The sequence below is a fragment of the Dendronephthya gigantea genome, unplaced genomic scaffold, assembly GCF_004324835.1.
Source record: "Dendronephthya gigantea isolate DGI-Jeju-01 unplaced genomic scaffold, DenGig_1.0 000064F, whole genome shotgun sequence".
In the NCBI taxonomy this organism is placed as follows: Eukaryota; Metazoa; Cnidaria; class Anthozoa; order Malacalcyonacea; family Nephtheidae; genus Dendronephthya; species Dendronephthya gigantea.
The window spans coordinates 697601-819496 of record NW_021163074.1 but is presented as its reverse complement, the minus strand read 5'-3'; the positions used below and the strand labels follow the sequence as shown (position 1 = coordinate 819496).

Below are 121896 nucleotides of genomic sequence, written 5' to 3'. Positions count from 1 at the left end.
CAGTTTAAGTAATAAATTTGGGTCATTTCCAACCTTGACTACAAAGCTTTACGCAGGACTGGATTGTATCAAATCGTATTAACTGAAGAACCGATCATAACACCTTCATTTTAAAATCTCTCATCTTATGGTTTATTAGTTATTTTTCATAAGAGTATTGCTGCCTAGGCAAGGAATTTAATCATTGAGATTAGCTTATGATTAGCTAACCTAAAGCCAAATCCTAAAAAGTACTTTACAATAAAGGCTGTTTGCCATTGCATTCGCTTTGCCCGCGCTTTCACCGTCATACTTACCAATTTCGAATAACTGGGGAATATGACTTCGGAATGCTGTTTAAAATGTCCAGACACAGCCATAGGTCTATATGTATATATTGAAATCTATTTTTTACAAATTTTTATTTTAAATTAAAAAGGTATAATTTATTGTGGTTACGCGCGAGTACGATAATAGAAAATAATTACTAAGGACGGAGAATAAATAAACATAGCCGTGGATTATAAAAAATCTATTAATCTGGTATTGTTTCTACCCTATATCAGGCACCATGCAGATATCCGACTGTCGGAAGGTAGCTATGAAATTCTTAAAGATGACGCAATAAAAATTTTCGCTTTTAAGTTTGGCAATGACCTATGTTTTTACAAAATCATCCGTTGACTGGTAATATTCGTAATTAAGGTGGTTCCATACACAGGATACAATATTTCTAATGATACAACTATTGATTCATGTCCGATATTTTGCTAGACGGGTAAGGTTAGGACAAGGTACTGTATGAATTATGAAGCGCTGGACACCAAAATATCTGTCATAAAACGTAGTTTGCATTTTTATAAAATTCTGCATCGCAACCGAAAATATTTGCCAATATGGCACATATAAACGGGAGCACATAAATTTAAAAAAAAATGTGAGAAAAGTTTAAAAAGACTTTCCTAAGATAATTTGTTCCTGGTTTCACGGACTATTTTAATTAATCAGTAATTTATGTAGGGGTCAGTCTCAAATGTATAATTCAATTTCGGTGATTATGCTGCATATTATAGAAGTTAGCAAATGATACGAAATTGCACACACGTGAAACACGATGTCATCACGTGCAGTAAACAACTAACTCAATGCGTTTCCTTTGCCTCGATTTCAAGTTGACCCCCACACGAATCTATGACGTCGCGTGAAACCGAGGAATAGCTGATAGTCGATATATTACTTCGCTGCTGTTCTCTTTCTTCTCTGTCTTCCTCGTTCGTAGTTCAGCTACCGCTCAATTCTACAATCATTAATCTCCAACATCAGCATCCCTGTCTCCAACCAACCACAATATATGAAATGCCACGGCTAGGAATCCAGTCCCTAGCAAATCGCCCAGGGCAGTCAAATATGGAATGGCCACATTATCCGGGTCGTTTCCTCTTTTCCAAATTAAATGAACCAGCCAATCAGCAGTCAACAAAAGAACAGTTCCCTGATAAAGGGATAAATGAAATTATAGAAGAGCCCTTGGCTTCACAATTGGGCACGTTTTCACACACACACACACAAGTTGATAGACAAAAATGGTTTCTAATCTCGTCATAGCCACACCCACAAGATAAGTTGATAAAACCAGTGACTAAAAAGCAACGAAGGGTCCTGAACATTTCATACTTACTTGTAGAAAACCAACCAATAAGTACGCTACTGTAAAGATTAGAGTCACTGTTGTATGACCAGCTTGAAGCTTAGCAATGATATTCAGGAATATAAGATGACCTGGTATAGCCAAGGCAAGCAATACTCTGGCTGCCCTTGCAGTTTGCCCTGCAAAGAGAATAATTAACAAATTCATTTTGCATATGTTTCATATGTATGTATTTCATTAATTAATTATATTAATTATTTCATCAACTATAATTTTAACAGGCATTACATTATATTTTGCTAACTTCCAATATATTTCAACCTAAGTCACATAATTAGACCATGCCAATTTAAGTCCAATGCATTGATAAACACCAAATTACCTTTTCCAAAGAATGCATGAAGACATCCTTTAAAACCTGCTCCTTTGGGCAATTCCCCTGGCTTGCCTTTCTGATGAAGGCTAGTTGATATCCTACTAGCTTGTACAGCAACTAAATTACCACCAACACCTAACATTTATTAAAACAGTGTTTGTCAATAGTCAAATAACCATAAACAAATTAAAAACTTGTTAACAAGTTGTGAGCAACAACCTTCTAGAACATCTTAATAAAGTCAAAACATCCTGTATTAAACTCAAATTGAATTTCCAGAAATCTGGATTTCCCAGAACACATATCTGTGACTTTCCTTGATACAATACAAATGTATAACAAAATAATTCACAGAGATTTATCTTTCAAATTACCATTAATAACTGGATTATAAACCGCAATTCCTTTGTAGTTTGCAACTGTATAATCAAGAATGACACCACCACCACTGGAACATAAAAAATTTAGATAATTAACCAATATGTTTGTAGCCAGGGAATTAACCTCACCCCCAAAGGAACATTGTACAGCTTTTTGTAATTTTGTATAATTTTTTTAAAACACCAACAATTGTAGAGTAATGTGAAATTTTTTTTTGAATATTAATACAATTGTTTCAGATGATGATACAGCATACAGGCTAAACCAAGGGTCACATTTAAGATTAGGCTTCATTCTTTAAATACACAACTAGAATTGAGTGATCATTATCAATTATACAAGACAATATTTACCTGCTTATGACCATAGCACTAATAACAGGATTCCACCCATTGTATAATATATTCTGTGTGTATTTGTTGTGATGGCATATGTATATAAAGCATGGCAAAAGTAAATAAAATCCTCCACTGATCAAAGGTGCTATCCAGTGATTTGAACCTACAAAGTTGGAATGATTTGAAATCTCATTAATGTCTGCCTTGTATGCTTTATTTATTATTAAATACCTGTACAGTAGAGTAGCAAAGGTAGAAACTTTATAATATTATCAATGATTATAAATAAATTCCCACCATACCTAAACACCTATGTAAGAAGCTGCTAATGCCTGATAATAGAGCTAAGGTGACCAAATCTCCAAGACTTGCAGCAATTGGTGTTGCAATGTTATCAGGATTTATCTTGATTCGCCGTGACAACAAAATGATCCCCACCATAAGTGAACCAAGTATAAGACTTGCCACAGTAGCAGTCACAAGACTGCTTGCACATAACAATGTCGCATGGTCGATGTTAAAATGGCCATCCACAACCCAACCCATTGTTACTGCAGCACTTGCAGCTAAGGTGGCCACAACAATAGCTTGTACCTGGATATAAATTAAAATTCATTTACAATCACTAATGCTACATGCTTTATTATTAAAAATACAAAGAAATCTTCCATCTTGTATACAAATATTTATGGGAAAGGGTGATTTTTGTCCAAATTTCAACAAAATTTTACCTGAATTAAAACCATATTTCCACTGATTAATTTCCACTGCTCGGATTTGCTGTCAATATTTCCAACATTAGCCTAAAAATAAGATTCGGGCAATTATCACATACAGACTACATATATCTTTCGTAATCTTGTTTTGAAAAATTTATCATAAGGTTTAGCCGTTTAGGTGAGTATTAAGGGAATACACCTGTTTTTAAAGTTACAGACAATGAATTAATTTTTCATGTTTGATCCTGAAGACCAAATAAAGTTTCAATTTTATATACTTGCATACAGAACAACAGTGCCACCCAAATATTCCTAAACAATATCATCATAAACTTACTGCAGTTGAGAGTCGAGAAGCTAGTGTCATTTCAAGATTTCCTTTTAAGCCAAGTAGAGCTGGAACCAGAATAAAGATCTCACTGACTTGTTCAAAGACATCATAATGCTAAATTAAAACAACAATAAGTGATAAGTCAAGGCAGCTGCTAGCTTCTTCATATATTGTGAACCAGCACCTTGCCAGTTTAAAACATGAAAATTTCATAAACACCCTTTTATAAAAATTTGATTTTCTTTACCTGTACTTTATCTAATAATAATCCTGCTCCAACAGTGCCTAGGCCAGCTATCAAAAACGGTATTAAAACTTCAAAGGCTATAGTGAACGATGTTTCTTCCTTAATATCATTCTCAGTTTCATGTTCAAAACTTTTATCAACTACAGTGCCATTTTCAAGTCTATGTTCATCAACTTTTGTAATAGCTTCACCATTTTCAAGTAAACTGCCTGATCCGTCCTCTTGAATTAAATTGACTGGTTCATAACCGCCCGAAACCACACGAATTTTAGGGACCATTTGACCGGGGGTTTCAGTATCGTAACTATCGTTCGAAAAGTGTCCGTTTTGTTGATCCCTTTTTGTCCGGTTTCTCTTTGTTAAATTTGTGATTAAATTTGAGCTGCCATTCATGTCATGGTTCAAGTCAAACGACATGCGTCATTGAAATACGATTAGGACTAAATAGCAATGTTTTGAACTCCTTTTTCACGGTCTTCGGTGAAAAACTTGAGCAAAGATCGAAAAAAAATATAAATTCAATATAATCCATGAAACAAATAACACAAACACGTCATCGAAGACCTGCGCCCGCAATATGATAAGAACATATTAAGCGACACTTCATGTAAGTAACATTTACAAATCCATGACTTCCGATGTACCATGTTTCTAACTGGAGTAATATGAATGTGATTAGAACGAAGGTAAGAAATGTAAATACGTCAATTACTTTTCCGTTTTAAAGAACAATGAACTCCAAGCTTATTCTTTAAACCAATTCAGGATATTATAGATATCAGCCCAGGAAAATCTGAAAAAGATAAATGAAGCATAGCATATATTTCTATGGTTAATATATCCTGCCTAATGATATTTGACCAAGTGTTGGACAATGCTACTTAGGTAGAAAAGGAAAGTTGAACGTATTTAAAAACAGTTTGCAGTGTAAAGTTAACTGTGTGTCTTGGTTATTTCTTTTTGTATAAAAGTAAGATTTTCACTCGGTGATTTTTAACCAACTTCTTCTAAACTTCAACTAAAGTTCAACCAGCCAGGTAAGTTATCATGAATAGTTCAGTTCTGCTGGACCGAATATGATGTTGTTAAGACGATGGCGATTGATTTCTAGATTATTTCTAAAGACCGGCTAATCAGTGACTTACTGATTTTTGGTCGCGTTCTGTTACACAAGCTTTAAGCTTCGTAAGCGGGTTTGACCCCAATTTATACGCAGTCGCAGGTTAGTTCTTTTTGAAAATTGCCAACATGCTTAATTAATATAGCTAGTCAGGGTCAGTTTAACCAAACCTGTATAGACGTTTTTACACCAGAAAAACTGACTAACATTTATCATTTATTTACCATTATAGATATACAATGGCTTCAGATTCAGGTAAATTAAACTTAATACTAATCTCATTTATCTTATTGTTCTATAAAATAGACTATAAAAGAGATAATCAGTATGGTCTTATGTATGACACCTCAATAGAATGGCTTAGTGTTTCAGTGTACTGACAGATGTATGAAAAGTTTAAGCTTAAATTGTCAGGCAATATTCAGTCAGATGTTTCTGATTTCTCCGCCACGAACACGTACATATATCTCCGTCACTCACACCACAGTTTTTCAGCATGCCAAAGCGAAATGTCGCGATGCCGAAATCGGCCCTGATACGGCATAACCATATAAATAATTGTTGAGTAAATACATTTACTGAATTGTGAATTAGTTTATACATATATATCGTTATTTTAATTTCCCCCTGTCATATACGTACGTATACCATACACCTGTAACTGAGTAACTCTTTGATCTGAAACGGGGATATTATTCTTCTAGTGAATTCGTTATGAAATGCATATTTTACTTTTTCTTAGACACGCAAGAAATCATTTTGATTCTTATCGCTATTACACTGGGTATCCTCGTCTTCAGTATGATATTATTAATTGTCTACATCTGCATATTCCAACGACAGTAAGTGTAACAGTAAACTCAGTTTTCTCTTCAGTGCTCTGTGCTTATCAGTTCACACGACCAAGTGCACACACACAAGTAACACAGCGACACAACGATTTTAGTCGGTTAAGCCTACTGGATTCAGGTTTAAAATACTGAATATGGCATTGATAGTACGTTCAGGCTCATCTAGATCACCAAATTTAGATAATAACATGCATTTAGAGATGAATTGGCCGACTAAAATCGCTGTGTGCGCCCGGCTTTAATTGAAATCGTGTAAAACATTCCTCGCGTATTTTTCATTTTTTTACTTCAGAATCAAGAAAATCAAGAACACTCTGTATTCACCGGCCGTGATTGCAACGAGAAAATAATACCGAACACATCATAGACATAGTCGTCAACAACATTATTCCTATTCATGGATGAAATGTGTAGATATTATTAGACTTGTATAAAATTTTAAATAGATTTATGAAACACCGAACACTCAGTTTAATGTCGAAAACTATAACAAATTGCTTGCAAAGCATTATTTTATAGCTAAATGGTCAATTTTTGCTGAATAGAAACTAATTCAAGTTGAGTTTTTGCTGCTGAAGTCATTTGTCTCCCACCCGAAAAATTGTAGTCGTATGCTAGGGTTTTTCATTAGGGAGATTACAGAATTATACTTGACCTGATCGGGCTCATTTTCTGCATGGGTGTGTGAGTAGGCAGTATTGGATGTCTGTAGGGGGAAGCATTGCTTTTATAAAATCCTGCATGCATGTTAATATCCTAGTTCTTTGATTGTCATTAGCGTTGAGGGGTTAAGGGGGGGGGGTAATCACTGTAGCAAGGGCAGGTGTGCAGTGGCCCCTGCGAACTCTCAGAAATGGAAGAATCTATAGAAAATGCTGTTATTCATCCAGCTTATACCGAAGAGTTTGATACAAGAGTCTAGTTCGACTCTCCTAAGCATGACCAACGTCATGTCCAGACACATACATGCAATTAACGCCCAATACAATTAAAATTTGAATTGAAACCAACCATTAATTGTAGGAATATTTCTTCCATATTTCTTCCCACGCCATGCAAAAGATTACAAATGGCCTTAACTATAATTAATATGTCATCAATATATCTTTATACACAATTTCAAATAGCTGAGCTATCTACATCAACTAGAAACTTCATGTTATATACACATTGAGTACATATATTTATATACTGTATATATATATTTTTGTACTCCTATATCACAAGCACTTGCTAGGCCCGGCCTAAAAATACATGCTTACTTTGTGAACCGTGCACGTTAGGTATAACAAGCCACTTGAGCCGCGTCTGAAAACGAACTTTTTTGTCAACCACCGCTGTCTTACTGCTCGACGTCGTATAACTGGCTCAAGATCAGGCTGAGCGTACGAGAATAGCGCGCCACTTTGTTTTAAATATATCATGAGAATAATACCTCAATTGCCCAATCATTGATTTATGTTTTATAAATATATACTTATATATATATAGGACAGCAGTTTGATCGGTTTTGAACAGGCAATTTTATTGCCTGAACACGGACTGTATATATTTCAAGCTATACTTGTATATTCTTATTACGCTAGCTGCAGTCTCGCTGTGGGGATATAATGCAAAACACAAAAGGATGAATGGACATTTGACTATTGTAGTATATACAAGTCCAGCCTCAGCTGATATTATAGGATGTTCATCCGCAATTGTATCCTTCCAGTAACGCGTCTATTCGACACCCAGCTTCGCGCTGACCGTATGATTAAAAACCCATTATTTACCGTGTGCATTCCACACTGTGCGGCCCAATATGCCGGAAACCTATAGCAAGAAATTTTACTCTGAGGCGATGGCTATCGCAGATTAAAAGCTCTATAGGCTTGGTCGCCCTTCATCAATTCTTCGTTGATGATTTGCTATTCGTATCATGGTCTTTCATATTGCGTTTTAAACTGTCTAAATATTCTTTCTGTGATTCTGCAAGTACGGCTGCTAGCAGACCCTCCTCATCCTCCCAACCTAAAAGATTAGTGAATGCATGTTAAGGTTAGATATCCCTGTTTAATGCGTTGTATAGCTGCATGAGGCAAAGAGCTGAAACGAGCCACCTGCAAGCCACGGTGAACTCTTCAGGATTGGACGAAATATTCCGCATTCAACACATTTAGTAACTAGGATTATTAACATGCATGAAAAATAACAAATAAGCAAATAAGGAAAACAGACTAGAATTGATAAAGTTATGTGATTTATCAATAGTAGTAGATTTGTCGGTAGTACTCGTACTTACCAAAAGCTGTAGAGCCGTAGTCCCCAGGCCCGTATTCAGTAAACCTAGAACTAGTCCCCTCCGAGTAACAACTTTTTGGTGAGGTGTTCACATACGTTGGCGATTTAGATTGATTTGAACAAACCGTAACCACACTGGATGACGTTATAATACTACAAACATCAGACGAAGTGATTTTCGGAGAGTTCGCTCGTGATGGTTTCGGGGAGTCTGGTGGAGAGTGACGAGGAGATTTGTTAGGAGGAGGACTATCCGGTTCCGCCCGAGTGGGCGACGATATATTGCGATTTCGTGAAGATTCACCGGAGGTGACCGTTGATGTACTACTACTCGTGGCGCCCGAAGAACCTTTGGAATGTTGCTGTAAGACATAGGAAATATGAGATGAGTTTTTCACAACAAATAGTTGGCTGAAAACACTCTCTGGAGATAAAATAATAAAATGAAAGTAATCACATTTTTATATCTTCTTAACGATTAGAAAATGAACTACTCGTCTACTTTTTGACACACAACAAAGTGTTTGTGAAACCCAGCGTTTGTGAAAAAGCACAAGGCCGCTCTAATGCTTTCTACTTTTGAGTTCGATAGCTTACAACTGCTCTATCGCACGTGGTAGATGTCACTGATCAGGGTAAGGTTAGTCTACGCATAGACGGAATATGGCGGAAATACCGTCTATGTAACAGCGCCAAATTCCGTGTTCTATAATTATTTATCCCCAGAATCTGGGGGACGCTGTGTGATTGGCTACATATTTAATTACAAAGCCTGATTGGTTACTCACGATCAACAAAGTTTTGATTGGTTTAGAGTGGAATAATAAAAATATTTTTCGTGCGAGTCAACAACAAATGGCAAGCTGTTAAGCTCAAACACAAAGTCTTCTTTGCTCCGTCCTTGAACTAGGTATTTGTCCTTCGCTCTCCCGATAATCTTTTTACAAAGGAGTACTCGACATTGGCATTTACATTGCAAATTGTTAATGAAGATCAAAAAGACGATAAGGTTTTTGTTGCAGACTCAAAGGAAGATCGACGAAAATGTGAATTGTGAAATTTGATCATAACTGTTTCGTGCATAAAATGCGAAAATTTACGTCAATTTCAATTTACGTCACATATTGCATAAATTACAGTACACGAAATTTGGCTCTGATACGCAGACCCTCTTCTTCCCCGCCTTTCTATTTCGGGCATGGGTCTGCGGCGCAGGCTAGGTAAGGTAGGCACCCACCACTTTTCTAGATCTCCTTTCGTTTTCCTTCAACCATTCCAAGTACGATTCTCTTGCAACAGCTTCTTCCATCGCTTCATACGTCGCTTCCCAATCTGTTGCTCGCAGTTTATCCTGCAACATTTCCTAGAGAAAAATAATTAAAGGCCAATGAAGCAACGATGTAATCAAGCAATGATGAGAGTTGATAAAGACCACCGCTAGACTTCGCCCGTTGGAACTATACTGAGGTCAAGAACGTGCCGTGGTTCCAACATGTGAATAAGAATAATTGAAGTTTATTAAATAGACAAAGCTTGAAGTTTATGAAATAGACAAATACACAAACATTTTAACAAAAACTACACCAAGTAATCTTTACAAACTCGTGTTTGCTGGGGATTTTAAACTTCTTGGTTAGTATGCAGCTTTTCCTCCCCTTCCACTCCGTAAAATCCGTACATATTTTTCCCAGTCAAATTTCAACTCTTGCTTATTAGCTCTCTTGAAATACTCAAATTTTAAAAGATAAAGAATAATTGCATATATGGAGATCCAAATTAATACCTGCTCAATCAAGGGTTCTTCAGATTTTTTCACAGCTTCGTGGAGGTTTTTCTTATCTGCCAGCTAAAAATATTAAACGTGAAGGTCCATAAAATGTTTATGTTCCCTTAAAACGATATTAGGACATATTCAAAGTAAATAGAATATCCCACCTTAGGGTTATATCCAGCCAATCCTAATCCAACACCAACAGATGGGTTATATGGATCAATAACAGAATTATAGTGGATGTTACCATGGTAACTAACACGAATGGGTTCGTAATCAGATTGATAGGAAGCATGGAAAGTGTTAATGGGTTCTAAAAGTTAAAAAGTTGCAATTAACAGTGCGAGTCATCCATTACATTTACTTGTTCGATTTATGAATAATATATTGCTTGTCCAATAAAAGTTTTCCCTTTAAAACTCTGAGCTTACAGGGGACGATGGTTTGCCACTTAGTAGGCTCTTAAAGTTAGAAATGTGTCATTTATGACAGTCCTTCAAATTTTCTTAAATAAATGTTACTGGAAGTCAAATTTCCAGGTTTTGACTGTTTGTACTAAATAAGTAATACCCCATCACCCATTTTATGTTTAGAGTTTAATGTTTAGGAAGTGCAACTTTAAATTAGGTGTATAGTCTATAAAGAATGGCAAAAGAAATTGTACTTCTCCATTTACAGATACTCATAAATGTACCTCAAAAACTGTTCTAAAACCCGATATGCACATTACCTAAACTATATTGGTACACTTCAATTGTCCGATTATACATTTCGCTTAAAGCCTGCATTTCAATGTTGTTTCCATGACAATTATTTGCCCGTTTTCTTTTGATGTATTCATCAAATTCTTCAGTTACATATTGCGAGAAATGGTCTGCATTTTTAACCTAGAAACACAGAGATATATTATTTGAGAATTAATCAAATATGATTTTTGGCACTTCACTCAATGTAGGTAAATTCTAGAGGTTGAAAGGGTCGAGTGGAATTGTACACACTTCAAATTCAAGCAAGGAACAGTTGATGGAAAAATGAGTCAACTATTGGTCCTCCTCAGTACACACTTGCTCAGTGGCAAGAGCATTGAACCGGCATTGCAAAAGCATAGGTTCAATTCCTGCCGGAGGATCGATAGTTGACTCATTTTTCCATCAACTGTTCCTAGCATGAACTTGAATTGTGTACAATTCCACTATTTGAGAATTGGTTAGATATATTATTTGAAAATTTAAAAAGAAAGTAGGCAGATAGTTAAAGTATGTATGTTTTTCCAAAACTTTTATTTTAAAAAATGGGAATGCATTCCTTAAATTTATTTGATTGCATCATTCATTTTTTTTAGCAACATCACACCACAAACATGCATTTTTACCATGTAGTCCATGCAATGTTTCCTAACAATTGAATGCATCTCTTGATCACCATAGACTTGATCGGCTGAAAACAAAAAAATTATATAAAAACATGTAGTATAAGTATAGTTTTTCTATCAATGGGGCAATTGCTTTCTGGATAATTTCAAATGTAAAAGTTGCTGAGATTGCATTTCCTGTTTTCTAGGAACAGTTCTGCATGTAGGATTCTCATAACTTTTGGCTGGGCACAAACAGTTTCCCTGTATGGCTTGTGTAAACCATGATTCTACCAAAACATTCAAGCACTTCACTTATTTCTCCTTCTGGGTAATATCCAGCTGTGCCTCTGTTGTATATATTCCTGTGCTTTATTAGTCCCCAACAAATTGAAGTAAAGTATATTGGGAAGATCCAGATTTCAAAAAGTGATTACTAATCAATTTAGAAATCTCTAAAGCGAGTGATTCTATATCTTTTCTTGCCTATTCCATCCCTGAGACATTTAAGCATCATAGCATGCTAGATTTCGCTGCAAACCTACCCACAGCCCTGAAGAGACAAGCCCCATCTTCTACTGTCTTTTTTATTACGAAACCCTTCTTTTCTTTTAAGATCTTTTCAAAATGTTTCTCGACCTCAAAAGAATAGACAAAACCATTAACTAAGTTGGCAAAATAACCATTGCACAACACAGGAACTAAACGAAATATCCAATTTAATATCAAGTATTTTGGAGGCCAAGTCTAACCTCTTCCGTGGGCTGTTCGTCGCTATTACACACATCGTATTCATCCTCGCTATTATACCCTGCCTCGTCTCGGCGTCTATAATCGTTAGTCGAATTCCTATAGCGTCTTTTTCCGTTACTAGAGCTCTCAGAAGTACCACGAAGTTCTAAATTTCCACCTCGATACACACTGCTTTCGTTTATCTCATCAGCTGATCTGTTCGTTCGTTCACCGCTCGTTCTAGCACAATTATTTCGCGATCTAGAATGTCTTAAATCATTGGTTGTATTCCCCTCGTTCTTTTTTCCGTCTGGGTGTTTCTTTTTCGGTAAGATAGTCATGATTTTCGAGGGGAAAACGAAGAGAAATTACCTAACTTGCTTAAACGTACAATAATAAAACTTCTTGTTGTTTTATGACGTCACACTGAACGCATGCGTTGTTTGTGCTACATAAGCAAACATACGGGACTTCAAGATTTGCGCTAAAGTTAGCGGTAAGATTAGGAATGCGCGGAATTCGTTTGAAATTTGGAAACGATTTGCTTTGTTGGGTATTTCCGTTGCAAAATGTTTAAAATCAAAATTATTTTTAGCTTTCAACCCCCGAATTACTTTCGTTTAACAAAATTACGATTTACGACTAAATGACAGTGCAGCTTCAATATTTTATCACATTCACACCTTTCAAGTTTCAAAAAAAAAGAAGATATGCTCAGCTTCAACGATCAATCGATCATTTATTCACTTTGTTTTGGCGATTGGCGAACTATATTGTCAATTGTGATTTCACAATTTTTGTTTTACGGAATGCAAACAGGAAGATTTGTAGGCTAGTTTTAGCATGTTGTTGACTTGTTGCGTGGCAAAACATGTTGCAATAGGAGACTTATTGTAATTTTTCTCTTGATCTCTTCCTATTCTTTTTCAAATTTTTAAAACTCTTCCTCTCTGTGGGAAATCATTTCTGCCAGCATTGTTTTGATCAGTCAATAACTAAGTAATCCAATTATATAGGTAGCTAGCCGAGCCTAGCTCTAATATAAACTTGCTCTATCAGTTATTAGGAAATTTATCTAATTGTTTTTATCTAATTGACCGTTTTTATCCCCGTTGACCATTGTCCCTTCTCTAAGTTGCCCAGAACATCTGACGGAGAAACCTCAGTCGGACATTGAAGTTTTTGCTGTGCACACTGCATGGTAAGCGCTCACGTTGTTCTCGATGTAGCGGAAAACATAATGCCTTCAGCTCATTAATACATTTTGCGAGCGATACAACAATGTTCAATATTGTCGTATTTGAGTGTTTTACCAGCGTGGCTTTGTGTACCGAGAGGAATCGAATTATCGAAACTAAACACCGAGCAGTGATGTAAGGAACAAACGTTACCAGTAAACCAGGTGATCTTGCGCCTCTTTTTTATGCCAATCAATTAGCGTTCAAAGAAATTGTCGAAATAGAAATCAAACCGAAATGATATTTCAAGAGATATTAAGTTGAATAAGTTCTTTCTTAAGGCGGATTTCCACTTACAGCGAAATCGTTCGCTAGCGAAATATTTGCATCTTTTCTTTTGAATTGAGAACAGTCAAGTCGAACTAATTTATTTATGCCGTTAAAATTCAAAAGAAAATATGCAAATATTTCGCTGTAAGTGGAAATCCGCCTTTAGGCGCTCAGCCTGGTCAATGCGGTTACGTCATACCATCATCTTATATGCATACATAACTAACATAAGATAGTATCGCGGGCTGCCCTATGTATACGTATATGGTTGTTTCAACCGAGGAATGAACTACTGCCAGTCCTTTCTCGCCATTTCAGATTACTTATTACATGTGGCAACCACGAGGGAAAATATAGCGGTCTGTTCACACTATTCAATTTTGTCGGAGCAATTTTACATTTTTGAGCAGCGGAATCAACTAAACCCAAATGCAATATTGCTTTAGCAATAACAGACTACATTGCATACGTCAGAAGTGGATTGCATCTTAACAAAAATTCGACTCTGAAAAAGGAAATATACATGACTTTTAATCTAAAATCGTTGGTAAATGCTAATTACATACAGATTAAATATATAATTATAAGTATTACATAATATACTACACCAATATATCCTTTCTACTAGGCAAAAATATAATAGCAGATTTATTATCATCGATCGTAGATAACCAATACCCTTAGAATTTAAAAATTAACCCCACATCTTTTAGCATACCGTTATAAATAATCAAATATTTAATGAAATGACGAGACTTCGATTTACTTTAATTTTAGTATACTATACCTATCCCGAGAAAGGATGGCGACCGATTGAAAGACTTGTGTAAAAAGTCGCCACACTCGCTACCTATACTAGGACGGTGCAATTCAAAGTATTGCGCAATGCCGCAATTGCTGTCCGTGATTGGTTCATTTTAAATATCAGCCTCGCCTAGCCCAGGACGATCATTTCTTGTTGGGACAATTTCCAGCGGGTCCTCGTACAGTCTTGGCGGCAATGGAGGTGGTGGTTTTTTTCGCTACAACGAAAAAACGAGAAATAAATACGAGTCTAAAATGTCTATAGGTTGAAAGGGTTTTCATTTCGAGTGGAATTATACACACTTCAAATTCAAGCAAGGAACAGTTGATGAAAAAATGAGTCAACTATCGGTCCTCCGGCAGGAATCGAACCTACGCTTTTGCGACCGATAGTTGACTCATTTTTCCATCAACTGTTCCTGGCTTGAATTTGAAGTGTGTATAATTCTACTCGAAATTAAGACCCTTTCAACCTCTAGAATTTACCTACATCGAGTGAAGTGAATTAAAATGTCTACAATCATAAAGTAATGTTTCCCCAAGTAACGAACAATGAAATGAACAACATCAGCCAAAGACATCGGTTTTTGACTTACGCCGAATCCAGTAATAGTTCCATACAATGGGTTGGCTTCAGCTAAACCTCCTTCATTAACTCTCATGCCTTGGTTCATTTTGTAACGTGTGGTTGTACCATAGAGAGGGTTAGCCTCGACGAACACCGAATCATTGTCTGTGGGTTCTGGGTTCCGGAATGGATCGTGATCTCGCTCTAACACAGAATACAGATGCCTGGTGGGATCTACTCTTCTACCCGAGAGGAAAACTGGAAGCACTGGTGGAAGATTCCTGTCAATCTATTTAAAAGATTAGAAGTTGTTTAGTGCCCCATATATAATATAATAGCACAATGAGATTAATCGTCAGATTTCGACCTTAGTTTGCCTTTGCTCCATAATAAGTGAATAATCTGCCTCTGGCATGCTATAGATAGGACAAGATAGTCCCTTGCCCTGGCGACTCCCATTTTCCACAGTATCATAGTGATGATTGCCAACGCCATTCAAACTGTCTTTCAGGTAGCTCCGCCTGACTATAGCTGCTGCTTGATCTTCTGTAAGTTCAATCGATTGTTGATATCCATGGTTGAGGTGATTTAAAGTGTTTATTGGCGTGCCTTTACTATAGAACGACGCGTAAGGTGATTCTATAGGAGCAAATTAAACGATTTAATATTTCCACCAGAACAACCAAGTGCTGTATAGTTATTATGAAAAACATTGACGTAGGATCATCTAACTTTTCTGAGGGGTACAAGCTTCCATACATACATTTCATTGATTTAATAAGTTAGAATGGGCGTGTATACGTAGATGTGTCCAGAAGCTAAAAAGGCATGCGCACGGTCTAAGTTATAAAGCCCCGTTTACACTACACTCAATTTATCGGCACGGGACGACTATAATTGGTACCCGTACCTAATTTTATTAGTATTCAGGCTACCAAGACAAAGGCCGAGCACAGATGAAATGGGCACAGGTACCCATTTTAGCCGTGCCGTGCCAATGAATCAAGTGTAGTGTAAACGAGGCTATTACAGCAATAAATGCTTCTACAAAAAGGGCACCTTTCATCAGACAAAGGGACATTTTAAAAAATTGGGAGGCATGCATATGGCTATAAAAAATCCTTCAATAGAATGCTAAAAAGCATTACTCATCAACCATAACACGCTGAAACGTCAACTTGTTTTTCCCGTGAATGACAGCTAGCTATTCGTTGTTCATTCTTACCTGCAAGATCTTCTCTAGAAATTGACTTCTTTGGACGAGATTTTCTGCTAAATAGTTAAGGAAGTTAATGTTAACATTGTGATGAAGCAAGGCAACGGTGATTTTTATAATTTTCCCCCCTCTTGTTTAATGGAACTCCATCTGCCGCCCGGTTATAGCTTGTGGACGTGGTAATCAATTTATGTTTATTATGATCCCATTCCCTTATCCCATCACTTTTCCTTAACTTTTGAAGATTGATAGGTATAACATCTCTTTAAGTGATATATCTATCCAGTTTAGTTTATGATTCTTCTGTAGAACCGTGACGAATGAGATATGATTGGTTAGGAGAATGAAGGATGAAAATAAAACAAACAGATTTAAATTTGCGGAAGTGTAACTCGAGTCCTTTGCCTTTGACAGGAATGAACGAACACTCTCACGATTAAAGAGAAGCGCTCTACCAAGCTATACAGAGAGCATCTCCATAATAGCAGAGATGTTGGTTGAATTCCTACGGAAGATTGAGTTATATTCTCACAGCGTTCCAGCAGGTTTTTCTTTGATTTACTTAATTTTATATAGTTCTAATTTTCATTACGGATTTCTCTAGATAAAACTGGAACATAAACAGCTTTAGAACATACTTCCTCCTGGTGGATCTTCGTCGTCGAAGACAAAATGCCACCAATGCAACGACGATCACCAAAAACACAACAACACACACAATTCCTACGATCAATCCAGTATTGGAGTCTGACCCACCAGTCCTTTTCCCTGAAACAATTGTCGGGACAGCTTTGCTGCTTCCTCCGCAGGTTTGGGTAACAGTAACAGTGACAGCGTATATGTCCTTTGGCAACTTGGAGTTTTGGGCAGGGTGGGGTTCAGTTTTGATATGTTGCTTGGGGGTGGTTTTCTTCTCCATAGGTGGTGGTGAGTGGATGATCGGTGGGTGTCTAGATGGCGGTCTGGTGGTTAGAGAACTGGGTGTAGTCGTCGAAGCTATAGTGGACACAAAGAAATTGACACATGTACATAGAATAGCCCGACGATGCAATTTTTGTCTTGCAACTTGCAATGCAATTCTACTTTTTAGAGATGTATATTACATCTCTAAGAAGTTGAATTGAATTGCAAGTTGCAAGAAAAATTGCACCGTGTAACAGGGCCTTTACAAGAACAAATCTATGGGCAATTCATCAAAGTGAAGAGGTTAGAAGTTTAGAGTGACAATATTAATGGTCGAATGGACAACTCCTATATTCACTTCATGCTTTCTATTCCAACATATCATGGCCGCAACTTTTGGTTCCTATGGTAAAATTATGTTTCATATTGCCCAGGTAAAGATGGGTAAAGATGAATTTCTCGCGACGGAGTGCTCGTCTCTCCCGTCAACACTTCACTTCTTCACTTCTTCACGATCCTACCTTTACAGTTCATGAGAGTTGTGTCGACAGACATACAGAACGTCTTGTCCTAGATGTACTTTATACTTACTCCAAAACAATCAGAGCTCCTGCAGGCATGCATGATACTTACTTGAGCAAAATTCTCGCCATTTATGGTTTCCTGTTGTTACCGATGGGTTCAAGCTAACCGCACACCAGGTCCCTCCAGGCATGTCTGAAGTACTGACGCATTTATTGTGTACTTTTCCGTTATAGACGAAGGGAAATATACAGCAACGATTGTTTACTGTCCGATGTTTACAATTGCTATGTCCTGTTTTGAATACAAAAAGTTGAAGTTAACAGATCTGTATATAAAAAAACCGACATGAAATAAGAGATGCCAAATAACGGCTCCCGTTGTACTGACTCCAGTGCGGAAAACAACACTCCAGTTTCATTGCGCACCCTGATATCAGGTATCAGTTATGTTTTGTCACACCATATGCTATACGTTAAAATAAATGAATTCAATTTCCAAACAAATTATTTTAATGATCTAGATATGTGTTGGTTACTGCATAGTAGCAGAGGGTGTCCCTCCACTTAGATCAGTATAACAACCATAAAAAGATTGCTGACGATGGTATTTTCTCTTTATTGTCAAACTATTTATACCCTCCCAGGTATTGGCATTTCAGAGCATCAAATATCACAGGAATAAGATCATTAAGATGGCCTCGATCCATCCGTTCGGCTAATCCATAAAAAAGGGTTACATTTTCACTTCCTTGCATCTATACTAACCAGTGTATGTTCCGGCGACTTTAGCAATCATACAGTAGACAAGAGACTGCTGGCTACACACAGAGAAATTCAGTTTCATTACCAGACCCTGATAGGCATAGATAAACTGATTACCACTCAATGTCCACTAGAAAGAAAAAAAATCGTGAGTGTTACCCGTGCAGCGTAAGTTCCCACACCCACACGTGCGCGAACAACGATAAACAACCTATGGTTTAGGCCTACTTAGAAATCCTTTTTTATGAACGTTTTTGAAATCATAAACATAGTTTATGGAGACGTGATCTGGAAACTCGGGTAAATTCTTTGTTCCATCTCTTTTTGCATGCCAATACAAACTTGTGGCCTGTGAAGACAATGGATTACGTCAATAACGAGTCCATAACGAAGCAACGTCCAATAATATCGTCTCGCTTAATCACGCAATCATGCTGTTCAAATATTATGAGGCAAAATTTGAAAAGATTGAAGCCGCTGTTGAGTTTCCACATGATCACATCACGACTCTTTCACTATGTTCTAACTGTCTGAACGACTTTCTTACCGATAACTTATATTTATCCGGACGTCCTGTTACGCGTTGCAGATCGAAATGAATGTTTTCAACTTTTTCCCATTGGTTTTTACCAGGTATTCGAACGTAAGGATCAAAACAATAGCTTCCACCTTCAATTAAAAGACCCTCCTTCGTTAGGATTATACTTCCAGCCTCCGTAAGATCAAGAATAATAGGTGCTGAAAATTTGGTATTGTTATTATACATCAGTTTTTCCTCCATTTGAAGATTGTGACAACCTGAAAAACAACAAAAGGAGTATATAGGTTGAATTCTAAAAACCCTTTATCCTATATAGGACAGTCTGGTTTTTGTGCAACGCCTTTTTTAAGAAATATCCTGTGGAGGGGGGCATAAAAATGATATAGACCTAACGTTAACTGGAAAGTGGTAACTTAAGACGTGGAGAGGGGTCTGGGCGTCTTTCCCCAGAACATTTTTTGTATTTTTAGTTTCTGTGACTTCATTTCATGCTGGGGCACTTATTGAGCATCTAAACAGAGCGAGGTTTTAGGAACCTTCACTACATTCTTCTGCACATGCTTACTTTGCTAATATCTAAACTCAAATCTCAACAGGGACCTTTACTGGGGGTCAAAACAATTCAGACATGAGGCACAAAGGACTGGGGGTCACATATGCCCCCTGCTAGGCCCTGGCTTACCAGGTCTGTTAAATGGCTCAGTCTTGTGCAGGTTTACTCTAAATGAAAGCGGATGGAAGTCTCCATGTTAAACACCCCTTAAAATCGCTTATATTCGCTTGGTAAAATTTCCCATTTACCTCAATTATTCAGCAGAAAATCGTAAAAAAAAAGTCAAGCGAGTGAACATACCGTTATATTTAGTGATATACGCACATGCGGCTAGTATTAGTCGGTGGGGGCAAATGCCGGTTAGCTTAATGTATTGACTAATGTTACTATGTTCTTTATTATTGGCTTTAGAGAGACCCTGCAGGTTTAGGCTGTGCCAAAGGGCATGTATAAAGCCTGTCAGCTGTCCAAGTTCTCAGGTCGAAATCATAAATTGCTCTTCCATCAATCGGCGAAACGTCGGCGTTATAACGAGATACAAAAGGGCAAATTTAGGCAGGTTACACGGTTCCAAAAACAACGCTAACGACGGTCTTTGCTGGAACTGACCGTGTGTCTTATCACTCATATCTTATCACTCATGCTCTTATTTGTGTTTAATATTTGCTTCCTGTGTTTAAAAAAGTTCCGTGCTCGCACCCCAATGTTTCATTAAAATGTTGCCGTCACAACCGGCAAAAAAAATTAACCAATGAATAATTCTTTGAGCGAGGCTTGTTGTAGAACTCTCGCTATTCGATATAGCTCGCCCGTAGTCACGAAAGTCTATGCCAAATCGTACCCCCCATTGTCGAGTAATTAGCGAACAATCGTTACAAAACGTTTACCTTCTCTGGAGATCCCGTTCCAAACGCAACCTCTCTTTCCAACCTTATACTTGTATCCTTCTAGAACGTCATATTCAACTTGGGGATCACGATAGGTCAAATAACCCCTTTTGCATTTACACTGACATGTCTTCTTGCGATCGTCACCTTCAACTCGTTCAGAGTTCCCATCACACTGAAAATCCTCAACACTTTTCCCATTGCATTTTGGATACTGTAGCAAGTCGTAAGTATCGCGGGTAATTATGGGTACCTCCGTTGAAGAAACACGGCAGTATGTCGTCAAAGAATACAACAGAAACACAACCACTTTGTCACCTAACATGTTCATCACTCGTTCGTTTGTTATTTCTTAATCGATATTTGCCTTAAAGCGTAGTTATAAATATTGAACGCCTACAAATTGCCAGCGCTTCCGCTGAATTCTTTAATATTTCCCCTTAGAGACGTTTTTTGTCTCGGTACCAGCTTTTTTTTTACACGCGAAAGAGTATGTTCACACTGCGGTCTACACCAAATTCACTCCACGATGACTGCAGGGACACTTACGACAGCATTATTCTACTGCCGCAATATTTGCGGTTGAACAACAATAATAGTGACGATTCTCGGGACGATAAACATCAGGCAACAAACAAACGACTTCGCGTTTTCTTTCTAAGTGATATGTATTAGCTTGACCACAATTATCATTTTCGTACCAGCCAATTAAAAGTGCTAGCTTTTTTTTTAAATTGCGGAAGGCAATCCAGTATTTGTATGCGTGCAAAAATCAGCTTGTTTATAGGTTTCTACGCAATAATGTAAAAGGCAGTCTAATTAGAATTTGAAATATTAAGATGTCAAGAAGACACTTCAACTTAATGATATTGGTTGTGTGAATGAAGAGGCGCTCTTAACCAAGCTAATATTAATTCAGGCACTCGTCAGCAAAACCTTTGCCCGCTTTGGCTTCATGTAGGCATTTTTAAGTGTGGTAAACATATTATTTATTTAGGGAAAAATACGTTTGAAGGATTTTAAATCAACAAGAAAAGAATAGATTCCATCGCAGATGTTGGTGGTAATATAGTCGACGTTGATTTTTGTAGGTAAATGGTAATATGGTCAGGTGGACAAATTTCCTTAGCCATGCAGCTCTAGTAAATATGGCGAGCCCACTGTACACAACAATGGGTAAGCCCCCTCCAATTGTCATCTGCTATGCTGTTAAGCCTTGTTTCCATTAAATCGCAATTTTCGTGAACGAGTCATTTTCATCGATGAGAAATAGTTTTTCTAAACGGTCATTATTGTCTGCGCACAGCAGAAATATTCTATCACAACACTTACGACTTCATAGAAACCAGATACCGAGGTAAATCTAACGTCAATTGGGACACGATAACAGCAAAATTAAAAAAAACGATGCGGAAATCGCCCCGTTTTGTAAATCCACCGTTTAACAGCTGTTGCGTTTGCACGACGCCGGAACAATATAGCTAATGGTTTATCATTGATATTCCTCGCCCAATGGAATCGAATGAAAACTAGTGATTCATTATTTCATTCGTCGTCAAATCGTAAAAGCACAAGCATGTACACGATAGATACTGTTTTCGCATTTCGCAAATACGAATTCTGTTTTTCAATTGCCGTTTACGTGTCACTTCTGCTCGTATCGAGCAAACACGAGTCAGACATGATCGCATGACCGTTTTCAAATTAAATATCGCATAAACAAGGTCTAGATATACGCAACGAATGTTTAAAGCAAATGTATTTTTCTTTCTTTCTGTGGTTTGCCTTGAAGGTAGATACAACACTGGTAGGAAGATGCGAATAATAAAATTACGTCATTAATTAATAATGAACTTTGAGATGAAAGAAATCTTACAATGATGGTATACTCCAGTTAAAAGCCCAATATATAAATTGAGCAGTATCGGTCACTTAGCAACGCTTTTACTTCACTTTATTATATATAGCATTTTGAAGGTTCTCGCCTCTATCTTAGTATTTCAAATTCACTGTCTGATTAGGATCATTCTCAGTATTTCACAATATGTACAGCCAGTTATGAACAAAATTGTTAACTAATAACGTGCGCAGGATCATCACATGGGCAACGCCCCATGATTCAAAGGGTTAAATCTACCTCCTCCGCAGGCGCTAGGGAGCATTTCGGGCGGTTTCGGAAAATGCAGAGTTTGTCTCTCGCTTTCGTTTCTAAATTTCTACCCGCAAAATATCACTGCCCGAAAAGGGCCTGCGGAGGAGGTAGTGGTTGAATGGAACTTCTTATAGACCTGTATAAAAAGTCTGCGTTATGACGCAGTCTACGGACGAAAAAGGTTTCTGATTGGCCAATGTGAACAGTTGGCCAGTGAGGGACATTGATTGTCCACAAACTATGTCACGGACTCACAATCGACTTTCATAAAGGTTCACGGTGGCGTATTCGATAATTTATTTGACTGAATCTTAGCCTTAGGTCGGGTGGCGTACTTCATTCAATGAAAGAGGAATATGTTGGCAATAACACTTTCCAAACGTTTATTACCAATCATACGAATAATCAATTCTTAATAAAAATGTTGGTATACATTAAAGGACTATGCTAATACATGCAGCAAAACAACTGCATTAGAGTAATTAGAGGGCAACACAGGTCCATGAATACATAATCACTTTGGTTTAAGTGGGCCAAGACTAGGCACCAGAAACACCGAGGCCGTAGATTCGATTCGCTGGAGAAACTTGTGACCGTCCATTATGTTTGCTTGCTCCAAGGGGAGAAGATTGCTGTGTTTTTCCCATTCACTCGGAAACGATAACTCTGGGGGAAATTGCATGAGGCCAGCGCTTTTCACTTTTTCTGAGTTTTGAGCCGAAATACTTAACGCCAAATGTTGAGCCGTATATGAAATTAAAGCCATTAAAAAGTAGTATATATCGTGTAGAAATTTCGAGAGTTTAGGGAAATATCTAAAAAATATCTCAAAATTTCCCGGTTTTTTGCCGGTTGGTAATTGTTTTAGATAGATATTTCCTTTGTAGTTTAAGTCTTGAAATTTCTACACCAAATATAACTTTTCAATAGCTTTATAATTTGGCACACAGCCTAACGTCTGGCGTCAAGTATTTCGTCTCAAAACTCAGAAAAACACTTTTGGCTTCAAGCTGTATGAATAGGGATGTTTTGTCAGAAGTTATCGTGGAAACACCGAGGCCGTAGATTCCATTCGCTGGAGAATCTTATGACCGTCCTGTATGTTTGCTTGCTCCAAGGGGCGAAGCGTGCTGTTTTTCAAATCGGATCTTCAAAAGGCCGCTACGCCCTCGCGGGAAAAGTGTATACGTATTGGAATACAGCTTTGAGTTCTAAGACTCGCATATTAAAGCCGACTGAATGCGTACGAAAGCGGTTTTTGCTGCCAAATAAACATTATATTATAAAATCATGCTCGAAATTTCTATCCATTAAACCTAATTACTGTACCAATTGACTGACAGGGGTCCTTGTACTTTATATTAACTTCAAGTTGTTTTCAATTAACACACACACAATTCAATATATCTAAGAAAGACCCAAGTGATTTTACTGATCCCTACATCAGAAACAAATAAAAACCAGAAGCTGATGTACAAACTGTAGATGCAAATATTGAGCATCAAACATTGGAATATAACGGAATGTTCTGTCATTTTTTTAATAATTAAAGGGGGATGACCATTTATGAAAAGGGGAATTGCTCGATGCTTACAAAAGAAAATTATATTGCGCGCAAACGTTTCCTTTCACAGCTATGTATGCCCCAGCGCCAGCCTCGTATCAATTGCGCAACGCACACTAATTGGCTGTCGATCGCACCGATGAAAATCATAATCATCGGTAATCATGCGGTCGCTACCCTCTTCAATACGCATGTTGGATCGCTCAAATAAAGAAAGGAAGAAAATGATTTCATAAATGTACTAATCCAAGCAATAAATGCTCAGGGACAACAGAGATCATTCGCCTAACGAATTTCACTTCCCTGGTATAACAAGCGATAAAAATCCTTTTTTAGCTCATTTACGTTTCCGTACGAAACCGGACGACTGACGTGCGTATATAAGTGGGTGGAAGTCATGAGGACAAATATAGTTTGTTCAACAGAAAGGCCGGATAATAAACTATACTTTTATTGACCGCGCTTGCTCGGTCTTGTACATGGAATCTTGTACAAAGAAATTTTTGTCCTTTGTGCTCCAAAAGACCTTTGTCTGATATTTCATTTATCCCTCGTGCTCGTTTAGTAAGTATAGTTAATAATGGCTGTCTATGCATAAAGACCAATTTATGCTAAAATTTGTTATTTACTTTAGTTTATTATGGTTACGATACTGCGATAAACGGAAAACCTTACAGGCACTTCCTATATTATAGGGTACTTAGTGCTTGAAGGTAATTAATAGAAGCATGACGTTGTAATTTCCTAAATCTTCCTCGTGAAAGAAAACTTTTTACACGAACATCAAATATTTTTTTGCGCAATCTGTTTTGATTTCTATAATGGCGGGCAAATGATATCCAAAGCTTGTCTCCAAAACAGAAAACAGATTTCGTTTTGGAAGAACACTCCGCGGCATATGAGGACACACCATAAAGTTGTCACAAAAGAACTGTCAATATAGAACGAAACCAATGCATTTATACCATAGATTCACTGCATGCATATACTTTTACACTGTTATATCTACCATATGAAGAGTTCGCATAGAAGATTTATATATAAATGGCATACAATATATGTTAGCCTAAAATATCAATTCCTGGATATGTTATGATTCGTATCTTTGATACATTAATATTGTTTCAAAATTTTAGAATAAAACTACGAGAATTATATTACCGTTTTATTTGGAGCATTTTCTATATTCTAATACTCAACTGTTACCACTTTTGTTCGCAGATATTCGTTTAACGCCTCTTCGCCTGGAAAGGGGAAAATTTAGCAAATGTGAAAAATGGTTGAATGAAATGGAAAAATGTTTCGGAAATGTCGGTGGACATCGACATGGCATTCACATTTCAGTGTGAATCATACATTGGACCATGCAGTATGGGGAAAGATACGCATGATTCGGATTATAAAAAGCGCTATCGGGTATAGAATTTAACGGTATATATCCTTCAATAACGACTTACCTAAATCTTTTCCAAAGCCAGATTGCTTAAAACCACCGAAAGGAGCAGCGACATCAGTTTTGTTGTAGCAATTAACAAAACACGTCCCGGCCTCCAGTCCATCAGACACCCTCAGAGCCTGAAAACGAAAATGTTTTAAACAGCACCGCACGCGACAGGGATAATTGCGTTGCTCTCGCAATTTCTTAAGTCCGGAGTGAGTAATCAATCATTAAAAGATTAGGAATTTGGACGCAGACTATATCCAGTGTATCCACTATTTCTAGTAATGACAGTAGTTCATCAACAATACGGTTATACGGTTAATATGGTTAGAACTACCAAAGAAAAAAACGCAGTGCGTACACAGTTCAATGATGTACCTTGCTTAAATCTTTGGTAAACACTCCAGAAGCCAGACCATACTCTGTCGCATTCGCTCGTTTTATCACACCATCAACGTCCCTAAAAAGCCAGAAGAATGAAAAGTATAAGAATGCGAAAGGATGCATTTTGAAATCATCCTCGTTCATATGTGACACGTGATAAACAAACGGTGTTTACCCATTATCAAACTTTGATATGACCATAACCGGGCCAAAGGACTCTTCTTTAGCTATGAAAGTTCCATCCTGGACATCAGTAAACACAGCCGGTTCCATGTACCAACCTATATAAATATAGAGTGAAGTTTAACCATTGATAGCCGCTGGTAAGAATACCCTAATGAGCATGCTACTCCAAATTTGTATAGAGGACATTCGCTATTTATAAAATGACGTAATTATTGTTCCCTTCCCCTAGGCTCTGACACTACTACGTTTAAAATTAATGAACTATACTTATGTTTTCAAACCAAACCGCATTTCCTACTAACCAGGTGTATCAACTCGCTTCCCTCCATATACCAAAGTAGCCCCCTCCTTGACCCCAGTCTCCACGTAAGACAAAAGAGAATCAAGATGAGACTTATGATTCTGTGGCCCGTGGTCAGTTGATCGGTCAAGAGGATTGCCAATTTTCATCTTCTTCACTTCAGCTACCTGCATAGCAAAACATAGTTCATATTGAATGTATATTAATTTAATTAAAGGGTACATGTTCAAAGTGGGTACATGAAAAAACAGAACGTATCAACATACCACTTTTGCCACGAATTCGTCGTGGATCGCGTCTTCAACAAACAGCCGACCTAATATGTATTATTGGATGGTTATCAATCAACAAAAATAAACACGGGATTACGTCTTGTGACAGATCTACACCACAAGAAGCGGTGTATTACTCCCAGATAATAAAGATAGCATTAGGCAATGCTGTGATCCATGAACTGTTTACACAAATGGCAATGATGAAATGTCTACACAAATGGCAATGATGCAGATTATTACCTGCGGCGATACAATTCTCTCCTTTGTTGAAAAAGCAAGCCATGAGACCCTATGAATGAAATCAAGTATACCATTAATCTCAGTTCAGCAGAAGCATCGCATGCTATAATAATAAGAATGATACCCATAAATTTCCTCTTTATTGTTATCGAATTAATGTTACAAACGGCGCGTTTGACAAACGCATCTAGAAAATATTCTCTGTTTCACCGAAATTTTTGAAGATGGCAAAGATCGTTACCTGGCGCACAGCTCGTTCCATGTCAGCGTCTGAGAAAATGATCAAGGGTGATTTACCACCAAGTTCCAACTGAACTCGTTTAAGAGAGGGAGAGCAACTGTTTAAACAATGACGACAATAAAATCAGATATAATAGCTCTGGAATGGAGATGAGATACAATACAGGGTGTACAAAAAAACTGCAATCTGAATATTTCACTTAATATTCCACATATTCCACACTAACTGGATGGTTAACATACTTCGACATGATAGTTTTGCCAACAGGAGTTGAACCAGTAAAACCCACTTTACTGATATCAGGATGATCACACATGTAGTTTCCGATCAAGGAACCTGAAAAAGGGAACGATGGTGAGCAGATTTGTTCGATAGATAGAGATAATGATCAAAGGAAAGATGATTTCTGGATATCAAAGTAACACCAAAACGAAGGCAATGCAAACCTGATCCAGGCAGGATGTTGATGACTCCTGGAGGGAAGCCGGCCTTGACTGTGAGCTCTGCAAATTTCAGTGCCGTCATTGGTGTTACCTATAAATAAGGGGAAATATAACTATTTCCCATTCGGTACATTTATCTGCAGAAAATGATCGATTATCGAGATTAAACCAGCGACGCCAGTATCTTATTGTTATTAGCTATAAGTATTAAGTACGGCGTTTTGCAACAATTAATGTTCTGGCCGGGGCTGGTTGTATAAAACTCCTTATAACTACATTTTGCATAGTTAAATCCAAGTTAACTAAAAACACGAATATGATTGACCAATTCTGTCCTTAACTACATGCAGTTAAAAGTTAAAGTGCCTATATCACTTGTGGGATCGTTACGGATTTGAATAGAGCTTAAAAAATTTGTTTATAAGTTCTACAACCTTTTTTGATATAATTAAATAGTTTGGAAAATACGTCGGTTGGGGGGACTGGGACTCAGGAATGATTTGCAAACACGCCGTCTTTTATAATGTAAACATGAAGAGTTTCACTGGCGATATAGTTTGCGCTTTTCAAGAAAAAAATGCGCGAACGGTGCGTTGTGTATGGCTGTGGCAACCGATTTTTTCTCAAAATATTTTACGTTATTGGAAGATCGAAGTAAAATTACAATTCATTATATTATGTTTGACAAGAGCTCGGTTCCTGAGTCCCAGGCCCCCGAGCACGACGGAAATTTAGGCAAATCGTCATGTTTAGATGTAAATATTTCCGAAACTATTTAATAATATCAAAAAGAGTTGTAGAACTTATAAACTTATTTTTCAAGCTCTATTCAATTCCGTAAAGATCCCACAAGTGATATAGGCACTTTAACTAGTCTTGGTTAACCCACTCCTGAGGTAGAAATACCAAACAAAATTGTCTCGTACAGACAGCACCTTCACGTACCTGAGCAGGTTTCAACACGACTGTATTTCCTGCAGCCAAGAGTGGCGCCATCTTCCAGGCTAACATCATCAAAGGATAATTCCATGGCACGATCAATGCACACACGCTATAGGAAGGATTAGATACTATGAATGTTTGCGTTGCAATTAAAACTGCTTTTGACGACCCTCCTCTAACACATTTAGGGCTTTTCTAATCGAAAGACTGCTTTCTAGTTACATGGTTTTCATACACACGCACTGCCATAAACCATTGTACATCTCATGGCTTTACAAAAAGTGAAAGAATACATTTTAAATCATACAGAAATCTAATTTTTTTTATCAGTACCGTTGTCTTTTATTTTTTATCAAGTGCTGTTGTCTTTTAGTCGATATCCTAATGCCGATGTCCTAACCCACGCCTAGCCAGACCGATCAATAAGCCTTTCTCACGGCACGTACTAAGTATGTTCGCAGCGTTTTTGCAGAACCTCTTCAAATGGGAAACCTCTGTGACTATGGGAACATATCTAATACGGTTGAAACACGTTTGTAATAAGGCAGTTTTTATAGGGACAACTATCTAAAGCCGGGCGGTCTTTTTTAATTGGGATCCCTAACAACTTCCTTTGTTGAATAAATCTCCAATAGGCCACTTATCTAATAGTGACTTTTCGTTTAAAGTTACATCCGACTAGTAAAATCTGGGTTTTAATTGGAACAACGTTGTAATACAGACCCCTATCTAACAGTGACTCTTCTCTAACAGAGAGCCCTCTTTTATAGAACAGAGAAATCCCTCTCAGGAAACAGACTCCTCTCTAACAAAACCGAGACTATTTTTTCACATATCTGACACACCTCTCTTACAGAACAGAGACACCCCTCTCTTACACAACATGCAGAGACTCCTCTCTCACAAAACTGAGACTATTCTTTCACATATCTGACACCTCTCTCTTACAGAACAGAGACATCCCTCTTTTACACAACAGAAACTCCTCTCTCACAAAATTGAATAGTCATTCTTCTGAATAGTCAAAGAATAGTCATTCTTTCACATATCTGACACCCCTCTCTTACAGAACAGAGACTCCTCTCTCACAAATCAGAAACTCCTCTCCAAAAGACCCCTTATAACAACAGGCTTCTCTTTTACAAGGCACGTCACCAGTTCGAGTTATTTCACGGTTCTGTCCCTTCAGCGACTGCTTTTGAGATGCTTAAGAAATAGCGGGTCCATTCGATAGTTATTTTGCCTCAAAATCAAATGTGTTATGACGCTTACTGCAGCCAAACTAAAAAGTATCTTGTGTTCGTAATCTTTCCGCGGACCGTGGAATTGTATGACACTTCATGCGTCGCAATAAGAACAGGTGTTAACATAGTTGAAAAGGTGTTAACAATGTACATATACCTTCTTACAGCTACAGAACTATATTAGACTAGTTCCCACTTCCTTTTTAACACGCTCGGTATTTGAACGGAGAAGGAAGTACAACCGTTCAAGAGCTCCCAATGATCCTTTTCGGGGAAGGATAACAACCACGGCTGTCTATAATGTTGGGAAAGACTGCTGAAAATTGTAACCGATTTTAAAGTAACAATTATATGAAATAGTAAAGCATCAAACGATGGTTCCTGATCTAATAATCAAATATATATTGTAAATCGGTTCTGCACGAAATGGAACGCATATTATTATAGATGAGAGGTAATCTATGAATCAACGAATCAATCAGGATTGCGAATGTAAAAAAGGCCCCCAAATCAATCAATAAGAATCAATAAAGCCTCGTTTACACTACACTCGATTTATTACCACAGCACGGCACAGCACAGCTAAAAAGGGTACCCGTGCCCATTTCATCCGTGCTCGCCCTTTGTTTCGGTAGCCTGAGCACGAATAAAATTGGGCATGGGTACCCATTTTAGCCGTGTTGTGCCAATTAATTGAATGTAGTGTAAAGAGGGCTTAAATAATAACAATTCATATATGATGAAACAACAGGCTCAACGATTAATGATAATCAGCGTATAATCTGTGTGCATGCTAGTATGATCAGATGTAGTTTCTTTGACAAATGATCGATCATCTTACCCATAAGGTTCTCGTTTGGTATAAGAAAGATTCTTGCTGGGACGACTGTGGTTGATGGGTATTGTGACGCCCTGTTACGAGGAAAGGAGACTTTAATCGATACCTTTAGTCGATTAAAGGCTGGTTTACACTATAAAAGTTTCTGTGGTCAAAGTTTACTTTGATCACATGCAGTACTTGAAAATGCAAACACCCTTCGAAGATGACGATCGATTCGAAGTTTTGTGAGCGAAGACTTTGAACACAGATTTTGATCACAAAAACCACAGCAGTGTAAACCAGGTCTAACACAAGTTCTCATACACTTTTGGGGTTTTTGAAATATTTGCACGATAATAGTAGATAGTTCAGATATGTATTACATCGGTAGCAGTGCTTAGCTTACACCATTCGCAAGTAGTCTAGCTGAGAAGGCTGACTCTACTCCCTGAATTGAGACATATTGTAAACATTCTACTTCCACAAGAATTGTATTCGAACATGTACCTGTATTTTATCGCACCATCCAGCATAATATCTGAATGTGTCTATAGACATTCCCACGTGTGTTTTTAAAGCCAAGGTATACACAGCTCCAGCATCCAGCGATTCAATAGTGGCCAGTTCTTCCTTATGCTCTTCCATCAAATCAGCAAGTCTGAAAACAAATCCTGTCAGACCCACTGACTCCTGCATACCACGCATAAAACATACTTTGAGATCAGTGAGCCCATACTATGCAGTAACTTGGGCATTGTGTGTGATACTAGCGGCATACAATGATAACATTAGAAAACACTTTGCACCCAACAAACATTGTTGTTATCAAGCAACTTTTTGAAGCCTATGACATATTGTTGTAACTGGCGGATAACAACTATGTTCGTATGGTGCAGCACAACATTGTTTCATTGGGAGTTTTTAGCGGTGTACTAGTTCATCTACTATAGATCAGTGGATCTCGTACAAGGCAAAAAAAACTAGCGACCGCATTGATATTGCAAATGTAAGCTGGGTACCTGTACATCAAGGATCCACGATCACGGGCGTTCATTCGTCCCCAGGGGCCTTTTTCAAACGCGTTCTGAACAAAGCATTATAAAAATCATATCGCAGTGATATTGAACCAATAAAACACAGCGTAATTCCCTGGCTTACCTTCGCAGCAGCAACTGCAAGGTCTACATCATCTGTTGAACAAAACGTAATCTCACCCAGTACCTTAAGGACAAAAAATACGAATTATTCAATATCAGTAAACATAAGCGGTCTGGCCTACTCGAGATGGGAAGTTAGGGAGGAAGCTGCGGGGAGGGAGGAAGCTGCGGGGAGGGAGGAAGCTGCGGGGAGGGAGGAAGCTGAGGGGAGGGAGGAAGCTGAGGGGAGGGAGGGGGGGAGGGTGTTAACTGTTAATTGCTAATCTGGAATTCAACGTTACCGATTCATCGTGTGGATTGATGGTTTTGAACGTTTTTCCTGAAGTGGAGTCAACAAAATTTCCATTGATAAAAGCTTGATGTGGCATCCTGATGTCCATATTGTTGATGTGCATATCGATCTGAAATATCAAATAGTTTCCACATAATGATTCTGCCAACTTTCATACAATCATATACTACTTTCATTGTTATGTCTGTCCTTACTCAAACTTAGGGCGAACGAGGCAACATTGTCGTGTCCTTCTTGATCTTTACAAATACCGATTTGCTTCTCGGAAACAAAATTTTCTTATCAAATTCTGTAACACATCATGCTTCCCAAATGCGACTTTTTCGCGAAATCATTACTCTTGCTTCGCCCATTTTTTCCTCACCGTGGAGAAACAGCGAGGACCGCGTTTTCTTGTTCAAATACGGGTTTAATCACGTTTTTGAATCAGACTAATATAAACTGTGCACTTTTTAAAGTTTCTTACGATTTTTTTAACTGTGTTTGCCCACTTCGCCGCGCGGAATCATAGGAAAAACGTTCTTTTAAGAAAATGTTTATTGGCCTTACTGTATCACATTTGAATTCCTGTTGACCACCGCCACGTGAACTTAGGACAACCATCTTAACAAAATCGCCAAACCTATACCGAAATATGTAAATGTTTAGTGCTTCACAATTAAAAAAAATGATGAACCACGGAATCTCTGCAGAAACATCATGGACCGACCCTGTATTCATATACACTTCTTCTGTTTCTAAAGATATGCTGCATTTCTCTTTAACTTCCTCCACAAGCCTAAAATACGCGAAAAAAGGTAGTCATTTTTTCCATGACAACAACATCTGTGATCTTGCAGTATATTAAATCATCCAGTACTACTTGATTGAGCTTCGACAGACGGCGGTTATTTTGAAAGCACTAGCTGCTTTTGGTGACTACCTTGCAACATCCATAGAGCCAGCTCCAGCACCAAAGAAATCAGTACTGTTGTCAATGTCTGGGTTTGAAAGAATACCTGCCCAGATCACCTACAAAAAAAAAATTATAGCATCAAACTTAACATTTGTTTGAACTTGGCAAATTACTAAGTATTCTCAGAATACCCTTCCTTTCTTCAGATAATAGCTGCATTAAAGAGATAGAAATATTCAAACCTTCAATTTTTCCTCAATTTCTTTTTCTTCTTCGGACAGTTCCAAAGCTTCAGATTCATCCGCTGCTTGACCAAACTTTGCTGCAGGAATCATTTTACCACTAGCCAGGCCCAGAGCTTTTACTGTTAACTATTTTTGAGAAAGATATTTCAGGTATACAGACCCAGACTGAGGAAAATGCACACAAACAGACCCACACTTTTGGAAACAATAGTAGAGATCAACCTTGTACCCAGGTTCTTTTGTACTTATGTAGGGGCATAGTGGGGATATGACAGAGAAACAGTATAGACTACAGGTAGACAACAGTAAAGCTATTTGCATGTACATTTTGACACCTGACTTTACTGCTTTAATTAGAGTCATTCAAACAGATTATATTGTTGGACTTTATTATTTATATACCAACAAGAATACAGTTCCTACCTGGCAATGGCTCAAGACTTAGCAATTTAACATAAAATTAACTCCTCTTTAAATGGGCAGACTTGACTAATTCTAGCTTATTGATGATTCACAATATATACCGGGCTTTTTTTCACCCACCCGATTAATTTCCCTATTCCTGCTGAGGGGGGTATATTGGAAGGTAAAAATTAAACCTTACCATTTTCCCATCATTTCCAACTAATGTCATTCCACCAGCATGAACAATAGCAGGTTTTTCTAACCCATCAACAATTACAGAACTTCCATCTGGAGTATTGCTACCTTCTTCAAGAGAAGAACTGTAGAATGTCACTTGCTACAAAATGAGATCATACATGTAGATTTTGAAATAAAATGCGCTATAAGAATGCTAATAACATTATTAAATAAAATTCTATGTCAAATAGCTTTGAATAAAGTAAATAAAATTTTGCTTCACTTACCTCATCCTCAATCATTGACCAAGCACCGGGAAGCTACAATAAACAAGACATAATAACATGTTAATGATACCATAGCTGCAATATTTTCATATATCACGTTGTAATTATGCCTATAGTCTGCATGGCTATTGCTATATACTTTTCTTGCTTCCACACTTTTTTGGAATGGAATGTACATGAAGCTTTGTACATGCCAGGATTAATTTTACAAAACCTAATTATCAGACACACTATATAGACACAACATGCCCACAATTAACTTGCTTAGACAAAATATAGAATTTCCGTGATATATCTTATAATTACCTTATCATTCCCTCTTATAAAGTTATGTAGTTTTTCTGCTGGTTGGTCCCAATGGATCTAGAATTGAAAGAAATTCAAGAATTCAAGTCGTACAGACTGAATAAGAGTAATTAAAAATGAATGCATACATGTGCACAATTCCTAACCAATTATATACCTTAGCAACATCTTTCTTTTTCCATATTTTGTCATATGTTGCACCCTCTTCAGGTTGTACAATTCTTGGAGCCTTGCCATCGGAAATCAGATCAACTGCTTCAACCTAATGTGGGAATGACCACAGGATAAAATTATAACCACCGTATTTCATGAATGGAACTCACAAAATGTAACATATGAAGTCACATACTGTCTGTACCCTTGAAGAAATTAAGGGTACATGTACAATATATTGCCCCATGCATGCTTACCATTCCATTAATCCCCTCTGGATAAAGGAATCGGTTATAAAGGGTATCCACAGTTTCATTAGGATCAATATCTACACTTTTTTGTAATAGAATTGGACCTGTATCCAGGCCATCATCTGCCCAAAACACTGTGAAACCTCCCTGTTTGTCACCTTCCATTAGAGTCCTAGAACAAGATTAAAAGTGTCACAAATATTTGATTACAATATGGAATATCTACAATTTGTATTTTAAATCATGACAATTAATATTACATACTACAATAATGATTTTTCTAAAACACTGGTGGATCACCTTATCTTCATCACCTTATTTTCATTGCCCTATCTTCACTATTTATTAGACCTTTAAATTATTAAAATTTTGAAAATTCAAAAAACTATTTGTGGGAAGTGTTTTCTAAATCATTTAGAAAATCCATCTAAACAGAATGTAACTAAACTTCAATCCGAATTTACTTGGTTACAACAAAAACCTAGTGTTGCAACAAAAAACAGGAACTAGTTAGGAGTTATTTTATCATGCCTTCCTCCTACCTCTCTACACTATTATGTAAAGGACTATAAGATTTAGCACAAGGCTCACATCATGTCTAGAGCTCAGCATATTGGGCAATCTATTTGTCTATTATTTTGTTAATTAAGAAAGTCTAGTTTGTTTCCTCTCACGCCTCATAGAAGGTAAGAAGACAAGTCTGCATTATGCTCAGTAGTGCTCAGTAGTGCTCTAATTGAATATAATGATTTAATTTATAGATTAAATGTTTAAAACTGTTTAAAAATTAAGACTATCAAAAGTTCTATTCAAACATCAAATGCAACAATTTAATTTTTTATCGCGCTATGGATTTACATCTGATTTTGTAACACTATACTTTATTTATTCATTTCAATCATTGATTTCAACATAGAAGGTTTCGGTTTCTATGCAACGTATGTCTAGTCAAGAATTATTCGCAATTTCAAGAGGCTTTTGTCTAACCTTTGCAACTTAATTCAGGAAGTGATATTCAATTTAAATTTTCTCGAACGAAGACGATGTGAGAACAAAAATTGTTTGGCAACATGCATGTTTATACTTTATATGAAATATGTCACCGTGCATTTACCCGCTAAAGTAAAATTTTGAAGGCATTTCGCTGCCGGAAAACTGTGCACAAACAAAAGTGATATCCGTTTTGCCCAAACACTGGCCAAACTGCGCTGCGATTTACAAGTTAATAATAAACTATTGAAATTGTAAATAATTACGAAATATGTAGCGTGCACATTTTGGAGGAATAGTACATTTATTGTTAGTTGTGTCACACCTAAATGCTTACCAATTTATAGCTGATGCCCCTCTGTGTCTTGGCAAAAGAGAAGGATGGTATATAATCGATCCATGCTTGGGAGAATCGATAACGTCCATTGGAATAAATTGGCTACAAAATGGCATAACATTTAATTCTGCTTCGCACGATTTGTACTTTTCAAAAACCTCCGGGATTGTGCTCTGTTCCCCTTTGTTCCTCCAGCGCTTGAACTTAAAGACTTGAAGTCCGTCTTTTTCTGCCTCACTGGCCAGAACATCGGGCTTTCCTTTAACATCTGGGATGGTAAAAACACCAACGATTTCATGACCTTTTGCCCGCAAATTCTTATACACTTCCATACCAAACTGCGACTGTCCTATAATCGCGACTCGCAAAGAAGCCATGATTTTTGTCGACGTCTGAAAAGCACGCCTTGAATTCTGTAAAATACGATGAGCAGACAACATTTGTAGAAATTACAATGCCTTCATTAAAAGTTGCACAAAAAACGGGAATAAAAATGAAACATTACAACTGGCTACACATTACCAGAATAGAAATTTCGATGGCGATGCCCAGAAACTCGATGTTCGTGTACAAACTCAGGGGGAGCTTGTTTTCAATTGGACTATATAAGAAGACGTGATCCAATCAAAACGCCGAATCGCAGTAAGCCTACACAACGCCCCCATTTGTCCTCAGCGTATAGTATCCGCTGAAAAGAAACAGATACATACAGTCGGTACATGGTACGAAATGCAAAAACCAACAATTCCAACAACCAAGCGATTTCGAACATTTTTTTTACATCTTTGGTGTAATTGTGTGTGAAGTAGTAGCTCAATGTCTAATTCTTCCACCGAATCCAGCGCGCTAAATGGGATGACACAATTTTGCGCTAAACTTCGCACTAATTAAAAAAAGGTCAACTGAAAACCGGTTTTGTTAACAATAGCATGATTTAGAACCAGTTTGAGTAAAAACATTAATTCAAAAACCTGTTTGTAAGAGCAATATTTACCGGCTCCCGGTAACAGACAATCGACGAGACGCATTTCAGATATTAGTGATAAGCAGAACAAAGAACAAAGTTCCAAAGGTGGTATATAAGTACCAAAACATAAAAATCCAATTGAAGATATCTGATGATGAACTGTACTAAATTATATTTCTCTATTTTTACATTAAACAAACGTATTGCGCAATTTGTGCGTGTAACATGAACATTATGCCTCGCGTTCATTCAACTGTGGGCATACTGATTGACAATGATCAGCTTTTGATATAAGTCACGAAACCAAGTAAGTCAAGGAGATAAATATATACAAAGGTCACGCATCCGCGGGACTTTACAGGCGAGTTTAGGTAAAACTATTCCGCAGAAATGAGACTGAAACACTACTAGTTAAATATTTTCAAATACGAATAAATCTGACACTCTAGAGAACGACTGTGACGAAGGTATACTGGCAGAAAAAGTGGGAAGCAGAATCAGGGTACCATCGCCAGTAATGCCATTATTGTTTGGCGGCCATGATTTGACGTGGTACTCTGCATAATGGCCTTAAAAAAGCGATATTTGCCTGCGCGGGAGAAGAGAACCGTGGTAAAAAATTGCCTGAACGCTAATAAAAACTTTTGGCAATATCAAAAGCAAAGTGAAATGCTACTTACACACTTGGCAACACCCTGGGCTAAATTGCAACTGGTTCCAAAGCTATAGGAATTGCTCTCTTTTATACTTGTAATGTTGCTAAAATAGCTGAATCCATCCGTAAGTTGTTGATATTACTGTTCGCTAACAAACCAAAGGAATTCTTTTCTCTCTGTCTCGTTTCAGTTGATCCAAATCTCCACGGATACGATACGCTCTTATTCGCAAAGCAGAAAAATCTTCCATCGATTGAAACGCTGCGATTTTACAATCTCCAACATCCGCCTCTAACTTTTCCAATAAATCCTCGCGAAATGCTTTTCTTTCTCCAAAATCTCCCTTGTTCAAAGCCGCTTCTTTTCCAGTCAAACTCAAGCTATTCACTCTCGAAGGGCTTATTTTCCGCTGAATTTGCGTTGAATTACCTTTAAATTCTTTCGAAGGTTTTTTGGCAACTGGTGGCGGAATCTTTTTTCCAAAATTCTCTTCGGATTTTCGTCTTTCAACAGTTTTATTCTGAGCAGGTTTCTGATTGTGCGTACCGTTATTGATTCTACCTTTTCCAGAATTTTCAACCGAATGTGCCGTCCCACCTGACAGTGTTGTCTTCAATTTCAAATGTTTGCTGTTTTCATCGTTTAAAACTGGACTAGCCCCCAGGACTGGACTGTTTATGCCTTGTTTTGGTCCTGGCTCATCTTTAGTGGAAGCGGTTTGTTCAACTGATTCCTTGTTTTGCTGTCTTTGCCCAAGCAAACTTTCGATATTTTTAGCACGTTCTAATATTTTTCCACTTCCTTTATTCAATTGCCCTTTGACATTGCCGCCTGTTTGCAACTTGCTTTTCACGTTTCCAATCGTTTCTTTAGATGACAAAGGCAATGTCGGTTTTTTGAGCATACTAGTTTTACCTTTAGTTGTGTCAGATGAATCTATTTTAATTCCATTATTGTAGGCAGTACTTCTTTCAGAACTTACTTTACTGTCGAATTTTGTCCCTTTTAGTCATTTCTTTAGACGTTGTGACTGGCGTTCTCGTTGGTTGGTTGGTCTTAGCTTTATTTGCGCTATTTGGATTCAATTTGCTTGCAGTTCCAAAACGAGTGTCTTGAACTTTTTTTTGACCAGAATTCACTCCAGAAGGAGTTCTACTGTTCATTAAAGCGCTTAGCAACGATTTCTGAAGTTCGGTTTTATTCAATTCATTTCGAAGATTTTTTACTGAGGTATTTGGACTCTTTCCTTTCGTCTCAACCGTCTTATTCCCGCCATTACGCACCGACTTTTGAAACGAAATGTCTTTAGTGTTCAGTCTGTTTTCCTGTTCCTTTCGTTGCCGTAGAAATCCAATACCTCTATTGTTACTTGAGGCCTTTCCGTCTTTGCCAAGAGCAATTTTCGCGCTCACAGCTGAAGCAAGACGTAACTTCAATTCCTCCGCTGATTTTCTGGTTTGAAAGGGTGGTTTTTTCTCTTGGCTTGCTAAGAGGTCGTCTCGCACGGTTGAGTCACTTGTTGCTGGTTTTGGAATTGGTATTTTACTACCCTTAGCATCGGTATTTGGACTAGTCAACTTCGAAGCCATTTGTGTGATTGTATGATGATGATGACTGTGGTACCACTTCTGTACGGTTGAAACAGTTGAATCAATACGATAACAAAACAAATATCTGTTAATTACAGCAATTTGTTGTGGAGTGAACGTTTTTGTCGTTATCAAACGGAAGAGAAAGGCACACTTGAGGGTGCTTTGGTTTAGGTTCTTGGACAGCGAATATTAGTATATTTTGGTCGTTTCATATTACATTTTCATCTCGGATGACACATACCAATCGAGCAGACATTCAACAAACTTTTGAATCCCAATGTAAAGCAGCAATCAAACGTCTATAAAATTGGTATGCAGTATGCTACATTCTACATTCTGTGACTTGTCCCACCTTGGAATTTTATATTCTATATTCGCTCCAAATTAATGAATGCGACGACATTAGTGCGCTATTTGCATTGAAATGTAAAAACAGTTAAAATTTATTCAAAGCCCAACACCACTACAGCGACAGCAAACAAACTTAATGACAAATGATTATCTAATTTGATAAACCAAAAGTTTGCTAACGAACGGTTAGGAAATGTTAAGGAATTCCAAGTTTGACCAGAACATATCTTTTCACACAGGACAGATAATAGTGATAGTGTTTATCATATAAGATAGTTTCAGACAATCATGCATAACGTTGAATTTTCACTGGGATTATGTTTGAGTTTATAATTTGAATACGTTCACAAAACATGTAAACACATAAGGCAGCTATAATCCTGTATGCAATGATTTGAATGCAGTGTAAACAATATCTTGGTCATTAAACGACGTGGGGGGGGTACGACGTGGGGGGTATTTTAGGTTTGGTACGGAAATTGCGGTCCGCGAGGATGGCGGTAAACATAATTATGTTAAGGAATACCTTTATATGCAGGCTACATGATGTATATTTCGTAGTTTTATACCTGCGCCAAGAATCAAGATCGAGTAGGGCAAAAATTTCTGCGTAAAATTTCTAGAAAATGAAATGATTGCAAACTGACCACAATTTAAAAATATCCCCATGCAGTTCCACTTGAAGAAAAAGTGAGATTGAATTGGCTCTATAGGACAACTTATCTGAACTATAAGATGATGTCTTCGTGTTACCGAGGGGGGGGGGATTGAAGTACTTTGCATTTACACAATTTGTGCCATCAGGTTTTCCCATAATTGTAGATTTGATAGACAAAAGAGAAAGATAGCCGGCAGTGCGTGAAGTTGGGCTACCGCCACGCAATCTCGTATCCAGGTTAGGCTGCACCCTGGCTACAGAAAGACTACTGAAAGAATTATATGCATGCAATGTCCACTAGCTTCTTATAAGGACGAGGAACATTCCAGTCAAACGAAACAAATACGTGATCAGAATTTATAATGACACCTGCTAACTCATATTACAGGAAATGAAATTCAAAGTGTACTAAATTTTCAGGAAAAAATTCCCGGAATAAAAAAGATGTTCTCTCTTCAATAAATATCCTAGCAAAAATATTTAGGAAATATAGCAAGAAAGCATGTTCTAAGCAACCTCAACGGAGCCAAAGTATGCCTCAATTGTCAAAAACAACAGGTCACTTTGACCACATTGCATGTAATTGTATGACATGCACCTGTTCCAAATGTCTTAGTGTAAATAATACGGCACAATATTTTAAACTTTCAACATGAAAATCATCGCAGCGTGCTTTAGTAAAATATATCAAGCCTGAGACATATGCTGCAAGATCAGGCCGAGTAATTTCACAGATCTTAGATTGACTTTAACCAGTTTTGTAAATGGATATATCAGAAGGAACGATCATTAATTTCAAGTTCATTTGTTCGTGTACATCAGCTCGCATTGAATAGTTATTGATAAAGTACAGTATTCAGACTGAGAATGAATGGTCAGAAATTGTTGGATAACGCCATTTTTTATGAAAGACGCAAAAACTGGAAAAAGGTTAGAATCTGGACAAAGATTAGAAAGGCGGCACTGCATGAGATAAACAGGAGAAATAGGAATTTAGAATTGACTTCTGGGGTAAGACTCGAGCCAGTTATTTCATTACAGAAGTTGATAAGGAAGACAAAGGATGAATGTAGATTGTAGAATGAGCATAACAAGTCCAGCTATGTTCCGAGTTTAAGAGTTGCCCAATTTTCCATTGGCCCACAATGAAGAGCATCATATCTTATTGTTCTATTTGTTATTACAGACTTACAGCCATTAGGAGAAAACCATAGCATCCGATACCTTATATCCGTTTCTGAAACCCTTCTCCTTCAACAAAACACATAGTGAAGATCCTATTCTAGTTGTTTTCTTTCTCTAGAAATCACAATATAATCTTTATATACACCATTTATGTACTGAAAATACAATAGCATGAATGTTAAAATATCTAGTGATATCAGCGACTTTTATGCAAATACAATTTTCCTTTCAACAGGTTATTTTCTTTTATAATGATCTATTCGAACTCTTCAAGAACGAAACCTTTGCTAATCTACAAAAACTTGCTCCGGAAGAACTGAAGATTTTGGTAAAACATTTTTTCGTGAATTGGGCATTTTGCGTTGATACATGAGATTATAAAGAATGGTGATGATTATTATATTTGTCATGCAATGATGATCGTGAAATATTATAGCTATTGCAAATGTGCATAATTTTTGTTTGATCATCCATCCTGTCATGATATCATCGTGTTGAATATTGATCTCTTTGAGACCGTTTTATTTGCAGAAGTTCCAGTGTTACCACCATTGCGGTGTTGCGCATCAAAAACTCAACGATCACAACACTGCAATATTGATGTTTCGAGAAGCAATCAGAATAGTGGAAAAGAGGAAGGTAAGCTACAAAACCTATACTAGGTGACACTCAGTAATATTTCTTTTGAACTGGGAGAAAGTGTAACGTTTGAATTATGTCATGCGCACATCATTTCTTTGTTTCGTCTGGAAGTAATAATAATAATAATGACTCATTCCCCTTCTTTCATGATCAGACGCAAAATTATAAAAGTACAATCCAGCTGCCAGCATGTATTCTATAAGCAGTGGCATGCAGTTTCAAATGTATAAGGTTCCCGTAACTTATTCAGTTATGGACTGTTTCTTCTAACAATCACCTCACAAATATTATTCACGAGCGCTGTCAATACCAATATTATTAGGAAAATCGACAAATATACTGTCAGTGTCGCTGGTTAGAAATTTATGCATAACTCATTTCTTACCAGAATGGGTGTAGTTCAGAGTCGTGTGTCACAGGAATCGGTATACACTGGCCAGTACCAGCTCACGCAAGAAAAGCGTTTTCGCAAATTGCTGTTGGTCACCTTCAAGAAGCTTTGCAGAGCTCCGAAAAGGCTGTCTTACTGGATAACACGAATTCAGTAAAACTGATCTAATATTCTCATGTTCCTTTCGCATCGTGCATGCTGAATTATACGAATAGCATTTTCGAGAGTTTATTCTTATGCTATTATTGTCTTTAGCACCAAGCCTCGATTTGGTGTAAATAGAGTATATTGCATAGAAACGAGGTTCGGTGGTGAAGGCTATAGCATAAGCGAACACCATTGACCTATACTATATCTAGTATAGGTCAGCGGTGGGGAAGACCCGCATAATTGCTATTCGAAGAATGCTCCATCCAGTTTGAATGTCTGATTCAGTGAACTCGTCTGATTTCGTCTCGCCATACACTGCACTGTGCGTATATATGAACTGTATATTTTTCTAGGATATGTACTGTATACGAGCTATAGTCAGGTTTATGTTGGGGGACAACGACAAGGTTAGGATTATGCAAAATATTCAGTGGCGTAGCCAGCCTGACGATTTTATCCCGCTATGTAAATTTCGTGTTATTATAATTATTCATTTCTTCAGAAATTCATTGTTTTCACAGTCAACAAACACCTAAATATTAGCATAACGGGACAAATCGTCAGGCTGGCTACGCCACTGAAAATATTCCTCTCATATATATGACTTAGTCAATACAGACCGTCTCATAATCATTCTATATTTATCATTAAAGGCCATCGAAGACACAACGCTAGCAACAGAGTTTAACTCACAACACGTCTGTTCTCTAATTCTACGTGGTTGGTTCGAGAGGTCGTTAAAGGTAAAAAGGCTGACATCCAAAGGACCATTCCACTACTGATAAAATAAATTTAAAATTCATCAGTACAGCTGGAAAAAAAAATTGATGTGATATACGTTCCAATACGTCGTAGGGAGGCGATTCTTTTACATGCATTTCCTATATCTTTCGTAGGAATCTCCTTTAACCAGGGGAATGGGCGGACTGCACGAAAATAGAAAGTGGAACAAATTCGAGGCAATGGTATTGTAATGTACATCATATACATATAACAAGAATATTAAAATTGATGAAATACGGTCTTCATATACTAATTGTAAACTATGTTAACAACAACATATAGGCATATGAACTCAATCCTTCCGTGGTATCTTGTTTTGGTGACCCATGTAGTAAGGAAAACATCATCGAAGTGCTTGAAAAGTAAGATTTTAAAACATATAAAGAAAGCGAAATATTTACATGGTCTTACAGATGAGTTCCAATCCTCCAAGCACCATCCCCTTGTTTTCAATTACGTGCTTTCATGTACTCAGCTCGCACGAATTTAATTTGGAATCATTTCGTTATTGTTTAGATATTTACCAACAGTTCGATGTCCTCACACGGTCACAGTTTACGATGTCTGCCAAGTTGCACAACCAAGTTTCGAAATTCCTAAAACGAGGAGTGGAAATGCCAAAATAGAGAAAATGTTTCCAGACTCAGACACGAGACGTGCAAAAACATCATTTGTGACAAACCAATCACAAATAGACACATCTGAAACAAACTGTAAAGCCTCTCTTACAAACTTTGACACCAGGCAAACAGAAATATCATTTGCTACGACTGATTCAAAACAGAGCGGATCGGAGGAAATTTTTAAAGATGGGGGAAAGGTTTCTGAATGTTGCAAGGGTTGTTCGTCGGTTGAAGAATTTTTGAAACATTTAATTTGGAGTGAAGACACCAATTCTGCATGGTGAGGTTCAAAAAGCAGATGATACAAAAATTCCTGGATATAATAATTTCGGGAAGTGATCCAAGAAGAGTTGAATCAGTTGATGATAAGAAGCCGTTTGTCAACATTACGCCGAGTCAGTCCTATGTGATGACGCCTTCAATAATTTTAGTAAAGTGCAGATTTTTAAAAACCAAAACGTCGGTCCCCGAATACCTCAACCGCCTTCCAAATATATGGTGTGGCCATGTATACACTGTTCAATCACCTCTTTTTGTCGCCCCGATGAATTGCAGGATATTTGGTCGAAATTATGCGTCACTTTTTTCCTTCCGGGGCCAGTTGTTTAATGCTGGGTTAGCGCTAACCCTGGGTTAAATTTTAATCCACTGTTTTGGTAATTTAAGTGCTTCTAAACCACTATTTTGTTTTAAAACTTTCACAAAATATGGCTTTTGTCAATTCAGAAATATAGTATGGCCGGATGTTTCTCATACATAAAGATAACAACTTTAGAGGACATTTCAATCTATTTCACTACTATACAATACACATTTACGTTTACAATTTTTAATATTCACTTAACATATATAGTTCATGCATTCCCTACTCTATTATTATCATTATTGATTATATGTATAGACGTAATTTCTTAAACTAAATAATATCTTTGAAAATATTTTCAAATATTTCCATTAATGCGATTATTAATCCTTAATTTCAAGCAACTTCAATCCTTGTTTAGGTCCAGTACACAAATATGTATATTTAAAAAGATATTTATCGGACTGAGCTCGGGAAAGGTCCACGACTGTCGGATTCTTCCGTCAATACATGGCTCCTCTTTCTACAATGGAATCCCGGCTTGCATTCGTATACATAGTTTCTTTTTTCGGGCAAGTGTTTTGGTAGTTGGCCTTTTTGTTGCCGCAGTAGAGCGTTTTTTCCCCGTACTTCTCGTTTTCCAGTGTAGCACCAAAGTCCTGGGAGGCACTTCGCATGAGCACGATTGCGCATGTTCCCGCGCTTTTCCATCACAGCCGGCGGATTTCCTGTGTCCGCCGTTAAAACATCTTCGGTTAGAACATCATCAAAACACCACACGGATGACCAAGCCAGCAGGAATGCTACGAAAACTAATTTCATTCTAAGAAAAGGCATATTGACTGCATATTAATAAATGACATCGCATATACAGTACTGTCTAGAATGGAATGTTATGAATTGCTGAGAATGACAACACCGATAATGAAATCGAAAACATCAATTTCTGTCAGAGTCGGTGAGACCGAGGTTCTGGTATTACTGTACATCCCGAAATAGACAGAAATTCTAAACATGAAACCTCGGGTAGTCTATTTGTAACTGTAACTAGATAAACAATGTAGAAGAAATAAAAAATTCAATCAGGAAGACTGAAAGAATCCATGCTAAATATCTTACCTTTGCTTCTCTTGCAGACCAAGTCCCGATGTCTCGAGCTCAACTGCTCCTCACATAACTTCTGACAAATTATATATTTGCAAAATTCGCGTGGGTTTTAAAGCACAAACCACACTAGGCGTAAATGTTATTCTTGCAGTTGTTTCTCTTTCGCGCTAAGTAAATGTCCTTTGTCTCAGCAGGCTATTGTATTGCTTGAGATTTATCATTCTTCGCCTGTGGAACAGATGTTAGTTTCGTACGTAAAACATTGCGAAATATATACCTATTTTTACTTCTTTTCAAGTCGATTATGTTGAAAAATACAAATATACATACTGCGTGTAAGGACAGCAAATATCCTGTTCCTCTTAGCGGCAGGCCGACATATTGACAAACAGGTTAAGTAATTACTTTTTGCTACAGTTTGTTGCACTGTCCGCACACAACGCGTCATAATTTGAGAACAAATGCACATGTCCTATTGAAAATGCATCATCGCCCCATTCGCTTGTATAATCATTTCTATTTTCATTTGAAAACATTATATTTACTTATTCAATGTATCTGAATCGCCACATTAATCTGAAAGAGATCAATACATACATACATACATATTGATCTCAATGTATATGTATTGATCTCTTTGAGACATATTTGCAGAAGAGTTTCAGTGTTACCACCATTACGTTGTTGCGCGTCAAAAACTTAGCGATCCGAACACTGCAATATCCATCGATATTTCATTTCATTTCCTTACTATATGCATGGGTAACCAAAACAAGATACCACGGAACGATTGAGTTCACATGCCTAAATGTTGGTGTTAAAGTAGTTAAACCGCACTAGGTGATTCTCGGTAACAATTTGACAGTGAGAAAGTGTAACGTTGCAATTATGTCTTGCGGTGGAAGATCAGACGCGAAATATTAAAACAACGGGTAAAACCAACTGGCAGTGAGTCTATGATAACATGCAGATAGAACAATGCAGCATGTATAAGCAGTATTATTCAAAATAATGTTTATATAAGGTTCCCGTAACTTATTAAGTTATGGACTGTTTCTTCTAACAGTCACTTCACAAATATTCACGAGCGCTGTCAATACCAATATTATTAGGAAAATCGACAAATATGCTGTATCCGCTGGTTAGAAATTTATGCACAATTCAACTAATTTATTACCAGAATAGGTGCAGTTCAGAGTCATGCATGCATGAGAGTCATGTGTCATGATGCATCAGACTGTTAGAGTCGCGTGGCACAGCTAGGAATCGGTACACACTAGTGGGTCAGTACCAGCTCACGCAAGAAAGCGTTCTCTCAAATTGCTGTTGGTCGCCTTCAAGAAGCTTTACCATCAATTTCAACCTGTTAAATCATCACGGTTGTTACAATCAAGAATGACGGACCACAACCAAAACATTGATTCCCAATGGCAATGAGGGTTTACATAGTGATATAGATTCTATTATAATTTAGAAGTTATTAAAATAAAAATTCAGCAACTCCTTGCCGTACCGGCGGGAATAGAACCTGCATCTGGTTGTAATTAAGCGCTTAGATTGGTTAATTGTGACTTGTGAAGTTATTAAATGAAAAGCAGATAATTGATACACTCGAATGTGAAAACTGCAGCAAGATGCAAAGCTTTTCTGTGTTTCAGAGAATTCAGATTGGCATATGTTGCCGGGAATGTGGTTTTATATATGGGACTGCGTGAGCCAATCTGATGCTGATAGATTTTACGGATTTCATGTAAAGCAGTTATCACACCATATAGCCGAATATAGGAAAAGTTGTGATATATATGCCAATACGTCGTAGCTATAGGGCAGCGATTTTTTTCGAAATTCGAGAGCAGGTATACTGCAGATTATCTTTGTACGTCAGGCCACAGTAAACACATTCCCTGTAGTAAGCAGTCATCTTCACACATCGAATAAATTGTAGAAAACAGTGGAAAACGGGTTATAGGCATTTCCTTTCAACACCTACATATAGGCATATGAACTCAATCCTTCCGTGGTATACCTTGTTTTGGTTACCCATACAGTAAGAAAAATTACATCATCCGAAGTGCTTGAAAAGTACCGGATTTTATACAGATCACCTTCCGGATGTTTCTCAGTTAATTATTGGGGTTAAACATAAAGATGGCAACTTTAGTGGACAATTCAATATATTTCACTACTACAGTACACAATTAGATACGTTTACAATTTTGAATATCTACTTCATCGTATATTGTTCATACTTTTTATGCAGTATTATTATCATGCCGTACATTAACATGCGATTTTTAATCCATAATTTCAAACAGTTTCATTCCTTGTTCAGGTCCAGTTTATTTCCACATAAATGTGGATACTTTAAACAGATATTAATTCTCCATTGAACTGAGCTCGGGAAACGTCCATGACTGTCCGTCAAGACATGGCTCCTCTTTCTACAATGGACTCCCGGCTTGCATTCGTATACATGGTTTCTTTTTTCAGGCAATGGTTTTGGTAGTTGGCTTTTTTGGTGGCGCAGTAGTGCGCTTTCCTCCTGTACTTCTCGTTTTCCATTGTAGCACCAAACGCCCGGGGTGCACTTCGCATTAACACCATTGCGCAAGTTCCCGCGCTTTTCCACCGCAGCCGGCTGATTTCCTGCGTCCGCCGTTAAAACATCGTTATCTTCGGTTAGAACATCGCAAGAACACAATGCGGATAGCCAAGCCAGCAGGAATGCCACGAAAACTGATTTCATTCTAAGAAAAGAAGTATTGACTGCATAAATCAATTTACAAAGTCCCGAATGTCAGATGTCCTATAACCTTTCGCTTTGTAGGGATATTTTAGGGATAAGATGTTCTCATCTAAATTTTCATTCGCCCACAACTCTTTGTGTATCAATGTTAGCGCTTGATCGACCAGATTCCCTACAGACGATGATATTTAGAACACCATACCATAGGCAACCCAGAAATCTGTTTATACTCAGTCTTTGACCACATTGTTTACGCGCGCGGTCAGCTTCTGTAGTAATTACTGTATTATATATTGATATATAATCAATCAATATATCAATCAATAATAATATCAATTATATTGATATATAATCAATCAATATATAATACAGTAATTAGTACAGACAGTAGCTGACCGCGCGTAAACAATGTAGTCGAAGACTGAGTATAAACAGATTTCTTGGCTGCCTATGACCATACTGATACATCTATGGACACATAATTGGAAGTTATGGAAATGCATAATCATATTAAAACAGAAGTTAAGGAAAAACACGTATTACACGTATTATACAAAGCGTCGGTGAACAAGACGGAGATTTCGAGCAGGAAATCTCGGGTAGTCTAATAAATTTTGTAACTGTAAATGTTTAAGCATTAAGGTATAAAAGAAAATATAAAAAGCTATAATTCAATCATGAAGACTGAAAATTTTAGGCTAAGTATCTTACCTTTGGTTCTCTTGCAGACCAAGTCCCGATGTTTCGATCACTAAACTGCTGCTCACATAATTTTGCGTGGGTTTTAAAGCCGATAAACCACACACTAGGCATGCTATTCTTGTAGTTGTTTTTTTTTATTTCGCGCTAAGTAAACGTCCTGTCTCTCCAGGATATTGTATTGCTCGAGTTTGATCAATATTCTCTGACAACTATTCTTGCTTCTTCGCGTGTGGAACATGCAGATGTTAATTTAGTACTTACCATTGCGAAATATACCTATTTTTGCTCCTTTTCAAGTCGATTCTGCTTAAAGCCAGTTTTCCACTAGGGCAGGCGGAATTTTTCGAACGAACGAGATTTTTTTCTCGATTTTCTTTTCAATTGTGACAGGTGAAGGGAATCCGCCACGGTCGAATTCTCAGAAATGAAAAGAATATCAGACGAAAAATTTCGTTCGGTCGAAAAATTCCCCCGACTAGAAAACCGGTTAAAAGAATACAAATATACAGACAGTCTGCATGCAAGGCCAGCAAATATCCTGTTCCTTTCAGCGCCAGACCGACATATTGACAAACTGAGGTTAAGTAATTATTGCTTTTTGTTGCAGTTTATTGCACTGTCCGCACACAACGCGTCATAATTTGAGAACAAATGCACATGTCCTATTGAAAATGCATCATCGCTTGTAATCATTCTATTTTTATAAGAAAAACAATATAATACATGTTTGATGTGTCTCAACATCATGTGTTTTCGCCATACTTGTTTGCATCTCTTTCAACGTATAACTATAAATTTCATTTTACAGTAAATTCAAACTCCTTTATATTAATGTACACAAATAAAGATGTGCTTTGAGGTAACTACTGTATGTATCATATATAGTGGGTGTACAAAAAAATACGTGATGAATGAAAAATTCATTCGTGCATGTGCCGTTTCATTGTCATGATCCAAATACGACGTTATTTTGCTTGCATGTCAATTTTCCAATATGGCTATTTATCGAGCTCTAAGTCTTTCTCCTTTTCCCCTATGGCTTGAAATATTTTACAAACAAAATTGCCTCATGCTTAGTGACTACAGGAGTCCGAAACAAACTAAAAAACTAGAACGACTACCAAGAGATTTCGACTAGAAGTGAGTTCTGAGGAACAGATGAAAGAGAATGAAACATTTAAACAAGCCTATCATGCAGTCTAGCGAAATAAAAGACAGCCCAATTGTTAGGCTAGAGTATATACTAAACACTTAAAACATTAATAACTCCAGAGATTATTATTGCATTCTTAAAGACAAAGTCAAAGATATTACAAATTTACTCGATATTCTTGACAAAACTATGCGTTTTGTTGTTTGTACGAAAAGTAAAATACGAGCCAGTGTTACGAGCTTGATTCAACATTCAGAAAACCTCGAACATTTACCTGCATGATATTTTGCTGGTTTTACTAAGCATTTTAATCCGTGATATAAATGGAGGTCAGACTCAAATATTTGATTACGTTTCGACGCCTATGCTGCACAGGAGAGAACCGAATAATACGACATTCCACGTATTTTTTTTCTATGCTGAAGGGCAACCAACAGGCGAACAACCAACAGGCAACATGCTGTAATCAGTGTAATGACAATTATGTCCTGCCGAATTAATCAACGTTGTAATTACCGGGTTTATGACGTCACATGAAAACTAAGAATAGTGCAATAAACTCGTCGCCTGCAACTAGCGGAGGCAACCGGCGTAGAAAGTCAATGCAATTCATCAAGGATCACACTCTATAACCGGCAAGTTAGTGTTTGTGATTACGGACGCCATATTGTAATAAGCTTATTGTAATTGGGGACATATCGATGATTGCCGAAGAAAATGAAGTGCGTTGATGGACTAGAAATTAGCATATCGATTACCTAGGCTGCCGATATATTAATTTAAAGCAGTCCTTGATCCTAGTACTTGATCCACAGTTGACATTGAAGTGTACGTCGTATTACCTAAGTTCATCCAAACCTATCTATAGTCTTCATAACTAAAGTCAAATGATCCAAGAATGAGTTTGACGCCACTCTAAGGTTCTTAGCTTCTGGAGCTTCAAAAGATCTAAATAAAAACATCGATTCAATCAATATTAGTCAATCAATCAAGTTTACTCAGCACCCCCAAATTGTATAGGCAATACAAGTTTCCTCCATCAAACACCGACCTACAGGCTACACTCAAACTATACATTCAAAAATCCTATTCTTTCTTACTCCCCCGCTCTTTTATATATATTCGTATATTGATATTGGACAATTGTACACAGTTGCATGATTTTATGGTTTCTATCTGTCTAGTCAAGGTTTTCGAGTGACAACAACTTATATTTCAATACTGCTTTTCAAATGGCGTGCATGTTTCAAGCATTTGCTAGATTATGTTCTGATGCCTTGTTCATTTTAAAGAAAATATTTAGGAATGGTGAAGAGTAACAAAATAAACCTTTTCAAACTAAAGCAATAATTGGTATGTTATTCTTTGGCTTTAAAATATAATGACCTTTATAGTTTATACAACTGAATATCGGTTTTTTCTATTTTTTTAGGTCAGTTTACGTTGGGATAATTCTCAATTTGGTAAACTTATAGTCAAACCTATGTATATTAGCATTAAAAGTGGGAGACTAGCTCTCACTAAAGTGTTCGTTTTGCCCACAGTATACTGCCTAGTAAATATTCTCGAAAGGATTTTCGGAGGTGATGCTAATAGTTCTTCTGCTCAAAGAACTGCAGATTCTTCTTATGCATTGTTCTGCTGATAAAAAAATAGAGGAGTTTCATATAGTGGAGGCCATTTGGTGACGTACATGTAATAGTACCATCTTTCTTTCCAAAGTTCTTTCTTTCTTTCCAGTTTGTCTATATCAACACCACTTACACAGACTTGGTCTAAAAAGGTTGTTGTATGACTTGTTGTATGACATGCATTGACAATTATGTTATGGTGGAAATGTTGTATTAGAACAATCTGAGAAATGCTAAAAATGTGTATTGATGTAGGTTGTTGTTGTATAGGAGAGAGAGCCTGTATTTCTATCAATGAAGGCGGGAACATTTTTGGGATTTATAGACGTCTAGCTTATGCGAAAAACACGACACCACAAATCAATCTCGAATAGTTTAAAATAACCCATTGACATTGTCGAAAGTACTTTTTAGACCCTAGGCTTAGCTAAAAGGCATGTACGTTTTATTTTTTTGGCATTTTCCCTAGCACTGAGTAACACTGGGTATATCTGACTCATGATAATACATTTTTTTGTATATTTAAGATGATATTTTAATTCTTCGGTAAGTTCAGACACTTAGAAAGACAGACTATGTTCGGAAACTACCCACGCACTATATGTATAGGCGCTCCAGCCCCAGTTTATAAATACAAAGAAAGCCTCAATAACCGCTTGGAATGTTCACTTTGCCACACAGGAAAAAGCTCGTATATTGCCGACGCACTTACGCAATCAGGATGTTCTCTTCGACTTTTAGTTTCTTTGTCACTTTTGTTCTTCTGGGTTCTGGGTCAACTTTTAGCGAGTTCATTGCAATCTTAGCTTTCTCTTTGTCTGGAAATGGGATGCTGAGATCTCTGCAAAGAGTTAAGACCACAATTGATGGAACAAGTTTGTGTTTTAACCGCCCAATATCTGTTAAACTATGGAAACTATTTAATTAGGGCGGACACAATCGACGAGCTATATAGCTCTCGATGAACTTAAGATTTCAATACTGAAGCTGATTAGAGAGGAACACTCCTAGCTTGTTTTTTCAACATGTTTGCTTGTTTGTTTATCAGATATAACTTACGATGGCAAATCAGGAAACAATCAAGCAAGAAAGTTGCACACTTTGCCTTTTCGGCTAAGATGCGTTGAATACCTAACCCGCTGTCAATATTGAATATACAAATTGTGGGGAATAATTGACTTTATTCAATGCTAGGAGAGGTATGCAGCTTGATATTCTAGGAATAAATTAAAGTGTTCAACTCCATAACGTGAAAGAGACTACAAGCCTCTTAGCACTATCACAATTTCCAATTTCACATCTCCACCACGGGAACATTAATGCTTTTCATCAGATATGAGCCAATACATTTATATGAGAAAATCATGTGATCTATTCATTGAGAAGTGATCAGGGCCTCAAATCATATCATGATATGGAAGTAAAGATTTCTACAATAATTGAGTTTATAAGTTTGATATATAATTATTTTTAAGAGCTCCTTTTAATCCCTCTTTATTTATATATCTCTCTAGTATTACATTATAGCTATTGCAATTTTTTAAAATTTCTAAATTGATTATGCATGCAATAGCCTCTATAGTTGTTTGACAATAACAACATAGTACACATACTGTATACTTTTTTATTGAACTTATTTTATCTTTGGATTTTTGCACATTTATATATTCAAAGGCATTAAACTAAAGTTTTATCATGATTTATTAAGGACATATATTGTTGCCTTTTAGTTGATTTTAGCCATTTTTAAAAAATTTCTGTCCATTTGAACTCTGACAAAAAGGGTCAACTACAGAATGGTCATTTTAAGGGGGTATGTAAGCAAGCTGTTCGCAAGATTTGTAAAACTAATTGTGCTTTTGTTTTGCAAAGTCCTCCCCTGCAGAAAAATGGCTCAAAAATATATTTATAAGAGGGCTGTCTACAAAAGTACTGTCACCACAGCAGGATATCAGAGGACCTATGGAGTTTGGTAGATTAAAACTAGATGAATTTGCTTAGCTTCTATACAAAGGAGGTGATATTATAATTAAATAATTGCAAACAGCAGGAATTGAACTGCAGTGTTACACTCTTTGATCAACAGGTGTCACAAAAGCACACAATCATTTAATTTTACAAAACACCGGTCATTTATTGTGATTTTGTTTCAAAATATTGTGATTTTGTCTGAAGTTAGAATCCATCTTTAGGAAAATTCAGTCACCAGAAAGTGGAGAGAAGTTTGATCCCAGTGAACAACCAAAAGTGTTGACACAAACAAGTGTATTGGTAGCTAGTATACTGGCATGTATGAGAGTTTAAGCGATAAGCATACACATGAACATGCGCATGCACAGATCACCCATTAAGTTTAATGACATATCTGCATTAATTTGTCTGAAAGTGGCAAATTTATCAGCATTGTTTAACTTTCATCTTGACAGCATTATATGGTATTTGTGGCATTTTAACTACACCAGGTTTTTGGAGGGAATTGCCCCTTGGCCATTTCTAGAAACCTATAGTCATGTTTACAACTTTTAAATATAAATTTTGGCAGACTTATTCACAAATAAATTAGACAAAACACTTATGGTTTAATTTAACCTTAATTGCTCATATCCACCCCCCCCCCCTTCCAGTATATATTACTTTAAATGCATATGGCATTTCATATTTTCATTGCAAGATGCAAGAATATATTGCATACCACGTATACAGCTTAACACCACCTTTAGTGTGATCTAACAAAGCACCAATCATCTTTAACGTTACAAATAAATGGCCGCCACATGTACATGGTTAGTCTTTCTCAAAGAGCTCCAGTGAGTCAGTGACATAGTAATATTTAAAACTAAAAATATGCTTGATGGAAGTATGGAACAATATCTAGTAGAAAGAACAGCTGCTCCATAATTATAAAGACCGAACAATGCTGAAAGACAAACCCCGCTGTAAATATAAATGCTCAGGCTGGTACGAATATAGTATACGGCATTTAAAAAGGATACAACTTCAATTTTTCCGCCATCTTTGATAATTCACTTTATATGATTATCTATAAAAATCCGACAAAGCCCAGGCCCCAGAGCTCTCAGAAACAACACCTAATTTTTTGAAAAATTTCGAACAATTTAGTCTATTTCCTCGTTTTTCAAAAATAACAATATATTCGTCGTGCTTTGATACGCCTTCAAGAAAAAAAACCCTTTTATTTGTTGTTTTTTTATCCAATTCAAGTTTATCCAACAAAATTATAATAAACACAAAGCAAAGTGCATTGATCATAAGAATTGATGTGTTCTACCTGCAACGAATGTTATGATTATAAATATATTTTGCCAATATAATTATATAAACTATCAGTATGATAATTTTTTGATAAATTATTATATATGGACGTAAAAATTACATCATCAATTCACCATCTGATTGGATAATGGTTGCTAGGCGACACCGTCGGTGGTTTGTTGTTGACGTGCGGTTGCCGTGACAGCTGTGTTTACTGCCATCTGATTGGCTGTTTCACCTTAACAACAAAGAAGAAACATAAGTACGCAGCGTTTTCAATGGCAAACTGAGGATTCGCAACAACGAAGATGAACTATTTCCTTTAAAACAAAGACTTTTCTTTGTCAAGTATTGCTAGAATGATAAGTACGAGCACAAGAAAGCCTCTACAAGTCTCGAAGAGCCGTCCGATACAAACCGGGGAGACGATTTATCAACTAGATCCGCGAAACAGTACACACACAAACGACGAACTATCGAGCCAACATGTTTTGCCACCGCTGAAGACCGCAACAAAAACGCTGAAACAACAATCACACGAATCCAATAATACGCTCCCACATTTGGGAGGCGTACAAGTACAACAGCTATTCGAAGAGGAAACAAATCATCGTGGTAAAGTGGAAGCAAACACGAACAATTTGCCGTCAGTCCGGGCAACTTCGAACTCACACACTTCAACGCCGGCTGATGATAACAATAATAATAACGACAGGAAATCGAGTGCGGAGTCGTCGACCGGGAAATCAAGGACTTTACCAATGACTCCCGAGAAGGCTATGAAAGTCTTTATGACTAAACTGACACCGTTTGAGCATCATGAGATCTTTAACTATCCTCATGTTTATTTTACTGGACCAAACGCAAAGAAAAGGCAAGGTGTTATAGGTGGGGCTAACAATAATGGATACGATGATGAGCAAGGGTCTTATATTCACGTTCCTCACGATCATATTGCTTATCGCTACGAAGTTTTGAAAATTATCGGTAAGGGCAGTTTTGGACAAGTCGTAAAGGTCTACGATCACAAAACACAGAGCTACGTCGCCCTGAAAATGGTACGGAACGAAAAGCGATTTCATCGTCAGGCGGCAGAAGAAATCAGAATTCTGGAACATTTAAAGAAACAGGATAAAGAAAATAACTATAATATCATACATATGCTGGAGAGTTTTCAATTTCGAAACCACATTTGTATCACTTTTGAACTGTTGAGTATGAATTTGTACGAGTTGGTTAAAAAGAACAAATTTCAGGGGTTCAGTTTACAGCTCGTGCGAAAGTTCGCCCATTCAATCCTACAATGCTTGGACGCGTTGCATAAGAACAGAATTATTCATTGCGACATGAAGCCAGAGAATATACTCTTGAAACAACAAGGACGAAGTGGAATAAAGGTGATAGACTTTGGATCCAGTTGCTACGAACACCAGAGGATATATACATATATTCAAAGTCGATTTTATCGTGCACCTGAAGTAATACTAGGTGCCAAGTATGGGATGCAGATTGATATGTGGAGTTTTGGTTGTATTCTAGCCGAACTTCTAACTGGATATCCAATCTTTCCCGGGGAAGATGAAGGCGATCAACTTGCGTGTGTAATCGAACTTTTAGGAATGCCTCCTGCTCAATTTATCGAGCCACACAACTCGAAACGCGCAAAGAATTTCTTCAGTTCAAGGGGACATCCTCGGTATTGTAGTGTCTCAACTTTGCCTGATGGCGAAACAGTTTTGACAGGGGGAAGATCAAGACATGGTAAAACCAGAGGGCCTCCTAACTCTAAGAGTTGGGTAACGGCTTTGAAGGGTTGCGATGACCCTTTATTTATCGATTTCTTGAAGAAATGCTTGGAGTGGGAGCCGTCACAAAGAATGACACCAGCTCAGGCGCTTCGACATTCATGGCTCAGACGTCGCCTGCCCAGAGCTCCTGATAACACAACTAGTCATAAAGCTAACCCGCCTGCGTCTGCCGACAAGAAGCATCAGAGACTACCTTCCAGCTCTACTAAACTACCTCCAACAGTTCCTACTTCAGCCAAGGCGAAAACCAGGAAACCCAACGAGAATTTGTCCGACACAAATCGAACTGTACTACCCAAAATTGTCGGCAGGTGATCGATTATCATACATAAACACAGGACAAAACTACAGGTTTTAGTTAAGACTTCAAAGCCTGTCTGCTTTTTTGTTAGCAACAAAACCAAACAGTATACCGATTTCGATAGAAATTATTTTAAAAATGATGAACTTAGACTCATGTGTGGAGATTTTACAATGCTTTTTAGGTATAAGACTTTTAAAGTATAAAGATTTTATCGTGCTTTGTCACGCCGGCAATGTCACTGTATGTACATAATAATTTTTATGGAAATTTTTTATTTTTTTATCCAACTGTATATATAGACGAGATTCTAATATATATCTTTTAGTGTATATATGGACGACGTGAATAAATTCTTCTCAATAGAATGAAATTTGAAACATTCAATGTTGCAATTCTTATTCATTTTTGTTTTGACGGTGAAATCGAGTCGAAATTCCACATGCAAATTTAATACTTGCCAACTTGCAGCTGAAATCACCGTAATTCTGACAATTGGTGTTAATCTAGGTTTACCGCGATAGTATAGTCTGTTTATTCAAGCTTCTCCTGTCAATATTGGCGAAAAAATCAAATTAATAGTCATGTAATAAAACTCTTACGCGAGGAGAGCTTTTAAATTATGGCCCCTACACGGCCTACAGGCTAACATGCACTATATTATGGAATCATACTTTAGATTCTTGTATACACACAGCCAATATAATAAAACCGCCACTTAGTCTAGTCGAGCATGCAATCAAATATTCTGGAATATAGTTCTCTATCAAATTTTAACTGCTTACGTCTTGTAATTCGGCTATTTATCAATTGTCAATGACGGTGTACAAGGCATGCACATACCTATTCGTTTATAATATTTTTGGGTGAAAACGACTGCCCCCCGTTGCAAACTTAAACACCGTTTATAGCCCTTTCAGTAGTCAGATTGGATAAAATAATAAAATAGCCTAAGGGGAATTTAGCCAAATAGATTTGTTTTTCATTTGTTTGTTTCAATTTAATTTGAAAAGCTTGTCTAAAGACATAAAATTTACCAATGGCACTGATCAGCATAAATCGATATGAAGTCGTCTTACATCATGTGTCGTCTTACAACAGTGTCCGTGTCATGGCTATCACCAGCCAGTACAAATGTAATAAACAAGACACTTTCGACTTGTCAAGTTGGGCTCTGAATGATCGCGAACCGTGAAATAATAAACTGTTTGTTCAACCCAATATTTCGTGCAAAAAATATAACACGTTAAGACTTCGGAATTCTGAAAATTACTGGATAAGTTTAGGCGTTTAGATGTATTGTATAAGACACGACTTTGTGTATCACGTGTATCCCATCTTACTGAAGTCTTCTATAATGCCTGAATAACCTTCTTTATTAATCTAGTACTTTCCGTTAAACTGAGAATTCTTTAGTACCCTTCAGTCATACAAATACTGCAGGTCCAAGGTCAACTGCACTCAACTGTACTTCTTGGCACACCCAGGACAAACGTTACCTCTTCACCCCATTGACCTTTCGAAAAGGCATTTTGTTCTCCTTGATCAAAATTAACCTCAGATGACGGAGGTTCCAGCAAGAAAATTCTTGAACACATTTCACTTTACCAATAAACATTACCCAACATATCACATGTACCTTCCAGAATGATCCTAACATTCATTCCTACCTCTGGTGTGCCGATTCGACAGTCTTTCCCCCATCTCCCATTAGCAGCATACACCAGGTGCTAGAGAATGCATGTTATTACAATAGGCAAAAGTTCTGTATTTGAACTTGAAGATTTACATTATATTCAGTTAAAGTATACTTTAAACTTAAGGTCCTCTACTTAAGCTCATGCTAGGGCCACATCCACATCCTATCTGACGTTTGGCGTAGCATATTTTTTCTGATCTTTTATAGCTTTTTCTACCCTAAAATTTTACATTTTACCGTATCGCTAAGCGAGTCAGCTACGAGATCAAAGACAAAGTACACTTTGTAACCTCAGTTTCTATTAACCGTGCTGAAACTTAAATGCTGAATACAGTACACAGAAAGAATATAGAAAGCTTTGCAAGTTGCTGCCTCAAAAACTATATCGGAGGAAAAAGTTTTGTCATCAAACTTACAGCACTAGGTGGGTGGGTATGACTGAAAACGTTTTGCACAGCAATGAAAGTGTGGACGTCTCCCTCGGCTCGATTTACCTATACATGAGATGTTATCCTTCTGGACCGGTTGTTCAAAAGCTGGTTAGCTTAACCCTGGGTTAAAAAATCTTTACATTAATTCTTTTAATCGCTTGTTTACAAAGTTGAATATCTTTTTTGAAAAATATTTTTTGGAACGATAGGAGTAACATTTTCTAAAGTTTTAAAAGGAACATGGGTTAAGAAGCACATAAACTAAAACAGTAAAATTTAATCCAGGGTTAGCGCCAGCTTTGAACAACTGGCCCCTGGACAACGGTCTCTGACCAGACACACACTCTGGGATTTTAGTCATCTGATTTTGATTTGAATACTTGTTTAAAACGAACAACAGTTAGTGGACTAAACCATAAAAGTTGGTGACAAAAATCCTAGTTTGTGCACCCGGGTAAATTTTGTTGAATATAGGCATGTATATAATATAAGTATCGCCGAATTTAATGTCATTCGTCTTGACAAATCACATGACAGGTTTGCTTGACCGTGTTTACTACAAAGAGAATCAGTCTATATCGACTGCGAAAAACTAGATATTCATTCCAACAGCAACCCAGACCTGCAACATACTCTCCTGGTGCACTCTAAGTTCTGACAACCACTTGCAGTGTCTGGATATGGCCCCTCGGAAATATTGTCACAATAAAAGAACAACTCGTGATGCAAAGAAGGACAGTTGACCACCAGGTCCTGCAGGCCAATGGCTGATAAACGTAAACAACCAGACAAGTCCAAGTGTGTGAGGCTTTTCAAATTGTCGTTCTTTGCCAGAGGTCTGAACAAAATGATACAAAGAAGCCATCTAGGTCTGGTGGAAGCATCAAAATGATGTATCTCTCGGCTAAAAATTTAACTACTCTACTCTTGACTCTTGGTTTATTTATACAACATCCATCCATTAAAGGGGATGTTTTGAACTTTAGTAACTTTGGATCGGTTGCTACATTATTCAACGGATAAATGCAGAAGTCGTTGCCTAATTCCATTCATCCACTGAGCAGGCTGTTCACATGAGCCCGGTTACAGAGATTTAACGAAGCGTAAAATGGAGTTAGAATTATTGAAATGAGTAAATAACACGATTCATACTAACTCTCCTGACGAAGGTCCTTAGGTCAAAGTGTTTTTGTCTATTTTAGGCAGTGATTATACCACATTTGATGCTTGGTTATATTGGAACGATTCTGGTAGTCGTACAATCATCCTAACAATAGCATGCGATTGTTTTGTTTCAAAAAGACTTTTTTCAGTGCCTCCTTTTCATTAAATCCATTTAACGCTTCCTTAAATCTCGGTAACCGGGCTCATGAGAACAGCCTCTGAATTACGTACCTTATTCCCTCGTCTGTCACCTGGTAGCAACCAGACAACGAAAGATATCGCAATCCATGAGGTACCGAGTTCAGTTCATCCTGGCTGAGATCACCTCGTTCATCACCTGACCCACAGCAACTAGCGCGGTCACTTGAAACACGGGGGGTGAGAGCTGCAGAAAGTTTTTTCAAGGTTTTATCGGTTATTTTGGCACAGCCTGATAAATCCAGGTGTCGCAATAATTTGCCACCATTTTTCCGAAACAATCTGGAATAGACGAAACAAAAATGTTGTCTTAACAACGATTTTGTCGACTAATGGGTGGTTTTTCAACCGTTCTAAAAATGCTTGAAAGGCGATAAAATTTCAGATTGGAAGCAACAATTACTAAAGAGGATCTTCGATTTAGAAATACTAAGATTTAATAAAAGTTGTAGCAAATAACGATTGAAAAACCACTATTCGGTGGATAGCGCTATTCGGGTTTCATACAACCGGCCCCAGATCTCAATAAAATGCAGATATTGAAATTTTTTCGCTACTAATCACGTTTTCGTAGACTTAAGGCATAAGACCTTACCCATTCAAACCTAAGTCTGAAATATTGTTTTGGGACAAATCAAGAAGTTCCAAATTCTTGCAGTGGGACAGCATTTTGTAGATCTAAATTAAAATGCCAATAATTCGTCAAGGCTCTCGTAAGCGTCCAAATCAAACATAGATTATTGAAATGAAAACACTGGTATGGTTACACAGAATTGTTTAACTTCCACCAAATGTCGGATTGGTAGCCAACCATTGAAATAACACAGGTAGATTTCTTTGATATAGCTTCGTATCCTCTAGATCTAAATACTGATTTATGATTAAAGAGAATTACACACCAGTGTACCTCTAGCTTGCTCGCGCAAACGCAGTGGCGGAAAAATGTTTTTCTTCCTTCGAGGAGATGAATTATGCAGATAATAATATTTCCACCCGACTAGACTTGCTAAAAGTAGACTGTTTAAACCCACACGCGTGTGGGTTTAAAGAGTCGCAAGTCTACCACCCGACCTGCAGTCTGCGATGTGCAGATTAAAACTTGGTGATACTTTCTTACAAATATGTTGAAAATGTATATGGTAGGTCTTATGGAACACATTTTATGTCTTACAGCTGGGCCATGATTAAGAATTTCACACAACTTTTAACCTAAGAAAAATGGCTAGCATAGGGCCCAGTGAAAACTTCTCATAGCACAGGAGAAGTTTTCAAAACTCACCAAACCATTAGTCAGACCAGGACAACATCCCATGATTAAGACCTTTACATGATCCCCCACAGCAGGGATAAGATAACGTGCCATCAGAATCAATCTTTTGATGTTGTTTTCTTCATTGGTAACAATTTCCAACTTTCTGTGATCAATCTCTTCTTCATAAGACTCTCCAGAATCATCGCTGTCTCCTCCACTGAATAAACTGAAATTTGAAAAAGATCTTCATAGCGGATTAGGTCCATAGGAGGTTAATCAAAGTAAGTAATCGAGATATAATTAATAAAGCTCTCCTCCTGAAGGATAAATCATACAAAAGTTTAAATCTTTACCCAAGATCATTTAAAATCCAGCTTTGTAGGATATGTCAATGTCCTTGTTAATTGATTCTAATGGCTAGGAAGTTACATTTGGCCTAACAAATCATTTTTAACTGATTTTCAGATGCCATATGGAAGCAATTCCAATGTTTTGGTGCTGATTTATTTAAGTTGCAGTGCATTTCAACACTAAACCCTTGCTGGGAAGGTTATAAAAAGTGTAGATAAGGCTAGCACACCCTGACACATGGGTTCTACCACACAGGTCTGTTTTTCATACTTTGTCCAAATCATTCACAACACATTTAGATTGTTTCTAAAAAGCATTTTTAACATTTTTAAAAATTCCTACCTCTCCCTATCCCATGGATTTTTATCTCCGCAAGCACCATCATTACATGTACAAGGTTCATACTCATCCATACCCATTCGCCAATCATTCTGAAATATCCATCTCACAGGGTGAAGTTGTTGCCATAGCAATGGATCCCATGAAACCTTGGACCATTGCCTACAAACTTGTGCACATCGGCAGAGGTCTCTTGGTGATAGATACGAAAATATTTGCAGCAATAATTCACTGGGAAGTTTTGAAAATTGACAGTTTGATGTGTCCATTTCACCAGTATTGATAGGCAAGATAATTGCAGATTGCTTCTCCCCATTAGAAGATAAAGTATGCAATTGTAGTATTTGTTGTCTTAAGTCCTGTAGTTCACTCCTTGTCAAATATGTGGATAACAAGGGTTGGAATATCTAAAAGGAAAATTCATACTGATATTATTAGGAGGCAAAATGAAAAATTTTTTATTTAAAAAAATTATGTAGAAAGGACTGAATGTCACTGAGTGCAATGCACATAACCCAACAACCCTCGATGTTTATCATACAATTTCTGATGACTTAGATTCTACTATCAGTTACCTAAATCAATGTTTGCTAACTGGCATTAACAGTTAATTCATTAATAATTAAATTGTCCGAATTAATTTAGAACTGGGCTTTCTTAAAAGCTGATGTCGATTGGACATATATATATATATATATATATATATATATATATATATATATATTCCTAATTTTTCAAAAACGTCTTCATTTATTGAACACAATACTGGTTTGATAAGGTTCGAAATATGAAATGTACAGTATGGCTTTTGTGTTTTTATGAGCAGAAGGGATGAGCTTTACTGAATAGACCTCTCTAATTATTCTAATGATTCTCTATTACTTTGAAAAAAAGAATAATTAATCTATCAATGTAATATATTCTATTGATCAACCAATTTACCTCCTCTTCTTCTTTCATATGAGGTAAGAAATCATCAATGAATTCCTTGATAGCATTCTGCAGCTCAACTTTAAACATGGATCGTTGCAGAGAGTCTCCATGAAGTGCAACTGCTTTTTTAACAAGCATTAAAATGTCCTTAATATGTGTATCATGGTGAATATTACACAAAATGTCCAAAAGATCAGATTTTGTCACACGATTCTTAAGTTCTTTTAATATATATTGGTTTTCAATCTCTTCATGATGTTCGATCTCATGAAATGTGTGATTTAACGAGTGCAAGAGTCCTTTAACTGCAAAATCATCTGAAAAATCTGTGCCAAACACCTAGAAAATTGAATTCTTCTGTAGTATACTGAGGTGTTTGATAGTCAGTTAGGATTTGATTACTGCCAGTTCACCATCATTGGGGATTTGGAAAAATAAAGTAACATGGCTATAGGGGGGGGGAGGGTTAGGGGTTATGGGTTGCATCACAAAATTCTGAATTGGGGGGACATTTCTAAGCCCTAAGGGAATATGCCCTAAGGTATATTAAGTTACAATTCGTCATATTTTTTGAGGCCAAATTGCCTGACAACCTTCTACACTGGTTATAAGAAAAAATGTGGTGTGATAAGAGGCCGAGTGTGGTCGATGTGCATAGTATAGCCTGTTAAAATCTATTTTAATTAGGACTCATAATTATCAAACAAGTCCACTTCGTATATACCCGTACATATTTTTTCAATAGAGATTTATATATAAACCTGATTAGACGTTTCTTTGACCAGCTGTTTCATTCTTGTATGTGGAATAAGAAATACGTCCAACTCACTGTTCATTGCTTTATTTTTATGGGACAATAATATGTCAAGAAAATGTACAAATTTAAAATTTTACGTAGTCATCTGTTTTTTTTTAAAACAACAACAGTTTTATCAATTTTCCATCGTCCAGGATGGAATGACGTCATTATAAAAAATACAGAAGGGGCAGATACTGCCAGGTAGGGCAGTGGAGGCAAACGCGGAGTAGCTAACTCCCATATCTTGCAGGCTTGGTATGCTCTGGAACATTTCACACGGAAATCAGCTGTCCCACGCATGATAAATTTTCCATCGACTTTAGTATATTTGTTGGTCGGAAGCCGAAGCGCGATACAGGCGATGGTAAATTTCTTTACTAGAAATATACACTTAAATTCTCTTTCGAACGATATCGATATTGATTGGGAAATTCATGAGAACTAGAAATCGTGCCGTTGCATTAATAGACGACAATAAGAACATGCAATGTTTTCTTGAGACATATCCTGTGTATCATGTCTGGAAGCTGACTGTGCAATTTTTCTCCTCCGTAACCTGAATCACGTGTCATTAGGTCATATATTACGTAATAGGATCATTTGAATTGTCGTCTCTACTATTTGCACTGTTGAAGGTTTTTACCACATATGGACATAAATATTATTCATGTGCTCAAAAAAATTCCCTTCGCCATTACGTGTTTTAAGCATGTGACTGTATGTCTTTATTTCACTTGACCGTGACTTGCATATAATTGGACAAGTAGTCAGCTGTTATAAAAAGACGAAAAGCCAGCGCGATGATTTTGTCTCACAATGCAAACTTTAAGTTATCATAATAGTTGATTTCTGTAGAAATTGATCGTTTTTCACTGTCAATGAGCACTAGGATTAGTAGAATAGCATAGCGAGGATAAATCGTCAGATTGGGCACACGACTGACACTGTATCCTTTAATAGCGAAACCGAAACTGATGACTTAACGAAACCGGGAATGAGTAAACGAAACCGCGAGAAAGAGTTTTCTCCCTCCCCCCCGAAACCAAAAAACAGTTTGACCCTCCTTTTCTTTCACATCCGTTTGTATTTTTCTCTCGTCGAGAATTTAATGAGTAAAATATGCTGTCAAAAATGAAAAAATCACATATATTCACCGAACCATCGAAGTCATCTTCTGAATCGTGGTGACAAATGGCGTTCTCATTGTTGAATTGTTGGATTATGATTAATCGCTTTGGGTCATTTACTTTTGGCCGCGAGCTCCCCCCCAGCCAGAACGTGACGTAATTGTTGTTAGTTTCTCGATCTGATTTACCTCGAAAGCGATTTGACACGATTTTAAGCGTATTTCGAATAAGTGCCTGCCTGGCATGGATAACTTAACCAATCACAATGTGATACCGACCATGAGGCACATTGGACTGTGACTGCGTTTGACTATTAAAATAATGTTACTTTTGCTTACAACCGCTTTTTTGCGGGTATTAAAAGATATTTAATTAATTCAGTCGGTAAGGTAATTGCAGCAACCGAAACAAATAAAATATTTAGTATAATTTTGACGATTCCTGCGATAAATACTGTTGTAAAAGAATATACTGATATCATTATTCAATGAATTACCTAAGTAATACTGATTCTACAGAAAAATTCCTACATTTTCTAATTTATCTTCTTGCTCTCGACAATGATTTAGCCCGATGCACACGACAAAGGGACGAGAGCGTGCTTAATTCGCTTGTATCAACTACAACTACATTATTATTCTTCAAACCGACTAAAATCGAGGTTAAAACTAAACAATTCTCAACAAGACTTGCATTACCACTTTCAGAATACGACGAAGAACTTTCAGAGGAATACAATGTGTTTAAATAATCACCAACTTCCGCTAAATGTTTGGCATAATGTTTTATGGTTTTTGATTCAGTCTCACAGCCTTGACCACAGATATTGCTGCTAATTTTGAGATTACTGTTCGTACTGGCTCGTTTGAGCAGTTCGTCTCCAGCTTTCGCTAAACGGGAGCCGATTTTTTGCAGTAAATTTTTTCGGCCAGCTTTTGGTTTAAGATTTAATCGATAAAGAGCTGGTACGGAAGCGCGACGCCTTTCAGCTGGTTTTCTAGCTTTCAACGATGTTGTCCTGCGTCGGTAGCGCACGCCGTTTTCTGGCCGGCGTTCCAGATTTTCTTTGGTTAAAATGAGTATCCTTTCAGCGGATTCCGGGTCAATTCTTAGGTAGACGTCGGCTTGTTGTTTTTCACGTGCCTGTCGTCTCATTGTGATGACTTCTGCAATGTATAATAATATAAACTTAAGTATAGGTCGGCTATAGTCGGATATTTTTCACCGAGCCGATTTTCCATAATGGAAAGTAGTAGGGCAACTTTTTGGCTAGCTTGCATAATTTAAAAATACAATTTACATGTTGCCTAAGAAACACAAATCAAACATAATTTCTTCACATTGTAAGGACAATATCAATTTTCACTTGGTTTATTCATTAAATTTTCCTTCAGGAGCTGATATGAAGCTTATGATATATATACCAGTGATAATATATAGGCCTATATTACATGTAACTGCATATCGCAGGTTTTACTTCATCTGTTAAAGCTGGTTTAAAGAATAGATTTATTTTTTCTTAGATTCGGAGATGAAAAGATTGTTCTTCCGATATTATTAATTCCGGTGTGTTTGCGTCAAGCTCGCGCGTCAGTATATGCAGGTGAACGTTCGTGCCAATAAGTCGTATGGAGGAATAATGTGTCCTGATCTTTCTGCAGATAATGCAAAATTGATAGAAAGTATATATATATACATCATGTGTGATTTGCTCCCTGATCAAGTGCTAGACTATATTCTATTTAGTTCGTCTGGATAATTCGTCATCGGTGTTTAGATCAAGGCAGATAAAATCGGATGGCCGTTGATTTATCCGTCAATAACAAAGACTTCGATCTTACCTTAAAATTATTATTGTTTGGTACACAGAACAGATCTTAAATGATATAAACCTACCTTTCTTGGTGCCAAATCAATACGAATATCCAACTTGATTTATATATGTGTACTTTGTCTTTTATCCAAATGTCTCATCTAATCATTATCGCTCTGCAGCCTTTTATAACCCCAATATTGCGTGATCACATCCGAGGCACGAGTCGCGATTTTTTGGCGTTAATTACCAAGAAAAACACATTCTTTTAACGAACATTTGTTGCGATTGCAAATACAGACCCCCTATTGGCCAACGCCGTGATTGCTCTATACAACTCATTTCGCCGAATTCTGAAACCGTACACGCAATGTTTCGTAAACACGGAAGTCTTAAAACGAAATTTTGCCTGTAGATCGGCTGTTCTGTAAATGGGGGATTTTTTAATCCATTTCTAGTATATTGGAAATAATGTCACAAGATTTTTCATAAACATCATAGCTAAATTTTAACCAAAATATCAGCTACTGGCACCTTGCGTGTTTGTCAAACTAGAGATATCGCCTTAATAATGCCAACAACACTTAGCTTTCGTACAGCTGCAAATTTTGCCCCCGCTTCTAGACAAGCTATATTTCAAAATTTAATAACGTAGTTAAGGCTTAAATATGCCAGGAAATTTTGAACGATAAATATTTATTCCAAAAGGAGAATTTCTCGATAAAACGTGCAGATGTTGCTCAAATTTTTGTCAACAAAAAATACGCTTTCAAAAGACGATGAAAATTAGAATATGTTGCGTTTTGTTTCCTTGTGATCATACAACATACGGGTAACTATGATGTCATTTTTTATTTTTGGGTGTCGGGGATTTTGCTATAAAAAGTGACTGTGTAGTTCTTTGGCTTCAGTTATAGCACGTTATTCATCACAGGATCATATTGCATTATTTACACAATTTGAGGTTTCTAAGTTGCATGACATGAATATAGTACAATTGCTGGCGTCAGCAATTCCCCTATGCCTCATGGGGGTTCCTGGACAGAGTGACGTTGCGGAATTTTTTTAAGCAGACGAACATATAGCGACCCGGTCGCGCTTTTTCGAATTCCTTAATTTTTTTAAAGACAAATCTGTTATTCTTACCGAGGGGCGCTACAATTCCCCGATAAGGACCTGTATTCCCCACGTCACTCCTGTTCAAGAAGTAGGTATTTTACGATCAAATTTGCTCCGACCGGTAGAAAATTAGTTCAAAAGTAGATATAGAGTAGAAATGTCATAACCATTCAGTTTGACTTCAAAAAATATAGTGCCGTCCGTGATCAAGCTTTACTAACAAGAAAACGAGATTACAAATGGGAACGTGAAGGGTTAAATTTTTTGGCACACACTACGGGGGGAACCCAATTAATAACTAAACGTTCCTTTACCGGACAAGTATCTTGAGACTGTATCTACATTACATCATAGGTTAGCTTTGGTGTCATCACATGCACCTGAGAAACAAATGCAACATGTCTGCTGCAGTTAGTGACGTGCCATGCACCCACCTCTCCCCCCCCCCAAAAAAAATGCACACGTGCGAAGACGGTAAATCTATGCAAGATTGATAGTATTGGGTTTTTGAACAAAAGCGCACGGTACTTTTAAACCAGGATTCACAAGAAGGCTACTTCGACAAAATACTGAAAACACCCTCCAACCCGAATGACAAACAAGTGAATGCTTCTTCGAATATCGAATAATCAAATCTGTTCATGCGAGTTATATTTGGCGGAGGCTCCCAGTAGTAGTTCGATCGAAACGTCGAGAAGTTTTCTGTTGTGTATTTTATTCAGGACAACTACAATCATGCCTCCTCCGCAGGCTCTTTTTCGGGCAAATATGGCGGGCGGTGATATTTTGCGGGTAGAAATCGCCCGAAATGCTCCCTAGCGCCTGCGGAGGACTACAATCCATGAAATTGAAAGCACACTAATTTATTTTACATCACCTATTTTGTCTATTTGTTCTAAATACACCAATACTTTGTGTATATAGTAATAGATACTGCTTAATCCCTCGATTTATCCGATTAATCTGAATAATTGAAAAGTAGGTACACATAGAAAACATTAGGGATTACTTGGGATATTTAGATTCATTTATTAATTCTGTCATTAGTTCTTACTGACTGCATGCAGCCAACGGTGCGCTCACGCCATTTCCAGTAGTTTTGTTTAGTCTATTGGGTATAGTTCGTTGCTTACGACCTGCTTAACGGTCAGCTTGTTTTTGTTGTCAGACAGAATAGTGGTTTGCAACCCATCCATTTCACAGCTTGTGAAAATTAAATTTCTCTTGTGAAATAGATTGTGTTCATCAATTCAATGTTGGATGCCGACTACAACAGCGTTCTCAAAGCTCCCATATTAATTTACTTCTCCCATCTTAAACTCTTTGAGCCGCCTGACAGCATCCGATACGGAGGGGAGGAACTGCTAAATATTGTCAATTCTCGCCCACCCGTACGCAATACGCTTTACCTTCCAAACGCTATACTCTTCCAAACGTTTTTCAGATACTGCAAGTTTTGTCAACATATAGGGAAATCTGCAATGTAACATAGCACTTTTCGCTTCTTTTTCAGTAACCCACAAGTCAATGTTGTTGTTTTATTCGAATTGCATCTCATGCAACCTTCTTGGCTTGGTTTCAACAATCGAATGGTTATACGTAAAGGTCTTCCTAAACCACCATCAACATCTCATTTAGATAAGGCCTGTCCCAATTTTGTCGGATCCTATTTACCTCAACAAAAGCAATACCTCATCTCCACAATGGCAATTGATTTGCTGCATCTATATATATATATACATTATAGGAGTCAACGACTAAATAACATGCACCAGAAGTGAATTCTACCCGATAAAATTAAATCGTATGTACATGCAGACTTTTAGACAATGAAGGAAATGCGAAACAAAATTATTAAGGGGTCAAAAATTTACTAGGGTGGATACAACATCGCTCAAATACGGTTACAATGGAGAGAGAAAGGGTGAACACTGTCAAGTTCGTTTATATCCCTGCTTTTCGTCCGAACACCTTCAAACTAGTACTAAAAACACGGTCTCGGCGGTCTGATTATTAAAATAAAAATATACAAGAGAACTTTTCCACTGCCTTTGGAACAAAAGCTTTGCATTATACGAGGACAGCCAAGAGAAAGGAACAATTAAAACAGTTTATCCGGCACAAGGTGATTGATCAGTCTGCCTGTGAATAATTTTAGCTGAAATGGCAAAAATATTCCATTGTCGAGTGTTGTTGCTCCACATATTCTACTGGGAATACGATTCATGTAGTTCCATTGTATATACAGCGTAATCTCACAGACATTTTACGGTGATATGATTTATACGCTATAAATACCAGACATGCAGACGTCCACCCTTCTTATCTGAGGACGATAGAGGAAAAAAAATTAGAGAATTCATTTGGGAATGTACATGCAATATAATTTATGGAATACGTGTTGACCTCTCCCTCATTAGTGTGAGGAATTGAATTTCGTAGATTGTGGAAACGTTAGAGGGGTCCCTGAAAACCATTGTTGTAAAAACATCTGACTTGCAGCTGGACCTCAAAAGTGTTGGTCCAGTATATATAGCTGTACATTTCCATTGGATGACGTTTGCACGTACTTTATTGGAAATGACCTTGGCTGACCTTATAGTATTTTACTTCATTAACACGATCCAATTTTGTCGAATTCTGTTCACTTCGAATGAAATATACGACAAATCAGTTAAAACCAACCTGGTGTTGCATGCTTTTATTGATAAACGGACCATAACTCAAAGGTCAGAATTGAGTAAGTTCCAACAAAATTTTAGCATATAAACGGCCGACTGCTGTGATTTTTGTCTGAACAGTCAACAAACACACAGTCGCCCAACATGCACAGAAGAAGATATCCAGGAATTGTTGTTCTAAATTCTTCTCGCTAAATGCTGGATGCAACCACTGCAGCCTAAGATAGTGTACCATACGACCAGGTTTTAGGGCTAATCACGTGACTATAAGAAGCGATGTGATTGGATCATATCTTCGTGAATAATTGATAAGCACGAGATGTTAAAATCTTGGCAAACTCGATAGGGAGCATTCCACACACCCCTGAGCTATACGCAAAACAAAAGCTCCTTCTTCGAAAAGAGTTCCAAGTTAGTGGAGTGTATTTAAAAAAACCTGAATACCTAATGTGTCAAATGGAGGAGACGTCTCACCTAAAGAAAGATAAACGTGCACTACACGATGGAATACATCAACAGTTTCCTGTGAATGAACAAGATGGACACTTTCCTGCACAGAATGGAAGTGTACTAGCAGTGGCGCACGAGCTTGCGATGGCCGGCGATGAACTGACAAGAAGATTTTCTGTGAACGAAACAAAACAAGACACGATATGGGATAACGTAAAACGCTACGCCATAATTGCAACGTTTCGTTTATTATTTGGCCTTGTATAAACCCAAGAACAACAGAACTCCAGATACTTGTATATAATTTAACTTATAGAATGGATCGCCCACGCACGAATGGCCATCAATCTGGGCCAGCGTTTTGATGGACTTTTCCAGCCACGAATAAAGCATCATTCTACACGTTGGCTCATCATCTCTTGGCTCCGGCTGGTTAACGTAAGCGACGAACAAACGTATGTTTCTTGGCTGAATGACGCAGAATGTATGTGTAGAGTATACAAAACGTTTGGTTTTCAATTTCATACGCGTGTCGGTTAATTCTGCTCAAAAACAAGACGAGACGGCATGTTGGGTTTAATGGGCAATCTCAGGAGAAACGTGATGTATAATGGAGGTCGTACAGAGAACTCTGCAAGAGTTTCACAAAAACGGGAGCCGGTTTAACCAATGTGTAACGACTGATGGATTATGGCGCCAACACTTATGGCCAGGCCATATAGACACAGCCCTTGTCAAACGTGTACTACACAGTTTGCCTTTTACCGACAAAGCTCTTCATTTTTGTACATAGACTAACTTAAAAAGGTTAAATATATTATATACTATTCCAAACTTGCAATTATCATCGTTTGCCGTCATTTGCCATACATAAAAAGTAGAAAATTATACGAGAAACGCGGGCGATAGCTTTGTGTCAGAATTGTACATCTTACATCTTACAGAATCTAATTATGTCATAGAATAAGACATATTTCATAGGTAAAGAAAGGAAAGCAAGATTCCTTAGTGAAGTTTTGCTCTTGTGAATATCTCCTCGATAAGGTATAATATGGAATTTCCAAACTGACTCATTTTACATGGCTATGGATAGCCATCGAGTAGTACAATGCATGGTGTCTGTGAAAATTGTTTTCATTCTTTGATGCAGGCCTAAATGAATGAATGTCTGCTGTTGTACAAAAGCCTATAGCAGAAAGACGTCAGTACATCAAATGGCCGTACACACAGCCTTTCAAGTATATTCGAATGAAGTATAGGCAAAATGTTACACTTTATACACTTTAAGAATCGCTTAGTTACTTTGCCAGGGGATGTTTCCTGTTAAATGTTGATGCCATGCAAGCATAAAAATGGCGACTGAATTTGTATTACAAGTTATCATTTAGAATTCGATACTCGATGAATGTAATGAAGCATTCGCACAGCCTGAAGACTGAAAATTGTTGTCGTTGTGTACGGAATAGCGCGAGGTTAATTTTTTTCGTTAACTCGAGATTGTATTTTCGACTGCGTCATACGGCTGTAAGTGGAATTACGTAATTACGTTTTCCCAGTTGTGCCTCATACTGCTAAAATTCTGTTTAGGAATATGAAATCGTTACGATTACAGTCAATACATTCAAAAGAATCCTTATATAGATTAATTCCTGTTTCATTTCACGGACAATATTGAAAAAAAAAGTGTTATTTATCCTGGCAATCCAAAGGCGAAAGACATTTACTGGTGCAGGAAATAAACGATGTATGATTGCTGAATAAAAGCCACCTTTGCAGAGTCATACAATCAATCTGTCCTCAGATTTTCAGGTGAGTTTAGAAATATATTTTTGCAGCCTGAGTTACGATTATGTTCCACAGACACAGTGCTATATAAAGAGAGCTTTGCAAGTACACGCAGGAATAATAAATAAATATACTTACGAAATACTATTACTCGACAGCAGCACTTATTTTGTTGCATATTTATCCTACTGCAGGCTCACTTCTATCTCAGTAAAATAAGAAAAGGAGCATTTCTCTAATCAAGGTACGATATATAACAGAAATGTTCTGTTAAATATTCCAACAGCTTGGATTTAGAAACTGATTATATTATCCCAGATGTACACCAACATTGCTATACTACTTCAATTCCTCCGACTCAATATACTTTTGTTTTATTACCTAATGCAAATACTTTATAGATTTTTGTCTCCATTTTTCGTTGAGAAGATGATTTTCGAATAGAAACAACTGATTGTTTGTCACGAGTCTGAATTCTATCACTAAGTTTGAATTTTATGTTTTCATACATCATATGCAATTTGTCAACACTATACAATAGCTCATATTCGAAAGGCATTTATGTTATATTACGAGTGTATTGTTTCCAAAATTTCCCGACAGAACAGTGTTGTGACTGCACACCTCTAAGCTAGAGGGCGAAGAAATATAGTCTTCGATTCTAGACATGCACGCTATGGCTGTATTGATTTCAACCGGAAAGGTATTAATTTTAGCCTATCTGCATTACACCAAAGTTTGGTAAACACTCTTAGAAGTGTCGGCAGGAATATGGTCTTAGTTCCCGCTTGCTATATAGTTTTAATATACTCACATAAGTACACGAGTTAAATTGACTTCCAATGCGTTCAAAACAGTTTAAACAGTGCAATGATTTAGACCTCGAAGGATTAAGGGATGCTCAGGAAGAAGGGAACGTGAATGCTTCAACTGTTTACCTCCATAGACTATATAAGCCATACAATTCTCTATCTAGCTGAAGCATGATTTGTGATATACCATCTGATAATCTTACAGAATACACTTTGTTACAAGCTTATAATAATAACAAATATACCTGTCATGATCATGATTGTGAAAACGTAAAACCATGTGAACAAGGGCGCGATTATAGAGTTAAAACATGTCGTATATAAAATCTGTCTCATGCGTTTATTACTTTAGGCGTAGTGCCAAACCTAGATTACAAGTCTTCGATGCAGTCTAAAATTCTTCGCGTTAGAGGAGGACCCTTATATCTATATATATATATATATATATATACAATCTTTCTTTCTAAGAATCATGATAAAATCATAAAATTTTATTGAAAATAATTTTCTGCATTTGCTATATGTATCGCATATATATAGATATATCTGAACAGCAAGTTATACATATAGATCTAACTTTTATACCGGATATATTGTCGTATTCTTGCGTTCCAAATAACAATTTTTAGCTAAAAATATGCTACAGTGTTATCACATCATGCAATACACTATACTTCCCATTCTATGTTTAAAGAACAGTCGGATTAGAGCTGTATATATTGTGTAGCATATTCGTTTGTCTACCTAATGGTGATTTGGAGAGTTTGGCTTTACAATTACATGTTTTGTATCGTTTAGGGCAGCTATAAACCTTACATTACATGTTATGCTGCAGTTCCAGTGCGTTCGATTCAGTTAAGCATGCACACATTACGAGACTGAGTATATAGTTCAGCACAATATTGTTAGAAATTAGTGTTACTATAATATATATATAGGTGTGGAAATATAGCACTTTAAGAATTGTGGAAATGGAAAGATGACCGAAAAACCAATACATATACAGAGAGAGCATTCTACCTTGGTTGAAGAAATGCAATGCCATTGGTATAATATATACTGATGTAAAGCACTGGATCCATGCAATAACATTAAAAGTGTGTTCCCCCTTCTCTAACTTTAACACTCCTCAGGAGAACTTATATAATCATATGAGACGAAATTAAATATTGTATTACTCAATTTATATCGGCTGAAATAAATCACCAATTTTCTCTTATAACGAACACCCTGATAGAATCTGATGTGTTCTATTTGTTGCATGTAACACCCCCGAAAACAAAGTTATGGTTTGTATCGAAACCAAATGCAAAATATATATACCTAAAATATTGCATTGGAAAGACATACATACATATATTATTGCTGGATAATGAGTTATTAGGGCATTCAATAAAGCCTTTTTATTTTATAATAGTTGACGGTTACAAACCTTTGCTTTTAGTGTTAGAAATAGGAGTTAAACTACATAACTAACTAAGAGAATAAGTCACGCTATCTTTCGCTCTTATAAGCTTAGCCTTGGCCTCATTATGCAAGAAAAACAACAAAAATTTAGCAGGTGCTACTCAGCGATGAATACGTCAGCAGTTCGTCAGCACTAATCCAACATTCAGATTATATGCAAAAAACAGTCATTTGCATTTCTCCCAGATACACAACAGATTATAGAAATTGAAAATGACTTATATACGAGGCTACATTTGGTAATATTGAGCCTTACGTTTCATACATTGCAAATTTTTGCTTCCTAAAGTAAAGTTGTCAAAGCATTAAGAACGCGGTAACCGGGCCTGACTAAAAAGCTTCTTTGACCGCAGGAACACTAAAGTCTGACGAAATGCAAACAAACTAATAGCCTAAGTTAAAGGCCAAGGACAAATTAAAATTAAGTTTCAAAAAAATTTTCTATCAAAAATCTTCAAAATACAACCATCTGCTAATGGTAACATAATTAATGTTAGCTTATAGCTTTCAGTACCTCGTGAAATAAGCGCCGGGTGAGTTACTCGCGGTTGTATCTCACATGTCTGCATATTGCCCGAGGGGACTGCTTTATAATCTCGAAACTTGACATGCATGGGAGCTTGCAATGTGTCGTGCAATAAGCTCGGATATACATATACGAGAGGATATTAATGTCTGTATGAGAGTAAATTACTGGAGACGACACAAAAGCCAGAAAGATTCGACAGAATAAATCGTATCAAGCGAATATGAAGAGGGCAATTCAATCGTTCTACGCGATTCCGGAGCGCTATAGGACAACCGTTGTAGCAGCCGTTAGCAAGCTTTCCTAAGTTAAATATTATACCCAACATATACTTAAAAATGGCGTCTAAGATTCCATCTGCATGTACGACATACATTGTCGTTGGAATGATTTAATTCTCTATTCTATTCCATATGATATAAACTTAAACTTGGATATGGATGGCTAAATGTACATTAAGTTAAACAGATATACAAGAGTATTCAGATCTATATTTTGTGATAAAAGTGCACATATTGAGCAAACATTTTTTATCAAACCTTCACCTGAAATGATGTAGTTTCATTTTGCATCAAGTAGACACAGAATTTCCCTACGAAGCTATCGTAGAATGCCCGGAACCACAGCACATAAAATTGGAACACATTCATGAAATGATATACTCGCTCTTTGTGACTTGGACACTTTCCCGTGCAAACATCACATACAGACCAAATGTTTCAGCGTTACTTCGGTTGCCAAGATTGACGGAAATTAAGCGGGACACACACATTACGACCCACTAATCATCCAATTGACCTATTTCACGTATCTCGTTCACAAAATGGCCAAAGTTCACGAGCATTGATCAAATATGCTGGATTACTTGGAACTATCCTTGACATATTTCTTCGACCTGACAAAATTTTTTTGCTCAAACAAAACGCCCACGCGTGTGCCGGCAATCAAATGGACGGAAATTCATTAGTATTCAAGAATCGTCGAGTTTCTTCTTCTTGTCTCATGTAGTTTTGTGACTGTTATTCGTAATATTTTGTTACAATTGCTGTGATATTAAGAAGTCGCACTTCCTAGCATTTGCACGAACTAAACAGCGGTGTTTCGGAAATAGGATACTAGAGTTACTCGATATGGGAGATGCATCTCTTTCTTCACTCTGAAATTCTCCGGCGAGATCCGGTATATTTAATACAAGGCAAAAAATCAACTCTAAAAAATATTCAGTCACTTTTCGCTTAAAACACAAGGAATTTATCTCCTTCAAGACCTTCAGTGGGGTCGCCAGCTCGGCAATTAGGGGGGGGGGGATAAATCTATTCGTGTTCTTACTTCTACCTTTCAATTGATTTTTTCAATTGATTGTTCTTACAGTCGGTGAACATGAATATATGGCCAATTATGTCGTTCCCCGTATTTCTTGATATTGGCTATGCCACTGGTTCCTTGGAATTTCAAATAACTTTTCATTGTATTCAAGTAGCATATAATGGCGAATTACTCCACACTTGAATGCCGGCATAAGCTTAGATAAACCTCGGCTCGTTGTCCTTGGTCATTGTCTAGTCTGTCCTTGGAAACTATACTTTTGGTGAAATATGTTTAAAACTGACAATGGCAGATTAAGAATTTAGGACAATAATTTAAAACAGACTTGGAGCCAGTATGGTTGAAAGACCCTGGGCACAAGGTTGGGTCTTGGGTTGGGTTGGATGGATTTTGACCGTAAATTATGCATTATAAATGTTAATTGGTGAACTCATTACAAATCACAGCAAAAAAAGACATTTTAGAATTACAAACTTGTAATTTTGCTATTACAATTAATCGTAAAGGTAGAAAGACTGATCGTAAATTGTATTTCATTTTGCGCATGGAAAAATTGGTAAAAACGCATTTAAAAATAAAGGTAAAAATCTAGGGATTTAGACAGGGTCAGTGAATTAGTTAGGATTAACACAGGATGGTTAGGGTACAGTTTAGGTTGCTGATGTATTGATAATTATCATGCCATGAGGATGTACACATTACAAGAACCTAGCTCGATCACATAACCAATTCCGTTCGTCGAGCTTTGACCTGTTTTAATCGTCAATTTTAGCGCTGTTTACACCACACTCAATTTATTGGCATGCCGCACAGCTAAAATGGCAATGGGACGACGCCTTTCCCCGATGATCGTGGGCTCTGGTTTCGAGATTGCTAAAATGGGTAGCCTCGGCCAATTTTATTAGTGTTCAGACTAACAAAAAAAGGTCGGGCACTAATGAAATGGGCACGGGTACCCATTTTAGCCGTGCCGTGCCAATAAATCGACTAATCGAGTGTGGTGTAAACGGGCTTTTAATGTGCCAGACGGACTGATTTAAGGCCCGTTTACACTACAGTCAATTTATCGGCACGGCACGGCTAAAATGGGTACCCGTGCCCAATTTTACTAGTGCTCAGGCTTCCAAAACAAAGGCCGGGCAGGGATGAAATGGGCACGGGTACCCCTTTTAGCCGTGCCGTACCAAAAAATCGAGTGAAGTGTAAACGGGGCTTTTAACAACGATATATGTACACGAGAAGCACGGCGTCTAAAACAGGCCTTACTATAGATAGTTTAAAAAACCATTATAAACAATTATAAATGAGTAATAAAGTAATACAGACTTTAAGAAGTAAAATCAAGTGTCGAGGAATAAAGCTCATTGCAAAATAAAGCTAGTCTGCTAGTGATACCGAGCCATCACACAGGTGTCCAATTTCACAGTTTCCTGATATATTCATATAAAAAGCTTTGTATAACTAATATATAGTTTGGAAATGGAAATGGAAATGAACTCTACTGGACTGACTGAAGAGCCCCAAAGCTTATAGCCAGTGGTTTCATTTAACGCCTTTGAAATAGACCATTACAATGAATACAATCTCGAAGCTAATTTATCGTCTGTTTCTTTTCGAAGCTAATTTATTGTCTGTTTCGTACATCATTTTGCATGCAAAATGGCTTCTCTGCATGGTTTCTCAAATAATACTTCTGCAATTGAGTGAGTGACTCCAACATAATTAAGTCCCTGATTAGTTTTGACGTAAAATGCGAATACGAATCTTTAATACGAAATTTGAAAAATATCATCCATGCTCATTCACATCCACATCCACATTAAAGAAGTTCAGTTGAATGACGGTGTGAGATCTAGAGACGAAAAACGGTAGTAGGCAGAGGAGAGAAATGTTTGAAGTCGAAATTGGATTACAGAAACCACGATGTCCGGCCGTGCAAGGAAGCGGTCAGAAATATTTAAAGACATTTCCTTAACGTCGCGTTAAGCAGAGCACGATTATTTTTTGAAAGAGAAATTCCAAGGAATTACTTCGATTCCCAAATTCCGCAATTCCTGGGTTTTCCATTTCTTGGATCTCATTTAGGTAACAACCATAAAAGGACATGAACTGCACATCCGGTGTATATTTTTTAACTATGTCTGGACTGGTCTGAACTGGAGTGTTAAAGTTCATAAAGAATTTGATACGCTTCTTCAGAAGGGCAGGATAAACTTTCTGAAAGCTATCTTGAATTTTTCCATTTCGGAATGTAAAAACAAACAAACAAGAGGTGCAGTTACGGAAGCACTGAGCAGTGAACCTTTCTTTGACAGCATTGGACAACATGCTGAGTTGCTTAAAGAAGGCGAATTGAAATGTGACTATTGTTTACGTTCGACCGAGTCACGAGATTATCATGCAGCGACTGAACTGACCCGCGCTTGACACTGTTCCTTATGGCACATTTTAATATCCTCATTGAACAAATTTTTATCGAAAGACATTTCATTGACGTTGTGTTAAGCAGAAAGCATGATTCACACAAATATTAACCGAAAACTTTGCTGCAGGTGATTATGACCTTGCCTTAGGAGATAACTTTTTGGAAAATAAATTCCAAAGGAATTACTTCAATTCCCAGATTCCGCAATTCCTGGGTTCTCCATTCCTTGGATCTGATTTAGGTAACAGCCATAAAAGGACATGAACTGCACATCCGCCGTATATTAAACAAGGGCACCCAGCATCATAGTTAACGCAGTCGACGCTTTAGCTCTTCGGCTGTCCATATGCATGTTCGTCTTGCGCTGAAATTTAAAGTGATCAAGGCGTGGTCGCCACTGAAATTGAAAGTACATTTAGAAAGGTAAGTCAAAGTTATCTTAATTCTCAAACCCTGGGATTTATATCTTTGAAACCAGCTTTGTGTCTTTGAGGTTTCATAATCCTCGAAGTGTAATGATCGACTATATACATGCTTCTCAGCCGAGCACCGCCATGCACTGGCAAAACGCATGCGTTTGCATTTGTACTGGCGGCTGAAGTTTATAGAACTGAGTTATCCATTTCATGTTCAGCTATTAGAGCTATATATAGCCAGTATTCTTTCGATTAACGCGCTGAAATTAAACTGATCCTTGCTCGATCACCTCCAGCAGTTGGACACTGAAATTTTTGAAAGTATCTTCGGAAAGGTATATGCATGGCCTTATTAAAAGCTTGGATTAAATAAAACATATTGTTTTATGCATATATCGCATATAAATGCCAGAACGCGTGCAGAATTTCTCAAACCTTTGGACTAAATCTTCAAGGGACACGCAAGGGTCTTGTTGCTGCTTGTTCAGGCAAATCCCATCACGGTGGTCTCCACCGGCACCGTCGGATCTACGGTTTTATATTTACTTTCACATTCAGATTTAGACGTGAATATGAAAATAGCCGGGTATCTGACGTAAAAAATGTGGAATAACATTATTCGCTGCAAATCATTCTTGATCAATGCATTAGGCATTATTTGAGGCCGGATAATTTGAGTTTATTTGACCAATTGCAAGCGCGAAGTCCAGAAAACTCGCAGAAATTGCATGGCTAAAATGTAAATTTATGCATGCAGCGTGGCAAGCGTGGCAAAACGCACGTTTTGCATTCGTACTGGGCCACTGGCCGCTGAAGTTTATAAGCTATTATAGAACTAGGTATATATATAGCCAGTGTTCTTTCGTTTCATGCGATGAAATTAAACTGATCCTTGCTCGATCACCTCTGGCAGTCAGACACTGAAGTTTTTAAAAGTATCTTCGGAAAGCGGTATGGTCTTATTACAAAATTGGATTACATAAAACATATTGCTTTATGCATATATACGCATATAAATGCCAGAACGCGCGCAGAAGTTCTCAAACCTTTGGATTAAATTTTCAAGGGACACGCAAGGGTCCGAACTATATATATTCCATACTGAATGCCATCCTTTATATGGATATAGGTAATTATTAAATTGTATCAGTATTGTTTGCAAATCGCAGTCAATGAGAAACGGCTTTTGTCATTTGAATCGAAGATCACACTTGCGAAATAAACTGACGCCTCGCCCTGGCCACTCGAGAGTCTTCTCCACAGTTATCATAAATTGTCGTGATATATTTTATATATTCAAACTACTTTCTGTTTTGGCAAAAAAATTCGCAAAACACAACTACCCTTTTGGCAATTATACGGGTGGGGATTGAAAATTATCAACAGTGCGATTATCGCACTGCGATTTATCCGAGTATGAGCACAATTTTAACTTGTTTCTGAATTTTTGGACCAGGAACTGGTCCCCACACGCGGCTAATCTTGTTGTTGTTGTTGTTGTTGTTGTTGTTGTTGTTGTTGTTGTTGTTGTTGTTGTTGTTGTTGTTGTTGTTGTTGTTGTTGTTGTTGTTGTTAGGGGGTGACGCTCTTTAAAAAAGCCTAAGGCTCCGTCAATTCGCATCAGATCGCAATTAAACTTCGCACAACTATCCTTAGCGATATTCCCCATCGATTGACGGAGTTATAATTTTGATTTTTTTATTTTAAAGAAATTTAGAAGCAACTCAAAATTGTAGCGTAGTAATCCGTATAGATTATATTCAATATTAGTATGCATAACTGAAGCAAGTTCAAATGGCTAAGGCTCCGTCATTTCGCACCAGATCGTGATAAAACTTCACACAACTATCTTAAACGTTATTCTCTATCGACTTACGGAGTTAAATTGTTTGTGCTTATATTCTTCACAAGATTTGCAAGCCATGTCAGATTGTGGCGGGAGGCAAATTTTAATATTATCATACTAATATACTATGAGTTCAAGCCAGAAGGTCGTGTATTTTCTTTGTTTTGTACACAATATATATTCATGACTATAGGACCATTGCGTTAAATGCGTTTCTCTCCAGGGCATTACTTATTTTTTATTTATTTGTTTAGGCTTTGCCCAGCATACATATACATAAAAAACGACTATAATGACAGTGGCACGGTGCACGCAACGCTACCTTCTCGCCAGCTACGGCGGCATAGATTAGGACATAGTCATAGATGTGCAACTCGGACATTTTAAGTGTCTTTGTATGAAAGCAGATGAGAAAATGTAGAAAAGCGATAATTTTAACATAACCGTTAGCAAGATTGCCTAGGTTCATGAAAATTCATCCTGGAGAGAAAGATTAAATCTATTCTTCACCAGTTCCTGGTCCAATAGTACGATCGTACTTGTTTTACTTCTTTTGATGCAAAAAGCTCCTCCATAAAAGTAATTCTTCTTGAATAAATTATGGCGCATTATTTGACCGGTGATCATTGCTGCCGAAGGCAGAGTTCATTCGACCCAGTCTTTAGCGCGACGTATGCATTTGTGTATGTAGTCAAAATCTCGATTTGTAAATGTCTGTCTGTTCGCGTAAATTTATGCGAAATTTATGCAAACGGAAGACAACGTCACATAATTCACATTTCTTCCCATTATTGCTCATCTCTTGCCATCATTGCTATTGTATATTGATCATGAACTCGTATGTATTTGTGTATGTAGTCAAAATATCGATTTGTAAATGTGCCTCTCCGCCTTTATGCGAAATCATTGCTATTGTATATTGATCATGAACTGGCAAGTTCTTTTACGCGTAATGGACGGTTGGACGCATAGACATATATTAATCATTATGGTTAGGGAGAAAAGATACACTCGCACAAATGACAGAAAACCACGTAAGTGGATCGAAATATAGCATAACTTTTATAATATATATTTTAATTAACATCTGAATTAAAATATTTGTCACTTTTGTGTACATTGTACTGCTGTAGTTCTATTTGCATGCGTTCTGTGGCTATACCCCATGCCTGTGAGGCAGCACTTCACTTGCGATAGTAACGTCCAGTAAACTTTCTACCCGGGGGTTGTACCATTAGTTTACGTAGTAAACTATATCATTCTTCTTCTTTGGAAACAAATATGACTTCTTCTCTATATACTTGTGCACAACTTATTGTTAAATCCTGTAAAAAAATTCAGAAACAAATTAAAACCGTGCTCATACTCGCCGGACAAATCGCACTTTTAGTGATTTCAACCCCCATACACTTGTATAATTGTTATGCAAGTTGTGTTTTGCGAATTTTCTAGCAAAAAAGAAAAGTTGTTTGAATATATAAAATATGTTACGACAAGTTATTTTAACTGTGGAGAAAAGACATTAGATAAGAGGTCCTCTTCGCGCACGAGTGGCCAGTGCGAGTGATTTTGTTTCGCAAGTGTGATATGAAGCCATGCAGCTTCTGCGCATTTTCTGGCCGGACTTCGTGCTTGGATCAAATAAACTCAAAATATCCTCAAATAATGCCTAATGCAAAGAAACGAATGACCTGCAGAAAAAAATCAATTGCATGGAATGATGCGGAGTTTCATGCAAATTTCTCTTTGTCCGAATTTTCCAGCAAAACAAAGGATTCGTCACGAACTTCGATTTTTTGTTGCTATGAAAAGACTGACATTCTTTAAACCGAAATTTTAACATTTCTTGAGCCATCAATCTTAGGTATAAGGACAAATATAACTTGGAAAAACTATAACATCGGCTGAAGTGCGACTGGCGGCATGAGGGAAACAGGATTGATATTAAGAAATCAACCAATCAAAAGCCAGATCCTCGACAAAACTGAATTATCATTTCCTTTATTTCATACGACTTCGGCACTTTGGCACAAATCCTAAGTAATTCTATTTCTGTACGATCAATTGTAATTTACTTAGAACTTTAAATTCGCGCCTATATTATTACTTTTGCAGAATATTACTTTTTAATTGTTCTTTGCAGCAAGAATTAGAATGACAACGATTTCTGCTGTGGGTCGGCCATTCGGCTTAGGGATGCTTTACGATCGTCGTTCAGACAGGTTGATTCTTAGTAAAACATTGTGGTCTCAGAAGCATTTGAATGCCGCTGTCGAGACTAGTCACCAACCATTCACTAACTCCAAAGTATTCACAGAAAATACGGTTGAAGATAAGACAAGTGCTCTTGACATAGAAGCCAGCCTAAAGTTGAGTTTTCTGTCTGGGCTAGTAAAAGTGGAAGGCGCTGCAAAGTATTTAAATGATACCAAAAAATCAAAGAATCAATGTCGGGTTGTCCTGAAATATGAAACAACTACAGAACTCAAACATCTCACCATGGAACATTTGGGAACAGGAAAAATTCAATATCCCGAGGTGTTTGATACTGATACTGAGGCAACGGATGTTGTGGTTGGTATACTGTACGGAGCAAAGGCATTCATGGTATTTGACAAGGAAGTCTCTAAGGACGAAACGTTAAAAGAAGTACATGGAAACATGGATGTCTTAGTTAAATCATTGCCAAGCATTACTGTTGATGGACATGGGTCTGTCAAAATCAATGAAACACAAAAGAAGAACACCGAAAACATGCGTTGCCAGATGTATGGAGATTTCCGTACCAGCGAAAGTCCAACAAATTACGAAGATGCAGTAAAAATTTACAAACAGTTACCTTCATTGATTGGTGAGAAGGGAGAAAAAGCAGTTCCAATTAAAGTATATTTGTGCCCATTGAGTTCAATCGACAGCAAATGCCAAAGAATAGTAAGGGAGATCAGTTCAGAACTAGTTAAAAAATCAGCTGAAATCCAAGAGCACCTCCAGTCTGTGATAGCAGAATGCAATGATCTGATAAGGGAAGATATATGCGTTCATTTTCCAAGATTAGGAAGACAACTTAAACATTATTCGAAAACGATTGAGTTGTACAAACTCCTTCTACAAAAGAAAATACTGGTAATTCTTCCCCAAATTCGAGGTGGTGGAGTAGAAGAAATCGAGCTGACTCAAATCATTGAAGAAAACGAAGCATCTCCGTTTTCTTGCGAAACCCTCACACGTTGGCTTGGATGCAAGAAACAAGAAATGAAGAGATTACATGGTTTAATTCGTCCACTTAAAGAAACTCAAGTCATCATTCCAGAAGCTGTACAGGATAAAGTGTACATGTATAATCCAGAAATTAAGTTTATAGTTTGTTGTACGTTCAAAATTGCCTGCGAAGAAGACGAACAGATTTTGAAAATGGATGCCTATCTCAATGATAGCGACGCGTCAAGTGAAAGCGTTGCAAAAAACGCTCTCAAAGCTGACGAAAAATTGACATACAAGAAAGTACGTAAAGCAATGGAGCATTTCACGACGCTAAAATCGGTCAATAAAGAAAACTGTTCGGTGGAATTTCTCGCGACTGATGAGCCGCTTCCCCATGACTACGAGGGTAAAACAGGGGCTTTTCTTTACTTCTATGAAGAAGGAGATGTTGAGAACGAGGATCTGACCTCACAGCCGCCGCCTAACAACCTGAAATTAGAAGAAGCAGAAGAAAGTACGTTGCAAGTTTCCTGGGATGATCAAGCTGGGAACACTGTTACGAGTTACAAGGTTCAATACCAGGATGATGCTGGCGGAGATACGTGGTCAAGTGTTGATGTTAAATCCAGCGGCGAAGTTCGGAATTTTGTCACTCTTACAGAACTTAAACTAGCAACGAAATACTTCATCCGAGTCTGCGCGGTACGAAAAATCATTGTAAGTAAGTACAGTGAGGTATTTTCTGCCAGTACGAAGCCAGCCAGTCCTCCTGGTAAACCAGAACTACAAGAGGCTACATCTGAATCACTAACAATTGTTTTCAAAGAACCACAACGTCTCGGAAAGGATGTTCAGATCGTCAACTATAAAGTCGAGTGGAGCCAAGATGACTGGAAAACTCGAAAGATGGAACAGACCGACGATGCAACGCCAAAGTATACTCTAAAAAATCTTCATCCGTCAATGTCATTTGTCTTCAGAGTCACAGCAAACTGTGGGGACGCTGGAGAAAGCAGCAACAGTCCTTCTAGCGATTCATTTTCTACATCTTTTCAAAAGCCAACGTTTCAGCCGGGAAAAATCCTTGGTTTGTGCGAGCTTGCTAAGCCAGCTGAGGACGGCAAACCTGCTGTCTATGTTCTTCCTTCGACTTTAGTATTCGAAGATCCTGATCTTGAATCACGTAAATATCAGATTAACCTTGAAGTCGGAGGTAATGATGATGCTCAGAGGGCAAGTATACCAAATAAAGTTATAGTGATGGTTGGATCAACTGGTTCAGAAAAAACGAAAACAGTAAATGCTATGATCAATTATATTCTCGGAGTGAAATGGGAAGATTCTTTCCGACTGAAGATGATTCATGATTCTTTCCGGACGCCGATTGTCACTTGCTACACTTTGCCACATTTGAAAGGTTTTAAGGTAATTTTCCCTCTAATATTAACTCTAACGTTCTCTCATCATCTGGATTCGAATTACAAATTTTCCGAGTTGATAGATGATAGAACCGTAAAACATTTCCTAATGTAGTATTAGCATTGTCTGAGACTAACTTAAGAAAGATTTGCAAATAAGCGTGATTAAAACCATAACCGCCATGGTTTATTGTCCGTTTAATTTTGCTTATAGCTTACGCTGATGCTTATTATATACAAAATTTGAAACCAAACTTTTTACTGATTTTTGACGCTAAGGTTACGCCAGGGTAATAATAATCGATAGGATTTCTTATGTTGATAAGTTCAAAATTTAGTTTATTGCAGAAACGGCCTATACTCTATAGGATATACTTGGTAAAAGCTACAACGCACAACATACAGCAACGTGTCTCATAACAATGATAACATACATGCTCTCTTAACGTGTGCATATAAGGCAGCTAAATAATTATAGCTTAAATAAGTCGTTAATGCATACTTTATTTACGCACTGGATTTATATTTGTTCTGTGATGAATCTTTTTCCCAGGTACCGTACAATTTAACTATCGTGGACACCCCTGAGTTTGGAGACGTCAGAGAAATGATACACAATCAAGAGATAACTGACCAAATTCGCAAGTTTTTCGAAACCCGTGATAATGTAGGGATTGATCATATTGACGCTATCTGCTTTTCTACCCAAGCCACTGGAACAAGGCCCACACCTAACCAATGTTACGTGTTAGACAAAATTATGTCCATGTTTGGCGAGGATATCCAGAAGAACACAATAATTCTATTCACCCTTCTTGATCCTGATACCCAAGCCGTATTCACCCCTCAGGAGGATGACAACTCCGAAAGTAATATCTTTAGCCCAATGTTTTGGTCAATGGAAATGAAACGTGTTGAGAAGTTTTTTGAATCTGTTAATGGAATGGAAAGCCAAAGTGTTGTTTTAACAAAAGATATGTCACAGGAAATGGCGCAAGTGGAAGTTCGAATAAGTGACTTGCAGGATAAAATACACTGCGGAATGAACGCACTTTGTCGACTTCAGCAAGAACAGAAAATATTTGAACAATATGCCAAGAGAGATAATTACAACGAGGACCTTGATTACAGTTTAACAGAAGAAAAACGAGTGAAAGTTCCTCTGCAATCTGGAACGTACGTAACGAACTGTATCCCTTGCAATTATACCTGCCACCCCTTTTGTGATATCCCTAGGATGGAAGACAAAAAATACTGCGCAGCTATGAGAAATGGAAGATGCCAGCAATGTCCCAATCATTGTGACTGGTCGGTTCATGTAAATGTCCAGTATCGGGTGGAAATTGAAAGAGTTAAAAATGAACAGACTGCCAGTAAAAAGTATTATCGCCGGAAAACCGATGTTGAAGCACAAATCAAGAAGCTTAAAAAAGAGTACGACGACACTCAGAAGGTTGTTCTCGTGTTTGTGGCAGAAATGCAACGTTGTTTACAACGGCTAACAGAAATCGCTCCTCTTGATCCTGTTGATCCACCTTCTGATCCTCTTGAACTTTGGGAATATCTTGGTCTTCTTATTCGTTCAGAAGAATTGCAACGCAAACCTGGTTTCGAGGACCGTATAAAGGCTCTGCAAGAAACACTAAATCGGGCTGAAAAGATAAATCGCACAGCAAAACCTGGTTTTGATCCATGGAAAGAATACCAAGAAAACGAAGAAACGCGAATGTTCCTCCAAAAAGAAGATGATAGGCAAAATCCGCTACGATTTTTTTCGCGAATGTTCAGTGGTATTGTTAACGTAATAACTGGTAAGAACAACGACTGCTAAACGTGTATTAAGTTATAGTTATTATGATCATGACATATTTCTAAAAGTAAGAGCAGGAAAACATAAACCGAAGTTATGTGGTATTGTCTGAGCGATAGCAAGGTGAATACAAACTCAGATTGAACTAACGCTTGTATACTGATTTTTATTCTGTACTGCCCCGAATGATCAACGTTGTTTCGGACAGTCAATTACAATTATGGAACGTTGAACCATGCATGTACAGTACTGTCCAGAAATAACCTAACAAAAACCGCTGTTAACCTAGGTTAAACCTCGGCCTAACTCGGATTGACAGACATTTCTTACGATTTTTTCGATTTGGTTATTGTGTTGTCCTTCTAAGCTGTTCATATAACATTTCGTTCGGAAGCGAACGGCTACTGCGAAGGTATTTTTCCCCTTGCAACCGAACGGCAACCTAACCGCGACCGCAGTGTTAGGTTATTTCTGGACAGTACTGTATATCGTTATATTAATTGATTTAATTCTATATTCCACACTGTTTTATTTATATCTGATTTATTTTGATTATATTTTGCTTCAACTTGATTTAATAAGATATAGGACGTGAATGTTGATGTGTATGCATGTAATTTGATTCGGAACAGTTAAAATATTAGGACAAAGTCAAAGACGAGAAGTGCAAGTTTTGTTGACAGTGAGAAATGTACATGTTAATTAAGTTATTTATTTTCAATCAATAACATTATAGATGTATCCTAATCAAGGAATAATGTATTTAGGAATATGTTTGGAAGACCTGTTTGGTGTTGAACGTGGAATTATGTAATTATATGATACATCTAGGTTTGTAAAAATAGAATAAAAAATTGTCTCGCGCGGGTGAAATACGAAGTCCGAAATACTTGCAAAATGTTAAACAACCCCATCTTCACCAATTTCAAATGATTAAACTTTTTTATAATACATCAAGGAGAGAATTTGGTAGTGTTGAATTTGAAGAGCGACTAAAAATTTCTGTGCTTAGCTAATCAGTGAGTTATGTATTTCAGTAGCCAATCAGTGTCCAGAATTCACAAAAGAAACTAAAAACGAATTTAAAAACTACACCGATCGACATTTCGTTTCCTCCGGCTGCGGTGCAGAGGCTTCGTATTTAAACCTTCAGCATCACAGGCGACATGTTCAACAGCTCGAAAGGTAGCTAGGATTTTAGTAAGAGCTAGCAGAAGCATAAGTATAGGATCGGTCTATTTATCTTTGTGATATAAATTTTCACAGCTGGCTATGTCTATACGCTATATATATTTAACAATAAAAGTCGCCGAAGACAAGGTGATTACAAGCCCATATTCACTGAGCCGAAGACGAAGTAATTATAGGTTTGTAATCACCGAGCTTGAGGCGACTAATTGTTTTAGTAGTAAATTTTTTGGTGTTTACAAATAATAATCAACATAATTTCATAAAAATTTAAGATTACTTTTAGAAATATTCCTCCCCCGTACAGGCATATAATCCTCAAGCCCAGGTAGATAATTAACCTAAAAGAACCTTTGCCGTGAGAGAAGCCAGCTACGTCGTGAGATATGAGAGTAAATGCAGTCAGCAATACTGGTCAGTGGTCGACTTCATGAGCAAACACTTTCATAATTTGTAACTTAAAAATCATAATTTTTTAATGATGAGCAGGCAGTCCATTTTAAGAATTATTACAATGACTTATAATTTTTAATTATTATTCAAATGATACTGAGCTGGTATTGAAAGGTATTAAACAAATTATATACATGAAAAATCCAAATTTTAATATTGGACAAGAGATCACTGTTACAAAGGAAATTGCAAATGCTTTTAGTAGCTATTTTGATAGTGTAGGCGATTGACTTGCCACTAATGTTCCTATATAATGTCAGTAAATCGCCGCTTGACTATATAGATACATGTAACTCTGAGATTAAGTAGTATAAATAACTATCGACCAATTTCCCTCTTTCTATTTTTAACAAACTACTAGTAAAAATTATGTCTACTCGTCTGATTCATTTTTTTGAACAGAAAGGTATAATTTATAACAAATCGGCAATTTGGATTTTGTTTACAGCAGTCAACAGAACATACGATTCTTACTATTACTGATAAAATTCAAAATCGAAACTACTCATGTGTCCATCACTGATGCGATATTGATAAGTTAGAAAAATATCACCAGGGGGATTGCAAAAGATTGGTTTGTTTCATATCTTACTGATAGGCAACATTATGTGTCTGTGAATAATTTAATGTCTGATCTTCATGAAGTTAACTGTGGTATACCCCAAGGATCTGTTTTGGGCCCCCTCTTATTTATTTTATATATCAATGATTTTCATGAATGTTCAGATTTATTTGATTTCTATCTCTTTGCTGATGACTCCAATTTATTTTATGAAACCAAGAATCTATCAGTCTTAGAATCTATTAAACATTGAAAAATCAAATTTTGTTATCTTTCACCCATGTACAAAAAACCCTGAGATAGATCTCACTATCTCTGGTAGATACCTTAAAAAGGTCGATTATATTAAATACAGCATTTGAATATCATTTTACGAATATAGCAACCCATTAAGACGATTTGTGCATCAATAACACTCAAGAAAAACCACTAAAGCTATTCGAACATCAATTGTGCTCACAAGTGAGTTCAAAAACAACACCTCATTATATATTCCGTAAAGTGAAAATCAATGAGACGAAACACAGAACAATTGCATCAACTTATTAATCATTAACATTTTTACAACAACAATAACAATAAATCAAAATACATTAAACTGCAAGAAAAAGTCATTAAAGCTTACAAAGAGAGAAGGGGCACTCTCGAAAATATAGATTTAATGTTCCACTGTTCACACAACAGCAATACAAAAAATAATTAGTGTTCAGCCCTGGATGTGTTCTCTCGCAAGGCATCGAGGCAAGTATGTCTGCATATGTCTGGCCCATGCGACACATTTACCTACTGTTATGCTGTGCATATTTCGCTCAGCAGCTGCTATCATTATTTGTTTCCGAAATTCACCCAATGGCATTTGTGCATTTCTTGCTGCTTGTCTGTCATTCATACGAACTTGAATCTGAGGACGGGCAATGTCTGCCTTGATGTTGGCTTTAAGGCAGCTGATAGCTTCTTCTACAGGATTAAGAAACGGGCTATAAGGAGGGAGCATCTTCACATGGATATCGACACTTGGGTCGACTGCTCCTCTATGAGCTGGTGCACCGTCATATATTAAATAATGCGTTTCTTCATCGTTCAAATGTTGGGCGGTATTGTTGAGGAATTCCGCAAATATTTCACGAATCATACCACCCATTTGAATAAGATGGTGTACGACACCTAGAACTGGTGAAATGTCTAAGCATATGGTTATATTTCGTCCTTTTTGACCGCATACTTGACGGTAGGCTCTATCCCCACGACGTGAGCGACCGTGACTTCTCGCTGTCCAAATATTATATCCACATTCATCGATAAATACTGTGTGGTGCAAATTTGCCTCTTCAAGAAACCAATGTGCATACTCGTGACGGCGTTCTACAACATCCTGTCTGTTTCGTTCGGCTAGCACACGATGTGATAACTTCAATGTAAACAGCATGCCTTCCAAATGCTTTGATATGGTGCGGTCAGTGACATATGGCTTGTCTGGTAAACGTCGTTTTAACTCTGAATTGACACCCGTGTCACATATTCTCAGCGGCTGTAACCCAAGATTTCTCAATTGAGAAGTGCAGGTCTAACCCAGGCCAAATGATCATCTAAATCATTCAATGGCCAGCTATGCGCAAAGGGCAAAGGTCAAATACGTTTGATCCAATAAACGGTGCTTTTCTATGCGCATTTGTGTGTATGCTAATTTGTTCACTCGTCGCGACTGCACTTCGATAGAATTTTAGTATTATTTTGATATATTTCGACATTTAAAATATGGAACCGTCAAAACGTCAAAGAAATCGTATTACGGATGCTCAAAGAATCGTTCTGGAGCGATTATATGGTAATGGAATGGTTGGAACAGGTCATTTATATGACAGCAAAGTCGATCAAGCTACGCAAGAAACGGGCCTGACGAAAACGCAAGTTAAGGTAAACCCAGATTATCTGTGCATCTTAAAGAATTAACCAGAGTGTCTTTTTCAATAGATATATTAAAGTGTAACATGCATAAACAGTGTTTATTTAAAAAGTTGTTTGAATTGCTTAATAACTATAAATAAGATTTTATGCTTGTACTTCAAAATTGTGTTGTTGTGCTCCTTCTAATTACTGTATACTATATTATTATATATTGGTTACAATTTTATATGTGTACTACACTGTATATTGCTTATTCCTAGAAATGGATTGGTAACCAAAAAAGGAAACAACCTTCAACCAGCCAAACCTTTGATGAAACATCTACATTGAAGAGGGCCAAACACATAAAAGGACCACATTCATACAATGTATTTTGCAGTGAGTTTTTCAAGTCTGGTTAGTGAAATTGTCTTTATTTAATTTTTGAAATTAACAATATTTATTGCATGGAGCTAGGTCAGGCATTAACAATCAAATTATATCTTGGTATGGTATCTCCTAAACCTAATTTTTGCCCTGTCATGTGTGTTCACTTGCCCTATAATAAGGCTTCAATAGAGAGGAAGTCTTCATAATTATATTCAATACATTGAAATGGTAATTGAGTTGGAAAGATTACAAAACAAGGGTTGAATGTCTAAATGTTATTTAGTAGCTAATATGCTGCTCAAATTTCTAAAATGAAAAAACAATTGAACTAAATATTAGGCAAAATGTATAGTCATCATATTGAGTTTTCTCTTATTGGATGAGATGAAAAAACAGTTCTTCAAAAATGTTGGTTGATGTGGTTTTTTGTGTATCTAAAATAGTTTTTATATCTGTGTTAATTTAGATGAGTGTAAAGGCTTGTCTAATACTGAAAGGAATAAACTAGCTGCAGAAAGGTGGAATTTGCAAAATGAGGATGAAAAAAAGAAATATGGTGAAACTGCTAAAGCCCTTAGCTCAGTTGATATAAAAGTGTTGGATGATGAGCAAAAGAGAAAGCTTATTGAAAGACACTGCAAAAAGCTAGTCGAGGAGGTAGCGGAAACCTTTATTTGGTTTGGCACTTGTAATATTGTTAAATTAGAATAGTTGAGCACTAGGTCTCCCATCCCATTCTTTTGCTATCATTTATCTTGGTTTCTAGAATTTTCTATGTTAGTAACAGGTAAGCTTGGCTACTGTGGATCTGGCTAAATGAGAATAACACAGGTTAATGTAGGGTTAGGACAAGAAATAAGAGCACCTGGCTTTCTAAGGCACCATACAGAGATTAGTATTTCCCTTAGTTTAGTGCCAAAATAGATAAAGAAACATATACATCATAATGGTATGATAAATAGCATGATTAATGACAAAAAAGCCCCACACTACCAAACTGGCCAGTGCAATAGTTAAACTGTAAGTTGAACAAAAATTAAACAGGGCAATCATTATGTGATCATTAGATGTGTGTTTATCCATAGATCAGGATACTGGAGGATTTGGGCTGCCAGACTTCATCTTTGATGATCAACAATGAAGGCACTGTTTTCCAACTGGGATCCAATGAAGGAAATCATTTTTTATCTTGCAACCCCGATATTGGCATAAAATTTCGTGAGTATTTTGGTAAGTTCTCTACAGGTCACTGGTAAAATAATTTTATTTAAGACTTGTGACAATTTTAGAGCAATTCCAATGGGATTCTATGTTTATAACTAAAGTACCAATGACATGACCTTAGGTAGTTCTGTTAAGAAGTACCGCAGAAATGATGTGCAAGATCTCTTTAACAAGAAATACAGTAAGTCTTTTTTTGTCAGAAAATTGTTCACAACTGCTACCGGTAATGTGTTTTTAAACTTTAAAGGGCTGCAAATACTGTAACTTAACAATCACAGCTGGTTGTATAGGTTGCGTAGGTAAATCGTAGGTTAAAAGGTTAACCATCTTCTTATACAACCAGCCCTGAAGAATCTATTACAGTACAACTAAACTTTGATGAATACATACTTCACCCGATGATCAGTGGTTTGCGCAATTATTAGCAATATACTATAATGATTCATGAGATGATTCATAAGAGCTAGACTGGATAACCGAAAAGTATATTGTAAATGTTTACAACATCAGAATTATTTCTAAATTTAAGGTGAAGCGGTTGGAAAGAGCTGCCGGGTGCCGTACTCGAAATGTGGATTCAGAGTTGTTGGTCTCCCTGAAGATATTTCTTTTAAGAAACCATATAACTATGGTTCCTTGCAACTAAAGAAAATCATGGAGGCTGCAGACAAAATAAAATTCATCATTGAAGATCCAACTCTCAACGAACCATTGAATGTTTACCCGACTGCAGTTTCTGGTAACAATGGTGATTTACAAGGAACTGTAAATGTTGTGAAACCTTTACTAGTAAAAATTGCTGGAGAAGATGCTGCGCAAAGGGTGCTGGCCGATTCTGAGAAGCGAATTATGGAGGAGGAGATTGAGGTGGTTGATTTGCATTTAAGTGATGAAGAGAAGGCAAACTTATATGGTTTGTGTGAAGGTTATTTTTCACCTGATGCATGGTTAGCAGTTGGACATAACATGCAACATTCAAGACAGGTTGAAAACATAGTTTTACCTGTACACACGACTGCAGAAGAAAGATTTTGGCTGTTTCGTACGAATGATAAGCCATTGCGTATAGCCAAGTGTGTATCCTCGGCCAAAATACGGGGTCAGTGGTTGGATCTTGTAGATGATGACACATACACATTCTTGCATAGTGACATTATTACGGGTAAGAACCTTATTCGTTCTGCTCATGGACCATTATATTTTTCAATAGAGGAAGCAGCTACTGAAAATTTTAAGTTACCAAAACAATTTAGATTTGCGATCGAAGGAGTTTTAGGTAAACTACGTAATGAAAATACTTGCGAATGGAAATGATGTCAAATTTTTTATCAGGGTAACAGGGTTAATTATTATAGTCAATTGGTACCAGGGCCGTTGCTAGATTGCTTAATTGGGGGGGGGAGATATAATCATGTATAGTATTCATGATCAGTTTGGCATAAAACGAATGATATGAATACACATGCACTCCCCTCCCCCAATAAGGCTTCTAGCTCGGGCTCTGGTTGGTCATCGTAGACTCATGTACTTCATAGACTCCAGTTTAAATATTTTCTCAATATATATCATGTGCTTCAGTCATTTATCACGATAAATACCGAATAAAAATGCAGTATTTATTAAATGCAATATATATATATATATATATAAATGCAAAAATTAAATATCGGAAGGTTTCAGGTTACAAATTTATATCGATATATTTAAACATAATATTTTCCACAGTTCGGTTTTGTGCTAGAGTAATATTTGTCACACACGGTGCATGAGAAAAAATCAAAGCACACGTGTGTATGAATCGCCCAGTTACTGCATTTCTTGCAGTCAAACCTTTCCTTTAAACAGGGTTTTCTGCAGAAAATAAAAAAGGCTGTGTCTAGTTCTGGACACACACATTTGCCACCTGTTGTCTCACAAGCCATGCATAGATCCACAGTCTTCTGACTTATGTTTGGAAGACATCTTAATCGCTGAAAGTAGCTGTTTAACGGCCTTCTGTGGTAATTTAGGGCCTTTAGAAAATCTAATGGCACTTCGCCAAACACATCTTTGCATAGTTTGGTTTTGTGATAGTCTTCCAATGATTGATTTTCTCTTATAAAAGATAGTAAAGATCCAAGTTTGAACGAGTAAGTATTGTGGATCAAAAATCTTAGAGTATGAGCACACCATTCCCCAATGAAATTATTCGATGATTCAAGCGAAACCAATTGGTCGGAAGAATTCTGATTCATTTGGTCCTCAGATGCTGTTGCAATTTTACTTCTGAATTTTAATTCAAAATTGCCTCTTTTAACAAACTTTTGCTTTGTAGACGTACTTTGTTTGGAAAACAAACGCCTTTTTACAATACATTTTTTATGTGTAGAGGAACTTGATGTGCTGGCGACACTTGATGTGCTGGGAACACTTGATTTTCTGGCTGAAATTTTTCCGTCACTGAGGTCTTTACTTTTTCCAAGATTAGCAATGACATAATTTGTTTTTCCTTGTCGAAGATTTTCCAAATAAGCACTTTTGTAAGCGCCCGGGTGAGGTAGGCTGTCGTTCATTGCCCTAGTTGTACCCTTATGGAATACTGACAGATGATTATCCAAGCGTTTCATGTAATTTCCATACTGGGGGCAGGTTGAAATTCGACAGACACCGTCTTTTCTCTATAAAATTATTCGGAATTATTTAGGTTAAAAATATGAAGATATCAAGAGTGGTAAGAGCGTAGAAATATTTCATACTTTCAGTAGGTAGGAAGGAAAGGGCCTTCATTCAAAGACCTTTACTATTTAAAGTTAAAATTTGTTAAAATTAGCCCTGTATATACTGTGATATACACTAGTCTCAATACATCTTCATACACGCCCCTTCTTTCATCAATGTATCACCAACTGTACTAAGTAGGTAGTTATTCTTTAACTATAGTATCATGCTGTGCTTCAAAGATTTCATTCACGATTTAATTATATTTTCGTAGCGCAATTCTAGGGAAACGAGCCATTTTTGTTTGTATATGTAATAATGAAATAGCAATCGCCCCATATAAGTTATAGCGTCATAGCTGCAGCATGTGGTCACTCCTTGCGCAAAGAAAAAAAAGGAACAAGCTATGGCAACTACCACGTCGTGAAAATTTGTACCAATATGAATACCAAAATTGCAATTCTCATTGGCAAATCTGATCTGACCTTCGAGGGAAAACATGTCATATTTCTTCTGAACTTATTTCTTCCCATCATAGGGCTCTACAAACAAACAAATTCGCGTAATAAGTAATACGGAGTGTGAATATTGATATAAAATGTAGAACTATATGCTTATTAGAAATTACAGTCTCGTTTACCTTGAAATTAATGTCTCGAACTGATAACAACTATCCCTGAATAACTGAGTGATCTATAGAACAGACGCTCTAGAATGGCCAAAATGACTATAGAATGGCTATAGAATGGCTATAAATGACAAATAACGAAATACACCTCGGGAATCTTTGCCTTTTGGCTTTGTTTTCGCAACACAAGAGCAAGTAATACTATACGCGCATATCAGGTTTAAAAAAAGGTTTCTTATTTCCCAAATATTTCATATTACTGTCTTAAATTTCACTTCGTAACATTTTAATTACGATTCTTCAAATGAAATTTGACACCGACTTTATTTACGTTTTTTAACTTTTAAGACAGGGGTCAGTTTTACCCACATTGTATAAGATGTTACATCTTCACAACATGTTTAGTAAGCTCACCCTCCAAATGAAATTTGACACCGACTTTATTTATGTTTTTTAATTCTAAAGACAGGGGTCAGTTTACCCACATTGTATAAGAATGTTACATCTTCACAACATGTTTAGTAAGCTCACCCTCCAAATGAAATTTGACACCGACTTTATTTATGTTTTTTAATTCTAAAGACAGGGGTCAGTTTTACCCACATTGTATAAGAATGTTACATCTTCACAACATCCCTAGTAAGCTCACCCTCCAAATGAAATTTGACCGACTTTATTTACGTTTTTTAATTCTAAAGACAGGGGTCAGTTTTACCCACATTGTATAAGAATGTTACATCTTCACAACATGTTTAGTAAGCTCACCCTCCAAATGAAATTTGATACCGACTTTATTTACGTTTTTTAATTTAAGATAGGGGTCAGTTTTACCCACATTGTATAAGAATGTTACATCTTCACAACATCTTTAGTAAGCTCACCCTCCAAATGAAATTTGATACGACTTTATTTACGTTTTTTAATTTAAGATAGGGGTCAGTTTTACCCACATTGTATAAGAATGTTACATCTTCACAACATGTTTAGTAAGCTCACCCTCCAAATGAAATTTGACACCGACTTTATTTATGTTTTTTAATTCTAAAGACAGGGGTCAGTTTTACCCACATTGTATAAGAATGTTACATCTTCACAACATGTTTAGTAAGCTCACCCTCCAAATGAAATTTGATACCGACTTTATTTACGTTTTTTAATTCTAAAGACAGGGGTCAGTTTTACCCACATTGTATAAGAATGTTACATCTTCACAACATTAGTAAGCTCACCCTCCAAATGAAATTTGACACCGACTTTATTTACGTTTTTTAATTTAAGACAGGGGTCAGTTTTACCCACATTGTATAAGAATGTTACATCTTCACAACATGTTTAGTAAGCTCACCCTCCAAATGAAATTTGACACCGACTTTATTTATGTTTTTTAATTCTAAAGACAGGGGTCAGTTTTACCCACATTGTATAAGAATGTTACATCTTCACAACATCCCTAGTAAGCTCACCCTCCAAATGAAATTTGATAACGACTTTATTTACGTTTTTTAATTCTAAAGACAGGGGTCAGTTTTACCCACATTGTATAAGAATGTTACATCTTCACAACATGTTTAGTAAGCTCACCCTCCAAATGAAATTTGACCGACTTTATTTACGTTTTTAACTTTTAAGATAGGGGTCAGTTTTACCCACATTGTATAAGAATGTTACATCTTCACAACATCTTTAGTAAGCTCACCCTCCAAATGAAATTTGATACCGACTTTATTTACGTTTTTTAACTTTTAAGATAGGGGTCGGTTTTACCCACATTGTATAAGAATGTTACATCTTCACAACATGTTTAGTAAGCTCACCCTCCAAATGAAATTTGACACCGACTTTATTTATGTTTTTTAATTCTAAAGACAGGGGTCAGTTTTACCCACATTGTATAAGAATGTTACATCTTCACAAGATGTTTAGTAAGCTCACCCTCCAAATGAAATTTGATACCGACTTTATTTACGTTTTTTAACTTTTAAGATAGGGGTCAGTTTTACCCACATTGTATAAGAATGTTACATCTTCACAACATCTTTAGTAAGCTCACCCTCCAAATGAAATTTGATACCGACTTTATTTACGTTTTTTAACTTTTAAGATAGGGGTCGGTTTTACCCACATTGTATAAGAATGTTACATCTTCACAACATGTTTAGTAAGCTCACCCTCCAAATGAAATTTGACACCGACTTTATTTATGTTTTTTAATTCTAAGACAGGGGTCAGTTTTACCCACATTGTATAAGAATGTTACATCTTCACAACATGTTTAGTAAGCTCACCCTCCAAATGAAATTTGATACCGACTTTATTTACGTTTTTTAATTTAAGATAGGGGTCAGTTTTACCCACATTGTATAAGAATGTTACATCTTCACAACATCTAGTAAGCTCACCCTCCAAATGAAATTTGATACCGACTTTATTTACGTTTTTAAATGAAAGTTAGAAGTCATTTTACCCACATTGTATAAGAATGTTACATCTTCACAACATGTTTAAGTAAGCTCACCCTCCACAAATGAAATTTGATACCGACGACTTTATTTACGTTTTTAACTTTTAAGACAGGGGTCAGTTTTACCCACATTGTATAAGAATGTTACATCTTCACAACATGTTTAGTAAGCTCACCCTCCAAATGAAATTTGACACCGACTTTATTTACGTTTTTTAACTTTTAAGAAGGGGTCAGTTTTACCCACATTGTATAAGAATGTTACATCTTCACAACATGTTTAGTAAGCTCACCCTCCAAATGAAATTTGATACCGACTTTATTTACGTTTTTTAACTTTAAGACAGGGGTCAGTTTTACCCACATTGTATAAGAATGTTACATCTTCACAACATGTTTAGTAAGCTCACCCTCCAAATGAAATTTGACACCGACTTTATTTATGTTTTTTAATTCTAAAGACAGGGGTCAGTTTTACCCACATTGTATAAGAATGTTACATCTTCACAACATGTTTAGTAAGCTCACCCTCCAAATGAAATTTGACACCGACTTTATTTATGTTTTTAATTCTAAAGACAGGGGTCAGTTTTACCCACATTGTATAAGAATGTTACATCTTCACAACATGTTTAGTAAGCTCACCCTCCAAATGAAATTTGACAACCGACTTTATTTACGTTTTTTAATTTAAAGACAGGGGTCAGTTTTACCCACATTGTATAAGAATGTTACATCTTCACAACATGTAGTAAGCTCACCCTCCAAATGAAATTTGATAACGACTTTATTTACGTTTTTTAATTCTAAAGACAGGGGTCAGTTTTACCCACATTGTATAAGAATGTTACATCTTCACAACATGTTTAGTAAGCTCACCCTCCAAGTATAGTATGTATTTACATATATTCGACATCATCATAAAATTCTAGATCTTCTTTATATAAGGCTGATATGGGCTCCACCATCTCACTGTCCTCTGTAGTGAAAGGTAAAACTTTAAATCCGGACCATAACTCATTCACTACGTTTACTTGGCGCTGATAAAACATCATCTTTTCAATGGCGAGGGAGTGCAAACCAAGTTCGTCGTCGCTGGAAACTTCACGATCGATAAATGATTGAATTATTTCAATCTGTTTGGTGAGAAATGAAATAAATGTAGACATCTCTTTTTTCACCATATTTTGTTCCTCTTCACACCTATCTTTAAGACACAAAAGATCAACCGCTCTATTTTTTACTCTTGATGGTACTCCTGTTTCAATATTGGGTTCGACAATACCATGATATACTTCCCCGTTTGGATCCTTTACATCATCAAAGGAAATCTCATCGTTCTCATTCATCCCATTAATCAAGCTTACGTTCCGAGTGATGTTGGCGACCACGCGATCGATTTGACTGCCAAGCTTTATTGCAATAGCTTGACCATCTGAAAAAAGGAGTAGAATCGGAGGCAACTAAGTAAAACAAGGGAAATCCAAGTGGAGATACATGTAAAAGATAAACACCAATGAAGAAGTACCTTCACGGAAGAAAAGGCGTATTCGGACATACATTATTTGTAGTGTGATAAGTAAAAGAGCATAAAAGAAATATTTCTATACCAGCATATTTTGCTTTAAGTTCTAATAAAAACATTCTCTCCGACGCCATCCTATGAAGGGTATGAAGTAACTTTTGCTGTTTCTTGGCAATAAGTCTTGTATACGCATTTTGATATGCTTTTTCTTTTTTCTTCCATCTTGTTCGAACACCATGACGTTTCTCCAGGGAATATAACGCTTTTTCATTCCTAAAAAACCAACTAGGAATCAACTAATAACAATAGCCAGACGGAAGAGTACAGCTGCAATACGAATACCTGCAATAACAACAGCAGATGTAATAACAACTAATAATTGAACAGACAGCAGTCTGTTTAATTATCACTGTATAGCCGCATGTCCCACCTACTTATCCTTCTCTCAATGTTGGGAATCCTTTCCGGCTCTTCCTCTCTTGAAAAACTCATTTCGTTTCTGAAAAAAGTACAAAATCCAAATATCAAGAACAAAATACATTTGCACACCGCGAAGATCCTGTCACAAGTGAAATGTCTAGCAATGCCATAGGAATAAGCAGTCATACCAGAATAAGCATTTATAAGTGTGAACTAAGTTATATGCAGTGCCATATTCCGAAATTGTTATTCTCTGCATAAAATATTTTGTTACCGCAACTTTTTTGCTGAAAGAAGTAAATCCACATAAGATTCATCCCACTGGTATTCAAGGTCTAGGCGATAAAATATTAGACTTTATTTTAGTAGGCTATTGTTGATATTTGTATAAAAAACACAGATCTCAATTTCCCCAAACAGCTTGTATCTCTATCGAAACGGAATTCTGGTTATTAGCAATAATTTTTCAGAGCTTCAAAAGGAAAACTAGTCCGCTTTTCACTCATATACAAAAAACCACACATCCCATTTAAAAAAGGTATACTATAAAAGTGGGAAGTACACTTAGTTAAATCCATCAGCATATCACCGCACGTTTTACCTATTTACCTTCCATAACTGGTGCAATTTCTTCAAATTGTTCCTTGATCCAGCTCCGAATTTTAGCCTCATTACACTCATCTATCATAATAAGAAACACGAACGTAACCATGTCATATGTACCGGTAGGCGTTTGCTAGAAAATGTCATTATTTTAAGCACTTGAATTCGAGTCGCTTGTGAAAAACGTACCTGGCAAATTCGCGATTAAATTGCTCAATTCTTGGTCAACAGTGATCAGCAAAGACTGCGCCCTAACGAGCTTCGACTTTAGAGAAGGACCTATAATTTAAAAAAGATCATACTAGCAATAAAAAATTTGAGGTTCTTTGTGTTGTGTGACTGTAATGAAAAAAAGATAAACTTGGGCCGCACCCTAGAGAATCCACACTAAGAACAGCGAATAGTGGTAATGATTTACTGAATTTCTATTATATTACCAAATTTTGCAACAAGATGTTCACCATAATGGATAGTAGCGTCAGTTAGCACATCACTTCTTTTATCAACAGACATTTCTTTGGTTATTGAGGAAAACTGTCTAAGAAATGACCAAAAACGCTCAACGCCTTCTCCATCGGTTAAACCAACATTCGCCTTTCTTCGTGGACTATATTTGACCTAAATTGAATGTGGACTTGAACGGTCGGTTGCCATACAACTTTGAAATCTGCCTTAAAGGAATTGTTCTAAAGTCCTAAAGATGCAGTCCATTTCGCATAAATGTAATTCTTTTAAACAATTACCTGGCAAGAGGCTTTATGCCCATAACAATGAAATATTGGTATTGCAAGAGTTGTATTCGACAGCAAAGACTGCTGGCCGGAGCCCTTCATAAAAAAATTGCATGCTTGTATTTAGAACATTATTATCATTAATTCTTGAATCATGCTGATTTTTGAAAATACCAAATAAAAATAATAAAATGCAATTATACACAGAACCTGCAGGTGGTTTGATAAAACACAGGCAATGTCGTACATCAGAACATAATTGAGTGATTCTGCAGAAATGCCAGCCTTTAGTTTTTCTAGCTCATATACAGCATAGGAAATTCTAAAATGATGCGAAATTTACTTACAAGGTGAATTCGCACAAAATGTTTTTGTGCATTTAAATAGTTGGTACATAGAAAGTGGTTGATGATTACTGTAAAAAAAACCTTATAGATGTTAATGCTAATTACTATTCTTGACACAACTGAATATAAATAGTGATCAAATGTGATTAATAAGAATTCTAAAACTATTTATGGAATTTGGTCTAGCATGATAAAAACAGGGTATTCACAATATAGCTAACCAGTGAAATAGTAAGTGATAAAAGAATGTACCTTTCACCATGTTTGATGCTGAGTAAGCTTTTTGGAAAGTCATGCCGACAAACCCTGCCAAACACTCCTTTTTCATCAAAAAGTTTATTTTTGCCTTTACTTCTAATTGCTGAAATTACTTCACCAGCATGAAATCTGTGACAGTCCTTAAAAACAAATAATATTAAAACAGTTTTTTGCAAATCACATTAACAAATTGCTTGCAACAAATCAAACGTCTTTTTAAACAATTACCTGTGTTTGTGATTTCTCTTTTGTGTGTTCATAATTATCAACAAAGTTATCAACATCATCTTGATCGCTGAACAACAATGTCTTGTGGCGTGAAGAAATGCTTATATCACCTTTCCCTTTCCTTCTTGGCAGACCAAAACATGCATCAACACATTCAATTAAGGTTCCACTTTCCTATAGGTATATACATAGAATTGACCTTAAACATATATTCATTGATGAAATGAAAGAGTACCACACTGGGTGAACATATATACAGTGCATTACTATTGGTATCCCATGCAATGCAACCTAGGTATCTAAATCTCTAAATGAAACACTAATTAATGTAAATTACAAGTAAATTATATCAGTGTTTTTACTAATTAATGTAAGTTGAGATAAGCTGGTTCTCATCTATTTTTAAGAGTTTCTTCTCTTAACCTATAACTACTACATGCATGACAGTTACTATAACATATTTGGAGATAAGCTGTTGTAAAGCCCTTCATGGCAAAATAATGGCAAACCTTGATTAAATAAATAAAAAATATAAATACTGTAACAAAGAATTATTTCTTACCGTTGGGCATATAGGACAAATGACACCGTTATATAGCCCTGGGATATAGGAATCCAGATATTTTAATTTGTATTTAAAATATCTTGAAAAGAAAAAAAAATACCGGTACCTATATCTTTTATACTATTATAATAATTGTACTAATCATACTAATTGCAAAATGTATAATATAAAGTATAATATAACTGGGGTGTGCCAGTAAAAGAGAGGGTATATATCAATAGGCATGACTTAATAAAGTGTACATACCTGTATTCCTCAAAAGATCCAGAATTTAAAGTGCGGTAAAAGGATTTAACCTGAAATGTAGAAAATAGTTTTTCAGTCTAAATTTTTTTCCTTCCAAAATTGATATTTTGGCTCTAAACTAATTAGAAAAATAAGGGTGGAATACATGCAACTGAATGATTGAAAAGTAATTCTGTATATTATATTTTAGGGTTTTGAATACTTACATGAACAGGTTGCAGTGATGGAAGTAATTCCATGATTATCTCAGAAAAATCCTTCAAAGGAACCTGATTATGTAGAAACAACTTTTCAGCTAAATCCATAATTCTAAAATGAAAGCCAATAGTAGGCCTTTCTGGAGAGCCAGGCCAGAAATGCAACCGGAGTAGTGTCACAGCATGGCTTTCACAACTGCAAAAAGCCACTCGCTTCAAGTGTTGATTACCTAACAATCATAGAAAGTAGTAGCAATATTCAATAGCAATCAATAATTAAATTAAAATTATTGCAGTTAATTCTCACAGTCCAAATAATATCTATTGTTCCAACATACAATAGACAAGGTTGTTAAACAATATTGTTCTACAGCAGAAAAAATGAAATTACACACTTGTTTAGTTAATCCATGCAACTGCATTATATCTGAGGGTTAATTAATGATCATGGCATGGGGTTTCTGGTTATAAAAGCTTAATCATAGTCTAACTTTTGTTGAAATTTTAGCATGCAGCTTTTGTTTGTGTATTTATGGATGGCTAATCTGTTTAAAAGTTTGGAGAAATAAAACCTCTGCTTAATTAGGTAAGCTTTAATTCCTATGCAACTTGATACTTAAGTTGTTGGAAAGTTTGACCTTGTAGATTTAGTAGCTTTAATGCAAACAAAGAATACTGAACAAATTCCTTACCAAATGCATCAATAAGTGTAAACAACTTGACAATTTGTGTCCCACAATTGTGGGCCCACTCAATTACAGAATTGTCTGGAAACAGTGGGATGAACTTAGTTTCCTAAGAAATAAAGAATGTAGGTTTTGTAGGTTAAAGCAGGTTTAATTTGCCTGAACACATTTGAATTTTAACTTTTTAAGTCTTACTGAATGTGTGAAAATAGCATATTACAGTATTGCAAAAGACCAACATCTTTAAAATCTTGAAAATATGTAACATGTAGGTTGCAAATAGTTATTAAATAGAATAAGAAATTATAGAATGAAACGACATCTTTGACGTACGTTTATGCCATTAAATTGGCTTCTCCTTATAGAAATTAAGCCACGGAGGAGAGCTTTTAAAAGCTAGCAAATATTATCATATTTTTAAAGTTTTTTTAATCAACATTAATAATAGACAATACCATCCATTTATCCATCACGTGAAACTTATTTCGACTTTCGTGTTGTTCAATAGCACAGTTCTCGCAAAAAAACTGCCGTGGACCACAATATTTACAGCGAATATTGGCTTCATTTTGAGAGCAAACACCACACATGACACCACTCGGTAAAATCGCATCTTCGAACTTTGCTTTCAGCAATTGAGGCCGAATTTTTTCCCAGTTGAGATAATTACTAACATTTCTTCTTTGTGTGGCCGATTCTTCATTTTCTAAATCGTCAACGACTGGTAATTCATGAGGCGTTTGAGCGTTATGATCGATTTGCAAATCGCACGATTCGTCACTATGCAAATCTGCGTGGAGGCTTGTCGAATGCTTATTTGAAGCTGTTGTTTCTACATCAACAGTTAACGGTGTAGTTATTGACGATTTTCCATTTCTTCCCAACACAACAGTTTTTACGCACGCCTTTCGCATAATTGTAAAAAATTGCGCCGAAGTGAAGTGCGAAATTTTCTTGAATACTAATAAAATACAACCAAATCAAAGATTAAACTGTTTTATATCAAGTATTCTGATTGGTCGCTTAATATTATATTGAATGATTTAGATGATCATTTGGCCTGGGTTAGACCTGCACTTCTCAATTGAGAAATCTTGGGTTACAGCCGCTGAGAATATGTGACACGGGTGGAATTGATGGCTGTCAATGTTAGAGTGCAGTTTTCGTTGATAATCGCTTCCAGACACCTCCTCATTTCGTCATCGACTTTGCCGTGGTTGCGACCTCCGCGTGGTCTTTCATCGACTCTATTTTCTCACAAATATCGGGTAATTATTCCTCTTGCTGCTGTTGACCGGTTTATGCCCAAATTATTTGCTATTACAACATAGTCCTGATCAGGTGCTTCGAAAGCACGTACCAATCTTTCTCTGTCCTTCTGACGAATTCGATTTCTCACCCGTTCTGCCATTGCACTGTGTTGTTCCTGTCTTCTTCGGTTCGAGTTTAATTAACGGTGTTTCAAATGTCCTTTTATATGTTTCAAGGTGAATAATTATACAGTACATATCAGCACACTGAAGAGTCCAACGGGACCACATTTTATGCCTTAATACTAATGACTTTTTCTTGCAGTTTAATGTATTTTGATTTATTGTTATTGTTGTTGTAAAAATGTTAATGATTAATAAGTTGATGCAATTGTTCTGTGTTTCGTCTCATTGATTTTCACTTTACGGAATATATAATGAGGTGTTGTTTTTGAACTCACTTGTGAGCACAATTGATGTTCGAATAGCTTTAGTGGTTTTCCTATAGCGTTATTGATGCACTAATCGTTTTAATGGGTTGCTCTTTTCTTAAAATGATATTCAAATGCTGTAATTATCTTGGGGTTTTTATTCATTCCCACTTATCTTGGAAATATCAGGTTGACTATATTGCATTGCAAATAAGTCCGTTACTCAGGAGCGCCGTGGGTGTGCTAATGTAGGGCAACATTATTCCGACAAGCACGTTTTTTTTCCGACATCTTTATAATAAAAAAGTAACGAATATTGACAAAACTGACAGGGGGTTTTGGGCAAGGACGCGCATGCATTTGCTTATGACTGAAGATCACGAGCTACGTCTACTAATTTAAATTGACCCTTCATGCACAATGAATATGACCGATAAATATTCACGTTTTACATACGCTTTTCAATTGAGTAGTTGAATAATTTTTGATACAGTTAACTGTTTGTGGGAAAACTGTATTACAGAGATTTCTAATCCACATGCATTAACAAATAACGCGATACGTTATTTCACGATACTCTATTATAGCTTTGTAATCTTAGTGGATGAGCATACAGCGTATTCTATACGCAACATTTGTTTATAACCAAAATATAAACATATTTGCAAATGCTTCCATCCTCTCATCAGTTTACTTCTTCCGCTGTACTATCGTGGTACCTTATCTTTTATAAACTTCAGGAACCGTTTGACTAAAAGTACTATAAATTTGAAAAGGATTTGCTGTAGCTCCAGCATTCTGATACGGGACATGCTGGTGTTTCTTTAGACGGTCACCATATCAATGCAATAAACTGTATAAACTCACTGAATAATAAATGCGGTCAAAGATACATGACCATTCATCGCGATTTTATCGCGCCAATCTCCGACATTTCGAAAATTACATTCCTTGCGTAATGTTATATCAATAGAAACTATGCATGTTTATCGGAAAGTGGAAACGTTCGGAAGAAACAGCTAGTTTAGCCTGCGCGACAACAGTATAATAAAAACTTGGGGTAGTGTCGTACCGTATAATATTAGAAATAACCGCGTCTATTTTCTGATAGTTCAAATACTTTTGGGTTGTTCAGCATAACACAGCCACAAATGCAAAAATAGCTTAGTCTCTGTTATGATTGATAAACTCCGACAACATGCAATGTTCGTAAATTTCCGACAGGTTTGAATCCTGGGGGGGGGGGCCATGGCCCCCCCTGGCCCCCCGGCCACGGCGCCCCTGCCGTTACTTAGTAAATACGGACATTCTTGTAAAGTTGTATTATGCCATTATATACCCATTGACCCATTCTTACTCTATGCTTTAATAATCTGTGGTAATATACTTACCTATAACTACACTTAAACCACTAGTTGTGTTTAAAAAAAAGCCATTCGCATTATAGCTTTTTCTCGGTTTGATGAACATTCGAATCCAATCAGTTTTAGGCGCCTTCGACTTTTGGGGTTGCCTGATCTGATTACATTATTATAGACAATGTTCTTGTATAAATTTCATGATTGCCTTCTGCCCTCAAACTTCAACGTATACCTCGCACCTGTGCATCAATTTACATTATACAACACTTGCGTCGAGACTTTGTTTATATTAACCTAAACCTAGGACAAATTTTGGGCAAATTTAACATTAGATATCGCTGTCAAGGTGTAGAATGCACTCGGCGATTCTGATAAAAGCTTGTCACTTACTCAGCTCAAACGAAAACTCTTCAATATACTTTAGAAAGTAGTTTTTTTTATTTCTCTTTTTCCTCTTTTTGTTTTTAATATTCCATTCTATCAATTTCTTTTATTGTTCGGTATATTTCGTCTCAAGCTCTGATTAGCCTATTGGTTATTTGAAAAGCTGGCTTCACCCCTGATTCATCTATTTTTACTGATCAGTTCAATGTATTGAGCTAATCAACCTAGCTAAAACAATAATAATTAAAATAAATATGTAATTAATGGGTGAATGATTGGTTGTAAATTAGTTCTAAATTGTTGTGAAGCAAATAAAATCTTTAATAATAGCAATGGGCATACGCGAAGACGAGCAAGTTTTCTATGACAAGTTTTTATGTGATAAGTTTTAATTGTTCGTCTGTACGCCCAACTTTGACAATTTTTTCTATGACAAGTACACTTGTTCAAAATCAAGTATACGTACCTGATTTTGAACAAGTGTACTTGTCATAGAAAAAGTTGTCAAAGTACAAATTTTGATCGTCTGTATGAGTCAATGAAGAAAACTTGCCACATATGCATAATGGGACCAGTTGTATGCGGTAGGCCAGCGGACTGTAGTATTTTGCGTGCTCACGTTGTCCGCTGTACGATTGCATCGCTGGCTGCAAACTAAATTGTCAAAGTAAACTTGTTGGCACGTTCACACGAGCACATAAAATTTGTCAAAGAAAAACTTGTCATAGAAATTTTGTTGTAATACACACGTGCAATTGCAAATTAAAATTTGTCATATAAAAACTTGTCATAGAAAACTTGCTTGTCTGTAAGACAGTAAGAGGCTTTAAATCTGCGTTCACTTCACAGACACAGTGAGTATAAATTAAACAGTTCGTGAACCTAACTAATTTGTCTGTAATTTCACGTTTCATAAAAGTTTACAATTGCATATCCATGCAGGATACATATATACACGTATACAATTGTGCTGGAGAGAAATGTGTTAAGCTGCATGCATAGGTTGCCAGAAATATCGTGAAACTGAAAGGTTTGCACGAGCATTGGCGTACTAAGATCTTTCCACTTTAAATTTTTGGAAAAATACTTTCGATTTTCAATAAATCTTCGGCAAAGGCAATAGTATAATCGTCGTGAGAACAAGGCACAGTAAGTGGTTTTTGAAAAGTGCTCAGGACGTTAAGTTCAATTATATCAAGCAGAACTCTAGAACATTCTACGTATTTCAGCCATGCAGTTTACATTATTTAGGTTTTCTGGCTGAGTATATGGCAAGTCGGGTGGGAGGTCGTTTGTGATTGATGAGCGTGAAATTTATTTGCCAACAGCCAAACATAAACTTTAGACACCGATAAATCTTAATTGTTTAATGCCTTTTAGTAATGGCTAGTTTGCTATCTCACATCATCGTTAAACCAATAATACAAATTTAAATTCACGTTGAAAATGCTACAAGACAAGAGCATGTTATAATATTATAATGAATAATTAAAAGCGTCAGTCGGTTGGTGATTGTCGTAAACGTCAATCGTAATTAAATTGGATGCCTACATATATCTTCAGTTACTCTGCGTTACTGTCGGCTCCAAATTTACCTGGCAACATTCTGTAGACTCCAAAGGTGATATTAACATTCAAATTTGAAAATGAAAGTAGCTGATTCCTGAAGTGTTTTTCACCCAATTTTTTGTTAAAATAACATATGGACGATTTGGTAATTATTGTGAAATGGCATGAGCGGAATTTAAATACATGCAGAGCTTATATTAAGTGATTACCCAAAATACTTCTCGTTATATACCTCGAAAAGTGCAAAATATTTTTTTGCTATCCTGTTTTTCATTCCCAACTAGAATATAATAAAGTAATACTAAGTCTAGGAGTAAAATGCGCGGACCACCCATATAAACTCAGATTTCAGCGATCGAGTTGAGTACAAAACAGAGGTGTATATTGTGGTTCACATATAAATGAACAATTCATGATTCGAAATTAAGATGGAATTGACTGCAGTCTAAGGTTACCTACTTGTTTTTAATGGTCCATATGTTACGGTTATACAATTCAATGCTGTTATAGCACTCGTTACTGAAAAGAACGATACACTGTAGGCTAATGCAAGCAAATACGAATTATTTTTACACAATAATCATTAGTCAGTAGAGCAACATACTGATGTTGCAGGTGAAGTGAGTCGCATTAATAAAACGATATTCACTGCAAATTTTAGAAATTGCAACGTGTAACTCCTTGAATCCTGCAATTTGCAATTTTCGGATCTCCATTCAGGCTTTTGAAAGATTGGCACAAATTAAGGGCATGAAATCTTAAACCGCATATCTACCTACTGCTGTTCTTTATCACACTTTCGATTATCAATAATTTTTGTCAAAGGCGATTGGCTAGCATCGCCGTGAGAACGTGGCACCCAACAGAATTTGGTTAACATTTCGACGTTCCAATCATCAGCAGGGTGCCAGGGCAGAGTTACCTCATATGTTTTTGAAAAGGTGAAAGGATTGTTCGTCGCTCAAGCTGACTACGTTGAAACGTTTCACCTCTGCATACGTTATTACTGCTTACGTTGTCACTACGTTATTTGGTAGAAACTCCAATAAGGTAAGGATATAATTATAAGATTATGGCGTTTAAAGTAGTAGAACAACACTAATCAATTGAAATTATCTCAAACTTTGAGACTTGAAATCAGGTTTCTACCATCAATCGAGGATCTATCCGACTCTCATATGCATGCATGGGTAATTATGATGAAAAATTGTTATTGCCTTTACCACGAGTGAGACGTAGCTAATTATAATGATCGAATACTGTAGATGTTGTTTAAAATTTAACTACATGTGAATTTTCTTGGTAAACTTGTTTGTATTCACATGCACCATTGAAGGTACAGCTTTCGTTTCTGTGATTGTACAGCGAATAAAGAGTTTAGGTTTCACCACGACAACAAATTCGTTTTCTGTTTCCAAATTTTCTGAATCCATCCAAAACTTGTACAGTATTTAAACGAGGATCTGTCGAGTTTAACTTTACAAATTAAGAGTTGCAAATTTTCAAAAAAATTCGAACGCACGCTCAACCAACGTTCACAGCGCGATTCGGTCTAATTTCATAGTGTAGGCTAATATTTCTTTATACTTATATGTCCATATATTTTGCCGTTTAATTAATAGACATCTTATGTTACAGATATAAAATAATTTATAGTAAACACTTCTATTACACTTGAAATTATTCTTTTGATGAAAGATGTTCTGAAATGTTCTGTACTCAGACGTTGATAGTTATAGAATCCGTTATTTTATCATAAATCAATTGCAATATCGCATTGGTGGATTTTTATTTAAAAATAGTTCTTTAGAAATTTAAAACCGATAACGTTGCAATTAAAGTATTTTGAATAAAACAAAAAACGAACTTTCTTACAAATTAATCGAACCCTGAAACAACATACTTTCTTCAAATTTAAAAGACACTTTCGATTTTTAATAAATCAGTTCGGCAAAGGCAATAATATAATCGGCCGGGAATATATAATGATAACGAGACACAGTAAGTGGTTTTTGAAAAGTGCACGCAACGTTATGTTCAATTATCAGCAGAATGCTAGAGCATTCTACGTATTTCAGCAATGAAGTTTACATTGCTTAGGTTTTCTGGCTGATTATATAGCAAGTCGGGTGGGAGGTCGTTCGTGATTTATGGGCGTGAAATTTATAAGCCAAACATGAACTTTAGACGCCACTAAATTTTGATAGTTTACTGTTCTTTTAGTAGTGGCTCGTAGTTACTAGTAGGCTTTCTTTAAATACACGTTGAAACTGCTTAGTACAAGACAAGAGCATGTTTGTTATGATAATGAATTACACTGTCACACGTTCTGGCTTGGATTTGTTTATTATCATAAATGCTCGTCTAAATACTTTATTCGTCAATACTCCAATCATACACAAACTCGTTTTCTAGCACATTTCTTCTTCGTAATTTCAAGGAAAGACTCTTATTCTCGTCCGTACTTTTCCCAAACTATGTATATCGTCTCCAACCCCTGGGTACGAGGTTGTATCGTCTCATCGTCAGTACTCAAAAATGTTCACGTGTTCGGCGCATGCAATAATTACTGTTACAATTATCTCGTAACAATGCCCCCCTTTGCAAAAACAAGCTTCCAGGGGCCGGTTGTATAAAGGGTTAGGTTAAAATGCGGAAGCGGATGCGGAACGGATCGACGGAACGGAACGGATATGGGGTTAAAATGCGGAACGGATATGGGGTTAAAATGTGGAACGGATATGGGGTTAAAATGCGGAACGGATATGGGGTTAAAATGCGGAACGGATATGGGGTTAAAATGCGGAACGGATATGGGGTTAAAATGCGGACGGATATAGGGTTAAAATGCGGAACAGATATGGGGTTAAAATGCGGACCGATATGGGGTTAAAATGCGGAACGGATATGGAGCCGCATTGAACATCTAAACACGATATCTTTTTATTTTTCTAAAAAGCTGACACCACAAATAACAGAAAAGTCCTAAACTTCCCGCAAATGCGCAAAACAAATTTCCGCTACATAAAGAAGCAGGAGCAAAGGGATTACTGTTTCCGTTTTCCATATTTGACCGAATCACCGACACGTTGGGGAATTTGGTCTTTAATATTTGGCTATTTTTGCCACAATTTTCGCCCGACACAGGATATTTTTTATGCCCGTACGTTTTTGAAAATTTTTGAAATTTTTTGAAAATGAAATAACAAATTTTAAATGTGGAAAACTGCATTTCGAAAATGAAACTAAATACTTCCACTTTTTGCTCATACAATTGTATTATTTTGTACGTTATGGAAACACGCTAGTCGTCAGGATGTCCCTTTTTGGTGGCTTTACACCAAGAGCTCAGGCTGTCGAAAATGTTAGCACTTCTGCAGCATTTGAAGACGTAAACTTCCCGAGCTTTTCATTTCGAGCGCTTTTGAACAAAGATGAGATTGGACGCGGAGGGTTTTCCTCCGTTTTTACAGCGCAATTACCACAAAGTAGAGAAAAGGTGGCTGTGAAAAAGTTTTTAGGAAGTGATCAAATAGACGCCAAAATCTTACTGAAATAGGCAAAACTTTTAAACAGTTTACGACATCCAAACATCGTAGGATTTAAAGGTATCTGTAAGGATAATTACGCATTACTTCTAGAGTTTGTCCAGTTCGATTTCAAGCCTTTTGGGATAGACCTGCAGGTGAGTTCTCTTGCGGAACTACTGTTTCATTTTGACAAATCCGACTGTGAACACGTTTCGGAATAACTGCCTTATGAGAATGATAAGTTTTTATAAAGTGATTACTGAAATGCGAAAGTCATTGCTGAGAGTAATTTATATTTGTATTCTTTTTATATTTGAAATTAAAGGGATGTTCTAAGATGTTCCATGCATTAATTTATCTCCATCCTGTTTCCCCATATCCGTTTCGCATTTTAACCCCATATCCGTCCGCATTTTAACCTTATATCCGTTCCGCATTTTAACCCCATATCCGTCCGCATTTTAACCCCATATCCGTTCCGCATTTTAACCCCATATCCGTTCCGCATTTTAACCCCATATCCGTCCGCATTTTAACCCTATATCCGTTCCGCATTTTAACCCCATATCCGTTCCGTTCCGTCGATCCGTTCCGCATCCGCTTCCGCATTTTAACCTAACCCAGGGTTAAATTTCAGATCTTGGTCGATTTGCTTTGCACAAAGCTCGGTTAGCGTTAACCCTGGGTTAAAATTGATAAAAAAATTAACCCTGCTAGTTAGGTGGCTTAACTTTTTAATCCTGGGTTAACTTCGATTTAAAACGGATGAATAAGGAGCTGAAACACGTAAACACGTATAATTCGTCATGAATTAAAAACTTTTGAAAGGTTTTACGAATAATTTCGACAGCAAAGAATTATTTAAGTTTGACTTTGTTCGGTTTCAGCTGATGTATTGATTTATTTATCTTCGCTTCAATGCAATACATGATAAATGAATACAACCGTACAATTGAAACATCGTAATCGAAATATTTGTTTCGGATGCCAAAATTCGATTCTCTTGATTGGCAGCAAGTGGTAAGGCTACGTTTGTTCCTGAATTTTGAATAATCAAAGAATGCCTGAAACTTTAAAATAGATTGTTTATAATTTGCTTAATTTTATTTCACATCGACATTGTTCATCATACAAAATGGCCTTTCATTTCGAATCTTTCTAAAATTCCATGCACGGAAATTGCTGTTCAAAAGAACGTCCCTGCGACCCTGCCTTCACGGCATATAATTTTTCGACTGACAATATATCCTTGTCGGGTAAAGTTTTGACGCTCGTTTATTGACCAATCGAAAGCGTCCCACATAAATGCGATATTCTTTCTGGTCAACCGAGTGAGAGGAGCGGCAATTGATGAAAAAAGTCTTTCACGAACCGGCGGTAGTAAGCACGTATGTCCTTTACACTTCGTGGACGAGGGAAATCACGTACCAATTGTGTTTTTTCGGGGTTAGGTTGGATCCCATGTTGGGAGATAAGGTGACCAAGGAAAGACACTGTTTGGTGGCCAAAGAAACACTTACTCAGATTCAAAGTGAGGTTAGCCGCTCGTAGACGATTGAAAACTAATCTTAGGCGAGAAAAGTGTTCGTTGAATGTGCGGGAAAAGACGATAATATCATCCAAATATATTAGGCAGGTGTTCAATACTCCAATCCATGGAGTATTTGGTGCATTAGGCGTTGGAAGGTGGATGGTGGACTTCACGCGCACAGACCGAAAGGTAGCACACAAAACTCGTATAAACCCGATGCCGTGGCGAAGGCTGTGTACTGTTGAGATGATTTGTCCATTTCGACTTGATGATAACCGGTAGGAAGGCGAGTGTACTGAAGTATTTGGCTCCACAGAGAGCATCTAAAGCATCATTTACTCGTGGAATTGGATAGCTGTCCTTACGTGTAGCCGAGTTGAGCCTACGATAGTCTACACAGAAGCGGGATGAGCCATCTTTTTTCTTGAACAGGACAACTGGAGCACTCCACGGACTATTGGAAGGTTGGATCAAGTTTGCCTGCAGCATTTCTTGAACATGGTTTTCAATATCTCGTCGTTTGGTGTGGGGGGCCCTGTATGGAGGTTGGCGAATTGGGGGACCAGCCCGACATCAATTTTATGTTGGACCAGGTTTGTTCGACCCAAACTCTTGGTTGAATCAGACAGGACGTCGGTGTATTCAATAAGCAGTTCTGAGAGGGCTTGTTTCTCAGGGTAAGACAACACGGAGTTGGTCATGTTGGGAAAATCAGAGGGCTTGGCTGAAGGGGAGTTGGGCTTGGTGGGGGTGGTATTCTAGGTGGGTCTTATAGATCAGCCAAATCAGATTGGTGGATTGTGCTTGACAAGGGATTGATAATAGATAGTTGGGTGCTTTTCTGAGTTGTCGTGGGTAATCCTGTACATGACGTTGAGGTGGGCGGATCAGTAATAGGTGTGGTCTCGAAATCGCTTTGTGTGAATTATCCTAATGTGGCACCACGGAAGATTATAACAGGCTCATCAGTTGGATTTAGTAACCGGAGAAGGATATTTCCTTGTATATCTGGGCATACCAGAGGCAAACATGAGCACATTATCACCCAAAAATTCAACGGTATGGGCGCCCATATTGATGATGGCTCAGTTTTGTTGCAGAAAGTCGCGACCGAGAACGCGGACACTAAATAGGCGCTGCAGCTATATTTTGTATGCCCCAGAGTGAGATCAAAGGTCACAACGCTTTCAATTGGTATGTGAGCACCGTTTGCTATTTTGACCGATCGGAGCACTTCACTATTTTCTAGAGTGATGATGTACTTAAAACTTTATGGTAAAATTCTGTACTGATTACTGTCACAGCAGCACCAGTGTCTACAAGAACTTGTATAGGGGTTAGGGATAAAGTACCATTTATCAGGAGATTACTGAATTGGGTTGATTGATCCAGGACATTAGTTGATGGGGAAATGGATGGAATTTCGGATCTATTACGTACATTTGGCATTGGGAATTTAAGGGTAACATTAATATCTCTAGGCAATGTAGAGGCTAGAGGGGGTGGTTGTGTTTGTATATGAATTGACTTTGTTGGTTGGGTTGGACATGTGGTGAATAATGCTCATTAAAATTGCCCAGGTGTGTTTGGATAACAGGCTGTTATGATATCGATTTGGTGGGGAATATTCAGTTACTTGCGGGCCCCCCTGTGTCCCCATATGGAAGGCCCTTGGGAGTTTAAATACCCAGCATTATTCTCAGGGTGTGGTAGTGGTGCTAGGGGATACTGATGGTTATGATAAGGGGGCTGGGGAGGAGGGACATACCGTCTTTGGGGGCGAGCTGATAAACTGATCGTACCTGCTTCCAACTCTTTGGCAGGTATTGCAGATTGGCTGCCGGTCTGTTGTTCGAAGATTTCGTCCTCTGCTGTCTCGCCGGGGATATCTGTTACCTACGCTGAATTCGTGTCGTTGTGCTGGGGCATTTTGTGTGTCTTTCCTGATTTCGTCCCGAACTGCTGCTATGATATCCCTTTTCATTGGTATAGGGAGCCTTAACAGTGGAAAAGTTGGTTGAAGTAGGTGCTGTGGATGCTCCTGGTTGGTCAATAGTGGACATTAGGAGTTGCACTTGGCCCTCGAGCTCTGCTAGGCGTTTTTGTCGTTCTCTGAGGTTATCATTAAAAATTGTTTCTACTTGTTTCTCTGAAGCTTTCTTTCAAGAGATCATGTATCTGATTTATTACATTATTTGAAGCAGGTGACCATAGGCGTACGGGTGCAACTTCGTTTTGGGGGAGGGGGGCAAAAAAAAATCACCCGAATTTTTTAGTTATACAATGTGCCCGAATTTTATCTTATACCAGATTTGTAACAATAAACTTGGGAAAGCGCCGGACGTGCTTTCAAGAAAATGTAGCCGATATCCAGCAATTACGCTATATGAAAGAAAGTGTACGACTTGCTTTATGGTATCATATAAACTTTTATATTTACCTTTAAAAATAGCCAGGTACCTAACGTGCAAAATGCGTAATATAATTATTTTTTTTATATACAGGGTGTATCAAAAAAAATGTCCCAAATGTAAAAATTCCGTTTTTCAGGATATTTTGCAGAATTTGGCAAATTTTTGTGTTTCTAGAGATAGTTAAGACTTATCTGGTATACCTAGGCCAAGTTTGGTTTTTCATTAACAAAATTATGTTACCGGGGGGGTGGTTCGTTTCCACTGATATTGAGAGGGCTTGCGCGCGAAAATCGGGTGAAGCTGAAATTGAGATATTATTTAGCTGTCTAAAAGTGGGAAAGCTCTTTAATAAACTGTCAAAGTTTCAGAAAATTTAATGCAAACTGGGAGCAACGCGCGACCCCTAAAGGTGACAAATATTTCATTGCGCGCAGTGGATTAAATGCATCGTTGATTTTAGCGTGACCGATCTCATGCAAGGTGGGCAAATGAATAAATTAAAGCGAGAAACTGAACACATAAACAAAGCGATTTATACGTGATGTTAATCCTCAGCATGTCCACCATTTCATTCTAAGCAAACTACGGCTTGTCTGAGCATACTAAACACTGAACAGCGAACCATTTGTCTGTCCATTCGCCTAGATTTGCCGGTGGTAGCGTTGGCGATTTGCAAGAATCCTGAAAATAATATCCTGAAAAACGGAAATTTTACATTTGGGACATTTTTTTTGATACACCCTGTAGTATGCCTAATTATTTCCCGATTCTTGTATTTTGCAATTTTCAGATCTCAAATCAGGCCTTTTAGAAAATAGCCATTAATATGAAATGAACCGAACATCTTCCCACCGCTAGCTGGTGTTCAAAATACGTTGATCATGCAATTACTTATTGTAATATTCTAATGAAACTATTTAAGTGAATCGCTGCTCATTAACAATGATTACCCTCGCTTCGTCGTTTTATCACTACGAAATTGCAATGAATTGCTGGCTACAAGTCCGCACAGAAAAGAAACTAATGAAAGTATGAAATATTCAACATATAATTTTTTTCTATCGAGTCTATTGCTGGAACTGCGTCAGGGCATAGCTGTCGTCTCATATTTAGCACTTTAGCGACCTCTGCGATAACACGCAGTAAGTAAATGCGGAATCGGCAAAGTGCATTGAAAACAGCACAGAATAATGTTGAGGAATGAACTTTGGTCGACGCCTTCTTACAAATGTTGTCCATTAATTCAGCCTATCTTTCATAGCGAAACGATCTACAGAAACACCTTCTTATGTTGGCTATTTTTGCAGCTTTTCCCGTTGCATGGGCCATCCCGCAACCAGTATTTTCCTCCGCGAGGTTTTTTTGCATAATCCTGTGTGCTCGCCATATTTAACTTGCATGCAGTGTATCGTTTTATTCACGCTACCTAACTCCACGGAAATTGTTCTTCTTATATCATTGCCGAGCAAGCAAGTTACAGTTTTTCTCTGATTATACTTGCGTGAGAAATAACGACAGAATGCGTCAAGGATTGCGCTATTTCCGGAAAATTATTTATATTGAAGACCTTTACAAGTGTTTGTGAATGTGGGTTACCTACGTGCATGAATTGTTTTGCTAGTTTACAGAATCCGCGTGAAGGAAAGTTAAAACTAAACTAAACTAAACTTGAGTTGAAAAACTACAAATGTGTACCTATATATCTTTATAGGCTTATAGCTTATTAAATTTAACTTCCGTCCTGACATACAGCGCGCAAGTTAAATTTCGCATCAAAACATATGATCAAAACAAGCAAAAATGCCACATTTGATCGCAATTTTAAACACGTTCCCGTCGACAGAATTCATTGTGCGATAGCTCAAATACCCAAATATAAAAATTTCGTTTCAGCAGCACTTTGTTTCAACATGTCATGAAGGTGAGCCCTTATTGGTTAATGGATAGGCTGTACTGTTTCCGGTAGAGAGGGGGAAAATAGGGCTCCGCAATTTTTTAAAATTTATTGCACATTACTGCGTGCAACGGGATTCAACTTTCATTTGTTGATTACGAGTCGGCACGCGCTAATTAGAACTTAGTCTCAAGAAAACAAAGACGGTGAATGTTATTTGTGCCTGAGACGATTTGGTTCGGAACAAGGATGGTCGCTACATTTAAGTTGGTGCAGGGAAAAACACGCAACTGAGCGCGTCAACAAGACGGAGAAATATCAAGTATCCCTTGTTCTCTTGTTATCGATGCGGTTACTCATCAAGTTTTCAAAATAGCGGATCATCATGTATTTGGGCAGTCACACTAAAGATGATCTGAAACAGGTTTTTAACGCAGCCTATGAAGAGGTGGTTTTTTGGGGCAAAAATCTGTTTATGTTACCAAGTGGAGCTGCTGGAAAGTTATACGCCAGGGAATTGGAGAGAATGATTAACGCTTGGAACAGTAACTCACAGATCTTGCATGATATTTCTTTAAAACTTACTATGATCATGTCTGCTCAAATCAAGTTTCAAATCATGTTTCACGACCATGAAACCGAGTTTCAAGACCATGTGACTTGTCTGTCTCGGGGCATGACTTTGTGGCAACAAGGGAACTTCGTTTGTTGGATGAACAATCATCTGGTGGAGTTCTTCCTCTTAATGACGCTATGTACAAGGACCTTTTGCAGAAACATCCACCTGCACAAACTGAGGACCATTCCGTCATGATTGATGGTGAAATTCCGTATGTTGATCCAGCGTTATTTGCCAACATCGACGAGACAGCCATAGCGAAAGCAGCATTGAGGACTCAAGGTTGGAGGGCGACATATTTTGGTATCTCGCAACTATGGAGATGCTGGCCAAGACCTACGATCCGCAATAGCGTTAATGGCGAGAACACTTGCAACCCAGAGGGTCTTTATTGGACCAGATCAGACCACCAGCTTAGAGGCCTTCTTAGCGTGTCGCTTAATACCTTAGGACAAGAATTCTGGCGTCAGACCGATTGGGATTGGAGAGGTTGAACGACATCATTGGAAAATCAATTGTTTTTGCCATCAAGCCACAAATTATGCATAGCACCGGCCGTCGGAGACTGTTCACGCCATGTCGGAGATTTTTGAAGAAGTAGGAACAGATGTTGTGTTACTGCTGGACGCTACCAGTGACTTCAATTCCATCAACTGCAAGATCATGTTACATAACATTCAGTGCATTTGTCCTGCAATAGCTGTTTATAAATACGTTCAAGCAAGGTGGTAAAGAAATTGCATCAGCGGAAGGTACCACGCAAGCTGATCCGTTAGCCATGCCGTTATACGCCGTCGCCATTACTCCAC

The 121896-nt window shown here is 37.0% G+C and overlaps 12 protein-coding genes and 1 long non-coding RNA gene across 20 annotated transcripts in view; 6 read left to right on the top strand and 7 right to left on the bottom strand.

The window, feature by feature from the left end:
- Positions 1–400: 400 nt before the first annotated feature.
- Positions 401–4563, bottom strand: LOC114530643 (solute carrier family 41 member 1-like). Its single transcript, XM_028552240.1, has 9 exons — positions 4020–4563; positions 3779–3886; positions 3454–3525; positions 3025–3316; positions 2738–2885; positions 2378–2451; positions 2010–2138; positions 1658–1806; positions 401–1471 (listed from the first exon to the last, which is right to left on the bottom strand). Exons 1-9 carry the CDS (start codon positions 4434–4436, stop codon positions 1286–1288), a joined length of 1575 nt encoding a protein of 524 aa, XP_028408041.1. The 5' UTR covers positions 4437–4563; the 3' UTR covers positions 401–1285.
- A 193-nt stretch (positions 4564–4756) lies between these two features.
- Positions 4757–6509, top strand: LOC114530653. The gene is made up of 4 exons (XR_003687777.1): positions 4757–5056; positions 5372–5394; positions 5882–5981; positions 6283–6509. It is a non-coding gene; the product is annotated as an uncharacterized LOC114530653 (long non-coding RNA).
- Positions 6510–7011: 502 nt separating this feature from the next.
- LOC114530642 (OTU domain-containing protein 5-A-like) lies at positions 7012–12523 on the bottom strand. The gene is made up of 9 exons (XM_028552239.1): positions 12148–12523; positions 11941–12034; positions 11417–11481; positions 10775–10931; positions 10209–10357; positions 10057–10119; positions 9511–9636; positions 8275–8635; positions 7012–8003 (listed from the first exon to the last, which is right to left on the bottom strand). The coding sequence occupies exons 1-9, from the start codon at positions 12466–12468 to the stop codon at positions 7879–7881; spliced, it is 1461 nt and encodes a 486-aa protein (XP_028408040.1). The 5' UTR covers positions 12469–12523; the 3' UTR covers positions 7012–7878.
- Positions 12524–14257: 1734 nt separating this feature from the next.
- Positions 14258–20806, bottom strand: LOC114530598. The gene is made up of 9 exons (XM_028552185.1): positions 20394–20806; positions 18960–19210; positions 18416–18542; positions 17760–17942; positions 16862–17219; positions 16233–16279; positions 15375–15646; positions 15036–15296; positions 14258–14657 (listed from the first exon to the last, which is right to left on the bottom strand). The coding sequence occupies exons 1-9, from the start codon at positions 20722–20724 to the stop codon at positions 14553–14555; spliced, it is 1935 nt and encodes a 644-aa protein (XP_028407986.1). The 5' UTR covers positions 20725–20806; the 3' UTR covers positions 14258–14552.
- A 3954-nt stretch (positions 20807–24760) lies between these two features.
- On the bottom strand, positions 24761–37858 carry LOC114530510 (cytosolic 10-formyltetrahydrofolate dehydrogenase-like). Of its 2 annotated transcripts, XM_028552067.1 has the most exons (28): positions 37769–37858; positions 36644–36809; positions 36122–36534; positions 34801–34966; positions 34548–34652; positions 34391–34447; positions 34085–34117; positions 33820–33957; positions 33213–33341; positions 32998–33086; positions 32785–32853; positions 32625–32697; positions 32065–32184; positions 31785–31847; positions 31646–31710; positions 31134–31284; positions 30648–30718; positions 28566–28671; positions 27624–27711; positions 27420–27513; positions 27178–27274; positions 26937–26985; positions 26688–26737; positions 26423–26588; positions 26110–26215; positions 25929–26010; positions 25567–25684; positions 24761–25353 (listed from the first exon to the last, which is right to left on the bottom strand). In XM_028552067.1, the coding sequence occupies exons 3-28, from the start codon at positions 36496–36498 to the stop codon at positions 25298–25300; spliced, it is 2718 nt and encodes a 905-aa protein (XP_028407868.1). In that variant the 5' UTR covers positions 36499–36534; positions 36644–36809; positions 37769–37858; the 3' UTR covers positions 24761–25297. The 2 variants fall into 2 exon arrangements, with proteins under 2 accessions (XP_028407868.1, XP_028407867.1); XM_028552066.1 differs by lacking the exons at positions 36644–36809; positions 37769–37858 and having other exon boundaries at positions 36122–36633.
- A 1710-nt stretch (positions 37859–39568) lies between these two features.
- Positions 39569–45018, top strand: LOC114530511. 3 transcript variants are annotated; one of them, XM_028552070.1, is made up of 9 exons: positions 39569–39646; positions 41766–41858; positions 42062–42169; positions 42561–42716; positions 43067–43120; positions 43367–43456; positions 43610–43678; positions 43779–43858; positions 44013–45018. In XM_028552070.1, exons 3-9 carry the CDS (start codon positions 42131–42133, stop codon positions 44401–44403), a joined length of 879 nt encoding a protein of 292 aa, XP_028407871.1. In that variant the 5' UTR covers positions 39569–39646; positions 41766–41858; positions 42062–42130; the 3' UTR covers positions 44404–45018. The 3 variants fall into 3 exon arrangements, with proteins under 3 accessions (XP_028407871.1, XP_028407870.1, XP_028407869.1); XM_028552068.1 differs by lacking the exon at positions 39569–39646 and adding an exon at positions 40429–41275; XM_028552069.1 differs by lacking the exons at positions 39569–39646; positions 42561–42716 and adding an exon at positions 40427–41275.
- Positions 45019–49922: 4904 nt separating this feature from the next.
- On the bottom strand, positions 49923–55355 carry LOC114530625 (EKC/KEOPS complex subunit LAGE3-like). The gene is made up of 3 exons (XM_028552218.1): positions 55035–55355; positions 52754–52882; positions 49923–51358 (listed from the first exon to the last, which is right to left on the bottom strand). The coding sequence occupies exons 1-3, from the start codon at positions 55052–55054 to the stop codon at positions 51259–51261; spliced, it is 249 nt and encodes an 82-aa protein (XP_028408019.1). The 5' UTR covers positions 55055–55355; the 3' UTR covers positions 49923–51258.
- Positions 55356–55577: 222 nt separating this feature from the next.
- LOC114530631 (dual specificity tyrosine-phosphorylation-regulated kinase 2-like) lies at positions 55578–57785 on the top strand. Its single transcript, XM_028552223.1, is given in 2 exon segments — positions 55578–57329; positions 57332–57785. Coding segments are annotated over 2 exon segments (1779 nt in total). The 5' UTR covers positions 55578–55673; the 3' UTR covers positions 57455–57785.
- Positions 57786–59758: 1973 nt separating this feature from the next.
- On the bottom strand, positions 59759–65614 carry LOC114530672 (F-box/LRR-repeat protein 5-like). The gene is made up of 7 exons (XM_028552275.1): positions 64552–65614; positions 63800–64129; positions 62861–63264; positions 62195–62393; positions 61511–61593; positions 60949–61197; positions 59759–60391 (listed from the first exon to the last, which is right to left on the bottom strand). Exons 1-7 carry the CDS (start codon positions 64624–64626, stop codon positions 60154–60156), a joined length of 1578 nt encoding a protein of 525 aa, XP_028408076.1. The 5' UTR covers positions 64627–65614; the 3' UTR covers positions 59759–60153.
- Positions 65615–84531: 18917 nt separating this feature from the next.
- Positions 84532–90086, top strand: LOC114530621. The gene is made up of 2 exons (XM_028552214.1): positions 84532–87008; positions 87555–90086. Exons 1-2 carry the CDS (start codon positions 84537–84539, stop codon positions 88830–88832), a joined length of 3750 nt encoding a protein of 1249 aa, XP_028408015.1. The 5' UTR covers positions 84532–84536; the 3' UTR covers positions 88833–90086.
- A 2454-nt stretch (positions 90087–92540) lies between these two features.
- Positions 92541–105492, top strand: LOC114530580. Of its 4 annotated transcripts, none has more exons than XM_028552161.1 (6): positions 92541–92928; positions 93180–93315; positions 93755–93945; positions 94374–94518; positions 94634–94693; positions 105412–105492. In XM_028552161.1, exons 1-6 carry the CDS (start codon positions 92770–92772, stop codon positions 105417–105419), a joined length of 699 nt encoding a protein of 232 aa, XP_028407962.1. In that variant the 5' UTR covers positions 92541–92769; the 3' UTR covers positions 105420–105492. The 4 variants fall into 4 exon arrangements, with proteins under 4 accessions (XP_028407962.1, XP_028407961.1, XP_028407960.1 ...); XM_028552160.1 differs by lacking the exon at positions 105412–105492 and adding an exon at positions 95042–95876 and having other exon boundaries at positions 93180–93297; XM_028552159.1 differs by lacking the exon at positions 105412–105492 and adding an exon at positions 95042–95876 and having other exon boundaries at positions 94374–94506.
- On the bottom strand, positions 101179–107629 carry LOC114530579. 2 transcript variants are annotated; one of them, XM_028552156.1, is made up of 16 exons: positions 106560–107629; positions 106111–106213; positions 105428–105648; positions 105222–105271; positions 104973–105054; positions 104411–104584; positions 104177–104322; positions 103788–103899; positions 103590–103673; positions 103284–103464; positions 103036–103125; positions 102853–102924; positions 102518–102578; positions 102254–102322; positions 101909–102096; positions 101179–101733 (listed from the first exon to the last, which is right to left on the bottom strand). In XM_028552156.1, exons 1-16 carry the CDS (start codon positions 107016–107018, stop codon positions 101198–101200), a joined length of 2628 nt encoding a protein of 875 aa, XP_028407957.1. In that variant the 5' UTR covers positions 107019–107629; the 3' UTR covers positions 101179–101197. The 2 variants fall into 2 exon arrangements, with proteins under 2 accessions (XP_028407957.1, XP_028407958.1); XM_028552157.1 differs by having other exon boundaries at positions 101641–101733; positions 102258–102322.
- A 13649-nt stretch (positions 107630–121278) lies between these two features.
- LOC114530544 overlaps positions 121279–121896 on the top strand; it is a 6894-nt gene continuing 6276 nt past the window's right edge. Inside the window, exons 1-2 of the mRNA XM_028552112.1 lie at positions 121279–121369; positions 121813–121896. The exon at positions 121813–121896 is cut by the window's right edge and continues 75 nt beyond it. Of these exons, the coding sequence (XP_028407913.1) occupies positions 121279–121369; positions 121813–121896 (175 nt within the window). The remainder of the gene's footprint in view (positions 121370–121812) is intronic.

What these genes read in the sequence shown, in the direction of transcription:
- LOC114530643 (XM_028552240.1), bottom strand. Translation starts at nt 4,436, where the DNA reads ATGTCGTTTGACTTGAACCATGACATGAATGGCAGCTCAAATTTAATC. An exon ending in TTATAATCCAGTTATTAATG is followed by an intron (nt 2,139 to 2,377) that starts GTAATTTGAAAG and finishes AATAAATGTTAG; the next exon opens with GTGTTGGTGGTAATTTAGTT. An exon ending in TATTGGTTGGTTTTCTACAA is followed by an intron (nt 1,472 to 1,657) that starts GTAAGTATGAAA and finishes TCCCTTTATCAG; the next exon opens with GGAACTGTTCTTTTGTTGAC.
- LOC114530642 (XM_028552239.1), bottom strand. Translation starts at nt 12,468, where the DNA reads ATGACTATCTTACCGAAAAAGAAACACCCAGACGGAAAAAAGAACGAG. An exon ending in AGTGTACCAATATAGTTTAG is followed by an intron (nt 10,358 to 10,774) that starts GTAATGTGCATA and finishes TTTAACTTTTAG; the next exon opens with AACCCATTAACACTTTCCAT. An exon ending in CTACGGCTCTACAGCTTTTG is followed by an intron (nt 8,004 to 8,274) that starts GTAAGTACGAGT and finishes CTAATCTTTTAG; the next exon opens with GTTGGGAGGATGAGGAGGGT.
- LOC114530598 (XM_028552185.1), bottom strand. Translation starts at nt 20,724, where the DNA reads ATGAACATGTTAGGTGACAAAGTGGTTGTGTTTCTGTTGTATTCTTTG. An exon ending in ATGGCGAGAATTTTGCTCAA is followed by an intron (nt 17,220 to 17,759) that starts GTAAGTATCATG and finishes TGTCCACTATAG; the next exon opens with CTTCGACGACTACACCCAGT. An exon ending in GAACTATTACTGGATTCGGC is followed by an intron (nt 14,658 to 15,035) that starts GTAAGTCAAAAA and finishes TTTTCGTTGTAG; the next exon opens with CGAAAAAAACCACCACCTCC.
- LOC114530510 (XM_028552066.1), bottom strand. Translation starts at nt 36,561, where the DNA reads ATGTTGTCTGCTCATCGTATTTTACAGAATTCAAGGCGTGCTTTTCAG. An exon ending in TTATAAGAGGGAATGATAAG is followed by an intron (nt 34,118 to 34,390) that starts GTAATTATAAGA and finishes TGTTTATTGTAG; the next exon opens with CTTCCCGGTGCTTGGTCAAT. An exon ending in TCAATCCACACGATGAATCG is followed by an intron (nt 31,848 to 32,064) that starts GTAACGTTGAAT and finishes TTTGTCCTTAAG; the next exon opens with GTACTGGGTGAGATTACGTT.
- LOC114530511 (XM_028552068.1), top strand. Translation starts at nt 41,213, where the DNA reads ATGAATGGTCAGAAATTGTTGGATAACGCCATTTTTTATGAAAGACGC. An exon ending in CGGAAGAACTGAAGATTTTG is followed by an intron (nt 41,859 to 42,061) that starts GTAAAACATTTT and finishes TTTTATTTGCAG; the next exon opens with AAGTTCCAGTGTTACCACCA. An exon ending in GGTTCGAGAGGTCGTTAAAG is followed by an intron (nt 43,457 to 43,609) that starts GTAAAAAGGCTG and finishes TATCTTTCGTAG; the next exon opens with GAATCTCCTTTAACCAGGGG.
- LOC114530625 (XM_028552218.1), bottom strand. Translation starts at nt 55,054, where the DNA reads ATGGCGGAAAAATTGAAGTT. An exon ending in ATGGCGGAAAAATTGAAGTT is followed by an intron (nt 52,883 to 55,034) that starts GTATCCTTTTTA and finishes AACTCTTTGCAG; the next exon opens with AGATCTCAGCATCCCATTTC. An exon ending in GAAGAGAACATCCTGATTGC is followed by an intron (nt 51,359 to 52,753) that starts GTAAGTGCGTCG and finishes GTTTTTATTTAG; the next exon opens with ATCTTTTGAAGCTCCAGAAG.
- LOC114530672 (XM_028552275.1), bottom strand. Translation starts at nt 64,626, where the DNA reads ATGAACAGTGAGTTGGACGTATTTCTTATTCCACATACAAGAATGAAA. An exon ending in ATATGAAAGAAGAAGAGGAG is followed by an intron (nt 63,265 to 63,799) that starts GTAAATTGGTTG and finishes TTTTCCTTTTAG; the next exon opens with ATATTCCAACCCTTGTTATC. An exon ending in GTGACAGACGAGGGAATAAG is followed by an intron (nt 60,392 to 60,948) that starts GTACGTAATTCA and finishes CATTTTGTTCAG; the next exon opens with ACCTCTGGCAAAGAACGACA.
- LOC114530621 (XM_028552214.1), top strand. Translation starts at nt 84,537, where the DNA reads ATGACAACGATTTCTGCTGTGGGTCGGCCATTCGGCTTAGGGATGCTT. An exon ending in CACATTTGAAAGGTTTTAAG is followed by an intron (nt 87,009 to 87,554) that starts GTAATTTTCCCT and finishes TCTTTTTCCCAG; the next exon opens with GTACCGTACAATTTAACTAT.
- LOC114530580 (XM_028552158.1), top strand. Translation starts at nt 92,770, where the DNA reads ATGGAACCGTCAAAACGTCAAAGAAATCGTATTACGGATGCTCAAAGA. An exon ending in TGACGAAAACGCAAGTTAAG is followed by an intron (nt 92,929 to 93,179) that starts GTAAACCCAGAT and finishes GCTTATTCCTAG; the next exon opens with AAATGGATTGGTAACCAAAA. An exon ending in TCTCTTTAACAAGAAATACA is followed by an intron (nt 94,694 to 95,041) that starts GTAAGTCTTTTT and finishes TCTAAATTTAAG; the next exon opens with GTGAAGCGGTTGGAAAGAGC.
- LOC114530579 (XM_028552156.1), bottom strand. Translation starts at nt 107,018, where the DNA reads ATGCGAAAGGCGTGCGTAAAAACTGTTGTGTTGGGAAGAAATGGAAAA. An exon ending in TTTAATCGCGAATTTGCCAG is followed by an intron (nt 102,925 to 103,035) that starts GTACGTTTTTCA and finishes TTATTATGATAG; the next exon opens with ATGAGTGTAATGAGGCTAAA. An exon ending in ATTGAGAGAAGGATAAGTAG is followed by an intron (nt 102,097 to 102,253) that starts GTGGGACATGCG and finishes TTGGTTTTTTAG; the next exon opens with GAATGAAAAAGCGTTATATT.